At 40.9% G+C, this 137,868-nt stretch overlaps 3 protein-coding genes across 3 annotated transcripts; 1 reads left to right on the top strand and 2 right to left on the bottom strand.

The window, feature by feature from the left end:
- Positions 1-8,007: 8,007 nt before the first annotated feature.
- LOC138086356 (2'-5'-oligoadenylate synthase 1A-like) lies at positions 8,008-26,347 on the bottom strand. Its single transcript, XM_068981128.1, has 6 exons — positions 26,162-26,347; positions 23,331-23,491; positions 18,065-18,189; positions 12,172-12,361; positions 8,846-9,055; positions 8,008-8,164 (listed from the first exon to the last, which is right to left on the bottom strand). The coding sequence occupies exons 1-6, from the start codon at positions 26,345-26,347 to the stop codon at positions 8,008-8,010; spliced, it is 1,029 nt and encodes a 342-aa protein (XP_068837229.1).
- Positions 26,348-51,855: 25,508 nt separating this feature from the next.
- On the top strand, positions 51,856-52,827 carry LOC138086582 (FUN14 domain-containing protein 1-like). The gene is given in 2 exon segments (XM_068981423.1): positions 51,856-52,012; positions 52,511-52,827. Coding segments are annotated over 2 exon segments (474 nt in total).
- A 19,854-nt stretch (positions 52,828-72,681) lies between these two features.
- Positions 72,682-125,912, bottom strand: LNPEP (leucyl and cystinyl aminopeptidase). Its single transcript, XM_068980624.1, has 17 exons — positions 125,077-125,912; positions 120,659-120,797; positions 119,033-119,164; positions 106,884-107,004; positions 106,037-106,191; positions 104,311-104,424; positions 102,591-102,725; positions 96,941-97,072; positions 94,425-94,585; positions 92,723-92,811; positions 86,205-86,388; positions 84,459-84,615; positions 78,442-78,626; positions 76,332-76,493; positions 74,376-74,516; positions 73,405-73,486; positions 72,682-72,813 (listed from the first exon to the last, which is right to left on the bottom strand). The coding sequence occupies exons 1-17, from the start codon at positions 125,892-125,894 to the stop codon at positions 72,682-72,684; spliced, it is 3,039 nt and encodes a 1,012-aa protein (XP_068836725.1). The 5' UTR covers positions 125,895-125,912.
- Between the last annotated feature and the right edge of the window lie 11,956 nt (positions 125,913-137,868).

Raw genomic sequence — 137,868 nt, 5'->3', positions numbered from 1 at the left:
GTCACCCAGGATAGCATCCTCACTTGTTTTCCTCAAGAAGAATTAATATCCAGTTTTTGTGAGTCCTCTATCAGTCATGTGCATTTTTAACTTGAAAACAGATGAAGTGCTTAATTTTCATGTCTGCCACCTCAGTCATATATCTATAATGGGGACAGTTACTGGCATTTCTAAGATTAAAACATTTTGAAATATCATTAGCACTTAACAGAACTTATATTTACATTTGATTTGTTTCTCCTAGAGAAAAGGAATTATTAATTGTCTTTAGGAACTTAAGCCACCAGTAGCTCAAACATAATGTCAGTTTTCCGTTTAAATTACTGGACTCTTCTTTAAAGGAGGGATAAAACATTGCCATCTCTCCTTTAAAATGGCTTGGGTCAATCAATTGATTAGAAAACCAAAAGCAAATACAAACCATTTTTTATGGTTCTTCGTCACTCAAATCTAAGAACGGTAGCAGTGCCAGTTTTAAACACTTATAAATAGTTCCTTAGTTTTAACATGGGATGGATTATCTTGCATTTACTCCAATGTCAAATTTAATAAAAACAGTTTTCTCAATTTTCAATAAGATTTCCTTGTTTTCCTGTTTAGGCAAATTCACATTAATTTTCATGAAAGTTGAAACCATTATAATTACACTAATGTTTACAAAAATGTGATAGTTGCAGCTTCAGATCTAAATATCTACAGTGCTAATTGTCACTCCTTGCATCCCCAAGAAACTGAATCCTGAGCATGTATTTTGGAAGTAGCCTTATTAATAAAAATTAACTTCACACATTGTATTTCTCACCCCAGGGGAAAATTTAGCTATATACCTTCCCTACTCAAATGTCTTGCAGAGGTAATACTATATAATATTAGATACATTTTATTTAAAATATTCGTTTAACAACAAAAAAAATCACACCCCTCCCCATAATGAGGCTAAATGTCACCTAGGAGAAATTCCCAAATAGAAATTAGAATATCTGTAAATGAATACATTTTAAAGTTAAATCACTTCCTATTTAAAGCAATGTTTTCAAGAAGTCGTTACTCTTTATCATTTCAGAAAAGCTACAGCTTCCCGTGTTAGGCGTGATGAAAAGTAGGTATGTCTGTGTTGCATTTGCAGTCTTTAACAATGACCACCTCAGGCCGACACTATCTAACTAGATGCAGGAACAGGAATCCGCTAGAAAATATTAAATGTAGTCTCTGCCCGGCAATTAGAAAAACTGTACCCATTCCGTACACTGGAAGCAGAGGCTCTGGCTTGGCCGCTATCAACTTTTCCTGGCTGGTCAAAACTGCCCACTCTTCCCACCACGGTGTGGGAGTTTCAGCAAAATAAGCAAAGGTCAGAATCTTTGCCACTGCCTTTAATGTTTGTTTATCACAAATTAGTATCAGCTAAGACCTAATGTTTGTTGGTATATCACATAAACATCTGTAATTCTGGCCTTGAGACTAGCAGGGTTAAAGAGCAAAGTAGACTATTATTATTCATTTTCTACATCTTGTTCTCAATAACACACTGGGTTGAATGGGCCTGGAGTGGAGGATTCTCTACTTAAATATATAGAACCCTGGGTTCTAACATTTTGTGGTTATAAATTCTTTGAGAATCTGATAGAAGTTATGAACCTTAACCTAGGAAAACCAAATGAAACAATTATATTCAAAACTAAACAGACTGTTTCAGAGTGTATGTGAACCTCCCCAAAATCCATACATTGCTCTGTTGAAAGGACCCCCAGTTTAGAACTCTTAACTTTTGCATATCTACTTGCTCCAACCTAACTCAGACATAGTCCTATGAACCTATCTCTGAGACAAATGTCATCATCCTTAAATACAGAATTGCACTGATCTGTGACAAGAAATAGTTTAATTTTCACAAAACCCAAACACCCCAGATTGTTATGAAAAAACCACTTAAAGAAAATTAGTCACTTAACTTGTATGAACATATCAGAATATCACAGATTTAATAAAGTCATTTTCCTCTAATGATCAGAATTTGGTTGTCCATTTGTTCAATATGTTTGCTGTTACATTCATTCACCTATTTCTAGAAAAGGAAAAGAATCAAGCCATAGATATTCTTGAAATGCTGTACCTACATCAACGATAAATCTGATCAGCTAGGTCTCAGGAAAACAAGAAAGAAAATATAAAAGGTTAACACCTTTCAATTTCTTTAGAGAAAGTTTCTGATATCAGGAGCACTGCTGTAGTTGACTTTATCTCTGAAATGCTTTAGAAGGTTCTCAGTTATGTCATGCCATGCCTTTCTTTATTGCCAAACAACAAAAGAAGCCAGACTAAGAATATTTTTATTACCCTTGACTATGTTTACAGGTAAAGACTATTTAAGACATTAGCTCTTGTATATTGCTGATTTTTGTTTTGTTTTGTTTTACCTTGCAGAAATGCAAAACTCAAGATTTCTTCTATGGTGTCCACCATGTTAAAGATTATTTTTAGCCAGGGATCCAGGGAAATGAAAATTATTTTCCCTTCCCCAGTAGTTCTCAACTTTGGCTCACATTAGAAATATTCAAGGAGATTTAATAGATCCTAGCTATTCAGACTGGAGAAGACAATGGCAACCCACTCCAGTACTCTTGCCTGGAAAATCCCATGGATGGAGGAGCCTGGTGGGCTGCAGTCCATGGGGTCACGAAGAGTCAGACACTACTGAGCGACTTCACATTCACTTTTCACTTTCATGTGTTGGAGAAGGAAATGGAAACCCACTCCAGTGTTCTTGCCTGGAGAATCCCAGGGACGGCGGAGCCTGGTGGGCTGCCGTCTATAGGGTTGCACACAGTCGGACACAACCGAAGCAACTTAGCAGCAGCAGCAGCAGCAGCAGCAGCTATTCAGACTATCCCCAGATCAATGAAAGTGGGATCTCTGGAAGTGGGACCCAGCCATCAGTATTTTTTAGAGGTCCCAGGTAGTCCCAGTGTGCAATAAGTTTGAGAACCATGGTTCTACCCAGGAAGTTCTGGCTCAAAGGCCTGCGACCTAACTAGTGGGAGCTGTTACTTAACTTGGCACTGGCCCCAAATTAAAAACATTGAGCTCTTCTGATCTAGGTAGGAGCAAAACCTTTTGCTTGAGCAAGAGGCTTTCCTGGAGCCCAGAACTAAAGCAAGGGCAAATATGTGCTCACACACACACACACCTTATCGCAGCAGGAGAGCCAGACTTTGTTCCAGGTCCAGGATTTTTCTCAAATATGCCGTACAAACTACCTGTACCAGAATCACCCTTTAAAAATACAAGTTCCTGGTCCACGCCCAGACCTGCTAACCAAATTCCAGGAGAGAGTCTGGATTATTTACCATTTCACCAGGTGTTTCTGATCGCATGTCAATTTGAAGAGCTACTTCTTTAGTAGGCAGCACAGCCTTGGCCTAACATAATCAGCCTCTTGGCGGAGAGTACAGAAAGGAATAAAGGAGGATAGGGGAGGTTGCCTCTTCACTCTCCTGGAGCTACAGAGAAGCAGAAGGGCTAGCTGCCTTTTCTCTCCCAAAAGAGTAGCTCCCACTCTTTTTATAACTTTGGCTCCAACATTTGGAATTAGCTTTAATCTCTTTACTGGAAACCGTGAAAATCTTCTATTAGCTTATGGTTAACGTCATTTCTTTAAACCTCACCCAACCTGGTAGCACATTCTCTCTTGGTGCAAAGTAAGTTGTGGGAAAGGGAAGCAGAAGTTCTTCCTGAGAGCTGAGTGATCGTTGGTTCCCAAGTGAAAGTCCTGGATTGCTATCTATTTATAGGCAGTTGCCAATTTTAGCAGCAAGCATGTTTCACAAGTCCATTTGTAATTCAGTTGTTCAGTCCTAACGATGCATTTTTCCACAGGAGCAAGGTCATAAATGATGGCAAGTTTCCCAGATGAGCCTATGTAAACAAATATATATATGCAGTATGCACACATGCTCAGTCGTGTCCGACTCCTTGCGACCCCATGGACTGTAGCCCACCAGGCTTCTCTGTCCATGGGATTTCCCAAGCAAGAACACTGGGGGATCTTCCCAAGCTAGGGATCAAACCTGTGTCTCTTGCATCTCCTGCATCGGCAGGCAGATTCTTTACCAACTGTGCCACCTAGGAAACCCCATATAAACAACAGGGTAACTTACAAATGAATCTATGGGACACAATATGGCTCTAGGTTGTAGGCAGGGAAGAGTAGAATAAGGGAGGCAGCTGTGGGTCTCAGGCATATTACTGAAGACCTCCCTAGGGCATATGTCTTCATCTCAAACTGGTTCTCCAGAAAGTTCCTTCATTTTCTCTTTGCTCCCCACCCCCACCCCAAGATTAGTTGGACAATACCCCACCCCTTGCCATCACTTGTTCCTTCTTCTGATCACAGCTTCTTCTACTTGCTGACTTACTGAAGAAGTGCTTTCCTTCCTGCCTATCCCACAAAGACTTTGAAAATTTCTAACAACTGGCATCCCTAGAAATAGGAACATTGGATGACCTAAAAATGGCAGCTACTAAGCCTCTGTGCAGGTCCTGCAGAGAAAGACACAGGCACCGGACGTGGAGCTGCACTCTCCCACCCCTACACTCTCCTACTTCCTTGGTGTCCTCAGTGGACGCCCCCACGGCATTGCCCCACCCTGAGCACGGATGCCCCATAGCTAGCCAGTGATTCTGGGTAATCTGGCTCAAAACTGCCAACTGGACTGATCAGTCCATCCCCCTCAAGAAAGGGGAACCAAGAAACATGAAAGGAATTTGGCAGTTCGAGATGGGAGCTCAAATTGGAAGAGTCAGGTTGGTGAGTGCTGTGCAAGTTGAAAGGATGAGGAAGAAGGAATGATGCGTCAACAGAGGAAGCTGGTCAGTAGGACGAGAAGAAGATGGTCAGTGTAGACAGCAAAAAGAGGCAGAATCACAAGTTGAAGGTGAGACTATGAGGCCCACAAGGAAACAGGAAGAGCAGCTGGCCCACACTCCCTGCAGTAAATTCACTTCCTCTTTATCTGACTGGATCAACACTTTGCAACCAAAGAAATCTCACCTTACTAATTTCAGAGCAAGAAGACTCTAGATTTACCTGGACTTTTCCTCCTGAGAAGAGACCAAGAAAACTGATGTGAGGCAAAACATTAGAAATAGAAGCGACAGAAATGCTGCTCAGGAAACTAGACTTAGGACTGGCGAGAGAGTTAGGTTTCTGCCCACTCATTGCCCCTTCCACTCCAATGTAAGCTCTTACACCAGTCAGGAGTCCTTCCCAAATCTGCAACAAATTTACGTATTATGTGCTAACCCTCATGTTTTTCCTCCCCTTCACAGAAATTCCTGTGTTCTCATGTTCCACAGGAACAGAGGGAAATAGAATTCTATGTTTACAGGTAGAATTCATAATCTCAAATAAATGTTGCATCTTTAAAAATTAATCACCTTGGGAAACTAATAACGTAATTTGACAATGCTCAAGAGTGCTGTCTTTGCCAAAGACATTTCTGTCACGAACGCCTCTGTGGGAACAGCCTCTAAGTCCATGTGAGCGAAGGAAGAAAATCAGTTTCTTTTGTCAGCAGAAAGCACCTTACCATCCTGAACAGACTAGTTTATTTCAGTATCTCAACTATTAGTCCTAATACTTAGCAGGTAGTAAGTATAGTTGAATCCGAATTTCTACTCGAGGAACATTCAGTGAATGTTTGTCATCATGCTTTGGTGCCTTCCTTACTCCTTGCTTGATCAGTTAATTCCTTCATCAGACCTGGCTTTGATCTATGGGATTAGTTAGTGATCACTCACTAATTAGTCAGGATTACCCAGTGGAAAAGCAGGAGACACAGGTCCGATCCCTGAGTGGGGAAGATCCCCTGGAGGAGGGCACGGCAACCCACTGCAGTATTCTTGCCTGGTGGATCCCATGGACAGAGGAGCCTGGCAGGCTACAGTCCATGGGGTCGCAAGGAGTTGGACACAACTGAAGCGACTTAGCATGCACACGTGCAGCAAGGCAAACCAAAAAAACCCTGCTAGCCAAAAGGGGAGTCCATTGGCTGAAAAGGGGGAGTTTATTGACACAAACAAGTCCTGGGACAGTGTTTACACCAAGTACGTCTGGATCCCGGAGCATAAATCAGTACTTGACCTCTCACTGTACAGATGTGAGATGTGTACATGTGTACTGTGCAGATGTGAACATGTGTGCACACTCATTTGTGTCACTACTCGTTTCTCAAATCTCCTTTCTTTTGTGTTGGCTTCATTTTAGCAAGGCTCTCTCCCCTTGGAGCAGCAAGATGGTAGCCAGCAGTTTCATTCTCACACCAGAGCAGAGTGAGCCATTCTCTTCCCGGCAGTGGTGAATCCAGAACTGAGGGCCACAGGGGCGTTTCTGTTGACTCAGTCACCCAAGTCTCAGGTCCACCCACCTGAACTAGTGATAAAGCAGTCCCATCTCCATGACCTGGACCAGGTTGGGGAGCCATCGTCGCCTCAGGCAAATATGGGTTCAGATAGGAACACAGGGGAAAATGTGGCCATTTCCTAGGACACTTTTGAAACTGTTTCTCCTCAAGAGACTTCAGAGACAGAGTGAATAATAGAAGAAATGCGGTCTCTCCAACTACTGGTTGGGGAACAGGATTCTGGGTAGACCAGATGTTTACTCTGAATACATTTGTACCATTTCCAAAAATCAAATTCACTCTCAAAGGACAACTTTTGTCACCATTAAGGATGTTCAAAAGAACACTTTCCCCCTGGAGGGGAAATCTAAAAGTGTTTCCAGGCCAATCATAGCACCACCATAAGCACACAGGCTCTCTGAGGACTGGCCTGAAGGAATGGTGCTCATGTGTATGCAAAGAGCTCTGCTGTGTGGAGAGGCCTAATCACTGGCATTACTCTGCAGTCACACTTCATATATCTTCAGTGCTGATGAATTGTTGCTATGCTGGGGAGTCAGGAAACTTCCTCTGGTCTATTTCTGGTGGGCCCTGGCTTTCATTATCAGTGGCTGCTAATGCTTTTAATAAAAAAGAAAACAGTGGATCCCAACAATGAAAAACAGTTGTGGCAAAACTGGACAGTGCAATAGCCCAGAGGGTTTGCTTGCCCAACTCATGGTTGAGCACTGTGTGACCTTAAGTACGGCTCCACTCTGACCTGGGAGTTACAACGCAGGTAGCCATAAAATGCTTTTGGAAACAATTCATTCTGAGGCAATCCCTTGTGTATCTCTCAGATATTTCCATATTTCCATGTAGTCATTAGCTAGATGATGTCTGGAAGTAAATAGACAGTACTTAGTGCGAGCAGATTTTCATAGTGAAAATTCTGAACATGCAGGTGACCCAGGGAAGTACCTGGTTGTCAGAACTGAAACGTTAGCAGGAGTGACTTCCCTGGTGGTCCAGGGGTTAAAAATCTGCCTTCCAATACAGGGGACTCAGGTTGGATCCCTGGTCAGGAAACTAAGATCCTACATGCCACAGGGCAACTAAGCCCCCATGCCACAACTACAGAGCCTGCATGCTGCAAGAAAGATCCCTCATGCCACCACTAAGACTGATGCAGCCAAATAAATAAAAATAAAGTATTAAAAAAGAAAAGTCAACCTGAAACGTTAATGAACTAAAACTAAAAAATGGGAGCTATTTTACCCTTTCAGTTAATCCTCTCTCAGTGGATCTGGGGATTTTATTTATTTGTTTACTGTCGACACTTGTTTTTTTTTTGTTTTTTTTTTTTATGTTTTCTGGTCACAAGGCCACCAAAGCAAGTGAATCCAAAAAATGGGGGAGGGGAATTCAATTCTCTTAAAGGCTGAAGCAGATCCCCTTTATCTTAAGCGATGTTTATTAAAGATTGGGTACACTAAAGTGGGGAATTAAATTTAGACAATTTTCTTCACATTGCTTTTCATCCAGAGTGTTCTGCTTGGCAATATGTTTTGAACCCTTTTTATTTCTCCATAGAAATGCAAGCACAGTAAGGAGCTCCTCACCCAGTTTACCAGGCATCTGTGAAAAGCCAGGGGGGCTCAGCTCTCACTCCGCTGAAGAGAGGCTTCCGTAAGCTGAGTCTCGCCACATGGGCAACTTCATCCCAGGCATTGCAGGTGTCACACATGTTGACAGTAGGATTTACAGGGTCTAAAATGAATGGCCTAAAACAAAGCAAAACAAACCTCCCACTCTCCATTTCCAAACCAGTTTCAATTTGCCGAATGGTTGTGCTCTGTGCTTACAGTCGTGTTTGACTCTTTGCAACCCCATGGACTGCAACCCACCAGGCTCTTCTGTCCATGGGATTCTCCGGGCAAGAATCCTAGAGTGGGTTGCCATACCCTCCTCCAGGGGATCTTCCCAACTCAGGGACTGAACCCAGGTCTCCTGAGTTGCAGGTGGATTCTTTACCGTCTGAACCACCAGAGATGCCATATTTGTAGAAGAGGGGAATGCTGGAGTTAAAGATGGAATTCTGTTAAGAAAAGGAATCTCCAGGAACCATGGGAGGACCAGCCGCGCCTGTTGGAATCCCACCAACCCTGACTCCTACTCATTTTCCCTTGCCAACTGAGGAAGCCTGTCCTCCCTGGATTAGGTCTTCCATTTCCACTTCACTTGCTGTCTATAACCACATTCTATTTGTTTTACTCAAATTCCTCTTAATTCGCACTTTAGAATTATAGTTCTGTGAGAAGCAATTAAAGGAAATGACTTTGTAGTAATCAGGGCCGTCTCATTTACACTGAATCCCATTAAAGCTACTCTTTGCTCTAGACTTCCTTCCTTGATGACAAACCCATTTCCTATGTCCTAAGGGGGTAGGGAAGATAAATAGTTACCTTGTGCGCTTCTGGTTAACTTTTACAAAAATGGGGAACTTGCGATGATAGTGTCTGTGCCAAACCACCTCGATATCTGCATATTGAACCAGAAGTTTGAGGACTGCCCTCATTCCCTGCACCAGGCTGAAGGACAGGGGCTTCTCTGCCCGTTCCCAGATGTATATGGTGAGGAGCTCCACTGTGTAAGAGGAGGGAAGTCTCCGAAATCTAGACCCAGAATGAACCCAGAAAATGAAGACAAGTTTATTCAGTTATCAGAAAAATCCCAGCTCTAAAGGCAATTAACAGAGGAAGAAATTTCATTCTCAATCTCACTGCTTAGCAAATAATAATATTTCCATCAATCTGATTGGCGAAAAGCAGGAATTATAATATCCAACATTGGTGGGTTTGTAAGGATATGAACACTCTATAGGTGAGACTCTAAATTAATAAAGTATTTTTTGGAGTCAATTCTATTAAAATTTGACTTGTTCCATCCTATTGACCTAGCATTTTTCACTTCGATGAATTCACTCTGTAGAAACATCTACCAGTACTCAAAGACAGATATAAACAAAAGTATGTTTTTTATTTTATTGTTTGAAATAGTAAATATTGGAATGTTCATCAGTAGGGAACTAATTAGATGATTTCATGGTACATGTCCTACTGCGGCGTCCAAGATGGCAGCCCCCAGCCATATGTGAATATGAGCATTTGACATGTGGCTAGTTTAAGTATATACTATATTTTCAAGAAATATAAAGAAAGTAAAATATGTGAGTAATTTTTTCATTGATTGCATATTATAAAGATAACATTTTGAATATACTGGGTAAATATTAAAATTACTTTTGCCTATTTTTACCTTTTTAATGTGGCTACTAGAATATATCATATTGCATATGAGGCTCAAATTTGAACTTCACATTCTATTTTAGACAGTGTTGTCCTGTACAAGAAGCAAGGTAGCTCACAATGTACAGATCTAAAGATACAATATAGATTAACTGAAAGAAATTTAAAACAATAAACAGCAAATACATTTTAAAAAATTAAACATGCACAAAAAACAAACTTGGAGAATATGCTCTAAACACATTGCTGGGAGTTGGGGATTAAGGATGAAGAAAGAAACGTGTTTGCTTTTTTTACATTAAGTCTTTTAAATTGTAGTTTATGTATCAGGGGAAAAAATGAAAGTTGATAAACAAACTTGGGAGGAAAGGAGGAACAAGTCCAACATGAGAATTTTAGGATTTCATGGTGGTTGATATCCAAATATGTGTTTTTACTGCATTGGCATCCATTAGTCATAGAAATATCTTTTGATGATATATTCCAAAATTATGCAATTTTTTTCCTCTAATAGAATTTAGGGGAAACAGAGTAGCATTTTCCTACTATTACATTAAATGTTTGTTTTTACCTCAATGAAGGAAATAGAAAAACTAAAAGTAGACAAAATCTCTTGTCCTGGTAATGAATAGTGAACCATTTCAGTGATTTCAGATGATCAGTAGCTCAGTTCCTGTGATTTTCCCTCAGGGGTTGTCAACAATGAACACAAGATTTAAAATCCATTTCTACTGATGCTCCCAAATGCCCAAAGTAAATCATGGTTGAAAGTTACTCAAGCAGGAGATGGTCTTCACATTTTATGAAAGAAAATATAGTTGGGCTTGGGGGAGACTTAATAAGCATTGAACTATCTTACTTCACATTTTTATACCATTATTACATATATATTTACATAGCTCTGATATGTATTCATATTATTTCGTATCCTGTTTTAGTCATTTGAAATTGTTTCATGTAAATGTTTCCATGTTTTCCAAACTTTTCTTGAATAGTAGTTCATCAAAATTATATGACAAATTTACTTGCTCTTCAGGGGAATTTTCCTTCCCAATTTTCACTATCTTTAGTGGCAGTATTCTGAGTATGCTTATACAAATTACTTTTTCTATGTGATTTATTTTCTGTAAGGGTAGTTCATCTAAGCATTTCTGATCTCTCTTTTTAAAATCTTTATTTTGTATAAACTTTTTAAATGATATTTTAATACAAATGGCCTCAATTCTTCTTTTAAACCCAAATAATAAGAAATATTTTTTTTTTACGTCTGACTTTTACCTTTTTTTCCTTTTTAACTCAGAGGGGAATTAAGTTGACAAATGGTTCAAATATTTTAAAATCCTTAACACATAATAAATACTTAATACACATTGCCAGATTACTTTCCCAAAATAGAAAACCAATTATCGTATTGGAACATATGTGGTCCAAATTCCCCACAATACCACCTTTTTAAGTCTTAGAATGATTTTTCTGCTACACTAATAGATAAGTTTCTTCTTGCTTTCCACTACCAAAAATAAATCTGTTAGATTTCAAAACCAGGCTTGTCATCTGACCAAGAATCTCCTCAAGGTATGAAGGTTTATTTCTTTTCTTCTATTTTCACTAGTTTTTTCTATTTTCACTAGTAAATTTTTACTCAACCAAAAGAGGAAAAAAATATATAGGATGGTTAGAGATGCATAGAGATAGGCAGTTCCTACACAGGAGTAATGTATGTTTTAACCAACCGCCTAATGTTATCATCAATATTAAACAGAGAAACATACAAAGAGTAAACAGCGTGTGTGATTCAGATGAACAAATCAAGATTGTTAACAGCTTCATATAAAGACGAAGGTTTATTCCATGTAGAAAATGGCCATATATAAATGTGTTATAATAAACTCTCTGTCTCTGCTGCCAAATGGAGAATTCATACAACTATAGTCTAGCTGCTTTTCAAAAGTTTATCTTAAAGTACTTAAAACCAGTATCTGAGTCTCCCTCACATCCCTTTACTATACATTAGAGTCTGTTGCTACCAAAGTGAGGGGAAAAGTCTATAACAGCCACATCATCAGCTTTGGAGGCGGCCCGTCTCCTCAGAGGACGCCTCTGCTCTGTTAGAATCGGCTGCAGGGGAAGACACACCAAGTGTGAATGAACACTGAGGGACGCGTGCGGACCATGCTAACGGTTTCCCTTTCCCTTTCCGGTGCCTTCCTTCCTTGCAGCAACCCGTTTGCTTATGCCACTGAATATTTTGGTTTCTGTTTTTTGGTTTCTACCAAATTGTTATGTTATACCTGGAATAATAGAAGACAGATGTTCCATATTTTATAACAACCCTCATTCTCTCTCTTTCCTTTCTCTCCTTCTCTTTCCCTCTCTACACGTATGCGCTCTGCCTACCAAAGAAAGACGTGGGACCTGAAAGAGCAGAGAAAAGGAACGTGAAAATCGAAAGGCTCATGGGTACCCGTGTGCTGGTTACATACTTGTTCTCTTCGGTGGGGCTGGCAAATGATGTCTTGAGCCAATGTATCATTAAACGAATGAGCTCCTTCACCCTTACGACGGAGGCCTTGACGAAATCCACTTGGTATCGCAGGAGGGCCAAGGCGCACAGCTGGGCCTCGTCACCGTCCTTACAGAGGTATAGCTTGCGGTAAAGGTGAAGTTTTAAATCTGTTAACACCAGGGAACAAAGACAACCGTGAGACTTTCTCCCTCCTTTCCTCTCCTGGCTTCCTGCGGTACCAACGAGCTATGTTACTCTGATTAGTCAGCATTTGGAACAAAACCATTTCTGTATTTAGGAGAGTTATCACAGTTTACCCAAGAGAGTCAAAGAGAAAACTCTGACATTATGGTGCCGGAGCAGTTCAAACAGAGCAAATCTTTCTCATCTAAGGAGGAAATTTTTCTATCAGCAGAGGAAGTTTATTTCTCAGAAGCAATTTTCATTACCGTTTGGAAATATCATCCAGCATATAAACTAAATACCATTATGCTCTGTGCACAAGAACCTATACAATCTCTTCTGTTTAATTATCTAAGTGGTTATTATCTGTATATATATTTTCAGAAGAGAGTCTACTACCTGGACAATTGAAGGAATTGGTTATAGTTACAAAAATAGAGATGGCTTTAAAAGATGCCTTTTGGTCACATTGAAAACAATCGATGGCAGTTAGCACTACATTAATGAGAGAGGAAGATGAGGTTAAATAGCAAGCATGGCCAAATAAACATCTATATCATTACTACTCATAAAACATCATAAAACCTCACAAAACATCATGAAGTCAGGTTGTGCTTATTCTAACTGTATGATATATAAATGTGCAGTATCTTTTATCATAATCTACTTAAATTTTCCCAATTAGACACAATTCTAATATGAATCTCTTTTATATACCTGTCCTGCCCAATTAAATTGTCACACAATGACACACCTGTTAATCATGGCAAATTTAGATTCTGCAATACACGGTATTAAGTTAATTGGCAAGTAACTATTTTACTTGTAAAATACTTTAAAATACTTAAAAAAAAAAAAAGCTTTCTGCCTTTCTCTGGATTTCTAATTTTAAGAGTATCTGTACAGTTCTTTTACACTGGTCCAGTTGTTTAGGGCCAAATCGGAGACAGAATAGTAGGCTGATGATCAACAGGACTGAGAGTAAAATCAAATTCCTATAATAAATATAGATGAACAAATGAAGCTGTTTATGGCACATATTCCCATAAATGCTGTTAGAGCAAATATAGTCTAGTCCTAAACTTACAAGGCAACAGTCATTACAACTATTAAAATACCCTTTCAATTTTACTGATGGTCTAACTTTTTTTAGCAAACAGACTTAGATAAAAACTCAGGTTTGTGATGATAAAAGATAGAGAAGCAATATTTTAACTTAAATTTTGGTATACAATAGGTATATCAGATATTTGATGACTTTTTCCTATTATCTGATAAGATGTCTTGGCTGACCCAGAGATTATCTACTCAAACCCCCTCTGTATCAACATTTCCCCTACTTCAAGATTCTTCAGGAACCTAAGCTGGTGGTCTCTAACTTAAATTATTTTTGAGGCTTGTAACTGCTTCTACTCTGTTGTGACTTAGATGAGTTTATTTTATCACCACCATCTTTTGTGAAACAGTCATACTTGGGTCCCTTGCCATTAGTCAAGTAAGTATTCTAAGCACTTTACATTTATTAACATATTTACTCTTTAACAACCGTTGATATAGGAACTATTATTATCTCCCATTTACAAATAAGGAAATAGGGTTGGAGAAATTAAGTTTCCCAAAGTCACACAGCTAGGAAGTCAAGCCATCTATAGCCATCTTACTATCCTATGTCACAGGTTAGATCTGTGCCCAAATGCTTTCTAATCACTGGCTAATTCCATACTTCTCAGACTTTAATGAGTACAAGAGTCACTTGGAGACCCTTTGCAATGCAGTCTCCAACTTAGTAGGTCTAGGGTGGTGCCCAAGATTCTGTATGTCTAACAAGTTCTTAAGTGATGCTGCTACTGCTGATCTGAGAATCCTATCTGGAACAGAAATACTGTCAACCACACCCTTATCAAACCTCATGGCTTTGGGCTTCATTGTGGCAGAAGAGGCAAACTATTAATTGTCTAACATAGATGTGAGATGTGCAGGGAATAATATTAAGATGCCTGTGAGGATTTGACATGATCATCTGAGTCTTGCTCTGACAACTACTGGCAACATTTAGCTGCCCATTAAAATTCCCTGGAATCCTAGGACTTCTCTGAGTTGCTCATCTCCTGTCAAACCCATTCCCCATCATCAGTGGAGAGACGCAGGGTTACATAATAATTTCAGTCTTTTAAAAATTCATTTCACACAACTGTGCTCAAGAACTCAGGGGAATTAGAAGCCAGAGTAAAAATATACTTATGCCCCACTGGGAGACATTCTAGCTTCAGAGCTACTGATATAAACTCAGATTCTCAAGACTACCCAAGAGATGGCTAACAATTGTGCTTTTGAAGTCTGCACACAAGAAAAAAAAAAACATTTTACACAAACACGAGAACTTCATGGGCCTATGGTGAGATCTAAGGAGAAGGAAGTATCTTTTCTTAATAAATATTCATTGAGCTAAACACAATTGCATGCTATGTGATTTGAAATTAAATCTCATATTTTAATTCTTACAACTATCCTTGAGATTACTTTCTTATCTCAGTTTATGGATGAAAAGCAAGGCTTCAAAGTTTCTTCAGAGTGACTTACCTAAGTTCACACAGATAATATGAAACAGAGTTGAGACCTCACTTCAAGACCAGTATGTATCACCTGTTATATAACTTTGATGTCATGTCAGTCTACACAGGGCCTACACAATGAGAGAGACCTGGATTATCATCCTAGTTCTTACATTTACTAACTACATAAATAAGGGCAAGTTTCTTAAATTTTCTAAGGCTCAATTTTTAAATATTCAAACTGGGGTAAGAGCTTCTTTTCAGGTTTCTTGTGTAGGTTCATTTATCAGATTAATCTTATGACAATGAGAATTATATATGCCATGTTAATAAGTGTGGGATAAATCACAACATTGAAAAAATATCATAGGTTCAGGAAGAGTATTATCGGGTTACTAAAAACTCAGGTTGGCTTCCTACTAGCTCTTCTTATCTCAGAGTTCTCCTTATCTCTGCCCAATGTAGATGATATTATAATAAAATGACCTATTTGTGTGTCTCCAGACTGTAAGGCCCTCCAGACTATAAAGTCAACTATGTCCTATTCACATCTGTGCCCCCAGGCATAACACAGTTCCTAGAACACGGTAGGCATGCAGAACATATGTATTGACAAATTAAAGCACAACAGAATTTTAATATGAGCAGCACATTGTCCAACAGTGCTGATATGTAAAGAACCGGATTAAGAAAGTCAACATATTCCACTGGAGTCTGGCTGAGAAAGGGTAGGATCAATGCTATGCTCATTCATTTCCTTTTCCAATACATATTTATTGAATAATAAAGATCTAGGCACAAATGCGGGCTCCCTGGTGGCTCAGTTGGTAAAGAATCCACCTGCAATGCAGGAGACCCCGGTTCGATTCCTGGGTCAGGAAGATCCGCTGGACAAGGACTAGACTACCCACTCTAATATTCTTGGGCTTCCCTTGTGGCTCAGCTGGTAAAGAATCCTCCTGCAATGCAGGAGACCTGGGTTCGATCCCTGGGTTAGGAAGACCCCCTGGAGAAGGGAAAGGCTACCCACTCCAATATTCTGGCCTGAAGAATTCCATGGACTATACAGTCCAAACAGTCCAAAGGGTCTCAAATAGTCAGATACAACTGAGTGACTTTCACTTTCACTTCAGGCGCAAATGCAAACGTTATCCTCAAAGACCTCCAAATGCAATGCACAACGGCAATATAAGGGGATCATGTTCCAGCAGCAAACCATGGGGGATTCCATGGGAATGCAGAAGAGGCAGGTCCAGAAAGGACTGATGAGGGAAGGAAGTTCACCAGAGGTGCACCAGGTCTTGGAAGGGTAAGGAGAAACTTTCAAGGCTGAGTGTAGGATGGGACAAGAAACGTTTATCAGGAGACACATAGTGCAAAGACACAGAGAGAGGAAGGAAATATTTAAGGATTAGTGGCTCATGAACCTCTCTCTACCAAATGTGAGCCCCAAAAGAGCAAAAATATTGACCTCCTATGGAACTCATTGTTAAGTATTTAATGGTACGTGGTAGGTATTCCAGAAATGATGGTTGAATGGGGTATATGAATCAATAGATCAATGAACATATTTGCTACCTGCTGCTAAGCCAGAGCAGGGCTCACAAATTGCTATGGCCTTTTCCATTCTGCATTTTGCCCTGCAGAGAATATACCAATGTTTCAGTCAAACAGACGCTTACATTCAAGCCCCAAGTTTTCTAGAGGGTACATTTACTTCTATATAAATCCCTTAGTTATCTGAGACTCTGATTAGGCTACTAAAACAAAGATACTACAGACTGGGTGGCTTAAACAACAGAAATAATTTATTTTCTCAGTTTTGGAGGCTGGGAAGTCCATGATCACGGTGTTGGAAAATGTGGTTCCTGGTGAGAGCCTTCTTCCTGGCTTACCTTGGAGGTGAAGGCTGACTTCCCACTCTGTGTTCATGTGGTTGAGAGGGGAAGTTCCAGTGCCTCCTCTAACAAGAGGCATGAATCCCATCACTGGGGCCTCACCCCCATGATGTCATCTAAACCAAATTGTTGACACCTCTCAGAGGCCTCACCTCTTAAGACGATCACGTCTGGGGGTAGGGCTTCAAAGTGTGAATTTTGGAGGACACAAACAGACAATCCACAATAGGGCCCTCATATTTTTGCCTAAAATGGAGATACTCTATCTCCCCTTTTATGAATATAATTAGGGGTTATGCTTCATATCTCACTCTAGATACCACAAAATCTTAGGGAGGGGGGTTCAAAAGAGAGGGAATGTACGTAAACCTATAGTCGATTCATATCAATATTTGGTAGAAACCGACACAATTCTGTAAAGCAGTTATCCTTCAATTTAAAAAATAAACAAATAAATAAAAAGCAACTCTTTGCAGGCCAAGTCCAAACTTGTTCTGTGTTGGTTTTCCACTCTGTTATACTGGCGTGCATGCTCAAGTCATTTCAATTGTGTCTGACTTTTTGCGACCCTGTGCGCTGTAGCCTGCCAGGCTCCTTTGTCCATGGGATTCTCCAGGCAATAATGCCGGAGGGGTTGCCATGCCCTTCTCCAGGGGATCTTCCCAACCCAGGGATCGAACTCAGATCTCTTATGTCTCCTGCATTTTGCAGGTGGGTTCTTTACCCCCAGCGCCACCTTGGAAGGCCCTTGTTATACTGGACAACTAGTTAATACTTGATCCTACTTCTTAAAACTGGTAGCATAAGGATGACTGGTGTTAATACACTGCAGGGGATAAAAAAGTGACTTCCAAAACCAGTAAGCAATTCAATTCTGCCAGAAGCCTAGCTCAGTACTGTATCTGGATGTGGTCAGTCCCCCATAGTTCAGTTCAGCTCAGTTCAGTTCAGTCGCTCAGTCGTGTCCAACTCTTTCTGACCCCATGAATTGCAGCACACCAGGCCTCCCTGTCCATCACCAACTCCCAGAGTTCACTCAGACTCACGTCCATCGAGTCAGTGATGCCATCCAGCCATCTCATCCTCTGTCGTCCCCTTCTCCTCCTGCCCCCAATCCCTCCCAGCATCAGAGTCTTTTCCAATGAGTCAACTCTTTGCACGAGGGGGCCAAAGTACTACATATTAAATCAATAGCCATTTTAAAGGTTTCTTGTGAAACCAAACAAATAAACCTTACCTGTGGAAGGTGTAGGTCCCAGGATATCATAGTAGGCCGTGATCTCACAGGAATGGCTGTGAAGACTTTCAGTACATAAAAAACTGAATCTTAAAGACAGTGGTGTTCTCTTTCCCATTAGTATCCTTAAAAAAGGAGCATGACATTGTATGAATGATTAGAGAAAGAAAAGAAAAAAACGAGATGAGTTTTGACCATCCCTCACCTAGTTCTGGAGAAGACAATGGCACCCCACTCCAGTACTCTCGCCTGGAAAATCCCATGGATGGAGAAGCCTGGTAGGCTGCAGTCCATGGGGTCGCTGAGGGTTGGACATGACTGAGTGACTTCACTTTGACTTTTCACTTTCATGCACTGGAGAAGGAAATGGCAACCCACGCCAGTGTTCTTGCCTGGAGAATCCCAGGGACGGGGGAGCCTGGTGGGCTGCTGTCTAGGGGGTCGCACAGAGTCAGACACGACTGAAGCGACTTAGCAGCAGCACCTTGTTCTAGCCTTCCTGCTCCCTTGGCCCTTTCTCGGACATGCCAGGGGTGTTCCCTTCCCTGGACCTTTGCAATTTCTGTTCTTCTCTCGGGACTACAATTAACTCAGATAATTCACACAGCTGGATCCCGACTTCATTTAGGTCCCTGCTGCCTCATTTGGCTTTTCCTGGCCATCCTTTAAAACAAGAACTCCTTCCCTATTCCCTGTCTCCTTACCCTGCTTTATGTTTCTTAATAGTATTTAATTACCACTTGGCATTGTTTTATTTGTTTATTTCTCTCGCATGGGGGTATAAGGTGCACAAAGGCAGGAACCGTTTGTTTTGTTCACTGTTCTGTCCCTAGTATCTGACATGTAGTAGATGATGAATAATTTTTAAATGAATTATTATCTAAACATGGATTGGGGCATAAGATACTGTTAATTATGAGTACGAGTAAATGAAATAAGACAACTAAACTTCTATTTCTGAGTATAATGGAATCGTGAACAGCCAACCAATGCTTATTGGGAATAACTGGAAAACTGGATTTTAAAAATTATGCACACGTGTGTTTTAGAGGTATTGGAGGGCTGCTGATGCTAGAACGATCAGGATTTAGTCCCAGGATTTGGACTGGGGCGGCAGATTGTGGAGAGATGGACTGATGGTCAGCTGCCTTGTTTCCTGGGGACATACGCTGATTTGGGAAATAGACAAGAAGCTGAAAATAAAGACTTTGGACAAGGAGAAGCTTTGGGGGTTCAAGAAACAAGTAGAACTTTGTCAAGCTTAGGGGGCTGAAGCAATGCAAAGACTTGGAAATCACAAGCATGATGAGAAGGGAAGGGTGGAGAACTGAACTCAAGATATGACCTGCTTTTCCCTCCAAACATCTGCTGAATTCTGAAGATGCCTGGGACAGGTATGGTTATGAAATGAAGCAAAATGTCATCTTGAAAAGTTGAGTGGGGGTGTAGGTAGTCTGTCCAGGCTGAGACAAGATGCATCAGGGTGTAGTCTCGGGGACTGTGGAGACCAAGGCTGGAGGAGAGGACTTGGTGAAGCTGCTGAGCTGTAACGCTGAGGAACTCAGCTGCATGTTGGAGACAGCTGGTGGTCCTTAAAAAGTACTGATGCCTTGGCTCACCTCCAAATAGTTTTAATCGATGGGTGTGGGGGTGCGACCTGGGTGATCAACTCTTATTCTATCCATTTGGTGAGGAAAGGATACACCTCTCTGGAAAAAGAGACCATCTCGGCTAAAGCATCTAAGATGTTTAATGCACAGGGCCCTGGTTTCATTCTTTCAATCACTATAAATGAAATTTCAAATCACTAGGAATTCCAAGAGACAGGGCTATAAGATGTTAAACTAAGAAGAAAACCAAACTGTAGAAACAGACCCCATAGGTGATCCAAATATTGGCATAAACAGATGAGGATTTTAACTGATTAATATGTTCAGTGAGCAGAGGAAGAGACAGCGCAAGGAGACAAAAAGATGAAAAATTAAACCAGAGATAGATTTTCTATATATTAAAAAATGGAAATTATAAAACTGAAAAAAAATTGAACTTAGATTTATAGAAAAATTTAACAAAAGTTATATATAGCAGAAGAGACTTAGTGACCTGAAAGACAAGCCAAAAGGCATCATCCAAAATGAAAAAAAAAAAAAATATATATATATAATGTCCTTTCAGTTAAATTTAACAGAGATTTCTGAAATTTTAAAACCCCTCAGCACTTTTCTCTAAATGTCAAGAACATGAAGGTGGCTCAAGTGGTAAAGAATCCATACACACACCACCAAAGGAATATGTTAAATCATTATTATCATGAGCATATCCTTCTCTCTCAGTCAGGAAGGGTGAAAACGAATGAAACAAATCAGTAGCCTAACACTCCTGTCATCATTTAGAGGCAGATTTTGCTATGCTCAGTATAAAAACTCTGTGTTTGGTAGACACTGTCCTACGTGGGTAAAGTTTACTCTTGTGGATGCCAGAGGGCTTAAATGAGATATTGAATCAACTGGGGAGTTCAGATCACTTTTAGAATGGGTCAAGATTAATGAGAATGTCAGTACTATCCTAGGCTAATTTACATGAAACTTACCATCCAATGAGTATCTCAAAATATGTTTGCTATTAATATCAGTGGAAATGGGACATGGATGCTAGCAGGGCTTGGTCACGAGTCCTCAGATGATCTGCCACTGTCCACTTTATCTCAGCCTAGTCCATCAGCGTGTTTTGTCTTGGCCACGTCTTGGCAGGACGACTCTGTCCTGTCATGTGGCTTTAAAAGGATCATGTATCAGAAAAGGGTCTTAAGTTATTCGACCTGATAATATAAAGAGAGCTTCTTGTTTTTCTGAGATCTCTAAATCAAAGAAATTAGAAATAAGAGCTAATGGGCAGAAATCCCAATCACAAACATAACTTACAAGTTATAGACATGATGCATTTTTTACAGCAGTGTCTTATTAAAAGCTCAGAATATGTTTCCCCATTGTGGTTTTCAATAATAAACACACCAGTGTGTGCAGAGAGGAGCCCAGTGCCTCTGGCGCATAAACGATTTCTAGTACTTTGGGCTTATGGGGCAAATCTCCTGAGGTTTCATTCATAAGCAGCGCCCAGAAAATGACTGACATAGAACAGTTGCTGTTACTGGTAGGTTAAGACGTGGACTTGTTCCAAAGGACAAGAAAGGCTTTTCTCACACTCATCTTTCAAAATAAAGTAACTGAATAGCTTTAAAAATAACAGCAACAAACAATATATCACCAAAAACCAGGTATCAACTGAAACAATAAACGTTTTTACTCTCTCAGTGGGTGGGAGTCAAAACCAACTGTCAGACTCACATATCTGCTTCTTCTCCATTTTTAATTCAATTTGCCCCTCAAGCGAGTCACAGTATGGTCTTGGTTGCTCTGAAAAGCAGAGAATAAAGCCAGAAAAAGCAACTGCTGCATACAGATATTAGTGCAAGGGAACATCCTGGACAATCTACCTCCTTTCCTGACTTCACAATCCTTTCCACTCAGGCTGCCTTAGAGTCTCATTCTTCCTGCAAATATGCTTCTTTTTTTTTGCCAAAATTGTTCAGCAAAACAAAATAGGGGATAAGGCATATTCTGGGCTGAACTAAAACCATTATAGCCCCTTGAAAAATCGCTCTGAGAAAAAGAATACGCATTTAATAAACATGAAGGAAAGAATGGTGGTTGCCTGGGAATTCGGTTCACTTTAAAGGCTTTTCAATTACATTATTTAATGAGTTGAAAGCATAGAAGGAATAGAGCTTAGAAAATGAGCTTGCTTGTTTTCAGGAACAATTAGAACAAGTAAACGAAGGTTTTCAGAGCTGTTCTTTTTCATAGGTTCTACTTCAAAACTCATCCTAGAAATCTAACAAAATGAAAGCTTCAAGCATATTTTGTCCAGGAGAAGGGTGCCTGCCTGAGATTCAGAGGAGAGGAAAAGGAATTAGGGAGAGCTCATCAATTAGGGTCTTTGACATTGAGTGGGCAGGGAGTATAGAATTAGGACATAACAATGAAGGACAAAGATTTTGATTCCAAATAAGGTCACCAGGGAAGCAATATACCCCAACTCTTATTTTTAATGTGCCTTGAGAGTACTTTAACTGTCCTATTTTGATAAATAATAATAACAATGATATAATGTAACCTATAGTTTACAAATTTAATGGGGAAAACTTGGAAGAAGCAATGGGTAAAAATGAAAAACACATTCTCCTATTTCTTCTTTTTTTTTTTCTTTTCTTAAAGGTGGTCTTTCCCTGTTCAAAGCGTAATCGTATGTGAAACTCCATCATTTCCCTTTTTGCCTTTCCAACCCCAGCATGCTTCATTACAGTCACTACCATGCCATTCATCTGACGTCTTTGCTAACTACCACAATTTAGTAGGTGTTTGGTATTCCTAAAGGTAGTGTTTTTCATTAAAAGACACATTCGAACTAGTTCTGTATACTAATTTGAAGCAAAGGCTTGGTAATGAATCTATTATTTAAATTAATAAACAGTTCTGGGAGGTTGTTTTAAAACATGGATCTTATTTTAGGATTGAAGTGGCACACAGCCTGGTCTATTTTTCTCCCCCAAAAATGTTTTACTCACTTTACGACATAGTTTTTTGCATTTTTTTGTCATCCACAATTCATTAGACTGAAAAAAATAGCAGGAAATGTAAAATTGAAATAGGAAAATAAACAGCAACGTGTCAAGTTTTCTTCTTTCTTCTTTTCTTTTTGTAACTCACCAAAAAAAAAAAAAAACCCACAAAAGTTCTGTCTAGCTGGCTAATTCAACATTGAGGGCAAAGAAAGCTTGCATGTAATGTCAGCAAAGCCAGTTCAGCAAACGACCCCAGGACATTGCTGAAGGGAATGTTTATCAGACAAATGTGTCTCCAAAGATTCTTCCTTCTTGGAGGCACCTTTCTCAGTCCTTCCTGTTTGCATTCCTCGGGGTCAGATTTCAGCTAAGAGATGGAAATTGAATAAAGGTGTATTGGAGAAGATATAATTAGTCCTTAAATCATAGGATCTCAAATTCATGAATTTCCTTGAAAGTTTAGCTAGAAGTCTTTAAAAACAAAAAAAAGGCCCTGGGGCAATCTCTCCAAGTTTTCTCCCAAGAATTTAATGTTCACTTATACAAGTAACATTACTCAATAATGGTCTCCTGTGCTAAGAGTTTCCTCTGGCAGTCTTTTTCACCCTTGAAATGAAGAATTCACAGAAATGCATTCAACCAGACCTGTTCCCATATGCAGTTCGCATCAAGCTTTCTCTCAGAGTCTCCAACCCTTCTCTCAGTTGTTTCTTGGAATGGTTCACATCAGCAAACACCTCACTGAGCAGCACGATGTCAATCTCCGAGCATCCTTGGGTGTCGGTCCCTTTCACATAAGATCCACCCTGTGAAGACAGAGGGCACGATGTGGGCAAAAGCTCAGCCAGCCTTGAGGGGAGTGCAGATTCCTGGCTCTAGCATGTTTTAGGGTCAGTTAACACTGTGAATCGGAGAAGGCGATGGCACCCCACTCCAGTGCTCTTGCCTGGAAAATCCTGCGGACGGAGGAGCCTGGTAGGCTGCAGTCCATGGGGTCGCTAAGAGTCGGATACGACTGAACGACGTCACTTTCACTTTTCACTTTCATGCACTGGAGAAGGAAATGGCAACCCGCTCCAGTGTTCTTGCCTGGAGAATCCCAGGGACGGGGGAGCCTGGTGGGCTGCCGTCTATGGGGTCACACAGAGTCCGACACGACTGAAGCGACTTAGCAGCAGCAGCAACTCTGTGAATAGCTTAAATATGTGCTACTTTATTTTCCCTCAACTTGGGGGAAAAAAAAAAGACAGGAGAAAATGTCATCTACGATGGTTCACAACTGAACTTAGGTTCAGTTATGGGAAGAAAGCAGAATTTGTAGGAAAAGTCTGAAAATCCTTATGAAAAAAGAGAGCTAGAAGTTCTGACTTTCTGCTTGAGAACCACTCGATTGTGAGGAGTCCACAAAGGTGGGAATTAAATTCACCACTAGTACATATGGTACCTACGTGTCCTGAAATAAACCCGTTCCTACCAGTTAGAACCTTAAGTGACTGGTGCTTCGGGAGGGCATTTGTTTGCTATATTTCCAAATAGATCACCAATGAGTTTAATAAAGTATTCTGTCATTATAATTAATGAGTACTTATTGCAAATCTCTTAACTAAATATAATTTTATAAAAGTCAAAATTTAAGTTAGTTAGCAGCACAGCCTTGCTCTACTTAGCACTCAAAGAAAACTTTAGGTTGCAAATTCCCAAAGGAAGCTCTTTAGCAGTAAAAGAAGCTGTTACCTATGATTTGGGAAACATGACGTCCACAAGTTTAGAAAACATTGTAAAGCTATGAGTCCTCTGCCATTTACTGCATGTTAATTTCTTAAGGACTTCCGTCAGGCACCATGTGGCTTGCTCAAGCAAGCAGCAATGTGCCAATTTTACTCTTGGCACTGACCTAGCCAACCTTTTTTTGTTTTTTGGAGTATAATTGCTTTACAATGGTGTGTTAGTTTCTGCTGTACAATGACGTGAATCAGTCATATGTACACATATACCCTCTCCCTCTATGACCTTCCTCCCGCCACCCCTATCCACCCATGGATGCCATCACAGGGCACCGAGCTGAGCTTCCTATGCTAAGAGCCTATTCTGAAAGCTGTGATGGCAACTGCTGACTCTAGGATGATATGCCTTGGTTGACATCTAAGGATCAAGAAGCTGCCTATGCAGTCCCAGAAATGCCTACCCTGCTACAAATCCAAAGACAGGAAGTCATTGCCAGAATTCTCAGCTTCAGAGTCACCCTGCACCTGCTACATCTGGACTAGGTAAAATAGGTACCCTGTGCCCTCCTGCCTTGGCTCTGACTTAACTCAGTTCTGGACTCAGTCTTGTGTTAGTACAACCAACTGAGGAAACCCATTTTGTCACAGTAGCAAGGGAATGTGGGAAATGTAGTTTTTAGCGCTTCCTTAACCAGAGAGAGTTTGTAATGTGCTAACATGTACAGTCAACCTCCAAGAATGGAATATAGGGCACAGCAATTTCACAACTTAGTTGATCAATGGCCCTTGTTTTCAGCCAGCACCTCGTGGGACTGAAATAGAACTCTGGCTCCCCATTTCTACCTCCTGTGATCATGCTTTATTTCTGTAGAAGAAAATATGCTGTTTCATATTCAGGCTTTTTCCACTGCTATATTAGGTAGCATTTAATCATACTCAAATCATCTTTGCTATTGTTACATTAAAAGTTAATATTTTTATTTTAAATAAACAAGGATTTTCACCTTTTATAACATTTTCACTTTTATAACATTTTCACTTTCATAACAATCATGTGTGCACTTTAAACTGAAGAAATGGAAAAATGGTAACAAAAATGCCCTCAGAACTATGTCCTGTATTTTTTTTTTTCCCTCTAAACACTGATTAGATAGCATGTAGTGGTGATGCTAATGTTACAAATAATAACGATAGAAGGGAAACCACACCATCGTTGTCGTTGGGATCCCTTCATTGTGTTCAGGGAATTTTCCTTCAGGGCAATTTTCACAGAATGACCCTGTGCTCTGTGGACAACTGTTCCCGGACACAGTGAACTGTCTTTAGGCTGAGAGGAAGTCCATCAAGACAGCACCTAATCACTTCCATAGGCAGGTTGCTCAGGCATGAAACGGGGCTCTGGGGGACAGGCATACCTCCTTTGCCTGAAATTCCCTCAAGCATTTAAAAGCATCGGTCTAGTGAGAGCCAAGTCCTTGGCCCTGCCAATGTAAAGGCACTTTCGCCCCTGGGGCAAAAACTGCCAACTGTAATGGGTTCCAGCTGTCACATGGTTGAGTGCCTGCCCCGCTAGCCGGCAGCCTGCCCTGGCATTTCAAAGGGCTCCTAGCAGCCCTCCTACAGCCGCTGCAGAAGGCGAAGCTGGCCTCTGAACATGTGGCCCTGCCCGATTGATGTCCATCACCTCCAGGAGAAAGGAATGGCTTCCTTAGTGCTGCGTGGTCCAGCCTGAGGGCTGGGGGCTCAGATTACCTGGATCACTCGGGAGGCCGGCACCGGAAAGGAAGTCTGGATCAGCTGGAGCAAGGCACCGATCTCAGCTGCACAAGCAGCTCTTTGAGAACCAGAGGCAGGGCAGATTTTTCGGTCTGCAAATCTCTGTAGCTCTTGGGGACCTTTACACTCCAACATATTATGAGGTGAAAATCCTGTGGACATTTGGGCTTCATAGAGAAAGGATCAATATTTGACATTTGCTGCACAGAAATGGATGTGTGTGTGTCTAACACAAGCATCTACTTTTGTACGAAAGTTATGTCTAGTTAATTACCAGGACTGCCTTGTTCTGTCACAGCGAGACCTACCCTCTCTGCTGGTAAAGTGTGAGGGGAACCAGCAGAGTTCAGTCCCTGTGGAATTAGCTGGCATGTTAACTCTAAGTCCCAACAGAGAAATGGCTGAATTTCTCTGAGAATAAATTGAGATATCCATTCTTATGTCAGGGAAAGGTCTTTGCCCTGATTCATAAATCACTTTAAGTTTCTAAATGGAAAACATGTATGTTATCAAGTTTCAATAAAATGATCCCAGGATAAAGAAGTCTAAGTTAAGCCATCTATTCTAAAGGTCTTAAACTGCCAGCCCACAGGCCAGATTCTACCTGAGGAATGTTTGCTTTAGACCTGCACAGCATTTTCAAAATGAAGAAACTGAGTCAACAGCTAGAAATCAAAAGATAGTACATCTTTTTAAAATAAGGACATTAGAGGTATGTGAGCTAGTGGATGTGTGTGTTTGTGTTTTAAGACAGAAATGCTGACAAGACTGGCCACACACTTCACAGGAAGGAACTGAATAACTGAACTTTTAAGTTCAGTAAATGGGGCATGTGAGCAAAACTGACAATAGACTGATTAACCAGAGGAAAAGCACACAGATTTTATTGATCTTATTTTTTTTTAATGTGCACAGAGTCCTTTCCAGAAAAGAAATGAAAACTACCAAGGATCAGACTCAAGTATTCTAAAGCTCCAATACTTTGGTCACCTTATGGGAAGAGCCAGCTCATTGGAAAAGACCCTGACGCAGGGAAATTCAAAATAATCAATATGCTGAATTGGCACATTTTGAGATGGCATATCCTGATGCCTTTCAACAGCTCAGAAGATTTCATAAATTTGCACTCGATAGATCATAGTGTGTGCATGCTGAGTTGTGTTTGACTCTTCACGATCCCATGGACTGTAGTCCACCAGGCTCCTCTGTCCATGGAATTTTCCAGGCAAGAACACTGGAGTGGGTTGCCGTTCCTCCTCCAGGGGATTTTCCCAATTGAGGGTTTGAACTCGCATCTCCTGTGTCTCCTGCATTGGCAGGTGGATTCTCTACTGCTTTACACATCAGGATAGAGCATACACACACCAAAAAATCCCTGAGAATTTGCAATAATAAACTGGCTCTCATTTAGGTTTGCATAACAAATTCATATTATCATGGAGAATTAATTTTAGAGAGGCCTCTGGCAAATGCCTTGAAGAAGAACTCACTAATCCTTTCTGGAAATGAACTTTCAACTGATCCTTCCCTTTCAAGCACATACGGAAGTTTCATAGCAATTGAATATATACTCAGCTATAGATAAAACTCAACACTTATCAGAGAACTGATATCAGACAGATTACATTCTCCGACCAATGTGCAATTAAATGAGAAATCAGTAACAAGCTAGCTAACATACCCCATACTTTAAGAAAGTTTTAAAAACACATACTTCAAAAGAGTCACAGATCACAGAAGAAATCACACTATAAATCAGAACATAGGACTAAACAATAATAAATTTTACATCAACACTCAGAGGATACACAGCCCCTTCTTTAAATTTCATCAATTATGCCAAATTAACATATTGGGGTTTTTTTTGTTTTTGTACATTTTGATTCCTTTGCTTGAAACATAGTTACCCTTCCTTTTACGGACATTTCACCAAAAACTGATCATTTTTCAGTGACTATTTTTATTGTTTCCCAAAAAAAGCTTTCTTATCTTAAAAGACTTTCATAGAGCAGCAACCACCAGTTACTTCAGGGGGCAGAACCAAAAATATGAGAGCAAAAGGTGTATTACGTTAGTTTTGTGGTAATTTCTGATGGACAGACCATAATCTGACTCCCACTTGGATCCTGACATTCTGTCCCATTTTTGCTGCTTCTGAGTCGTCTCTCTGCACACCACCTCAGCTTCCCAGCTTCCTCCACCAACGTGGCTCTACAGAATTATCCCCCACGCCCAAGAGCATAGGCTTCCCAGGTGGCACTATTGGTAAAGAACCCGCCTGCGAAGGCAGGAGACCTAAGAGACATAGGTTCGATCCCTGCATCAGGAAGATCCCCTAGAGGAGGGAATGGCAACCCACTCCAGTATTCTTTTCTGAAGAATCCTGTGGACAGAGGAGCCTGGCGGGCTACAGTCCTTAGCGTCACAGAGTCAGACACAACTGAAGTGACTTAGGACACATGCATGCCCCAGGAGTATACAATCTCAAGTACATACCAGCTCCACCCTCTGCACTCTCTATTTGCCATTCTTGGAAGCAACCTGTAATGCTCTGACGTAGGGAAGCCACAAGACGGTTTCCATGCTGCGTAAACATCCATACAGGGAAAGTACTGGGCATCTCTGTTACCTCTTTTGTGGGCTGTAAAGTGATGCTCTTGTATTTCATGGTTCTCCCGACTAAGGACTGTCCCAAAGCATCTAGAACACATCCTACATGTTTTTGATATTTTTGTAGCCATGTAATTCACATTCCTTTCTTCTAGATTTTCCCAGTGTAGCTTCTGTGTCTCCATGGTTGACCTGTCATGTGGAGACTGAGAAAAAGTAAATACTTAATCCAGGAATTATAAGAGCTATTTCAGAGATCTGCTGGTTTTCATTTGGCTTCTCACTAAATGCTCCCATTCAAGGGCACAGAGAATTCTCATTCTATGTTCTCAAAACATAGCAAAGTCCATTAGTTTTTGTTTTTTTTTTTTACACAGATGAAAAACTGCTGTAGATTAATAAAGCAATGGACCATGAGAACCATACTGCCGAAAAAAGTATTTTTAAAAAAGCACTAGTTTATGTTTTATAAAATCAGGAGAATGAGAGCCCAGTTCTTTTTCTGATGTTTACTTTTGCAGGCCTTGGGCTAATCACTCAACCTAATTGGGTCTTTGATCCTTCATTTGTAAAACGGGGGAGGGGAAAGGAGGGAAGGGAAGTCAATTAGTCTACCTCTAAGGGCACATTAAAAGTGAAAAATTCTAGGGTTGCAAGAACTCCATCCCCACATAAGCTCTTTGGAATAATAATTACAATAGCGCCTGCCCTGGATACAATGCCTGGGTCCAGGGGATTCTGCCCAGTGCCCTTCACAGCAGCTCTGCAGGATGGGTCGTTTAGAGCAAAGAAGACTGAGACACACGGCTTTAACCACTGCATCTGACCTGTGGCCTGTGACCACGAGTTTTTCCTTTCAGTTTTCTGTTAATAAATTTTCATGAGAGAATGAAAAAAAAAAACAAAGCCAACAGACACAAAGCATGAGTATTTTAGGTATAGGAGGAGGTTCCCGCTCCCTGCCCCCCACTTTCACTTGCTGTACCTCACTGTGACCCTGTTGCTTCCCGCTCAGGACTTCTTGGCCATATTTTTCACGGTGAACTTTTCCAAGATGCTTCTGTTGAAAGTGATACCTCAGAGCCCTGCCGCTGATAAAGTCACTCCCGCAGTGCTCACAGTTGTAGGATTTAAGAGTCCACATCCTTTCCCAGTGAAGTATCAGATTAGATTCTGTTGACGACAAAGCAAAAAGATAATAAGCCCTTTGAAGAAAATCCAGTCCCTCAGAGTTAACCAGAATAAAGATAATATTGTTTCTAGTGTGCTAATTTGTGCTCTATCGGATGAATATTTTCCAAAAAGTTTATTTCTCACTGATATCAACTATGATATCATGAAAATAGTCATTTAAACCAGCTGCTGTAACTCGAGTTGATAAACATTAAGGAGGCTGGAAAGCCAACAAAACCAAGTGCAAAGCTATGTGTGTGGGTATATAAGTACATTTTTTGAAAAAGAGTTTCAAATGGATCTGTGACCTAAGAGATGTTAACTGTGGATTTAGATATTATCTTTACTCGGGGACTTTCTAAGAGGTGTCATTTCTTCAATTTTTATCACTCAATGAATTCCCATAAATGAGAAAATTATCATGAGTGATGATTTCTATGTCTTTCAAATTAACTCTGTTCTTTTTTAAAGTAAAAAAATGCAGAAAAAGTTTGTACCAAGGAACACAGTCTGGAAGATGTGGGCGATTCTATTCTCCACCTGGCTGCTTCTGAAGCTGTTTATATTCTTGTTGCTAAGTAACTCAACTTGCATTTGTACTAACTTGTCTGAAGCTTAGAGCTCCTTCCTCAGAGGTAAACATTGTGGGATTTGTAGTTACCGGTGTCTTAGCATGTGGTCAGATTAAATATTTCTAAATGCATTCAGATTATTTTGAAGCTGCTCCTGCAACAAATTATCACAAACTTTAATGGCTTAAGCATATAACATTACTCGCTTATCGTTCTGTAGGCCAAAAGCCTGACATAGGTCACACCGGGCTAAAATCAGGCTGCATTTCTTTCCGGAGGCTCTGGGTAAGATCCACTTCCTAGAGTGACCCATATTCCTTGGCAGGTGGGGCCCCTTCCTCCATTTTCAAAGCCAGCAAAATCCAGCAAAAGCCAGTGGGATCCTGTTCGCATCCAACCATTCTGATCGGTTCTCTTCCCCTCTTAAGGACCCTTGTGGCTCCATTGGGCTCAACTGGATAATCCAGGATAATCTTCCCATTTTAAGGTCCGCTATTAACAGCCTTAATGCTATCTGCAAACTTAACTCTCCTTTGCCTTGTAAGGTAATAAACTCAGAGCTTCCCAATATTAAGATGTGGACATCTTTCGTGGGGGCGCTGGGGGGGGGGGTCATTCTTTTTCACCCACCACACTGTAGCTCTAAAGTTCAATCAGGAATAGAAATGAATCCAAAATGTATCTGTACAAGGTGGAAGAAAACCAAAATGTATTCACTCCTTACAAAATCTTTGGTACTTAGTGGGCTCTGGAGACTTTGTGTCAAGCAAGTTTGGAGTTGCTGGGTGATCTGCTACGGAGCAGATGCTGTTTCCACTGAGAACCGCATGGGTCCTGTCACATAAGGAAGATGTGAAAGCAACGTAGTGGTTCATGGCAGCACTTTACAAAAAATCAAATAGAATAAAACTAGAGAATATTGAACGTAGTGAAGGTAAGCAACGATTTGTGAAACATTCTTGGACGACCAACCACCAAGTTTGCCTAGGAGTAAGGGGGTCCCTGTTAAACGCAGGATTTTCAGTGCTGAAGTCAGGAAATTCTCAGGCAAATTGGGACACGTTGGTTACTCTATCACTACCTCAGAGACCTGGGTTCGATCCCTGTGTTGGGAAGATCCCCTGGAGAAGGAAATGGCAACCCACTTCAGTATTCTTGGCTGGAGAATCCCATGGACAGAGCAACCTGATAGGCTACAGTCCACAGGGTCACAAAGAGTCGGACACGACTGAGTAACTTCACTTCAGAGACCACCTTGAAAATCAGCTTCTTACCCAGCCCTGAAGCTCCTCTGAATGGATGGACTGAGTCCCTGTAAGACCCAAGGTTGTGGAGTTTGCAGAACTTGATTCGATCTGCCCGAACTGTGATGTCTGCCCTGCCCTAGGTGTTCATTTCTGGGCCAGTCAACCTGGACTGAGATACAGTGAACCCAGGCAGACACATGACTCAATCTTGTGTGCCAAGTTCTCTGAGGGGTGCTGAGGCAATGTTGGGCATTTATGGTTTACAGAAATGAAAGCATTTCAATCAGAGCTTCCCAGCACAAACTTTCTGTCCAGGATCAGAAGAGCAAAAGGATGAGGAAAATGGCGGGATTTCTAGGTTCCCTCCATGAGCTGCCTCTCCACCCTTCTTTCACTTAGCAGGATGTTTTCAAGGTTCACCCGTTTGTAACAGGTATCAGTACTTCATTCATTTTCACAGACAAATAGTATTCTATTGTATGGACATACCACTTGTTTTGTTTTTTAACCCACAAATTAGTTAACGGAAGTCTGGGTCATTTCGACTCTTTAGCTATTATGAATAATACTGCTATGAACATTCATGCTTTCATGTATAGGTTCCTGTATGAACATATGTTTTGAATTCTTGGATAGCTGAGGGTGAAATTGCTAAGTCCCAGGATAACTCTATGTTGAACTCTTTGAGGAACAGCCAAACTGTTCTCCATATTTTACAAACTATGAAGTGGTATCTAATTGCGTTCTGATTTGCATTTCCTAATGACTAATGCTGCTGAACGTCTTGTCATGTACTTATTGACTATTTGTACATCTTTCTCAGAGAAATGTCTATTTACTTCGCTCATTTTAGAATAGGATTATGTGTCTTTCTATTGTTGAATTGTATGCATTCTTTATATTTTGAAAATCAACCTCTTATCAGATGTATGATTTGAAAATTTTGTGCCATTCTGCGGTTTGTCCCTTCATTTCTTGATTCTGTCCTTTGATGCACAAAAGTTTTAAATTCTGGGACTGCCCTGTTGGTCCAAAGCGGCAAGACTCTGAGCCCCCAGTGCAGGTGACCTGAGTTCCATCCCTGGACAGGGAACTAGATCCCGCATGCCATAACTAAGAGTTTGCACGTTGCAACTAAAAAGTTCTCACGTGCTACAAACTAAGACCTGGCGCAGCCAAATATATAATTTGTTTCAGGTTTTAAATTCTTATGAACTCAAAGCTATTTCCTTATGTTGCTTGTGCTTTTGGTGTGATACAGTGAAAAAACAAAACTGCTGCCTAAGCCAAGGGAAACCGTGGGTAATCAGTCAAATTCCTTTCACCCACCCTACCTAATCAAGCTTGCCTTTCCCTCATAGCTCAGTTGGTAAAGAATCCGCCTGCAATGCGGGTAGACCCCAGTTTGATTCCTGGGTTGGGAAGATCCGCTGGAGAAAAGATAGGCTACCCACTCCAGTATCCTTGGGTATCCCTTGTGGCTCAGCTGGTAAAGAATCTGCCGGCAATGCAGGAGACCCCGGTTTGGTTCGTGGTTTGGGAAGATACCTGGAGAAGGGATAGGCTACCCACTCCAGTATTCTGGCCTGGAGAATTTCAGGGACTGTACAGTCCATGGGGTCACGAAGAATTGGACACGACTGAGCGACTTTCACTTTCACTTTCACAAAAGACTTGCTTGTCCTCCAAGTAACAAGCAACAGGTAGCCTAAGCACTAAGTTGTTTGACTGAGTTATTTTCCAGAAACTTGAAGTCAGTTGCACCTAGTTGGAGGTGAGCTGGTTAAGACTGAACAGGACACTCCATCCTCCAACTGGGAATGCACAAGTGTGTATGCTTACTGACCTGTTTTGTTGTTGTTGTTGTTTGCTTAGTGGCCTTTTGATGGGCTTCAGATCCTGTTAAGCACTTCCATCTCTGAGCCATAGCCTAGTTATGCTTGCGCAGAACTACACCAGTGGAGAACTACGCCCGCGCCTAGCTATAACCACCGGATCTTTTTCCAATCACCTTTCTCCATTGTGTGCACCCCAGTGCCTCAGAGCTCCCCTCAGACCACTGTTTATTCCAAAATATCCTGCCTCTTGCCTTCCAGGGAGGGCAGTTTGAGGTTTGTTTTTCATTCTTACTTAGCTGCCTTGCAAATAAATACTCTGCTGTGAACTGAAGAGACTTAGCACGCAAGCACTGTGTCTCAGAGTTTTGCCCTGGTGTGTGTTGGGTAGAACCACATAGTACCTGGTTCAATGACAGGTTTGGTGAGCCAGACAGAAGGTAAGTCCAGACACGCCTTTCCTCTGTGGTTCCTTGGCCCCTTATGGGTATTGAGAGTCCAAGCAACTACCTGGTCGATTTGTTCCAGCAAGCGTCCTCCTGATTTCCCCAGCCAGGGGCCGCCAGCGTTCGGAATTTAGCTTTGTTTTGCAGTGAAGAAATGGTTTTGGAGTTTGGGGTTTGGAAGACGTGTTTGGGGTGAGTAATCTTGTTAAAGAGACACACCTGTACTTTCATTGTCTGTCTGTCCCGCCCAGATGGTGGGTTGGAGGCCCAGCTTGCTGAATTTGGACAGACAGTATAAAAGTTTACAGCTGCTGAAGTGGTCCACATCCAGGTTAAAGGCCCAGGGCTGTGATTTTTGATCTTTCTTATCTACATCCAATTGTCTGAAGTGTTAAGGGTTGACTCTTGGAGACTGAGCTTCTTGATGACTATAACATGTACTCTAAGAAAGATTTCTTTGCAGCAACCATCTAGAAACAAAATGAGATTATTTTTTTCCCCATTGCAAAATGAGAAATGTTAATTCAGTTCCCCCTTGAAGCCCTCTGGGCCCCATTCTCCAAAATTGGATGACATTAAGTTTGAATCTATGGAAAAGAAAAAGATGGTGTCTTTTAATACGCTTGCATAGCGCAAACACCCTTTAGGCTCAGAGAAAAATGGCCTTTGATTACAATACAACGTTACAACTGGATTTATTTTGGAACAGGAAGAAAAATGGGAAGGAATTCCCTATGTACAGTCTTTTATCAGAATCAACCTGCGCAAAGAATATGGAAAGTTATGGCCCAGCAGAATGGGAAGGGGAAGAAACCTGCTCTTGATTCTAATGTGAAGGTGAGTGATGGCAGTGCTGCTCTTTCATTGCCTCCTCCTCAGCCCCCTAACCCCTAACCCCTAACCCTAACCCCAACCCTAACCCCTAACCCTAACCCCTAACCCTCACCTTCACCCCAACCCCAACCCTAACCCTAACCCTAACCCTAACCCTAAATTCCCCCTTCTCTGAAGGCTCCGAGAAATAGGAATGCTGTCTTCCTTTCAACCCTGCCAGGAGTTGGCCTGGGCTCTGGTTTTCAGATTCCACATACATGATAATATACAGTGTTTGCCTTTCTCTTACTTCGCTAAGGATAATACTCTATCTTGTTGGAAAATACATCTTGTTGGAAATGGTAGAATTTCATTCTTTTTTATGGCTGAGTAATATTCCATTGTGTGTACCTGTATATTGTATGAGTGTATATATATATATACATATATATGTATGTGTGTGTGTGTGTGTGTACATACACATATACTTCCCAGTAGTGCAAGCGGTAAAGAATCCACCTGCCAATGCAGGAGATGTAAGAGACGTGGATTTGATCTTTGGCTTGGGAAGATCCCCTGGAGTAGGAAATGGCTGCTTGCTCCAGTTTCCTTGCCTGGGAAATCCCATGACTAGAGGACCCTGGCAGGCAATAGTCCATGGGGTCACAAAGAGTTGGACACGATAAGCACAGCACATATGTAAACATATCACATCTTTATCCATTCATCTTAAATTGCTTCCATACCCTGGCTATTGCTGCTCTGAATTTTGGGGTGCATGAGCACTCTTGCCTGGCAAGTCCCATGGACAGAGGAGCCTGGTAGGCTGCAGTCCATGGGGTCACTAAGAGTTGGACACGACTGGGTGACTTTACTTTCACTTTTCACTTTCATGCATTGGAGAAGGAAATGGCAACCCACTCCAGTGTTCTTGCCTGGAGAATCCCAGGGACGGCGGAGCCTGGTGGGCTGCTGTCTATGGGGTCACACAGAGTTAGACACGACTGAAGCAACTTAGCAGCAGCAGCAGCAATATCTTCTTGAAGTAGTTGGTTTTTTTGTTTTTTACATATACATGGGAGTGGAATTGCTGTATCATATGGCAGTTTTATTTTTAGTGTTTTGAGAAATCTCCAAATTGTTTTCCCCAGTGGCTACACCAATTTCTAATCCCACCAGCAGTGTATAAGGGTTTACTTCTCTCCATGTTTATTATTTGTAGACTTGCTGATACTAACTATTCTGACAGGTGTGAGGTGATGTCTCATTGTGGTTTTGATTTGCATTTTCTGATTAATGATGACTATTTCATGTGCATGCTGGCCATCTGTATGTCTTTTCTTGGGAAACATCTATTCAAGTCTTCTGTCCATTTTTTAATTGGGTTTTCTTTTTTTATACTGGTTGGTATGAGCTGTTGAAGTATTTTGGATATTAACTTCTTAACAGACATATTATTTGAAAATATTGCCTACATTCGGTAGGTTGTCCTTTAATTTTGTTGATGGTTTCCGTTGCTGTGCAAAAGCTTTAAATTTAATTGGATTTCTGTTGTCTATTTTTGTTTTAATTTATTTGCCTTAGGAGACAGATTAAAAAAATATATTGCTCTGAGTTATGTCAAAGGGTGTTCCACCTCTGTCCTTTTCTAGGAGTTTTATAGTTTCAGGTGAGTGGCTCCATTTTTGAAAGTGCAGAGGCCTGTAGCTTAGCTAGGTCTGCTCAGAACAACCATTACCACACCTTTTTCCAATCACCTTTCCTCACACTTCCTGTGCGTCCGAGAGTTCTGCTGCTTTATTCTTTTTTAAAACGTATTTTTTTTAATTGAGGTATAGTTGATTTACAATATTTTATTCTTTATCCCATAAATACCTGCACCCTGCCTTCAGGGAGGTGGCTCTGAGACTAATTTTCCCATTTCCTTGCTCGGCTGCCTTGTGAATAAACCTCCTTCGCTGCAAACCTTAGCATCTCATGCACTTTGGGCAAAATGAGCCTGGTTAAGTAAAACGAGGTCATAAATATTTACACCTATGTTTATTCTAAAAGTTTAATAGTTTTAGCACTTATATTTAGGCCTTTAAATATATTTTAATAATTTTTATATATGGTGGTGTGAGTTAGTGGTCAAAATTCATTTTTTACATATGGCATCCAGTTGTTCCAGCACAACGTGTTGAATAGAGACTATCTTTTTCTCCATTGAATTGTCCTGGCATTCTTGTCAAATCAACTGACCATAAATGTATAGGTTTGTTTCTAGGTTTAATTTTATTCCATTGATCTATACGTCTGTCTTATGCCTATACCATGATGTCTTGACTACTGTATGTGTGTAGCTGGTTTTGAAATTGTACATGTTAGCTGTCCAAATCTGTTCTGCCTTCAAGATTGTTTCTGACTATTTCAAGTTCCTTGAATTTCCATGGAATTTTAAATCAAACTATCAATGTCAATAAAGAAGCCGGCTGGGATTCTGATTGAACAGAAGTTCTATCTCTAGATTAATTTGAGGAGTATTGACATCTTAACAGTATTGTCCCAATCTTAATTTCTTTCACCAGTGTTTTATAATTCTCAGTGTACAAATCTTGACTTTTTTGGGTTAAATTTATTCTGAAGTATTTTAGTGTTTTTGATGTTATTGTATATGGAATTAGTGTCATAATTTCTTCTTTGGATTGTTCATTGTTAGTGTTTAGAAATACAACTGACTTTTGTAAATCTTCAACCTTTTAAGCTCACTAATTTTTTTTTTTTACATATTTTTCTTATCATCTGTAATATAGTTTGATTTCTTTTCTAATCTGGTTGTTTTTACTATGTTTTTTAAATTAATCATTGACTTGTTTAATCTTGTCAAATTGCCCTGGGAACTTCTTCAAGTATAACATTGCATGGCAGTATTGAGAGTAGACATCTTTGTTGTTTCCCTGATCTTAGGAGAAAACCTTTAAATCTTTTTTAAGTGTGGTATTTATCAGTTTCATAGAAACCCTTTAGCAGGTTGAAGAAGTTGTCCTCTATTCTCAATTTGTTCTGTGTTGTTATCATGAAAGCGTGTTGGTTTTTGTTAAGGTTTCATCAAATGTTTTCCCAGCATCTGATGAGACAATCATGTTTTTATTCTTTTCTGTGATGTGTTAATGATTTGGGGTAAATTCAGAAGTGGTAAACCCACCTTTGATTCCTGGAGTAAACACTACTTGGTCATGATGTATAATCCTTCATATATGTTGTTAGATTCAGCTTGCTAATATTCAGTATAAGATTTTTGCATTTCTATTTATAGAGGATATTGGATTATAGTTTTCTTCTGCCTCTCCTATTTCGCTAGGGCCATAAATTAAAAGTCAACAGTAGGTAATGGAATAAGACAAGAATACACAAGAATTTGAGTACCTGAGCAGCCCCATACATTTGTTCCACTTAGAAACCATGACCCACCTGTTTCTCTCAACCTGCTCACAGTCAATGGCTGGCCTGCATGAAGCAAAGGAGAGGTTCCATCACCCCAGAGACACTTCCTCCTTTCTAAGAGGATCTGCACAGTGGACTGTTCGTATGTACGGAGCATCTCTGAGTTCAGTATTCAAAATCATGGAATACCTGTCTCTAAAACATCACCTTAAACGGTGTGAAGACTGAAGCTGCAAAAATGATACAGGGAATATTTGCCAGACTGCATTCCCACTGAAGTCTGGTGCCCAGTATGCCCGAACACCCATCCCTCTCACTAATATTGTCTGAATGCACCCCCTATGTTTTTCTGCCTGTTTGCCAAACCGGCCTGGTAGAGACTGATAGGACATTTCCATGGAACAGCTATAGGTCGAGGGGGCTGAGAGGCAGTTCTGTCTGTCCTCAGGTGATGTTGCTTGGAACCACATTCCAACAGTCAGTACTGTGAGCTCATGGGTTCACTTGGGACAACCGTCTACAACCATCTCCCCATCAGTGCCACACAGGAACACTTCTGAGGACCAGCTCTCTTCCTGCCTCCCCCGTGAGGGCCCTTGTCTCACGGACCCTGGGGAGGACCCCTGCCAGCTCTTTTCCACCTCTGGGATGAGGTGGGTCTTCCTCCCTGGGAGATGCTGCTGCCCTGGGGAAGTGCCACCTTCCAGAACCCCTTCTGCAGCAGGTCCTGCTCAGGACAGTTTTTCTTGGTTGTCAGATTTCTCAGTGCCTTCACTGGACCCCAGCTGTGCCTGGCCACTTCACAGGATGGTATGGGATGTCCTTTGGAGCTAGCTAAGCACCCATCTCAGAATACGAAGGGAAGTACTTCAGTTTTGGCCACTCTATCTAAAACTAGTTTTCCCCAGTGTCCTCCCACAAGGAGCACACTTTCCAGGATTCTTTCCATTTTCATCCAAATTTCCCCTAGGCTCTGTGAAAATCTGGGGTTTGTCCCATGAGAGTTGTGTAGACTCTAAGCCATTTTGGGACAGACAAGTCTACCCAGACTGTTCCTGGTCACTCCTGGTGAGCGCTGGGCTGAGATAGAAGCCACCAGAGTTCCTCCACCGGCCAGCTGAAGCTGCATCCCAAGCATCTTCTAAGAGACTACTGCAGACTGCCCCCGAGTTAAGGTGAAGATCTTGGAGAGGTCAAAGATCAGAACTCCTGCTCTGAATTCTGGAGGCTAGAGGGTTGTTGTTGTTTAGTCACTAAGTCGTGTCCAACCCTTTTTTTGACCCCACGGACTGTAGCTCACCAGGCTCCTCTGTCCATGGGATTTCCCAGACAAGAATACTGGAGTGGGTAGCTATTTCCTTCTCCAGGGGATCTTCCTGAACCAGGGATCGAACCCACATCTCCTGGCATTGGCAGGCGGGTTCTTTACCCACTGAGCCACCAGGGAACCCAGGCTGGAGGATAGTAATTAGAATAACTGAGGTGAGTGCCTCTCATCTAGACGCCAAGGAGATGGTACCTTTTCTGTGCAGCGTATTTACCGAATCATACTGTGGGAATTCATCTGTGGGTGCTCAATTATAGGCAGCTACAGGCCCTCTCCGTGCTAATGAACTTAGGTGTAAGTCAAGACTCCTTGCTTTATAAGTTCCTCTTCAAACGCTCTCCTTATTCTTGCTTAGCTACACTGAGGAACTCCCACCAGAAAGCACCCTTACAACTTAGGTTGAGGGGAGCCAGGCTCTTTTATTGCTAATTAGAAGTTAGGAGAAACCTAGCAACTGAAACCTAGCAACCTGAAACTGAACCAGGCAATTAACTTCCCACCTCTGTCCTTTGCTTGGAACGCCCCTAGGGAGGAATACCTGTGTGGTTACTCGGCACAGATCAGAGCAGTCTTTGGTTCTCACCATGGGACAAAAGGCCTTCAATGCGGGCACTTCAACAGCGTCTGGAGAGATGCTTCTTGCATTGCACCTCCCAAATGAGCCTCAGAAGAATGTTGCCTGAGGAATGAGTGTCCCCCAACCTCACCCCGCTCAGCACAGTTGCTGTTATACGAGTGCTGCAGCCGCGTCCAGTCTCGGAGCTTAAAACCTCCCACTGCGACACCCCTCACTTCAGTTCCTTGTGAACCCGAGTGCCCTTAACTATTTACCACCCACCACGCAGGCCGTGTTTATAAGACCCAGGTGGCATCCTCCCAGCTGCAGCCAGCTGCTCATATTACACAGTCAGGCCTCATGTACCCACCTAGTGTGGGGGGCTGGAGCATAGTAGATGATTATAAATATTTATTGAAATGATCCATGAGAAGCATGTTAAAAGTATGGCCTGGCTTCCTCGTTCTGCCGGTGCAATTTGTGGCTGCTTTGTCTCACACAGAGTCAGGGTGCGCTCCACTATTATAAGCCAGTTTTCATGGCTAGCCTAGAAAAAAAACTAGGAAGAAATCCATTCCGGTCCAAAAAGTAGCTGAAGTTTCCTTTTTAAGAACAACGTGTTTGTTTTAAATAGTTGATCAGCTGCTGGGAGGAAGGGTAGAGACTGCAAGGCGTCTGTCCAGAGCACGCAAAGCCACAGACCAGCACTTTCACACGGGATGCCAGCAGCTAATGACAGGCCATTAGCTTCCTCGAGCTCCTGATGGACTTGGCCTTGTGCACTGAATGCAGATGCTTGAGGCACGATGCCACAGAGGTTAGGGACATGCCAAGTTCTGGGGGATGTCTAGGAGCAAGAGTGAGCAGTCTCCAAGGCCTGTGCATGCATTGGCACTTTGGATGAGGACTATAAGTGAAAACAATTCCCCCAGAAATGACCAGGTAAGAAAGAGGCCATGAACAGAGAGACAGCGAGTGAGGATGAAGTTGGCTGCTGTGGCATGTGAGGGTAACTTCTTCCTGCTCAGACTTCCCTGTGGGATCCTGGAAAAGCTCCATCACTCAGGAATGCTCTGGCTTCAGTGAGTTTTCTGGGAAGTCACCTTGAAGAGGTGCTGAGCTTTGAGTTCAGGTCAGCTCGAGGCAGGAAAAGACTACAGGCACGGACTTGGGGAAGGAAAGAAGAGACTGACATCCAGGTTATATCCTCCTAAACAAAGACTAAATGTGTGAAGTAGGTGCTTTTCTTTTTTTAAATCAGAGTATAATTGCTGCAGTCCATGGGGTCGCAAAGGGTTGGACACAGCTGGGCGACTGAACAACAACGTGAATTGCTTTTAGTGTTGCGTTTCTGCTGTACAGTGACGTGAGTCAGCCGTGTGTACACACACACACGAACTCCTTCTTGGACGCCCCTACCCGACCACCGCAGCCCGTCTCCCTGGGTCATCACAGAGTTCTGAGCTGAGCGCCCTGTGCCATGCGGCAGCTCCCCACTAACCATCTGACACACGGTGGTGTTTACCCGTGACTCTCCCAACTCACCCCACCCTCCGCTTCCCCCCTGCATCTGCATGTCTGTTCTGTCTGCGTCTCTGTTCCTGCCCTGGAAATAGGTTCATCTGTACCATTTTTCTAGATGCCACACAATGTGTTAATATGCTAATATGTTAATAATGTCTGTTTTTCTCTTTCTGAATTTGAAAACTTTGTTTTAATATTGTCTCTTTTCTCATGACTGTGAACTTCTTGAAGATCCCGTTCTTCTGGCAATATGAGGAGGTCTGTCAAAATGTACGAAAAAAAAAACAACCTACAGCAGGCTATACACCCATGGTCAGGAAGATCCCCTGGAGCAGGAAATGGCAACCCACTCCAGTATTCTTGCCTGGAGAATCCCATGGAGGAGCCTGGCAGGCTACAGTCCATGGGCTGCAAAGAGTGGGACACGACTGAGAGACTGCACGCACACACACACACACACACACACACCCCTATGGTCTATGTTTCCCAGCCCCACCTGAGACAGAAGGCCCATCTTGGGCTGACCTCATGCTAGTTTAGGAAAATGCTCCATTTTCACCTTGTATCTGTAGTTGTTGAACATACGTAGAATAGGTGTATGATCCATCCATCCAGCTCATCAACTGTTATGGCACTTGGCCCCTCACTTGTGGTTAACCAACCCCCTTTCTCCCTGGTATCTCCTCTGGTGCTGAGGGAAGTCGGTCTGACACCCTACTCACATTCGTATCTTCACCCTGAGAGATTGTTGCCATGAAACCACTTCGTGGAAACAAAGGGCTGGCTATTCCTTTGAGATCACAGGGTTTGGATGGTTCACATCAAGTTGCAAGGTTAAAATACTAGAACAGCCTCATTTAGCTTCACATTAAAATAATGAAAAGCCTCCTCTCAATAGTAAATTCTAATACACTTGTCTCCAATGAGACAGCATCCTGTAGGCAATTGTATATTTGTCTCAAAGGTGACACAAACTGTTTCTAATTTAAACACATAAATTTACCACATAATGTTACGTGATGGGGGTCTCAGATAAGGCATAAATGCCATTATTGGCACCATTACTTTATCTGTAAAAACGGAGTTATCCTAGGTCATATGGAAGGTTCCTTCAACCACTAACCGATCTTAAAAAATTTGGCTAAGTTCTCTCTTATGCTGTAAATTATATATAATATTTTCTAGTTGAAAAGGAGAATTCAGCATGCTTCATTCCTTTGCACATTTAAGGCAAATAAATTGAGAGAAAAGGCAGAAAAGAGTATTAATTGAGCACCTGTGAAGCACCAGGTCTCTTTTCCTATATACCCTCACTGCAGCTTAGTCAACCGTCAGGATTTTATCGCATACTTATTTATAATTGCTCAAATTCAGTGACCCTGTGAATGATATTTCAGTCGTGAAAACTATATAACTTTCATGCTTTTTGGTTTCTTACTGAAGTGTAGTTGATTAACAATGTTATACTACTTTATATTTTCAGATAGCATTCAGTATTTGTCTTTCTCTGACCCACTTCACTAAGCATGATATTCTTTAGGTCCATCAACATTGTTGCAAATGGCAGAACTTCATTCATTTTTATGACTAATATTTCATTGTGTATATAGGTGTACATGCTACATCTCTGCCAATTACTAGTAGATGGACACTTAACGTTGCTTCCATATTTTAGCTATTGTAAATAATGTCGCTATGAGCATGGGGTACATGTATATTTTCAAATTAGTGTTTTTCGTTAATCCTGCAGTTCAGTTCAGTTGCTCAGTCATGTCCGACTCTTTTTGACCCCATGAATTGCAGCACGCCAGGCTTCCTTGTCCATCACCAGCTCCCAGAGTTCACCCAAATTCATGTCCATCGAGTCGGTGATGCCATCCAGCCATTTCATCCTCTGTTGTCCCCTTCTTCTCCTGCCCCCAATCCCTTCCAGCATCAAAGTCTTTTCCAGTGAGTCAACTCTTCACATGAGGTGGCCAAAGTACTGAAGTTTCAGCCTCAGCATCAGACCTTCCAAAGAACACCCAGGACTGATCTTCTTTAGAATGGACTGGTTGAATCTCCTTGCAGTCCAAGGGACTCTCAAGAGTCTTCTCCAAAACCACACTTCAAAAGCATCAATTCTTTGGCGCTCAGCTTTCTTCACAGTCCAACTCTCACATCCATACATGATCACTGGAAAAACCATAGCCTTGACTAGAATGAGTACAATTGTGCAGTAGTTTGAGCATTCTTTGGCATTGCCTTTCTTTGGGATTGGAATGAAAACTGACCTTTTCTAGTCCTGTGGCCACTGCTGAGTTTTCCAGATTTGCTGACATATTGAGTGCAGCACTTTCACAGCATCATCTTTCAGGATTTAAAATAGCTCAACTGGAATGCCATCACCTCCACTAGCTTTGTTTGCAGTGATGTTTTCTAAGGCCTACTTGACTTCACATTCCAGGATGTCTGGCTCTAAATGAGTGATCACACCATTGTGATTACCTGGGTCATGTAGATCTTTTTTGTACAGTTCTTCTGTGTATTCTTGCCACTTCTTAATATCTTCTGCCTCTGTTAGGTCCATGCCATTTCTGTCCTTTACCGAGCCCATCTTTGCATGAAATGTTCCCTTGGTATCTCTAATTTTCTTGAAGAGATCTCTAGTCTTTCCCATTCTGTTCTTTTCCTCTATTTCTTTGCATTGATCGCTGAAGAAGGCTTTCGTATCTCTTCTTGCCATTCTTTGGAACTCTGCATTCAGATGCTTATATCTTTCCTTTTCTCCTTTGCTTTTCACTTCCCTTCTTTTCACAGCTATTTGTAAGGCCTCCTCAGACAGCCATTTTGCTTTTTTGCATTTCTTTTCCATGGGGATGGTCTTGATCCCTGTCTCCTGTACAATGTCACAAACCTCATTCCATAGTTCATCAGGCACTGTATCTATCAGATCTAGGCCCTTAAATCTATTTCTCACTTCCACTGTGTAATCATAAGGGATTTGATTGAGGTCATACCTGAATGGTCTAGTGGTTTTCCCTACTTTCTTCAATTTAAGTCTGAATTTGGTAATAAGGAGTTCATGATCTGAGCCACAGTTAGCTCCTGGTCTTGTTTTCGTTGACTGTATAGAGCTTCTCCATCTTTGGCTGCAAAGAATATAATCAATCTGATTTCGGTGTTGACCATCTGGTGATGTCCATGTGTAGAGTCTTCTCTTGTGTTGTTGGAAGAGGGTGTTTGCTATGACCAGTGCATTCTCTTGGCAAAACTCGATTAGTCTTTGCCCTGCTTCATCCCGCATTCCAAGGCCAAATTTGCCTGTTACTCCAGGTGTTTCTTGACTTCCTACTTTTGCATTCCAGTCCCCTATAATGAAAAGGACATCCTTTTTGGGTGTTAGTTCTAAAAGGTCTTGTAGGTCTTCATAGAACCATTCAACTTCAGCTTCTTCAGCGTTACTGGTTGGGGCATAGATTTGGATTACTGTGATATTGAGTAGTTTGCCTTGGAGATGAACAGAGATCATTCTGTTGTTTCTGAGATTGCATCCAAGTACTGCATTTTGGACTCTTTTGTTGACCATGATGGCCACTCCATTTCTTTTGAGGGATTCCTGCCCGCAGTAGTAGATGTAATGGTCATCTGAGTTAAATTCACCCATTCCAGTCCATTTTAGTTCGCTGATTCTTAGAATGTTAACGTTCACTCTTGCCATCTCCTGTTTCACCACTTCCAATTTGCCTTGATTCATTCAGGAACCTGTCATTCCAGGTTCCTATGCAATATTGCTCTTTACAGCATCAGACCTTGCTTCTATCACCAGTCACATCCACAGCTGGGTATTGTTTTTGCTCTGGCTCCATCCCTTTATTCTTTCTGGAGTTATTTTTCCCCTGATCTCTAGTAGCATATTGGGCACCTACTGACCTGGGGAGTTCCTCTTTCAGTATCCTATCATTTTGCCTTTTAATACTATTCATGGGGTTCTCAAGGCAAGAATACTGAAGTGGTTTGCCATTCCCTTCTCCAGTGGACCACATTGTGTTAGACCTCTCCACCATGCTGGCATGGCTTAGTTTCATTGAGTTAGACAAGGCTGTGGTCCTAGTGTGATTAGATTGACTAGTTTTCTGTGATTATGGTTTCAGTGTGTCTGCCCTCTTGCAACACATACTGTCTTACTTGGGTTTCTCTTACCTTGGACGTGGGGTATCTCTTCACAGATGCTCCAGCAAAGCAAAATTCTCCAAGCCAGGCTTCAGCAATATGTGAACCGTGAACTTCCAGATGTTCAAGCTGGATTTAGAAAAGGCAGAGGAACCAGAGATCAAATTGCCAACATCCGCGGGATCATGGAAAAAGCAAGAGAGTTCCAGAAAAACATCTATTTCTGCTTTATTGACTATGCCAAAGCCTTTCACTGTGTGAATCACAATAAACTGTGGAAAATTCTGAAAGAGATGGGAATACCAGACCATCTGACCTGCATCTTGAGAAACCTATATGCAGCTCAGGAAGCAACAGTTAGAACTGGACATGGAAAAACAGACTGGTTCCAAATAGGAAAAGGAGTACGTCAAGGCTGTGTATTGTCACCCTGCTTATTTAACTTCCATGCAGAGTACATCATGAGAAACGCTGGGTTGGGAGAAGCACAAGCTGGAATCAAGATTGCCAGAGAAATATCAATAACCTCCAATATGCTGATGACACCACCCTTATGCAGAAAGTGAAGAGGAGCTAAAAAGGCCTCTTGATGAAAGTGAAAGAGGAGAGTGAAAAAGTTGACTTAAAGCTCAGTTCAGTTCAGTCACTCAGTTGTGTCCGACTCTTCGCGACCCCATGAATCGCAGCACGCCAGGCCTCCCTGTCCATCACCAACTCCCGGAGTTCACTCAGACCCACGTCCATCGAGTCAGTGATGCCATCCAGCCATCTCATCCTCTGTTATCCCCTTCTCCTCCTGCCCCCAATCCCTCCCAGCATCAGACTCTTTTCCAATGAGTCAACTCCTTGCATGAGGTGGCCAAATTACTGGAGTTTCAGCTTTAGCATCATTCCTTCCAAAGAAATCCCAGGGCTGATCTCCTTCAGAATGGACTGGTTGGATCTTCTTGTCTTCTCCAACACCACAGTTCAAAAGCATCAATTCTTCAGTGCTCAGCCTTCTTCACAGTCCAACTCTCACATCCATACATGACCACAGGAAATACCATAGCCTTGACTAGATGGACCTTAGTCGGCCAAGTAATGTCTCTGCTTTTGAATATACTATCTAGGTTGGTCATAACTTTTCTTCCAAGGAGTAAGCGTCTTAATTTCATGGCTGCAGTCACCATCGGCAGTGATTTTGGAGCCCCAAAAAATAAAGTCAGCCACTGTTTCCCCATTTATTTCACATGAAGTGATGGGACCAGATGCCATGATCTTCGTTTTCTGAATGTTGAGCTTTAAGCCAACTTTTTCACTCTCCTCTTTCACTTTCATCCAGAGGCTTTTTAGCTCCTCTTCACTTTCTGCCATAAGGGTGGTGTCATCTGCATATCTGAGGTTATTGATATTTTCCCAGCAATCTTGATTCCAGCTTGTGTTTCTTCCAGTCCAGCGTTTCTCATGATGTACTCTGCATATAAGTTAAATAAGCAGGGAACATTCAGAAAATGAAAATCATGGCATCTGGTCCCATCACTTCATGGGAAATAGATGGGGAAACAGTGGAAACAGTGTCAGACTTTATTTTGGGGGGCTCCAAAGTCACTACAGATGGTGACTGCAGCCATGAAATTAAAAGACGCTTACTCCTTGGAAGGAAAGTTATGACCAACCTAGATAGCATATTCAAAAGCAGAGACCTTACTTTGTTGACTAAGTTCCGTCTAGTCAAGGCTATGGTATTTCCTGTGGTCATGTATGGATGTGAGAGTTGGACTGTGAAGAAGGCTGAGCGCCAAAGAATTGATGCTTTTTGAAGTGTGGTTTTGGAGAAGACTCTTGAGAGTCCCTTGGACTGCAAGGAGATCCAACCAGTCCATTCTGAAGGAGATCAGCCCTGGGATTTCTTTGGAGAGAACGTTGCTGAAGCTGAAACTTCAGTACTTTGGCCACCTCATGTGAAGAGTTGACTCACTGAAAAAGTGTCTGATGCTGGGAGGGATTGGGGGCAGGAGGAGAAGGGGACGACAGAGGATGAGATGGCTGGATGGCATCACTGACTCGATGGACGCAAGTCTGAGTGAACACCGGGAGTTGGCGATGGACAGGGAGGCCCGGCGTGCTGCAATTCATGGGGTCGCAGGGTTGGACACGACTGAGTGACTGAACTGAACTGGACTGAACTGACTAGAATGTTGAATTATCGTTGTTTTTAACTTTTTGAGAACCCCCATACTATTGCCCATGGAGAAGGAAATGGCACCCCACTCCAGTACTCTTGCCTGGAAAATTCCATGGGCAGAGGAGCCTGGTGGGCTGCAGTCCATTGGGTCTCTAAGAGTCAGACACGACTGAGCGACTTCACTTTCACTTTCCACTTTCATGCATTGGAGAAGGAAATGGCAACCCACTCCAGTGTTCTTGCCTGGAGAATCCCAGGGACGGGGGAGACTGGTGGGCTGCTGTCTATGGGGTCACACAGAGTTGGACAGGACTGAAGTGACATAGCAGCAGCAGCATACTATTTCCCATAATAGCTGTACCAATTTACATTCCCACCAACCATGTGGGATGGTTCCCTTAAAATTTTTTTTTCACAGTATGTACTTTGATACACATAAACACACACAAGTGAAATGGTGTTTTTGGTGCTTTTATGGAATTATAGTTGATTTACAATGTGTATTCATTTCAGATATACAGCAAAGTGATTATTATACACACATATATATTTTTCAGATTCTTTTTGCTTTAAGTTATTATAAAATATGGCATATATAGATACTTGTGCCATGCAGCAGGTCCTTGCTGGTTGTCTAATTTAATTAATTAATTAACTTTAAAAAATTAGTTATTTTCGTGACTGCACCATATGGCATGTGGGATCTTAGTTCACTGACCAGGGATTGAACCGAGGCCCTGGGCAGTGAGAGTGTGAAGTCCTGAGCACTGGACTGTCACAGAATTCCTGGGTATGAATTTCATATGTAGTACTGTGTACAGGAGTTTTAATCTCACACTCTTGATTTATCTCTCCCCTGCGCTTTCCCCTTTGGTCGCCGTAAGTTTGTTTTCTATGTCTGGGGGTCTATTTATTTCTGTTTTTCTTATTCCACATAAAACGGATAGCACATGGTGCTTGGCGTCCTCTGGCTTGCTTCACTTGGTATGATAATCCTGAGACCCATCCATGTCGCTACAAATGGCTGTCGGTTGGGGCCTGGTCTCAGTGTCAATACGGAGACTTCTGGGAGAGCTCATGAGTGAGTATTCCCTGAGTGTCCTTCTCCCCACAGTGAGCCACAGCTGCCTTCCCCCGAGACCCTCAAGACCTGCAGGTGGGTCTGGCCCAGACCCCTCTGGAGTTGCTGATTTGGCCTGGGTCCCAGTGCATGTGAAACCTTGTGTATGCTCCCCAAGAGTGGAGTCCCTGTTCCCCCACTTACTGTGGACTCAAGCCTCGCTGACCATCAAAGTCAAATGCTCTGGGGACTCCTCCTCCCAATGCCTGAACCCCACCCCCAACCCCCAGACTATGTACCCTGACATGGGGCTCAGAGCTGTCACTCCTAGGGGAGAATCTCTGGGTTATAACTATTTTCCATCTCGGGGATCTCCCATCTAGTGGGTATGGGAATTGATTATACCATGAATGTACCCCAACTTTTTGCCTATAGAATATAGTGGCTTCTACTGTGCCTTTGGATAAAGAATATCTTTTCTGGTAGGTTTGAGTCTGTTTTCTCAGTGGTTGTTCAGAAGTTGGCTATGATTTTGGTGTTTTCAAGAGCGGAGGTGGACTCAAGCCCTTCTACTCCACCATCTTGTCTGGATAATTTCTTTCAGTAAAGCCAGAACACCCGTGCCTAGAAATGCCCGCATCCCTGATTGCCTTTCTCCTCCCTTCCCTCTGCCCTGCTTCCTTTGGCTGGGGCCTCGCTCTGTGGGGAGGGACCTGATCCCCTCTGAGCTCCACACGGGGGCCCACTGAACTCCATTGCCACTGAGTCAGCGTAGTTTCAGGCTGCTGCTGAGCCTCCCCGCATGGCACCAGAGGGGACCAGGTTTTTCTGGTCTCTGCTTTACTGATTCCCTTTTATTGTTATTTCCTTCCCTCTGTTGACTTTGGACTTTGCTTATTATTCTTTTCAAGATGAGGTTAATTGAGATTTTTTGTTTTCTTGAGCTAGGTCTGTATTGCTATAAACTTCCCTATTTAGAACTACTTTTGTTGCAGCTCATAAATTTTTGGAAAGATGTGTTTTCATTTTCATTTGTCGTCAGGTGTTTTCTGACTTCCTCTTTGATTCCTTCACTGACCCTTTTTGTTTGTTTGTTTTAGTAGCATGTTGTTTATTCTCCATGAGTTTGTGCTTTTCCCATTTTTCTCTCTGTAACTGATTTTTAGATTCATACCAGCATGCTTTTTCTAATGTATAGTACCTCTCAAACAAAAATACATTTGCAAATTTAAGGCTTAAATTTATAAAAAAGATTAGACTAAAATAACTTTCCCAACTTCCTAACTGAAATAACCTTATTCAATCAGAAAAAAACCACCTCATTTCCATATGTAATGATTTTAACATTCATATGCTTCAGAAAGCCGCTGGCAGGTTTAACAACAGCAGTTGATATTTACTGTCGTTGTGATACAAGTAATACGCTAGGTAATTTATAGGCATTTTATTTAATGCTAACAAGCCAGAAAAGTGGATAGAATGCCTGTTTTATTAATGGAGAAAAATAGAGGCTAATAGGAATTAAGTGACAAGTGGGAAATGCTTGAATCGAGAATCACTTCCAATCCTGATCGATGCCAATCTTTGCTCTACAGACTGTCAAGTACTTTAAATTTCTAGAACACATTGACTTTGTTATTATGCAATAATAGTAATATTCTAATAATCTGATTCAAACAAAAAATTCCAAAGGCCTGAGAGGCAAAGAAAATGGAGGTAGAAACAACCACTAAACTCAGAAGCCAGCCAATGTGCAATCTTGCACGAAACACCCAAGGATCAGCTACACTCACGTAGAAGAGCAACAACATCAGAAAGCATGAAACAAAAAGCCTTCCCATTTCCCATACTTGGCTTGAGTGCAAATGCCACTGGAATAAGCAACACACTGACCCCACCAAGTACCCACTTTGATAACTCTGTCATTATGTCCTCCCTCTAGAAGAATGAGTGGAGAACAAGAGTGAAGTTTGTTCTAAATGTAAGAAGTCCTGATTATAATTCTGCTCAGCCAACAACAAAGATCACAGGGAGCCCCAAAGTACATTTATGTCAACTGGACTTGGTTGTATGCTTGGATCTCCATCCACGAAGGGAAATAAAAGTGAAGAATAAAATATCAAGCCTTGGAAGCATATGACCAATTGTTGGACCTAAAGGGTGGGCCGTAATAATAAAGAATGTTTTTCTCTGTTAATTGACACCCCTGTATGCCACGTGAATCAAGTGTTCATTTTACACACAAGTTTCAGTACATGTTGGATGCTTTTGTGTTTTATCGTGGGGGTGGGTTGTGATAAGAATTCAAGAAGTAAAGCATAAAAGAAAATATGCCTAATGAAATTCTTCTGTGCCATTAATTCTAAAAATTCTGAAATATTGAAAACGTGTGCCTGCCATTTCAGTAAATGACAAATTATGTCCACCATCAAGCCATCAGCACTGCAGCTGCCCCAGATGGTACACCCTGAGGGGAATTCAGACTGGAGAAAAACAGGATACTGGCCCGGGGTGTTCAAAGAAGTAATTTCAGTTGGTCTAGAATCTTGCATCCTCTCATTCATAGAAAAGCACTAAAATCATTAAACTTGAAGTTGTCTTTTTTGTGTGTGTGTGATTAGTAGTAATCTTCTGATGTTTGACTGAAAAATTTTTTTCAGCGATAACTCCTACCATAGACTTCCACCTGGGCTTAGAGTGGTTTTTAAAGTAGTGGGGAGAGGCAGGCGGGTTGGGACCACCTCAGTACAGCTGCCAGCAGTATCATGGCAACCCAGAACCTCCCTCCCCAAGAATATGAAAGTGATGGTGACTCTTACAAAGTGTTGGATTTAACTGAGTATGCCAGAAGACAACACTGGTGGAATCAAGGGTTTGGCCACAGCTCCAGACCTATCGTAGAAAAATATTCAGTTCAGTTCAGTCACTCAGTCGCGTCCAACTCTTTGCAACCCCATGAACTGCAGCATGGCAGACCTCCCTGTCCATCACCAACTCCCGGAGTCCACCCAAACCCATGTCCATTGAGTCGGTGATGCCATCCAGCCATCTCATCCTCGGTCGTCCCCTTCTCCTCCTGCCCTCAATCTTTCCCAGCATCAGGGTCTTTTCAAATGAGTCAGCTCTTTGCATCAGGTGGCCAAAGTATTGGAGTTTCAGCTTTACCATCATTCCTTCCAATGAACACCCAGGACTGATCTCCTTCAGAATGGACTGGTTGGATCTCCTTGCAGTCCAAGGGACTCTCAAGAGTCTTCTCCAACAGCACAGTTCAAAAGCATCAATTCTTCAGCGCTCAGCTTTCTTCACGGTCCAGCTCTCACATTCATACATGACCACAGGAAAAACCATAGCCTTGACTAGACGGACCTTAGTTGGCAAAGTAATGTCTCTGCTTTTCAATAAATATAAAATACTCAGTAGTCACCCAGATTGTAGAGAGTGGAGTGAGTGGCTGGTGTGCGGGATTTTTGTTCCAGAAAGTTCAAAAACTTGCAGCAAATGCAGTAGGTGGTGGCTTTCTTCTTCAGGTTGCCAGTGACGGCGGCTATATGTAGATCGACTAGAAGAGAGTTGAAAAAGATGTAGACAAAGATAAAGGACGGATGAAGAAACGAGCAAATAAGGCAGCACCCGAAATCAATACTATAATAGAAGAAGCAGCGGAATTTGTCAGAGAGAACATCATGATGTCCAGGGGATTCGCGGGAGGCTTTTTGCCAGGCCTTGCGTCTTAAGAAGATGAGTGTTCTATCACAGTAGAGTCACCTCTGAGAAGAGACTTGGAGGTGACAAGATGGTCTTGACCTTACACATTGACAGATTCTCCAGGATGGACGCCAAGAAACAGCTAGCTGGGCAGTACCAACCTCACTGCTTGGCATTTTGTCATCTGAAATTTGGCAGACGAGTATCTGCTGTAAAATAACCTATACGGTATAAATATATTAGTATCCCTAAGCAAAACATGGCTTTCATTATTTTTTTAAAATTTGTGGCCATTTAAAAGTTGCCTATAAAATGCTACTACTGGAGGTAGATATGGAGAGATTAAAAAAAAAATCTGTTGCATATATTCCCCAGTAGAATATTATCTTCATTTTATTAAAAAAATAAAAAAGAAACAAACAAAACTCTTATATATCCTGTCCCCTCTTTCCCTCTTAGAAATAGTCCCTCAGAGCTTTCTGAGGGGATGCCTTCCCAGACCCCAGTCCTCAGTCCAAAATGTAGTTCTACATTTTTAGGTTGTGTGTGTGTGTGTGTTTCCAGCTGACAGTTTTGGCAACCAACAAAGAGATCCAGAACAGACTTCTCTCCCTCTCTTTAACTCTACAAGGGACGGGAGCATTGGTATCAGCAGAGGCCCCCTTATCCTGTGTACCCTTCCTCAAAAAGTCCAGATGAGTTTAGATGAGTCTCTCTTAGGTCTCAGATACCTGGTTATTAGCTGATGAGCTTTTGTCACTGTTGCTCAGTCACTAAGTTATGTCCAACTCTGTGACTTCAGGGACAGGAGCACTCCACGGCCTCCTGTCCTCCGCTATCTCCCAGAGTTTGCTTAGATCCATGACTTTTTTTTTAAATTCATGACCATTGCGTTGGCGATGCTCTCTAACCATCTCATCCTCTGCTGCCTCTTCTCCTTCTGCCCTCAATCTTTCCCAGCATCAGGGTCTTTTCCAGAGTCAGCTCTTGACATCAGATGGCCTACGTGTGGGAGCTTCAGCATCAGTCCTCCCACTGAATAGTCAGGGTTGACTTCCTTTAGGATTGACTGGTTTGAACTCCTTGCAGTCTAAGGGACTCCGAAGTGTCTTCTCTAGCACCACAATTTGAAAGCATCAGTTCTTCAGCACTCAGCCTTCTTTGGACTTTCTTTGTGGCTCAGACAGTGAAGAATCTGTCTACAATGCAGCAGAAAGTGAAAGTGAAGTCGCTCAGTCATGTCTGACTCTTTGCGACCCCATGGACTGTAGCCTACCAGGTTCCTCCCTCCATGGGATTCTTCAGGCAAGAGTACTGGAGTGGGTTGCCATTTCCTTCTCCAGGGGATTTTCCCGACCCAGGAATTGAACCCAGGTCTCCCGCATTGCAGGCAGACGCATTACCCTCTGAGCCACCAATGCAGGAGACCCGTATTCAATTCCTGGGTCAGGAAAATCCCCTGGAGAAGGGCATGGCAACGCACTCCAGTATTCTTGCCTGGAGAACTCCATGGACAGCGGAGTCTGGCAGGTTACAGTCTATGGGGTCACAAAGAGTTGGACATGACTGACCAACTAACATACAAACACACAGCCTTCTTTATGGTCCAACTCTCACATCCATACATGACTACTGGAAAAATCATAGCTTTGACTGGTATGGACCTTTGTTGGCAAAGTGATGTCTCTGCTCTTTAATACATTGTCTAGGTTGGTCATAGCTTTCCTTCCAAGAAGCAAGATACTAAGTTTTATTTGGTGGTGGTTCAACTCCTCCCTGTAGAAGCAGGTTTTCTTAGAACCTTACTTGCAAGAAGAGATACCTGGCTTAACCTCCATTGAAAGACAGTAGGAAGATTTACTATGTACATATAGAACTTAAACTTCCAGTACGTAACAGGAAATTAAAGGAAACCTTGCCCTTAAGATGGCCAAATTGAAATTCTTTAGAGGTTACAGAATTAATTTTTGTGTGTGTGCATAGCTAGAGAAAATCTGGCTGGATAAAACATCTTTTTGCAATTCTGTCCTTAAAGTAACAAAAGCCTTTCTAGGAAGGACTTGCTTTTTTCTCCCTGTATGTTTGAGATATAAACATTCCACCTGAACCTAGGCATCCCTCCTCACAATCCCCCTTCCCGCCTGCTCTGGTTTGAGACCTGGGTCTCTTATCCAGAAGGCACACATTTGGTGTACATTTGGCAGCCAGTTGAATAGACTGGAATTCCGAGCTGGGCTTCTGTCCAGCTGTGCCGGCTCTCAAGGACGTTCTTCATAAGGGCCCCAGCCCTCGGTCATCTTCCACTTCGTTCTGCCTGCCTATACAGTGATGGCCCCTCACTTTCTTAGACTTTGGGGAAGTAACCTTTGTAGATGTTGTGAAGGCTGCATGCTTAGCACTCCCTTGTGGGAACACGTCTTGCATCTTATTGGTGTGAATTGCTATGAAGATACTACTTGTCAGTGGCCAGGTGATGGACCCTTTAAATTGGAGAAGGTTTTACATTGGTAAATATTTAGAGAGCTCTCATTTTAAACAGCTGTTTTATTGATACCTTTGGGGGGTGGTGGTGGGGTGTGGAAATTAGAAGGTTTTACATATATGTGTTTGTGTGTGAGTGCTCATTCATGTCCAAATCTTTGTGACCCCATGGACTGTTGCCCACCAGGCTCTTTTGTCCATCGGATTTCCCAGAAAGCCAGCAAGAACACTGGAGACACACACACACACACACACACACACACACACACACACACACACACATACACATACACGCGCACTCATGTATATAACCTAGAAACTCCCGTAGTTTAAAATAAGCAAAATTTGGGAAACATTTTTTGTGGTCTAGACGTCCTCTTAGTGAGTCTTACAGTTGCTAATAAAACATGAGATTGTTAGTTAACAGGGAAGTAAGAAGCTGGTGGAAAGTTTAGACTTCTTGCCAACAAGGTGGACATTTTGAAGGGACTTGTTCCAAAAGGATTAAAAAAAAAAATCTTCAGGTAGTTCTCAAGAAATGGGGTAGATAAAACAGGTATTAATAGGATTAAAACAAAGGTTTGATACAACACTACCTAGTGCTGGGGACCAATAAGGGGTCCCTTTGTTCCATTTAACCTTGAAGGGTCCCAACCAAGTCTCCTGTATTTACCTTAAACAGTACATATATATTTAGCAGACTGGAAAAAATTACACTGAGATACCTGACCGCCAATTGCTTGTGGCAACGTTAGGCCAACTAATCAAGTTAAAAGATTAAAAAGGCCCGAGTCCCCTGGTTCAGCTCCTCACTGGGAACCTCAAAGCCTTTTTACAAAAAAAGTAGATAAAATGGCTGGAGGATAAAAAGGGAAGCTTCTGGGACTCCTAGTAAGAGCAAGGCTTGTTGATGATAACTCGTGAAAACTGAAGTTAAAGGTCTAAAGCTGAGATGAAAGTTTCCAAAAATTGGTGTATTTCCATGGGCTTTATATGACATGGTTACATCACCTGTGCCTAATTAGATCGTGTGATAGACATTGATTCTCACGGGGGAATGTGTCCCCTGCCTGCTTTAAGATGGGGCATATACATCTACCCCTAAGGTGATATAAATTAAACATACTAAAAGAAACTGGTAGTGTTACCTAAGCCCACAAAATATTAGAAACTGGAAGCTAATACTCTGGGGTTCATAAAAACAATAATAGTTTTTTTTTTTGCTCTGAGTTTGACTTGTTCCCTCAGCAAGACTTTGTTGAATACCTTGTGCAAACTTTTGAAGCCCTAAAGAACTGAACCCTAAAATTCTAGAATGTGGAATTCCTGATTTTCAGTGTAGTTGGAAGTCTTCTTATTCATTAAAAAAAGAAAAGAAAAGAAAAGAAAAAACTAAAGAAAATGTAGCTGGGCAAATCGATCTTTTTATACCATTTAGGTGGCAAATCGGTTCTTAGGAGAGTTAAAAGCAACTGTCTAGCAGATTTCAACAAATCAAAAATTTAAGTACAGTCCGCAATGACTTGAGACTGAGCCTGATTACCTCAATCAGATGGAATCTGAAACCAAAGGGAAAAAAGGAGGGGAGAGAGGAAGCCTTTTTAAACTCAAACCTCTGAAAAAATCTCCCTCACCAAAAGCAAATTCACAGCTTCATTAAGGATTTGTCATAGACAAATACAAATCTTAAGTCTTTTCCACAAATAGTAAAGCCTTAATCATCTGAGTAAATAAACTTATTTCACTGTTATAAACTAGTAAGTTTATATTGTAATGCCTGACTCATAACTAAGATTTTAAAGCTCTAAGATCTCTAGTTATGTCTGTTTATGTCTGTGCAAATTATTCATATGCCTCTATCTCCAGATAGGATTCCCAAAATTTATAAAAGTAAGTGCTTGCAAATTAAATATTTCTAAGTATGAAGAAAACTGGCCAGATAGAATTTTAGGTTCATGTAATCCAGCAAATACTAATATCTGGTATTAAAGCTAGCTTAAGCTTGTTGGCTTAACCAATAGACCTATCTTATTTTTATTGTACCTAGGTGTTTTGAAGGTCAGTAAGTTAATTACGTCTGTTGCAAAGTTTGTCGGTAAGCAGAATTAACCTGGTGTATTGTTTTTGCAAGTTATAAAATATAAATAAGAGTTTTCTGGTGAACTCTTTAGGAGTAATGTTTTGGATCTACTTAAAGCACTTTCTCCAGATTTTTGGTAACTTGAAACTTTAGAACTTTGCTAAGGTAAATGGTGGAACTCACTGAATATCCAGATTATTTCAAGTGAGATAAAATCCTGGAACATTAATTGCTGAAAACTAAAGATGTTTGATTATTAGACACATCTTGTAGCACGTTGAGGAGATACTCTATGAGAAAGCGCATGCTTCTAGAGGTTACAGAAAATGTTCATTAGTTTACCAATCAAGAAATACTGGTGTGTTCATAATTGCTTGCTTCTTAGTTTTCACTAGAAATCAAGGTTTTTAAGGATTGGGAGTTAAGCTACTGGAAATAAAGGAAATATTTTAGTATGCAAAGAAAGTAGGATGTGTGTTTTCAGCAAAAGAAAGTATGAGGAATGGAAATGTATTGTGTTAAGGGAAAAGAGATTCTTGCCCTAAAGCTGATTAATTCTAAATGCAAAAGAAAAATGAAGAATAAACTAAATAGGTACAGAAAATTGTGCAAAGATTGTGGAAAGGGAGGACTGAGAACAGTTTTGCACATGATTAGGCTGAGATTGGATTAAATTTAATTAGGTAAGTGAACTTTGTAATTCAAGGTAGATTGGTGCAGGGCTGGAGTTTCCTCTTCTGTTAAGAGGGAAAAGCTTTCTGGAAATGTTCGGCTACTTTTGATACACGATTATGAGTTTGTCTTTAAATGATTTGTATTTACCTTAAAAATCTTTTGTCTCTCTTTGGTTGAATAAGTATTGTTTCAGTGACCTATGATTTTATTTGATAGTGTTTTAATGAGCTGATAGTGTTTTAAAACTTTGATGTCTCTTACAAACTTGCCTAAGTGAAATTCTAACCAAAATTCTTCTGACCTGTAGCTAACTTTGGGATGCTTCAAAGAGCTCCTGAAATATTCCAAGAACAGATACTAAACTAAATGAATTTATTGGGTATATTACATGGTAAATACTGTCAAGTAAGTGGTGGCAAAATTTTCTTACATGGGTAGATATCATTAATATAGATGCTCCAAAATCTAAATCCGGGTACATCCTGGTATGGTATCAGGTCATAATTCTAGTTATCTTAAAATGCTGTATGTCATAGAAATAACCAAGTTTCTTGTCAATTACATTATAGTCTTTAGTCACTTATATTAATAGACAATCATTATTTCACTCAGATGCTTTTATAAAGATCCTCAAGAAGATTCATAAAAAGGACTTTTGGACAAACAAGTTTCTGATGACTTTTATTTCATACTACTAAAATGGGTATGGTTTCAGTGTGTCTGCCCTCTGATGCCCTCTTGTAACACCTACCACCTCACCTGAGTTTCTCTTACCTTGGACGAGGGGTATCTCCTCACCGCTGCCTTTCCTGACCTTTAACATGGGATGGCTCCTCTAGGCCTTCCTGCGCCCGCGCAGCCACTGCTACTTGGACATGGGGTAGCTCCTCCGGGCCGCCGCCCCTGACCTCGGACTTGGGTAGCTCCTCTTGGCCGTTCTTGCACTGTCGCAGCCTCGCACTCTCGGCCGCTGCCCCTGACCTCGGATGTGGGGTAACTCCTCTTGGCCGTTGCCCTTCGGACATGGGGTCCACCCGGCTTCTGCCTCTGACCTTGGACTTGGGTAGCTCCTTTCAGCCACATTTAGTGCGCCGGTCACGGCCGCCCGTGCTGAGTGCGCTGTCTAATCACACTAGGACCACAGGCTTGTCTAACTCAATGAAACTGAGCCACGCCCTGTGGGGCCACCCAAGATGAGCAGGCATGGTGGAGAGGTCTGACAGAATGTGGTCCACTGGAGAAGGGAATGGCAAACCACTTCAGTATTCTTGCCTTGAGAACCCCATGAACAGTATGAAAAGGCAAAATGATAGGATACTGAAAGAGGAACTCCCCAGGTCAGTAGGTGTCCCATATGCTACTGGAGATCAGTGGAGAAATAACTCCAGAAAGAATGAAGGGATGGAGCCAAAGCAAAAACAATACGCACTTGTGGATGTGGCTGGTGATAGAAGCAAGGTCCAATGTTATTGCATAGGAACCTGGAATGTCAGGTCCATGAATCAAGACAAATTGGCAGTGGTCAAACAAGAGATGGCAAGAGTGAACATCGACATTCTAGGAATCAGCGAACTAAAATGGACTGGAATGGGTGAATTTAACTCAGATGACCATTATATCTACTACTGCAGGCAGGAATCCCTCAGAAGAAATGGAGTAGCCATCATGGTCAACAAAAGAGTCCGAAATGCAGTCCTTGGATGCAATCTCAAAAATGACAGAATGATCTCTGTTCATTTCCAAGGCAAACCATTCAATATCACAGTAATCCAAATCTATGCCCCAACCAGTAACGCTGAAGAAGCTGAAGTTGAATGGTTCTATGAAGACCTACAAGACCTTTTAGAACTAACACCCAAAAAAGATGTCCTTTTCATTATAGGGGACTGGAATGCAAAAGTAGGAAGTCAAGAAACACCTGGGGTAACAGGCAAATTTGGCCTTGGAATGCGGGATGAAGCAGGGCAAAGACTAATCGAGTTTTGCCAAGAAAACGCACTGGTCATAGCAAACACCCTCTTCCAACAACACAAGAGAAGACTCTACACATGGACATCACCAGATGGTCAACACTGAAATCAGATGGATTATATTCTTTGCAGCCAAAGATGGAGAAGCTCTATACAGTCAACGAAAACAAGACCAGGAGCTGACTGTGGCTCAGATCATGAACTCCTTATTGCCAAATTCAGACTTAAATTGAAGAAAGTAGGGAAAACCGCTAGACCATTCAGGTATGACCTCAATCAAATCCCTTATGATTACACAGTGGAAGTGAGAAATAGATTTAAGGGACTAGATTTGATAGATACAGTGCCTGATGAACTGTGGACGGAGGTTCCTGACATTGTATAGGAGACAGGGATCAAGGCCATTCCCATGGAAGAGAAATGCAAAAAAGCAAAATGGCTGTCTGAGGAGGCCTTACAAATAGCTGTGAAAAGAAGGGAAGTGAAAAGCAAAGGAGAAAAGGAAAGATATAAGCATCTGAATGCAGAGTTCCAAAGAATAGCAAGAAGAGATAAGAAAGCCTTCCTCAGCGATCAATGCAAAGAAGTAGAGGAAAAGAACAGAATGGGAAAGACTAGGGATCTCTTCAAGAAAATTAGAGACACCAAGGGAACATTTCATGCAAAGATGGGCTCGATAAAAGACAGAAATAGTATGGACTTAACAGAAGCAGAAGACATTAAGAAGAGGTGGCAAGAATACACAGAAGAACTGTACAAAAAAGATCTTCATGACTCGGATAATCAGAATGGTGTGATCACTCATCTAGAGCCAGACATCCTGTAATGTGAAGTCAAGTAGGCCTTAGAAAGCATCACTATGAACAAAGCTAGTGGAGATGATGGAATTCCAGTGGAGCTATTTCAAATCCTGAAAGATGATGCTGTGAAAGTGCTGCACTCAATATGCCAGCAAATTTGGAAAAGTCAGCAGTGGCCACAGGACTGGAAAAGGTCAGTTTTCATTCCAATGCCAAAGAATGCTCAAACTACCGCACAAATTGCACTCATCTCACATGCTAGTAAAGTAATGCTCAAAATTCTCCAAGCCAGGCTTCAGCAATACGTGAACCGTGAACTTCCTGACGTTCAAGCTGGTTTTAGAAAAGGCAGAGGAACCAGAGATCAAATTGCCAACATCCACGGGATCATCGAAAAAGCATGAGAGTTCCAGAAAAACATCTATTTCTGCTTTATTGACTATGCCAAAGCCTTTGACTGTGTGGATCACAATAAACTGTGGAAAATTCTGAAAGAGATGGAAATACCAGACCACCTGACCTGCCTCTTAGAAATCTGTATGCAGGTCAGGAAGCAACAGTTAGAACTGGACATGGAACAACAGACTGGTTCCAAATAGGAAAAGGAGTACGTCAAGACTGTATATTGTCACCCTGCTTATTTAACTTATATGCAGAGTACATCATGAGAAACTGGACTGGAAGAAACACAAGCTGCAATCAAGATTGCCGGGAGAAATATCAATAACCTCAGATATGCAGATGACACCACCCTTATGGCAGAAAGTGAAGAGGAACTAAAAAGGCTCTTGATGAAAGTGAAAGAGGAGAGTGAAAAAGTTGGCTTAAAGCTCAACATTCAGAAAACGAAGATCATGGCATCCGGTCCCATCACTTCATGGGAAATAGATGGGGAAACAGTGGAAACAGTGTCAGACTTTATTTTGGGGGGCTCCAGAATCACTGCAGATGGTGACTGCAGCCATGAAATTAAAAGACACTTACTCCTTGGAAGAAAAGTTATGACCAACCTAGATAGCATATTCAAAAGCAGAGACATTACTTTGCCGACTAAGGTCCATCTAGTCAAGGCTATGGTTTTTCCTGTGGTCATGTATGGATGTGAGAGTTGGACTGTGAAGAAGGCTGAGCACCGAAGAATTGATGCTTTTGAACTGTGGTATTGGAAAAGACTCTTGAGAGTCCCTTGGACTGCAAGGAGATCCAACCAGTCCATTCTGAAGGAGATCAGCCGTGGGATTTCTTCGGAAGGAATGATGCTAAAGCTGAAACCCCAGTACTTTGGCCATCTCATGCAAAGAGTTGACTCATTGGAAAAGAGTCTGATGCTGGGAGAGACTGGGGGCAGGAGGAGAAGGGGATGACAGAGGATGAGATGGCTGGATGGCATCACGGACTTGATGGACGTGTCTGAGTGAACTCCGGGAGTTGGTGATGGACAGGGAGGCCTGACGTGCTGGGATTCATGGGGTCACAAAGAGTCAGACACGACTGAGCGACTGAACTTAACTGAACTAAAATGGGTAAAAAATTAATGGAAAAACCTGACCTCACCCAGATCAACAGGAATTATGATCAATAAATGATTTATAGTTTTACGATTCTTTTTTTCTAAAACAGTGCCTTTTAATCTTTTTCAGAAAGGTTTTCTTATGTTTTGACCTGTAACAAGTTGGTAACCGTTATCTTCATTTACAAAAGGTATGATTTATGTCTACTTGATTCCTTCCGAATTTTTCTTCTCCAGCTGCTTCCCCTGTAGACTTGATGACTTACTGTGACCAGATCACATCCAGTTTACCTCAATTATTGTTTTAATCTGTCCTCGTTTCTCCAGCTATTTATGCCTTGTCTCTACCTGCTCTACTATGATTTTATTAATGATACTAGCTGTATTTACTCATATCCTGTCTATAAGATGAGCTTCCCTGGTGGCTCAGATGGTAAACAATCCATCTGCAATGCAGGAGACCTGGGTTCGATCCCTGGGTTGGGAAAATAGTTTTCTGTTGCATTTTGCAATGGTAACCCATCCTCTGACAAACCTAATGATGCCTGAATGTCTTGAGGCAGTTGGTCAAATATAACTCTACCCAGAATAACTGTAATAGTGCAACTGTAGAAATGGGAGAGAAGCAACACGGGAAATTTTTCTGGGTCATAATTCCTAGTGCTGTGGGAAAATTGGTCATGAAATGTCTCCCAAACCTCGATCTAATTTATGACCACAAGGAGGTGCTATGGACAAAAAAGTTGCCCGTCATTTCAATAATCAGTGAATTAGCCCCACCATCAAGCCCTCAGCCTCTGCACCTGCCCCCAACAGTGTACCATGAGGGTAATTTAGAAATGAGAAAAACAGGATCCTAGCCTGGATAAAATCCATATCAAAGGAATTTCAATGAGCTCAGACTCTTTCCATATATAGAAAAGCACTAAAATCTCTTAATTTGATATCTTTTGTGTGTGTGATTCACAGTAACTGTTTGATATTCAACCACATATTTTTAGCAAATATGCAAAAACTCCAGTATATCCTGCCCACCCACCCTTACCTTTTTGGAACAGTTTGTCAGAACTGAGAGGCTGCTTTCCTGGACTGTTGTCCTCAAATAAAACATAATTCTCAACTTATAGATGATGCATTTATGTCAGTTAACCTCTATAAATGCCACTGGAATAAAAACATTTTTTATATAAGGTTAGCCAAAAAGTCTGTTCAAGTCTTTCAAACATGAATGAACTTTTTGGCCAAGCCAATATATCTATAATGGGTTTTATTTCAATTTTTACTGTGCATGTCTGTGAACAAAGTATCAGAAATTGAACTAGTAGCTTCTGCGCAAAAATCTTTTAATTTCTAAGAGAATTTCCCCAATAATTATTAATGGTAATAACTTTTTAAACTTTTGTCCTTTTTTTTTTTCTTTAGAAGGCAGCACCCTGCAACGTGTGGGATCTTAGTTCCCTAACCAGGGACTGAACCCGTGGCTCTGCATTGGACATGCAGAGTCTGAACTACTGGACCACCAGGTAAGTTCTGGTGATATTTTAAAAGTGTATTGCTTCAATGTGTATTTTTGTCTGCCCAGAAATAGTCTTAATTATTTTACCCCAAACTCTGCCTTAAAATGCCTAACTTTAAGCGCTAACAATTTACATAGAAGAATACTGGTTCTAATTCCAACACCTGAGAGCCTAAGATATTCTCAGTTCTCTCCCAAGAATCTTTATGGGAATTAAAACAAGAACTTCTTACTGTAGATCTGACCAAATGGCTACTCAAGTGACCTGTGTATTTATGAGAATCATTTCATTCTAAAATATTTCCACTACATGGAGGGCATCCACGGATAACTTTAACTCCACTCCACGCCAGTGAGTGCTTAGCAGTGTCTGGAGACATTTTTGGTTGTCTCACTGAGGGTAGAGGAGTTTCTATTTGCATTAGAGACCAGGGATGTTGGTAATCATCATACAATACCCAGGACAGTCCAACATGGCATTAATGAGTCTGTGAACCCTTGAGTTACACGTAGTAAAGATACTGGAGCACTGGTGAGATAGGAAACGCTGCAAAAGACAATGAATACAGTTCCCGTTCTGGTACAGCTGAGATGATAAACCACTTTATATGTACTTTTTAAAAATGAAAATGGTCTACACAATATTTATATTTAAATACTTTTATTTTTATTTCACAAAAAAAGCAACAGTGTTTGCAGGTACACATGCCTTTCAGTCAGTGCTGGTCATATGCAAAACAAGGTATCGCAAGTATAAAGAAAAATAAGCCTTTTCCCTTTACAAGTGACAAAACACAATTTGCATATATAATATTATATATATACATACTATTTTCAAAATCTTTCACAAAAGACAAGATTATGATACAAATTTAGAATTCTACCCACAAGCTCAGATTCAAGAAATTGGAGATCTCTGTAAGTGTTTAAATACAAAAATGTGATACCTTTACAAGTTTTGAAGTAACTACTTTTCAAAGTGTTTGAGAGACTATTCTTCACAGCAACACGGAACACTTGGCTTTAATCAAGAAAGCTGTAAGATTCAGTTTTGTCTCAATGTGAGTTTGTTGATTAATGCAAATGTCCCAATTATGCTGTAATCGTCACTTTGTACACATGAATATGTTACTGTACTGATGCTTTCTACACTTCAAGTTCTGGAGCATTTCATTCAGCTAAGCCCTGACGTTTACTTCCTTTGAAGTATTTCAAATTAAGAACTGTTGAGAAGTACCACTAAATATGACCATGACTAACTCCAAAAAGATGCTCCCTTTTATTTATGGTCAAAGTTAAATGTGGCATGAATAAACTTTTATTTTCCGTACAGCAGCAGGTATAAGTAACAGCAAAGTATAAGCAAATTTTTCATCACTAGAACCTGAGAGTCTGATATGGTGAATAACACCTCTTTGCAAATTTTCTACGAGTCCTACTGTTCAATGTTTCTATAACAGTATGGCAAATCTTCAGCATTATATTGGTATAAATTGCAGAACAACAAAAAAAAAAAACAGTGTTCAGAAGGGAAGGAAGAGAGGGATGGATGGATTTTCCACATGCATTTTCTTTGCGACAGATAAATATGGAGTCATGACATTTACCATGTGGTGGATGAACAGTCAATGTGAAATATCACTGAAGAATGCTGAAAGTTAACACACAGGTCTGGATGTATGAAATGCATGCAAAGACATAGAGCTAAAAAGGCAACATGGGCTCACATTTCCGAGGACACTTGAAGATAACAGCTAACAGTGCAAGCACTGAAGACAAAAAGGGAAAATGAACAGGAATGGTTCAGCTAGTGGAGAAGGGAGGGGAGACGGATGCAGCCACGCAGAAGAGCTCTGGGGAGGAAAGGGCCAACTCGCCCTCCCATGTGCAAGGTGTTGGGAGCCAAAGAGCTTGCCACCCCAATTCTTCTTGAATTAGTTTTGGGGCCCATGTTGTCATTTACTAGAATGACGGCAATAACTCAAAAAGATTCACTCCAAAACCCGAAATGATTTCTACCGAGTACAGAAGAATATGTAACTGATGGAACTGGAGCCAACTGAGTTAGAATCCAGGGCCTCAGAAAGGAGCTACTCTCAAGGGTCTTCAAATGAGTGAATGAGTGCTGCTGAGAGATGAACAGCAAAAACATCTAACCATGCCTGAATTGCCAAAGAACAGGTAGGTCCCTCTCTTCCTACCATTTCATTCAGTGCGAGTCAACCTGAGACCTGCTAGATGTGATTAGCTCTCACAACTCAACCGTATCCAAGCGTCTTCTCCCATCTTACGGGCTACATGTCTGGTGCCGTTAGTTATACCACCTCAGTGCTACAACTTTAGCTCAGATGGCAAGGATCTGGTGGGACATTTTTTATTAGATACACTCAGAGCCCCGCAAGGGACTATTCAAGGAAAATAATGGGGGAAGAAAAGAAGCAAATCATGTATGTGCATGTATACACTTACATCTTCAAAGGCATATATCTGAGAGAATAAAAACAGCCACAAAATAGTAACTGTTTTGCTCCAGCTGAAGGAGCAAATATGTGGGAAAGGAAGAAAGTAACCTGCTCATCCAGGGGAGCCAATTTTCATCAGTTCCCTACATAGCCATGTAAAGGACTAAACACAGAATAAAGCAACAAATGAAAACATTCATGAAGAACATTCCCCTGCCAAAAATATAAATCTCTATAAAACAAGCAAACATGCAACTCTTCTACTTGCTGTTACCACACAGGCAACAAGGGGAAGGAGAGAAGGGGAGGATGTCATACACTTCTCCTCAATTTGCATTTGGTAACTTGACATCCACCCAAAGGACTAGGTATAAAATCAGTAACATGGAAACAGTTATATACACTTTTAAAAAGGGCATACCCCGTCCCTTCCCACTAACTACCACCCACCCAATAATTCCTCCCTCCAAAAAAAAAAAAAAAAAGATTTCTAAATTGTTGAACTATTGCCCGTGTAGGCAGTCAGGGAAGGGAGTAGAGGAGATTTATCATACATCTGGACCTCCATGTTTCATTACGTACCTACAGATCCCAGCAAAGGACTGTGTACTAAACGAAATAACACACAAAATGTAGCAAACATTTATACATTAAAAAGTATATATATGTGTACACACACACACACACACAGACCTCTCCCATCCCTACCTCTCCAAAAGCAGAGGCCAAACATCTATTCCTCTGCCACTGCCCAGTGAGGGAAAGGGAGCAGGGAGATCTTTTATAGAATCAATCTCAACTTTCATAAAGTTCCAAAAGAGTCATGCAAAAGACTGGATTCAAGATGAAATGAACACCAAAAGAGGCAGAAACATTTGTATACACTTAAAAATTTATATATCTTGCCTAACAAGCTCATCCCCCATTAAAAACCTCAAAAACAAACAACAGAAAACCAAATCCTCAAGTACTCCTACACGACACTACTGGTATACACAGGCTACAGGAGAAGGATCGGGGAGGGGGGGGATTTATTACACCCCGATCTGGACCTCTGCATTATATTTGATATTTAGGAGTCACAAAAGACACTAGGCTTGAAATGAAAGCGCAAATAAATGCAGCAAACGTTTATACACACACACAAAAGCAAACCCAGAAAAACCTTCACCGCTCTGCGCCCCACAAAAAATTCTTCCAGAAACTATGCTACTAGTCATTGCCTAGACAAGGCAATAAGGGAAGGGGAGAGGAGGAGATGTTTTTTCATAGAATGAACCTTAATTTTCATCATGTACCTAAGAATCCATGCAAAGGTTTAGGTACAAAATGAAGTAACAGGAAAAAAAAAGGAACACAAACATTTATATACATTTTAAAAAGTACATATCCCTATGCTCCCAGGCAAGGGGGTGATCGAGGTAAAAATAATCTAGACTGCTCTACAAACATTACCCACAGTGGCGACAAGGAAAGGGGAAGACAGAAGATTTTCCTACATCCATACCTCCACATCTTGTTAGGGACCTATACATCCAAGCAAGGGATAACAAAATGGAATAACATGATATTGAAACAACCACTGTATATATACAGATTTCAAAAGAATATATCCCGCCTCAGTCCCTCCCCAGCCCCGTCCCCTGCAAAATTCAAAAAGCCCAAACTACTTTAAAACTATCGACTACATGGATAAAAAGGAAAAGGAGGGAAGACTGCTCTATATCCAGAACTCTGTGGTTCATTAGCAACCTACCAGTGCAAGCGAAAGAGAGTGAGTGAGTGAAAGTCACTCAGTTGTGTCCAACTCTTTGCGACCCCATGGACTGTAGCCTGACAGGCTTCTCTGTCCATGGAATTCTCTAGGCCAGATTACTGGAGTGGGGAGCCATTCCACACTCCAGGGGATCTTAACCCAGGAATCGAACCCAGGTTCCCTGCATTGCAGGCAGATTCTTTACCAGCTGAGCCATCAGGGAAACCCCCAAGTGAAGGGCTGTGTACCAAATGAAATACTATAATAAGGAAGTAAAAAACATGAGTATATATTTTAAAAGCATTTACCCTAATACCCACAAAAGAGCCCCTGAAGCTAATCAACTACTCTACTAGCCATTGCCCTCTCAGGCAACATGGGAAGGGGTCGAGAGGAGATTGTCATACATGTGGACCTCCACGTCTCATTAGGTACTTTCACGTCCTATGAAAAGGACGTAGTACGAAATGATTAGTTATAATACAAAGTCATAGATTTATTTATATACATTAAGTACATACCCCACTGTCTCCCACCTCACAAAACAAAAACTACTCTAGCTACTGCCCAAAAAGGCAGTAAGGAAAAGGAAGAGGAGAGATCTCTCATACTCTGAATCTCCGTTTTCATTAAGTACATATGCATTCATGCAAAGCAACACACCTAAAATGAAATATTAAAAAGTAGCATAACACTTATATGCACTTGAAAAAAAGAAAATACAACCCTCCCCCATCTCTGCCCCCAAGAACAGACTAGATCAAAACAGAAACTGCAACTACTCACTTACCACGATCCAGGCAATAAGGAGAGGGGCAGATAAGACATTCCTCCAACTTTGGGACCTTCACAGTTCATTAGATCTCTACTTATCCGTGAGGAGGATGAAGGAAATACAAAATCAAACACCCACAAACTCGTGATTTAGATACATGTTAAAAAATACACACTCTGCTCTTCTCCCACTGTGGCCATCTCCTTCCAAAGAAGGAAATCAAGTAACTACTCTGTAGCTGTTGCCCAGGCAGGAAAACTTGAAAGGCTAGAAGAGATTTTCACAGGACAATGTCTCTTTCCCTTTTCATCAGGATAAACTATACTAAGATGAAAGAATATAAAAACATCAAAACACATGCATACATTTAAAAAGTATATTCCCCTAAAGAACCCTCAAAGAAATCAATCAACTAGTCTATGAGCTATTGCCCACGTAGGCAACAAGGGAAGGGGAGAAGCGGAGGGTTATCATACGGACTTCCACTTTTCATTTGGTACTTAGTTGCCAATGAAGAGAATGCAGCACGAAATAAAAAAAAGCAAAACCCAGCAAAAGTGAACACACAGGCTTTATAAAATACAAATGGGGGTGTAACGGAGGAAGAAAAGAGTCAATTCCAATTTTTTTAAAAAAAGGCAAAGAGGAGAACTACATCATACCTACGAAATTCAGGTCTTGTTTTGCAAACTCAGCCCAGAAACTGCTGTCTGCACATCTCCTGAGATGCATACACCTTCCCTGCACCCCATGACATACACGAGGATTATGTAAATATTCGGCAACCTGACTACAGATTATCTTTCCACGTGCATTAGATGGAGTAGATGCTGAAAAGCCAACTCGGGAACAGGCAATCTATAATCCAACAAACTCAGCACTTAACTTTCATTTCTTCCTTTCCAGTGTTCAGAAAGGATTCTGTTCTGCACCCAGGAAGACTCATGTGGCTCAGTATCCTCTATATACCCAGAACTCTTCTGACAGCTCTGTTTCCACGGTGGCTAAAGTACACGTGAAAACACGAATGGTGAAGAACAGTAGTGTTAAGTGGAGCCTGCGACAGTAAGAAAGTTCGTGAACACCAAAACAGTGGCAAATAACACAAGTTCACTTAAAGAGATTCATATCAAACAAGATGGAGCAAGGCACAAGCTTATGGTAGCTGCTGACACTACTTCAGTTTAATATATCTAATCAGTTGGTCTTAACAAGCACTTAGATACCAACAAACTGAACTCCTTGAATTTCTAGTTTTGTAGCCTTTCAGATTTCCAAAGCCTAAGCTTTTCTTCTACAGTTCCAGATTTCCAATTTTGCCTTTCCTAATAATACGGTATGATGTGTCTTTTTATTAATTCAAGTCGACTCTCTCTCTGCAATGAATGTAACACTTGTCAGACAGTACTGAATTGTGTCATGGATCTGTGTGCTCATATAACAAAGAACTGCTGTGCTTCTATCTGAGTTCTCAGAAATACAGTGGTGAAATAAAATTCTGGGGGGAAAAACTTCAAATGCTGCAACAATACTTATTATACTACATGGTCTAGCCATTATTTAACCTTATATTCCTGACTTAGAGTTTGTTTTTGGAAGCCCTGTATAGATGGGATAGCATAACATTAAAAAAGTATGGAATTTCACAGGAAAATCTGAGGTGAGGCCTATAAATGAAAAATACAATTGATATGGATCTGGTATTATGGGAATGAATGGCTTTTGAGTACAAAGATAGAAATGGATTTTGAGTTACCTCCTTTTTAGCCCATGTTTTGATAAAGTTTTAATTATAACAACCCCCACCCCGTTCCAGACACACACTCACAGGAAAGAATGATATAATTCAAGACAAGATTTGCCATATGCGGAGCTAACAAATATTATAGAAACAATGTGAAGATGGGCAGGTAAAACAGAAGAATCTTAAATGATTTTGAGAAGTAGCAAAGTTTAAATTCTGTTATCAAAGTGGACTTTAGTAATATGGTTTAAAAAAAAAAACCCAGCAACAAAAAATCCTCCAAAATTTTAGTATTTTTCCCCACTCTAAAAATATAAAAACACACTTTCAAATATCGACTAAATTATCATTCATTTACTGAAGCACAAGAGTAATAAAGACCTACAATCACCCTAGTTTCAAAAAAACATCTTCAGATGATTCTGTGATTCTCAGATAATAGTATTTTCTACTCTAAAATAGAGAGATAAGTGCTGTTTAGAAAACACTAAATTGGGAGAAAACACACTAGGGCTAAGAAGGTTATCTTTAGTTTCTATTGCCAGTCTTTTCAATTTTGCTATATAAAAATATTTTCATAAAATAAAATTTTATACATAATTCCATATATTCTCACTTGATACCCGCTGAATAAAAAAAGGTGACCTTTCCCATTGTCTGATTCAGTGGAGTGTTTTAAGTGCTGAAAAATGGGTAAATACCCTTTTTATGTAAGTAGGTGTTTTCAAGCAAAATAAAAAGTACAATAAATACTAGGAAGAAAGCTTTTCTCCTAAGAATCAAAGAAACACAACAATCTAGGTATAAGTCTGCATAGCTCAAAAAATTCAAGTACAGTATTTCCCCTTTAGAAGGAGCAAAATTGCCATATAGTTCTGGATACTTTCTTTCTTTCCTTGGCCATTCCCTATAATCTGTTAGTTTGGCCATTACAAAAGAAAACTTTGATTTTTCAACTAAAGAAAAGTACTGTTTCTGACTTTAGAAAAAATTCAAAGCCCACCATAGTAAAATAAACCTAAATCAAGTTATTCCTATCCACATTCTCTTTATTCCTTTAAGGTATTATGGTGAACTTCAAATAAAAATGTTCAATTTCTCAAAGGCCCTATTTTAAAATATACTTCTAATATGCAACTCTATAATATAAAATGAAAAACCACCAAATGGGTATGATTAAGAGAAAGTGTCTGTGATCTATCATGCCAAAAAGCAACTTAAACAAACTGTAAACTGTAATTCTTAGTAAGAAAGTCATGATAAGAGACACCAGTATTAAAAAAATGCCATAAATGCAGAAATACTTATTTGGAACACAAGGGATATCTATGGCAGGGAGTGATAAAGGTGTACAGAGATTTGGAGAATACTGGAATTCATAAGTAAAATAATTAACGCTAACTCGGTTTGAAATATTTTCCTGAAAGATGAAAAAGAAGGTGTTAAATATTTGGAAAATCTACTCTTTTGGCCTTGTTATTTAGCTTTACAACAAAAAATTAAAAATTCGGTAGCACCTCACTATTCTTCGGAAAAAAATATAATAGTTATAAACTTTTTCCAGAAAAGAAAGGATTATTCAAAACCCCCAATCAAAGTAGATCTGCACACCTGAGGTCAGTTCTCTACAGCTGCATGATTCGATGACTTCATTACTATCCTTTTTGATGCTAACTTGGAACCACATTCAAATAACATCTATTAACAAGAAGCAACAAATGGCTAACCAACCAGCAGCCTGCAAAGACGGTGGCTCCCATGGTAGCTCTTTCCTTAGTTCATGGTGTCAACATTTAGCCAGAAACTGAGGACAGAATTGCAAAACAGATTTTTTTTTTTCCCATTTGAATATCTTCAAAGTAGAAAAATTACCCATTGTTTTTGTAGATGGTTGGCATACAGGTGAATATAATTTGGTAATAAATAACTACACACTGCCCAAAGACATTTCAGAAAAGACAGATGAAAAAATACAGACTGGCCCTGAGCAAACTAGAACTCCTAAGAGTGCAAACAACTCAGCAGCGATCCTGGTTTCACCTTGGCTTTTGCAAAAGCAGCAGAGGCCCAGTTAACAAGCTCTCTGAACGGGTGATGAGGTACAGGTGTGCGTGCTACAGCCAATATGGCAGGGTTTTAAGATTCTTCTCCACCCACTGCATGTTCAGCTGAATGACTTCCAAAGCCTCCTGGACACAGCGAAGTTGAAAGGTGGCCTCTGACTGATTTTCAAAGAATGCCTGGACCTGTAAGTTGCACACAGAAGTATTTCAAAAGAAGAAAAGAAAGGCATACCGCAGCTTTGAATATCCTTTTCAAATCAGCTTTAACTTAGTGATGGTTGTGCCGATGTGAAGCTGTTTTAAAAAGGAATTCCCCTTACTCCCACAAGGATGAAGTGTTCAAATTTCAAGTGGCGGGGCAGGTGGGTGGTGGGTGGGGGAGGGTGGGGAGAGCGGAAAGGCCAAGTAACAGTAAATAATGTACAGTCTAAGGTTAGGCCTGTGGCCTAATTTTCCCCTCTGAATGGAACTCTTCAAAACCAGTCTAATCGCCAATTAAAAATAAACTTGGCATATGTTGATCTTAATTCAAAAAGTCATCTGTATCAGATGGGAGACAATGCAATACTGTTGAGAATGAAGCAGAACTTTTCCTCCTTGCTGTGCATACACCCTTTAGGAATAATCCCAGTGCAGGATCATTAGCGTTGATGAAGGCAGACAGAGAAGGGACAGGGCTTTGCAGGAGAAGCCACCATCTGACTAAAACTGAGCACTCTGAGGTTTGGCAAAGGGATGGCCTAATCTCCCCAAAAAGCATCTGATACAACCAACCTCAGATAAATGTGCCTTTGTTGAAAACAGGTGAGTTGATCCAGCAACGATACTTTGTATGGTATAGGACCCCAGATGGAACCTGAAGAAACACAAAGGTAAGGGCAAAAGGCAAAAAAGAATGAGTCAGCTGCTGGTAAGCCTAGTTCCTGAGTGCAAAGGACATGCTTATTGTAAACTCCACATGCCTGAGGCAGAGTAGAGTCCTGCTCCTGGGAACAGTGTGTGTGTGTGTGGGGGGGGGGGGGGGTTGGGGCATCAGGAGTCACCCCCCACACACCTCTCCCAGCAGGCAGGAGACCCAAAGAAATTAACAGCCCATGTTTGCCTCAAAAACAGCATCATACACCCAGAAGGCGTCATTACTGATTTAAAAGGAAAAAATGAGCGACTTGTGCTGTTGAGCTGGGTCCGAGTTTGTAAACGATCCCTTGGTAATGAGGAGGTGTTTTCAACACATGAAACTAAACAGCTATTGTGAAATAGTCCGCGGCCAAGCCAAGTGAGTTGGCTTCCCTGGTGGCCCAGATGGTAGAGTCTGCCTGCAATGCGGGAGACCCGGGTTCGATCCCCGGGTTGGGAAGATCCCCTGGAGAAGGAAATGGCAACCCACTCCAGTACTCTTGCCTGAAATTTCCATGGACTGAGGAACCTGGTAGGCTACAGCCCATGGGGTTGCAAAGAGTCCCTCACAACTGAGCGACTTCTCTCACTCAAGCTAAGTGAACTGGTGCCGAGCAAGGTTGGGCTTGATTAGTATTATTACTTAAACAAAACACCACTGTTAAATTGACTCGCATTAAAGAATGTTGTTTACAAATGTGACTATTTCTGTGTTCGTTAAACTATCACTGAAGCATTTTTCCTCTCACAGCAAAGCGTGACTCTTCTGAACCAATACAACCCTGGGAACTGCTTTCAGATGCAAGGCTTGTGGATACTGAAAATTAGTAATTGTCTGAGAAACTTACTTCTGTACAAGCTTACTCCAGTTCTCTTTGACAAAATCCCATGCCAGTAAGTGTCCGGGAAAATGCCGGGCCACCGTTCTAATGATAAACGACAGCTTCTGTGTTCGGATGAGATCTCCATCGAGGCTCTTTTTCATTAACCTGGAGAGCAGAGCAGATTGAGCTTCCAAAATAATTATTCATGATGAAGTGATGACTGAATTTAAATTAATACCAGTCTCCTAATTAAAGCTCTGTGGCAATTCAAGAGATACAAGTTTTGGTTCCATCTAAGCTTCGTTAACAGTGAAAACTAGTCATGTTTCTAAATGAAGGAAAAACCAATGAGATAGACACATAAATACACTTACATAGTAATAAATTGTTCTTGACGTAATAAGGACATTTAGGGGAAAAAAAGGACATTTAGGATATAATTTCCAGTAGAATTTATTATAATTCTGAAAACTGGTACTGTTTTTTTCTGTTAAAAACTTTGAGTAGGGAGGTATCTTATTACTCTTAAAACTGGGCTGTCATATAAAAATGAAGATACTTTTCAGAATGCACTCAATAAATTGATACTAAATTACTGAATAACAATGTTTGAAATAGGTCATTACTATCTATCCTCATTTTATAGTTTAAGAAGCTGAGGTTATATAATTACCCCAGGGACACAGCTATTGCTAATAAATATAAAAGTTAGGCATTTGAACATAAGCATTTACTATGTGATAATATCTGCTTATATGAGAACACACATGCCCCTAAAAGAATGCAGCAATATTTTTAACAGGAAAAAACCCCAACTGCTCATCAAGACATGATGGGTTGAATAAACTATGACAGAGCCATATTATGGAATAATACACAGCTATAAACAAAATGGAGTAGGCTTTGCGGCAAATCTCAAGGACTGATCATTCCCTAAAACGAATGTCACAAAACACTGGGCACAGAATAAAGCAGCAAGTACATAGACCAGGACTGACAGTGTTAACAGAGGAGGGGATAAGAACAGAGGTGAAGGATCAAACAAGAGGTCGTTTTATGTGTTACTCCATTTCTTAGGTACTGTTTAAAGACTTTAGGGTGGAAATTTATCAGCATATTCCTGGTCTAAAACAAAATTATTACTGATTTAAAAACAAACCTTTCTCTGTTTGCTTGGGTCAGAGCCTGGCTACTACTTTCAAGAAAGTGACCATTTACAGTGCATCCTTTGGAAAGTGGGTCTGGGCAGCTTCTGAAACCATCTCAGGGACACTATGATTTATCTGGGCAAAACTGTACAAGCGAAGCAACAAGACCCCAGCGCCTCCGTCTACCCCTTTCCGGGCACTGACTTTGAAGACGCTTCCAGTGTCTCCTGGTGACTCAGAGCGCCTTTCCCCGGTTCTTCCTGAGGGGAGACCTACTCACTGCCCTTCTTTCCTCACATGAGCTTTCCAGTCCCAGGTCGTCATCAGCTGAGTAATTAAAGAGTCTGGCAGATTCACATAAAGGTGTAACCTGTAAGCTTTTAAGTAGTACCTTTTCCTGAAGAGCCTGCATTTTCAAAGAGACGGCTGGGACAGAACCGTGCCTTTGCCCAGAAAGAATGAAGCTAGGTGTGGAATTAAAGACAACGAGCCAAGGGAAGGAAGACATTTTTAAGAAGAAAGCAGGGCTGTGACTCTTGGCATCTCCAGTTCCTTCTGGGCATAGCACTGTCGCCTGTGGGGACAGGTCTGGTCCCTGACATGAACCCCGGCATGTGGGGTCTCCTCACCACCCTGCCCAGGTCAGCCCCGGCCTGTGAGGAAAGGGAGGAAAAGGGGGATCCCCCCACCCCCGAGGGTCTCCTCACCACCCTGCCCGGGTCAGCCCCAGCCTGTGAGGAAAGGGAGGAAAAGGGGGATGCCCCCTCCCAAGGGGCTCTGTGCTCTTATGCTTCTGGTTTCCATAGATCATATTCCTCTGGTGGCTTCATACCAGTAAAGCTTCCGTACATCCTCCGAGCTGGCAAGAGCTTCGAGTATTTTATTCTTCTCCGCTTCAGAGCCTAGAGAGACGTATTTGCTTAAGAGGAATGACCAGCCTCCCTCAGTTTTTGCTCCAGCCTTGAACACGGTCGTCATGACGTCCGTAGGCAGGCTGTAAGACAGGTGGTCCGATATGAGAACAACCAGAAAAAACACTGAACACAAAGGCAAGGACTGACTAGGGGCGGGGCTTTGGGGGACTGAGCAGGTAATACTGAAGAGTCTTCACTGCATAATTAATTGTTAGGAAAATCATTAATTCCGTGGTTGCTCCTTTCCTAGTGATGCAACTAAAAAGCATATGAATTCAACCCTGTAATTATTTACTGCTCACCCACAAAGAACCAGGCAGGTAACTGGCTGGATGCTGTGAGCAGGGAAAAAGAATGAGACGCAGTCACGACCTGCTGGGAGGCTCGCGGGCTATCATCAGTACAGAACGGTAAATACCGACATCGTAACACAGCGTGATCAGTCCTATGGTAGAAATCTATCAGCAAGTGCAGCAGGAGGGGCGAGAACAGGGGTAGGAGCACAGTTTTCTGTCTTAAGATCTCAGAGGGCTTCAACAGGTTACCCCAATACCCTACACCCCAAGTCTCCACCTGGTGTTTGAATCTCTTCTCATATAACCAGTAAGAAACCTGGTGAAAACCAAACATCATAATACACATTTCTATAACTGCTAATGCCACCTGCTATGTTTTATTCCTAAATTAAGAGAGACCTGTTTGATGCCTCAAGCTATTAGGAGGATGGCTATCAAAAGCCCAGAGAATAAGTGTTGTCAAGGATGTGGAGAACCTGGAACTCTTGTACACTGCTGGTAGGAATGCAAAGCAGTGAAGCCCCTCTGGAAAACGTTATGAGGATTCTTGTAAAATTAGATACAGAACTACCACATGACCCAGCAATACCACTTCTGGATATGAAAGAAATGAAGCAGGTCTCAAAGAGGTATTTGTACACCTATGTTCATAGCAGCATTCTTCAGAGGAGCCAGAAGGTGGAAGCAACCTAAATGTCTATCAGTGGATGAAGAGATAAAACAAAATGTGGTATATACATCCAGTGGGTTACTCAGCCCTAAAAAGAAAGGATATTCGGACGTATGCTACAACATGGATGAATCTTGAGGACATTATTAGGCTGTCTATGACCAACCTGGACAACGTATTAAAAAGCAGAGACATTACTTTGCCTACAAAGGTCTGTCTAGTCAAAGCTATGGTTTTTCCAGTAGTCATGTATGAATGTGAGAGTTGGACTATAAAGAAAGCTGAATGCTGAAGAATTGATGCTTTTGAACTGTGGTGTTGGAGAAGACTCTTGAGAGACCCTTGGACTGTAAGGAGATCCAACCAGTCCATCCTAAAGGAAATCAGTCCTGAATATTCATTGGAAGGACTGATGCTGAAGCTGAAACTCCAATAGTTTGGCCACCTGATGCGAAGAACTGACTTCTTGGAAAAGACCCTGATGCAGGGAAAGATTGAAGGCAGGAGGAGAAGGAGATGACAGAGGATGAGATGGTTGGATGGTATCACCAACTCAATGGACATGAGTTTGAGCAAGCTCTGGGAGTTGGTGATGGACAGGGAGGCCTGGCGTGCTGTAGTCCATGGAGTCGCAAAGAGTCGGATATGACTGAGCGACTGAAGTGAAAGCCAGGCACAGAAAGACTTTCTGTATGATTTCACTTATATGAGGTAGTTAGAGCAGTAAAACTCCTACAGAATTCCTTGGCTGCCAAGGGCTGGGTGAGGAGAAAATGGGGAGCAGTTGTCTTGTTCAGTTTTGCAAGGTGGAAAAGTTCTGACAATTCATTGCACAATCATGTGAATATACTTACACTACTGAACTGCACACTTAAAAATTAAGATACTAAAGTCTATATGGATTTCATCACAATTAAAACAACAGTCTGGTTTGAGAATCAGGTACATAGAGTTCGCCAACATTAACGCTCGGCTTTATAAACTCCATAATTCAGGACATAAAGATCCTGGTTTCACTACCTGCTGTGGGGCCCACAAGAGCAAGAGAAAAGCACATGCCACCTTTGAGTGCCATTGGACGCCATCCAGTCATTGAAGAGCTTCAAGGCAGCAGCGCTGCAGTTCTCCAGGCTGTGGGTGCAAGCAAAGTCCAGCAAGACCGACCGGAGCTCTCGAGTAGATGGGGTGCCCTCGTCAGTCCAAGTCTGCTGTTGGATTTGGCTTTGAAGCAATTTAAATACCTTGTTCTAGAGAGACAGAATGGATTATAGCAGAGTAGTAACAATGAGGGCAATCAGGAAAGTCAGGACAAGATCTTTTTTTCGTACACTTACCCAAAAAAGAAAAAAAGAGTGGGGGACATAGATATTACTCATTTAAATAACAATTGGCATATGAAGCTCACATGTGGTTGGGATGAAACCATTCAATATCACTGAGGCTATAAATAAGGTTGCTATAGCCAAGAGGAACTTAATGACATAGGACAGAAAGAATTAATGACTTTGTGCAGTAGGGAACCTTTCTTCTGTGTATACTCAGCTAGAAGTTGCTTTCCTGCCAAGAAGTATCATCTATAACCACTGCTGGAAGAAAGCTGAAACTTCCTGACCTGGTGACTTTAGCATCCATAAATCCATTAAGAAATGAGAGAAAAATATACTTCTTTCTGAATGTGTAGGTGCTTAAATGTTTCTGAATCCATTTTTAAAGGAATATTTAAAGTATCATCTAGCTTGATGCTCTAACAAGTTAATCTAATCAAATTAAGAGAATGATGCCTACAGGGAAGAAAGGTTGTTTATTTTTCCTCCTTCCCCAACTTTTTATTTAAAATTTTTCAAGCCTGCAGAAAAGCCACAAGAATAGCAAAACGAATAGCCATATGTTAGATTCACTGTTTTGTTAATACTCTTACATTTGTGTATAACACAAATATACACACACTGGTTTTTCTGGTTTTAGTACAACCATATGAAAGCAAGTTACACATATGAGATTCTATTTATAAATAATTTAGCATGCAAGTCTCAGAAATAAGGACATTCTCCTATATAACCACAATACCTTATCATACTTAAGAAAATTACCAGTTATTCAGTAAAATCATCTACAATGAAAGTCCATTGTTATAATTACCTCTGAATGAGATCTCATTCTTAAATAAGTATTTATGGTGTTAAGGCTTCCCTGATGGCTCAGTGGTAAAGAATCCGCCTGCCAATGCAGAGACATGGATTCTACCCCTGGGTCAGGAAGATCTCCTGGAGAAGGAAATGGCAACCCTCTCCAGTATTCTTGGCTGGGAAATCCCATGGACAGAGGAGCCTGGCGGGCTACAGTCCATGGAATTGAAAAAAAGTTAGACACGACTTAGCTACTAAAACAACAACAACAATGGTTTTAAGAAATCAACAGATCTCTCATTTCTTTTCATCTCTTCCCATGACAAAAGCAAGCAAGCTGTTCATAATATATGGAACTATTTCCATACTCCAAGCTGTGCTGGAGGGAAGGAAAAGAGGGCACAGGGAACCTTAAAGTCATCATGTAAAATATGCATTTGTGAATGTCACTGAAAGGAACCAAAATTCTAACATAAAAATGCTTATAGGTATTTTGTAGATAACTTTCCTGGCAACAAACGAGGAGGATCAAAATGAAACCAGTTTATAGACATCCCCTCCCGCAGCGTTCCTGGCATAAGAGGGTTTTCTGTCCCTGGTCCTGGAACTCTACCATGACCAGTCTTACTTCAAGCACCACAGACGACTGTGTACAAAGCCTCTTAACCGCCCTCCAAACTAGTTCGAATTCTTCACAGAGCGTAATGTTCTAGAGTGCCTCTGTCGGCACTTAAAATGAGTCCTAATCGGAGAGTTTTAAACTGCTGAGGCCGTTTTTCTCAGCAGACCTTTCTCTGAGGTCTGAGTAAGTCTCTTGCGGAGCTGACTATGCGAATGGTTTTGAAAAAAGCCTCTGTATAAGAAGAAGGATGCAAAGTCTGTGATAAGAGGTCAACTCCCTTCTGTTCGCTTGCTTCCAAGGCAATGAAACAGCGAACAGACGCCTTGCGGAATGTGCGCAGGCTTGCAGTCACGGGAGGGTGTGAAGTGGTGGGAAAGGCTACTTGCCACGCTGACTGATGGCGCAAGGAAGCTAACAGTGCGGCGCCCCTGCGGGGTGCCCGTGACCACCGCACACGCCGTCTTCCGCAGGCCTGGCCTCCTCGGTGGCATCACGCTGCTGCTGCTAAGTCGCGTCAGTCGTGTCCGACTCTGTGCAACCCCATAGACGGCAGCCCACCAGGCTCCACCGTCCCTGGGATTCTCCAGGCAAGAACACTGGAGCGGGTTGCCATTTCCTTCTCCAATGTATGAAAGTGAAGAGTGAAAGTGAAGTCGCTCAGTTGTGTCCAACTCCTCGCGACCCCATGGACTGCAGCCCACCAGGCTCTGCCGTCCCTGGGATTTTCCAGGCGAGAGCACTGGAGTGGGTGCCATTGCCTTCTCCTAGCATCATGATGGCATTATGACAAATGAGAGTGACAAGCTACTCATAACTGTCAAACAGAAACAAAGGAAGAATGAGAGACAAGAAAGGAACCTCCCATACTTGCAAAACCATTAACAACAACAACAAAAAAAAACTCAGTGGAGAAAAATGGCAACCACCCTTGAGAGTTTATACTAAAACAAAGAAAGCAGTGGGGAAAATGGCACTTCAAAATACTGGAAGCGAGGGAAACCTCAAGTGATGCTGCAGCCAATTCCTGGGTGTTTACTCCTTTGCAGTTATGGGGTGTAACTTTCTTTCTTTCTTTATTTATTTATTTTACAATACTGTATTGGTTTTGCCATACACCAACATGAATCCGCCAACATGTACATAAGTTCCCCCTCCTGAATGCCCCTCCCACTTCCCTCCCCATACCATCCCTCTGGGTTATCCCAGTGCACCAGCCCCAAGCATCCTGTATCTTGCATCGAACCCAGACTGGCGATTCGTTTCTTATATGATATTATACATGTTTCAATGCCATTCTCCCAAATCATCCCGCCCTCTCCCTCTATAACTTTCTTACTTACAGCCCGTACCCGAGTCAAGGGGAAGTCCCCAAATTGTTGATTTTTAAATATATTTCAGGGGAATTCCCTGGTGATCCAATGGCTTGGACTCAACACTTTCACTGCCAGACCCCAGATTTGAGCCCAGATTGGGGAAGTAAGGTCCAGCAAGCTATGCAGTGCAGCCAAGAAAAAAAAAAAAAAAAAATTAAATGATAACATAAAAGACTTTATTTAAAAAATAATAGTTCTGTTTTTAGAAAATTTCAATTATAAAATATTTTTGTAAGCAACTGAGGTTATATCTTTAATGTTAACAGACCACACCAAGTGCTTCAAATTATCTTTCCCTTTTATAAGTAAAATTTAACCTGTTTTTCCATTAGTCTACATTAATTTTTTGAAATCTAAACCCATTAAGTATCAGAATTCAGTCCTCTGATTTCATAAAGTGAAGATGGTAGGGAGAGAGAATAAACTGATGAGTCTGATGCAATCTACGTACACGCAAGAACAATGACACAAGATGACTTTAAAAATGAAACAGGGCAAGATGCTGGCACTTATTTATTACATTTTGATTTACTGCTTTAATTTTACACTGATGTTCCCAGGGAGTTCTTTCTTGGGTCAGCTAAGCTTCTTAAAAGTGAAGTGTCAACTTTTATTACAAAAGGTTTATCCCACCAGTTCCTCACATGTAAAAGAGTGACAGAGTTATAAGTGATGAAGCAGGAATATGGCTGAGATCAGATTTCAGGGTCAGATGTGAACACTTTGACACAATTCAAATATGCCTCCAGACTACCCATCACACATTAGAGCAGACATCACTAAATGTGACATATAGGTAATACGTGTTATATGGGTCTGTGTAGCCTGAATAACAAAATGACCAATAAATGCACACAATGCTCTCATGACACTAACTTAAAAAAGTAATTAGACATCAGTCTTAATCACAAATACAACTTGATGATTGGATCCAAGGTCTCAGAAGGTTCTGCCACTCCAATCTCATCTACAGTGGGTCACATTTCATATTTTGAGAATTCTGATCCTACTTGAATGCCCTAAGATCAGAACAAGAATTTTAAAGAGAGAGTTTCTTGTTCCTGAATTAAAGCCATCATGACTTTTAACTTCTAACTCATCATAACTTTTAACTGTCATGCCAGTCAAGTGCATGAAGACGTACAGTGGTAAAGGTCTCATAAACACACACTAAGCCTCCTGTTTCGATTCTCTAACCACCAGTCCCATGGACTGGTACATTCTGCCACGTCCTAAGTAAACACATACCTGCCCAGCAAACTGGAAATCATCATTTGAGACGAAGATGCAGAGTTAGTTGCGTGTCACAGCAGGAAGATATTCAAAAGATCTAACTGCTGGATTTGAGTTCAGCATCTGTGCTTTCAGCACACAGCCAGCCTGAATTAACTATCAAATGCCTCCTAACACCAGGCCCTCAACACATTAATGGAGAGAGGCAGGCAGAAGAGTGACTTATGCCATCATGAAGTTTAGCAAGCCTTCAAACTGTTTTAATTTAAAATATTGGTGTAAAAGGGGGGAAAATATAGCAAGAGGCAGCTTTGATTCTTCCAATAAAAGGGTATCCTCTGATAGATGACAAGCTAGAACACATGAAAATACGGCCTTAAAACACAAAGAGGAGGGTCTGGCGTGAAAGTGATCTTGGTCTGAGTCTTCAGCTTCATCATTCACGAGGTAAGTGACTTTGGAGAAGTCATTCAGTCTCATCTGTGTTAATGAGGGCAGAAATACCTATCTGCTGCTGTGTGCGGGTTAAACGAAGTTATCGGCATAAGCACTAAGCAGGCTGTGCAGGGTACAATGAGTGCTGAAGTGTCCTTATTCTTGTATGTCCCACTCACTCATTCATCCCACATTTACTGAGTGTCACTACAGGCCAGGTCACATTCCAGGTGCTGGCTTTTATTAAGGTTGGTAGTTGAAAGCCTTATGAAACAGAAGAATGACAAAAATCTTGGTAATCAGAAGATACCTCAGAAATCATCTAACTGAAGCATCTCACTTCGGTTGGGGGTAGGGGGCGGGGGTGGCTCCTTGCAGGTCAGATTAGAAACTTGTAAGGAAGGGGCTTTTCAAGCTCTGTATGGCCCCCTGCCCTGCACTCCCTCCCTGTCACTGAGAATCACAGGGGATGCACAGTAGGACAGCAGAAAAGAGGATTTTTTTTTCAGGTGCAATCTAGCTCCTTCCTTTTACCAGTGAGGATGCCAAAATTCTAAAAGACTTATTCTAATTCCTGGCCCATCACCTTCTTTTTCCTGAAAGCTGCCTTTTGCCTGCTCTTTGGAAACTCTGACAGGTTGGCAAAGCAAATCTTGTTGTCTGAATGTGATCCAGAGAATTAGATGAGATAAAGAACTCATCACTCCTCAAGCTTTTAAATACACAGTCAAAATTTAATACCAGAAGTGTCTAAAATAACAACTGTTGAGACCAGGCAATTGATTTTAGAAAAGGTAAAACAGTCTCCAAAACCAGTAGTGCTCTGCAAAGAAACTTATATTAACCAGCATCACCATCCTTAATAAGATAGTTATCAGTGAGGACCCCCCAAACCGAATAGTCCCAGTACAAACATAGTTGTCATTTTATAATGACCACCGGGAAATTAATGGGGAGCCCTGCTTTGCAAAAGGGCCTATTCCAAGCATTTATTATAAGAAAATAAACCAAGAGTTGAATAGAGAAATTTTTCTTTTCATGTGATCTCATTTTGACAGCAGTGTCAGAAGTCTATATACTTTGATATTCAGAAAAGAATACGTCATGGTAACCCTTTACCAGCTCCTCACGGTAAGAAATGACATGTTGATTCAAAGTTAAGATTTCAGCACCAGGAAAGTGATGAAAATGGAATATAACTGCTTTTTCAGTCTGTGACAGCTGAACGGAACATGAATAACATCAGTAAAGACAAGCAACAAAGAGAACTTGGCAAAAAGGCAGACTTACCACCAGTCTTGAGGCCAGATCCATGTGCCCGAGTTTGTCAAGGAGGTTATAGATGAGTTCTGTCTGGAACAGGGCCTCAGAGATGGGTGCAGTGTAGGTCTCATTTCTAAGATAATCAATCAGATCGAAAGCTCTCTGAAGAGACACCTTGCCTAGGCTAATGGGTAAAAGAACAAAAAAGTAAATATGCCAGAAAAGTAAATATGCCAAAAAAGTATGCATGCTGAGAGAGAAACTATGTCTAGATGGGGGAGTGGGAATCCTGAAGACCTAAAATTTAAGCTTTGAGTGGTAGCTATTCTAGGGCTCCAGAGTCTTCAGTGAAGTGAAGTGAAAGTTGCTCAGTCGTGTCTGACTCTTTGCAACCCCGTGGACTGTAGTCCGCCAGGCTCCTCTGTCCATGGAATCATCCAGGCAAGAATATTGGAGTGGGTAGCTGTTCCCTTCTCCAGGGGATCTTTCCAACCCAGGGATCAAACCCAGGTCTCTCGCATTGCAAGCAGATTCTTTAACCATCTGAGTCACTAGAGAAGCCCGATATTCTGTAAAGTTAGATTAAATATCTTCGATTAAGTTCACGTGTGCAACTTAAGGTTAAAGACGCCTTTCAGGAAAAAGATGAACAACAGCTCAGTTCTTTATTCTATAAGTCACCTGTAAATTGCTACTGATTCAGGAAAAGTATCATAACATTTTAGATGAGAAATGATGAAGCATGCCAATTTTACTTATCATTAGTTACTTATATTGATCAGGTGTCAGAAAGAGCATTTGAATCAGAAAGTAATTTGTTATTTGTATGGGAATTTTGTCAAACTTGTTAAGGCGAGGGCCACTGTGAATTTTTAGTGCACACCTTTAAAAAACTGACCACTTGACAGAAATCACAACATGGATGGCTGAGATGGCGTGAGGTCATCACATAACAGGAAGGTCAAGAGCCGTCAGAAGGAACGCATTTGAGTGTTCCTTGGTGCTTGGGCTTCCTTGTTCCTCGGGCTTCCCTGGTGGCTCAGAGGGTAAAGCGTCTGCCCACAATGCGGGAGACCCGGGTTCGACCCCTGGGTCGGGAAGGTCCCCTGGAGAAGGGAAAGGCTACCCACTCCAGTATTCTGGCCTGGAGTCCCATGGACAGAGCAGTCTGGTGGGCTACAGTCCATGGAGTCGCAAAGAGTCGGACACAACCACCCGCGTGACTTCACTTTCTTTCTTTTCTTTGTGTGTCTGGACCCACTGACGACCTAGGTCAGTGATCTTCCTCTTCAGAGGACATTGGCACATGAGGTCACTGCCATTCTGGGCTTTGGGCTTGTGTAGCCTGGGGGGCAGCTGGGGAGGTGAGTGGTATGCCAGCTCTCGAGACATGTCTCACACTAATATATGAACACGAAGCTTTTACGCTGAAAGCACCGGCTTCTTGAAAAGAATTCTCTCGTGAGTAAAGCAAACCCTGAACTTCTGTATCCATTTATTCAGCAAATTTATGTGTCGCGCTTGTCAGTATCTACAGTCTTGAAACATGATTTAAATCTTAGTATATAACTGTTCAGTATGCTTGTGCTGATGTTTCTAGATAGACAAGGGATATGTCTTCTACCTTCTCAGTTCTCCGAAATGAATTATACCTGCTAGGCAATACACGCTAGTTCTTTTCAATTGCTTTTCTTAAATGTCCTTTTCCTCAAGAACACTTACTTCAGGAAAAAAAAAAGAAACAAAATTAGACCCAAGCCAAGCATACGCTACCCTGCAAGTTCAAAGATGTTGTTGATGAGGTTGGCTCGATCTTTGTCGCTCAGCACATAAGGATTTGTTTTCAGCTGTTTGATCAGCGCTTCCCAGTTGTCATCTGCGTAATGGACAATGTAATAGCCAGTCATGTTTGTATTGACCTTGATCCACTGCACTTCTTCTGTGAGATTGATGACACCTAATACAGACCAAAAAATGAGAGAGAGAGAGGTTAGGCAAAGAAAAGTATTAAATGAATACTGTGTTTCAAAGTTAATAAGGTATTATTTTTATATTTTAAATTATTATGTTATTATTTTATATATTAGTAATAATATAATAATATTATATATTATTTTTATATTTTAAAATACTTATATTATTTCTACTGAGAAACTAAATGTCTGCCTCCCAGGGCAGTCGTGTCCATGTCACCAAAGATCACCCCCATTCACTTAACAAGTCTTTATTTAATGGTAAACAAGGTACATGTGCCTGCTCTCCTGGGTCTTACAACCCAACGTGACCAGGTGAGTAGGGTGTCATACAAACGTTGTCGATGGAAAAAGAAAACGTGGCATTCTGTAGGAGAACAGGGTAGAAATGCTTCACCCCCGGGGGAAGGTTAGGAGAGATTTCTTGGGAGAAATGACATTACCATTGAGACTTCAGGATATATAGGTACTGTGAGCCAGGTAAAGAGGGGCTCGTAAGTGTTCAAGGCCCAGAGAGAAAGTGTGCATGGCATCCATGCACTGAACTGGCTCCCAAGTTCACGCTGGGAGTGTGTGCAGGGCGTGGCGCAGGGCAGACAGGGAGGAACGATCTGTTAGCATATAAAACGTGTTCCCTCTCGGCCTTTTGTCTTCGGGCATGTTAACGGCCTAAGAAAGGACACACGAAGCCATTTTTAAAAGTCACGTGATTCAAAGACAGCAAAATAAACATTAGGGAAGGACGGATGTCTCATTAGGCACAAATAAGAAATAATTGAGTTAAAATAATATAAACCTGCTAATATACTTTGTGAACCCCTACCATTACATTTTAATGCCGACAGAATTGTTAGAAATTTATATGGAATGACTTCAATTAATGCACGATTAATAAGAAGCTAAAAAATGCAACCTTAAAAATATTACTACAAAAGTTGACTGCAACCTTTAAAATTACTAACCAGGAAACATCCTTTAAAGTTGGCAATGAAGATGTGAATTTTTTCTTTTTTAATTTTTATTATGTTTTTAGAAGATGTGAATTTAAAACAACAGTTAAGGGTATGCTTCTAAGCATGTTAAGGTTTTAATATTTATTAGACTATAAACCCCATGAGCATTACTTTGTTTACTGCTCATCTCTCAGTACCTAGAACAATGTTCCTAGCAGGTACTCAAGAGATACTTGGTGCATTAATGAATGAATGAACAAAACGATTATGTTACGGTAAGTGGTTTCAAACAAATCTAAATAAGGTTTGCAGCTTGATGATGTAAGTTTTCTTCCCCACTTTAAAGTGGGGAATACAGTTTTTAACTCAAAAGGGAAAAGAGGCGTAGAGATAAGAAAAATCATCTAAACTCAAACAATACAAGCATCATAGGTATATCTCCTACCAAGATTTTTCCTATACACATTTTAACTGAATTAATATTTAATATACTGGATCTATGTATGTTATTTTATACATTATATTATGCTTCTTTTTCACATATCAGATTCCATTTCGTGCCATTTTCCCACTGCCTTCATATGCGGGATTCAAAATCTTAAGGATATTTTATTTTGGGACATACCCCAGTTTAACCCATCTTCTATTTGGAAATACTTAGGCTGTTTTAAAATTTTTACTATCATAATAATTATATATGAGGGGTTTTACACATAAAACGCTTTGGAAACACATTTAAACCTTTTAGTACCTGAAATCTAGGACTGATCAACTTGAAAAGCATGAATTACTTAAATTTATCAGATTTTCTTAATACCTTAGCCACTCTAATTCTGAGACTGTCAAAGATTTTTAAGATGTAAAGATTTATGTTCTGATCACGTCTTAACATGATATATCAGATAATCAGTCTTTTTCATTAAAAACATTTTATACTCATTTGTTTTATTGCTGATATAGCAACAGATGGAATAGATTAGTCACATTAATCGGGTTTATTCCTTTTCTAAAGCAGAACACAGTTCTAAGGAATATTTGCATTGGTAAGAGTAGCTGCTTCAAGTGGATATATTTTTAACAAACCTATGACTAATGAAATTAACTTTATCAGTAGCTAATGCAAAAATATCAACACTCTCTAGGTCACCAATTTCCTACAAGGCTTTTATCAAAAAAGGACCTTGGGAAAAAGAACTGAACAGCTTCAAATCTCCCTTTCCCAAAACAGGAGGCAAGGAATGATAAGCATGGCAATTTTCCCATTGGATGGAAATAGGAAAATATTGAAATACAGAGTCTCTTGGATGATAAGCAACTCGCTATCTTATAAACCTAGCCAAGTCCAGATGGCAGAGAGCAGGAACACAGCTGACAGTGTACTTGAAATTATTACTGTCATTTTGATGACAGAATATGAAGCGGTGCAGCCAACAGCATAGAGAGGAGAGTTATCATTAAAGAATCAACATATTAGTCTCTTTCAGGTCTTCTGAATGATTCCCAACAGAGGACCTTAAAACCACAGGTATCAAAAAAAAAAACCAGCTCTGCACACAAGGGAGGTAACTACATCTTGTAGCTCAAATGTTGATGAAGCTACTCTCATATGTTTTTAATTTATTATAATCATTAACAGATTAACAGTTCAATTTTCACAGTCCATTGAGTAGTAAAAAAAAAAAAAAGAGTAACTGATGTTAAATGGCAGAAGCCCAGATTAAGTAATCTAATAGTGATTAAAAAAAAAACACTTGTCAATGAGTTATGAAAATCAACTACTGTTTTATAAAGAAACATTAAAGCACAGAAACAAAAAAATATGTTTTTACTACAAAGCTGCAAAATTCCCTGTATGGCTTGCTCCAGAGAGCTAGCATGATACACACAGATGAACTACATCCCCTCCTGTTCAAAAGCATTCCTTTTTCTCCCACACCCCTTTTTCTTCCCCTTTGTTTCATCGGGGGGGAAAAGGCACACAATCCTATCTACATGCCCTTCCTCCCTTTTTTCAACTGCCTTTCAGTTCGATGCCATGTCCTTTAGTTTCAGAAAAACGTTTATGGCGCAGAGATGTTCTTCGAGAAACATGAATGCGCCAAGAGTTAATATAAAATTTTATAGAGATTTAATATAAACATATCCTCTAGTGAAACAGGTTAGGTTTGAAAATAAAATGGAAGAGAGGACAGGGTGGGGGAGAGCAAGGAAGAGAAGCAACAAGGAGACCCTTTGGTGTAATTTCCTCAACAGGTAGTTTAGAAAAACAGTCCCGTTTCAGCCCTTCTTATGCACAAAAACTATTAACCGTTCAAAATCCGTGGACGTGGGAGAAAAGGGACCAAAATATTGACCACATATAACTTCTACGTCTTACTGAACTAAGGGACTAACCCAGAAACCCCGGCATTAGAACTCACGGAAACAGACTACAGATTTAACAAACCACCAAGTTAACACACTGTACCAATGTCATAATGGCATAAAATAAGCCTCTGTTATTCACCGTCTGTGCTACATTTCTTTTGAGAAAAGAGAAGACTAAAATTCAGTGAAACCGAAATTGGCTCTTCACAGGAGCATCAGGAACCAAGAAGACTCAGCTGTTCTCAGGGTCAAACACCATTTCGAAGGACAGACATTTGCGGTGTGGACTTTCAAAACCTGAACTGCCAGGAATTAAAACTGCAGCAGCAGTAAGGTAAATAGCACGGCTGAGCAGAGGAAGTGGCAGACCCTGCTTTCGTCATATATTGCCTCAGTTCCCCCTCTAGATTAAACCGGCCACATTATAGTGCATGTCACAAATTCTCCTTTACTAAGAATATTTTCAAATGAAGAGAAACAGAAGTTGCCATTTCACCAAGCTTTGAATGCTTTTTACAGTGACATCTGAAATTGAGTCACTCCATTATAAACTAAAATGTATTTATTCGATACGTTTTTATGTGCCTACAGGGTGCCAGGACTGCAAAAGTGACTTGCGGAACTAAGATCTCCACTTTCAATGGAGGGATACATCTCCTGTGGGGAAAGATATAAGTAAGCGGCTCAGTCGTAAAGAATCTGCCTGCCAATGCAGGAGACTAGAGTTCCATCCCTGAGTCAGGAAGATCCCCTGAAGAAGGAAATGGCAACCCATTCCAGTATTCTTGCCTTGGAAACCCCATGGAGAGAAGAGCCTGGCGGCCTATAGTCCCTGGGGTCGAGGAAGAGTCAGACATGACTTAGCAACTAAACAACCAGAGTATATGAAAAGCAGAAAATAACATTAAAACACATAAGGGAGGCATCTAACCCGTCTTGGGATGAGGGAGTGCCCCTTAGAACAAGCAGTGGATGAGCTGAGATCTGAAGAGTGAACAGGAATTAAACCAGGGAGTCAAGAGGCAAGAGTGTTCTTCCAGGACAGAAAACAGCATGTGCAAAGGCCCAGAGACAAGAGGCAGCACAGCGTGCTTGAGCTGTTGAAACAATTTTTGTGCAGTGGAAGGAGAGAGTGCTTAGAAGAAAAGGTCACAGCAGGAAAATATGGGCATGACTTTGGGGTGTGACTCTCAGAAACAGTTTAAAAAGTTGACTTATGAACTGAGCCAAAAGAGTAAAAGGCTAATAAAAGCAGATTTCTTATTGTCTGGTTCTTTCTGATACCACCAAAAACTTACATACTATGGAGAGGTTTGCAAAATTTCTGTACTGGTCCCTTTCAAAAATACAAGATGGGATTGTTTGTTCTCTCTTAGGTCAGAGACTCCTTGCAAGGCCCACTGAAAGTATGAGGTTTTGTTTTTAATCAGAGAAGGCAGCAATTTCTTGCACCTCCAGCTATGCTGTGTTAATCAAAGATATGATGATATCATCAATTGTACTTAATGTTTTAAATGATCACTGTAACACTCCAGTTAGACCGCAATACAACTGGTATGCTCATATAGTTCAATTGGCCTTATAAGTTATTACCACACAAAATAAGGGCAACTTGGAATATGCATTAAACCACAAAAGGTAACACAGTCATCATTTTTGAGAAGCGTTCTTATGAAAAAGTTCATATAATGGGAAAGCATTTAAAAACTCAGATTTTATTGAGGTATTTTTTAAATAGATACAAGTGGTAAATCAAGTATCCAACAGTAATTAAAGATTAAGTCAATTAGTGAAAGTTAAGATTATTAATACAAAAATCACATGTACACAGCATCAACCCAAGTCAAAAACTATTTTTAAAAAATTACTAGAAAGATAGACATCAAAGTAGTTACAAGAGAGTAATAAAATTTGTTTTCCATCTTCTGGATTTTATGTAATGTGGATATGTTATGCTTTAAAATTATTTTTTTCATTAGTAACATTCATAATGATAACCAACACTTCTATAGCACGTAACATGTGCCAGGCATTATTCTAGGTGCTTCATATAAATCAACTAAATCCTCACATGAACTATATGAACTAAATCATAACACTATAACTTTAGTACAGTTACTCTCTCCATTCTATAGCTTAGGGAAAGAGACTCGGAGACTCACCTAAAATTGTATGATTGGGCCAAGCAATCTGGCTCCAAAGTCATATCATCACTAAGCTATACTTCCCTCCCAATGATAGAGGGCTGAACACCATATCCAAATTCAAACAAGAAATTTTCCCTTTCCATGAATCTCAAGTATCACTAATGAGTCCTGCAAAATGCAAGAGCCTCATGTTTTCAGGATGTAAATTAAGACACTACATGGCGTGGCACTTGGTGGTATTTAACAGATGGTCAAAAACTACATTTCAGTTTCTTCTTATAGACCCCTTGTGAGTCTGCATATACAATCTGTACATTTTATCACCCTCCACAATCATACTTTCTAGTGCTATTTTCTCATTATCAAAAAATGCATACTATGTCTACAGGACATCTTGTAGTAACTATTTACTACAATTCTGCATCATGAATCAACCTTTGTCATGCCTGAGAATCATCTAGGGTGCTTATAAAAAAGTAGTGGGCCCAGCCCAACCCATGGAGAGTGGACAGCAGAGTATCCTTTGGAAACTCATCTTCTACTTGTTACTTTGTAACATAAAATGGTTATCTTGAATACAAAAACACAGCATTTGCTATTTTCTAGGGCAACTGCTAGCATCTTCAAGGCAGTTTTTCATACCTTATTTTGCATGCTTAAGAAAGACCAGCTTTATGTATGATAGTGTGTACAGAATCAATTTCCCTTTACTCACACTTTCTGTAGGTGTCTCATAGAACTAGCTCATAGAGCTGTGCACATGGGAAAGTGTCATCTCCTTTCTGCTGCCTGGTTAAGATTTTTAGAAAATATGATTCTAATTCATCAGAAAAGTGTTAAAAGAGTCAAACCTGATTTCTTGTCCAGTAAAGATACTGATCGATGCTTAGAGTAATTTTTTCCATCAGTGATGTAGGAGAGTGGAATATGCCACAGAGAGCTGTAATAAAAAGAAAACACTGGCAGATTATTAACTCTTTCCAATAATTCAGTCAGTTACACATACTTTGTTGAGTGGTTTCTTTTTTTGGCAGGAAGGTAAGATTTTTTCAAGTTATTTCGAGAAAGGTATAACCTTGTTAGGTTTTCTAAGAACTTATTATTACAAAGCATTTAAAAACACTCTTAACCTGAGGGTGCAAAAGAGATTTGTTGCTGCTATTGAGTCACTAGGTTGTGTCTGACTCTGTGACCCCATGGACGGCAGCACAGCAGGCTTCCCTGTCCTTCACTGTCTCCTGGAGTCTGCTCATGTCCATTGAGTTAGTGATGCTATCTAACCATCTCATCTTCTGTTGCCCCTACTCCTTTTGCTTTCAGTCTTTCCCAGCATCAGGGTCTTTTCCAATGAGTTGGCTCTTTGCATTAGATGGCCAAAGTATTGGAGCTTCGGCTTCAGTATTAGTCCTTCCAATGAATATTCAGGACTGATCCTTTAGGATGGACTGGTTGGATCTCTTTGCTGTCCAAGGGACTCTTAAGAGTCTTTTCTAACACCACAGTTCAAAAGCATCGATTTTTTTTGGTGCTCAGCCTTCTTTATGGTTCAACTCTCACATCTGTACATGACTACTGGAAAACCAAAGCTTTGAGTATATGGACCTTGGTCAGCAAAGTAAATGTGTTTGCTTTTTAATATGCTTGGGGTCGCACAAAGTCGGACACGACTGAAGCGACTTAGCAGCAGCAGCAACAGCATTGTCATAGCTTTCCCCCCAAGGAGCAAGTGTTCTTTTTTTTTTTTTTTAATTTCATGGCTGTAGTCCCCATCCACAGTGATTTTGGAGCCCAAGAAAATAAAATCTGTCACTGCTTCCATGTTTTCCCCATCTATTTGCCATGAAGTGATGGGAGCAGATGCCATGATCTTAATTTTTCCAATGTTGAATTTTAAGCCAGCTTTTTCACTCTCCTCTTTCACCTTTATCAAGAGGCTCTTTAGTTCCTCTCCAATTTCTGCCATTAGAATGGTGTCATCTGCACATATAAAGTTGTTAATATTTCCTAATATCCTAATGATATTAGGATTCATTTAGCCTGGCATTTCAGGCAACGTATTCTGCATATAAGTTAAATAAACAAGGTGACAATATACAGCATTGTTGTACTCCTTTCCCAATTTTGAACCAGTCAGTTTTTCCATGTAAGGTTCTAACTGTTGCTTCTTGACCTGCATACAGGTTTCTCAGAAGACAGGAAAGGTGGTCTGGTATTCCATTTTCTTAAGAACTTTCACAGTTGGTTGTGATTCACACAGTCAAAGGCTTTCATGTAGTCAGTGAAGCAGAAGTAGATGTTCTTCTGGAATTTCCTTTTCTTCTCTATGATCCAACGAATATTGAAATTTGATCTCTGGTTGTTCTGCGTTTTCGAAACGCAGTGCGTACATCTGGAAGTTCTCGGTTCGTGCACTGCTGAAGCCTCGCTTGAAGGATTGTGAGCACCACCTTACTAGCATGTGAAGTGAACGCAGCTGTACAGCAGTTTGCACATTCTTTGGCACTGCCCTTTTTTGGGATTGAAGAGATAACAGGAGAGACAGTGGGTTCTCACCTTGCATCTGAAGGCTGAATTTCAGGCTTCACATTTAAAGAGAATCTTTCCTGTTGTACCAGAATTTGCTTTCCTTTTCTCTGAACAGTCACTAAAGGAAATCCTTTCTGCAGGGTCCAGGTTCTCATCATTTTCTTCACATCTAGTGTTTTGTTTGTGGACTAGAGAAAGAAGAATAGATTATTTTTCTCAGAGATAAAGAGTCTGAAAAGTTCATAGTATCTTTCCCTCTTTCTCTACCACAATGCACCAATGCTAAGTTGCATTTACATTTCTACTCTAAGTAAATGAGAAATTGCTAAAAAGAAAGTAACCTGGACTAGAAATAAGTGAAAACTAAAGAGAGTGAGAGGCAGCATCTGTTGAAAAAGGCAACACAGATGCTATAAACCAATTCCAGGCACATTAAAATCCCTGAGAAGGGATAAGCACTCTTTTAGGTCCCAATACTACTGTTTAGAAGGTTTTCCTAAGGATACATAGGCGAGAAATCAGAAACACTACTTTTATTCCTGTTAGTCCGCTAGATCTTTATTTATAGTCTTTATTCCCCAGACCCTCTGCTTTTACAAAATGGTGTGACAGTGAAAGCTGCTCAGTCATGTCCGACTCTTTGCAACCTCATGGACTGTATAGTCGATGGAATTCTCCAGGCCAGAATACTGGAGTGGGTAGCTGTTCCCTTCTCCAGGGGAATCTTCCCAACCCAGGGATCGAACCCAGGTCTCCTGCATTGCAGGCAGATTCTTTATCATCTGAGCCACCAGGGAAGCCCATTGCAAATGGTAAAGCTCGTCTTTCTAAGAGCTCATCCTGTGGGAGGGCCTTAGAATGGGAGCGGCAGCCACTGCAGAGGAGTGAAATATAAATAGGTTGGCTGCCCAGACTTTAGGTCTCTCCAGAAAACAGTGGTGAACATTTTGCCTAGACACATAGTCCTTTCCCCACAAAATACATGAATTGATCTATAAAATCTAGAGCCCAGAGTCAGAGGCTCACAGGCCCTCTAAAGCTTACTGTCCCTAAGACATCTGGTATCAATGATTAAGAAGCAATTTTTGAAGCAGGTGAGTTAAATTTATGATTTATGAGTTAAAATTATTTTTCTAGATTACATATGGATTTGAATTGCAAGCAACTCAAATCATCAAGTACTTAAAATGGTAGAATCATTTGGTCATATCACGCCACTATGACTGGCCTTACCTCAGCTGATATACACCTACTTATTTAAATCCAGAAAGGATGGAGCAAATCTTTCTAAATGCACTGTGATACTAACCTTACATGTTCAGTGGCTCTAATCTATTTCTTTCTGGACAAGGGGTTGGGAAGAAAACAAAACTGACCCAAAGCACGGCACTTCTGGGTCTTTGAAACAGAACTGAAATGAAGAGGCCAGTGCATAATTTGATGCTGATGCTGAAACATGTGAGGATAATATTAGGGGCTAGGTCAGGACAGGAAAGCACCATGATGCAAAAGCTGAAGTCAGCGAGGAAGGCAGAAATATATTCTAACTGGCAGGAGATAATACATTGAGTACAGAGTAAATAATGTGGCTTTCAGTTGAAATGCTACTACATGATAAGAAGAAAAACGATCATTTAGAAGCAACTCTTAGGTGATAAGGACTGATCCTTCTCAAAGAGAACTGAGAGAGTAGGGAAGATACATCTTCTGGGAAAAGGGTTAACAACTAGAAGGTACCAAATCTCTGATAAAGCAAGGAAGCAGAGAGAGCATACAGAAAAGCTTCAGAGCAAGGGTTCTTCACCCAGAGTCCAGAAAACTTTGAAACTGTGTGCGACATCTTGCATCTTTGTGGATTTGGGGGGGAGTATGTCTATAACTTACATCAAATGTTCAGATATGTCTGTGATCTTTCAAAACATGAAAAACCATTGATCTAGATGAGGGTAACAAGTTCAAAGGCTTACGAAGGCTACGCAGTCAGCATGTGTGCGTGTGAGCAAGCTGAGTTCAGGCACTGTTACAAAGCGTAACTTCTAACCAATGACACTACTTGTTAGAATCTGTAGGCACAACCAAATCCAAGCAGCAAAATGATCCGAGGGCAGAGCTCAGCTATGGTCGCCAGACTGTGACATGTCATCTGTAACACGTTAGTGGTGTATGGCCACCAAAGACAGGAGGAGTCGCAAGGCAAAGTACAGAGCAAAAAATTCACGAATGGAAGGTAGAAAAATGGCAAAAACATTAGAAAAGAGAACTTTCCTCCAAGGTAGGAAGAGAGATTTATCTATAGACTAAAGGTGCTTATATAAGGCTTCATGCCATTTTTTTTTTTTTTTTTTGGGCAATTAAGCTTAGTACTTCTGTTTCATGACTTTGAATTCCGTGCTTTTATCCATAAACATTTGTACACTAAGTTCCATTCCTCTTTCTCTTAAAAACTGTCCTTGGTACCATAGCTTATTTATATACCTGACAAAAAAATACAAGAATCCCTCTCTTCTTACTTCAAGAGCTAAATAAATATCCAGGTCACTTACCTCATTAAAACTATCCCACAGGTCATCACTGTGAGTGGATGTATAGCTATGATTATGCAGGTAAAGGATAATGGCATGTTGAAATATATCTTCACTAAGGTAAGTTTTCAGCATCAACAGTAGGGAAGCTCCCTATTCCAAAAAATGAAAAAAAAGAAAAAAGAGAAGTGAAAAACAGAGGAAAATAATAGAATACAATAAGACTATCGAAATAAGAACCTAAAATTCAAAATACAATCATTCTAAGCGAACACTTTACTAACCCAGTTATAATTTGCTGTTATTTTGTTTCATGTAACCAGTTGTGGACTATGGCCAAATTGTCTTAAAAATTATTTTAAAGAATTTTAGAAAGAATTAATTCTTTAAAAATTATTTTAAAGAAGTTGAAAAATAAAAATGCCTATGTGCACTAATTCTTCTGTGGGCCATTTTGTGCAGTCTATCGATTACTCAATGTTTCAGTGTTAATGTTGAAAAGTTAAGTGTTTATACATATATTTTTAACTTTAAAACTTGCCGAATTTTCTGTGGCATCCCCACCCCTACCCCCTGTGCTTGAAGTCCCAGCTGACTTCATGGGCACATTGCTGAACCCTCAGAAGTCTCTTTGCTAGAAAGTACATTAATTTCCAGTTTTAAGGTGTCAAGTTTCTGAAGTATCCAAGATCTCTCTTCTTCTTGCAGAGTCACTTCAAATATGTTTGGAACATATGAGTGTGTATTTAGGTAGTTGCTGCTGGTAAGTTGCTTCAGTTGTGTCCGACTCTGTGCGACCTCATAGATGGCAGCCCACCAGGCTCTCCTGTCCCTGGGATTCTCCAGGCAAGAACACTGGAGTGGGTTGCCATTTCCTTCTCCAATGCATGAAGGTGAAGAGAGAAAGTGAAGTTGCTCAGTCGTGTCTGACTCTTAGCGACCCCATGGACTGTAGCCTACCAGGCTCCTCCGTCCATGGGATTTTCCAGGCAAGAGTACTGGAGTGGGGTGCCATTGTAAGCACACACTAATAATTCAGAGTCAGACGTGGAACTATTAAGGTCACACCATATTATGATGCATGTCACCATCCCCAGTTTTAAAGCAGCAACCACCTCCTCCACATTCAAAGGCAATTTATATCACACCTCCTGCATCTGCTATAGAGATGTATTTATTTCCTCTTCTAGACTGTAAGCTAATTTAGGGAAAAACTGAAGCTAGGTGCTCAACTCCCATGACTAAAATAATGCCTACTACATGGAAGGCACTCAAATGCAAAAAAATTCTGAATGACTGAATTTCTGATAAAAAATGTAGCAATGTTAAGTCATCAAGATTACAAGATACAGATAATTGAACTTAATAGTTATTACTCTCTTGTTTTTGTATCACACTTCAGTGGTACTTGTTCTATAAATTTAAATAGTCATTGTTGTTCCCAACAGTCCCCCTCTCTTCTGCGTCACTAACTTTTCCTCTCTACTAAAACACTGCAACACTCCATTTGGAAAAAAAAAACAAACCACCCAGCAGTTCTTATTTTAAACAGAAGATGTGCTTCCTTTCCTTAACCTCACGCCTCCTGCAGTTATCACCGTATTTCTTATTTCTCCTTTGGGAAGCCAGTTCTTCAAAAGAGCTGTCTGCATTTGCCGTGTTCATTTGTTCTGTTTCCATTTCCTCTTGAGCCATCTTCCAACCATCATCACCCACTGGCAGTGGTTTTATGAAGGCCCCTGGTGAGCCTTACAGTGCCAAACCAATGTCAATTCTCAGGCTCACCCACGAGTAGCATTTGATATGACCGATCACTCCCTCCTCCGTGAAAGTCATCCTGCTCTCGGCTTTGGCACGTCACTCCTGATTCCTCCCCTGTGCACTGGGCGTCCCTCTCTCTCTTTTGCTGCATCCTCCTTATCTTCTCAAGGACTAACTTTTAGTGTCCCTGGCATTGTATCTTCAGACTTCTTTTCTTCTCTAAAGTCACTTTCTTGTTGATCTTCTCAGCCACAGGGGTTTTACATGACCCCCAAATTTATATATCTAACCAGGCTTTGCTTCAATTCCAGACTCATATCCAATTACATGCCTACTATTTCCACTTATGCGCCTTAAATTGACTCAAAAATTGACCTCTTTTTCCTTCTTATCCTAAATATACTCTTCCAATAATCTTCTCACTTCAACAAATAAAAATTCCATTTTTCCAGCTCTTCAGGCAAAAATTTTGAAGTCATCCTTGACTCCTCTCTTAACTCGACATCTAGTCCACTAGCAAATTCTACTGGACTAAACTTCCCAATATATTTCAAAACCAAACACGGCTTATTACGTTCACTACTATCACCTTTGTCCAGGCCACCATTTCCTTGCTGCTGGCCTATTACAACAACCTCCTAACTAGTCACCTTGATTCCACGTGATGTTGAAGGCTGACTTATTCCAAAAATAAATAAATAAATCGTACTGTGGTACTCCCCTCTTCAGATGGCTTTCATTCCACTGTGCGTAAAATCAAGGTCCTTATCAAACCTAATAAGATGATCTACAGTGATCTGGCCCCTTATAATCCTTCTCACTCCCTCTGCTACTTTCCCTTGCATTTATTCCTCTCCAGACACCCTGGCTCCTTGCTGGTGCTTAAACACGCCAACCAATCTTCATCTAAAGTTGTGTGGGTCCCCAAAACAAGTCCCAGATATGGCAGAAGGACTCACAGGACCAGGACTGAGTATACAGTCATATTCACCACCATGATTTATATTACTGGGAAAGGACATGAAGCTAAATCAGCTAAGGGAAAAGTCTTATGGGGTGAACAAGTACAAGCTTCCAAAAGTCCTCTGCAGGAAGCGTTTAATTCTCCAAGCGACCAGTTGTGACAACATGTATGAAATCCTGGCTATTGGGGGAGTTCCTTGGAGACTCAGTACCCGTGATTTTTACTGGGGGCTAGTCATGCAAGTATCTTCTGCTGCTGCTGCTAAGTCGCTTCAGTCGTGTCTGACTCTGTGCAACCCCACAGACGGCAGCCCACCAGGCTCCCCCATCCCTGGGATTCTCCAGGCAAGAACACTGGAGTGGGTTGCCATTTCCTTCTCCAATGCACGAAAGTGAAAAGTGAAAGTGAAGTCACTCAGTCGTGTCCGACTCTTAGCGACCCCATGGACTGCAGCCCACCAGGCTCCTCCGTCCATGCGGTTTTCCAGGCAAGAGTACTGGAGTGGGGTGCCATCACCTTCTCCGATCTTCTGCCTAGCAAGGACCAAAATTCCAGACTCCCAGAAGGAAAGCAGATATTTACCCTAAACTACACTGTTCGCACAAACAGTGATGGCACAGTGAGTCATTCTCATCAGGGAATGGTGAGAACTCTCCCCAAATCCAATTTGCCAGAAATTAGCCAAGGTCAAGCCTCACAATAATGCCTTTCTAAGGATAGCAGTCTCAGGCCTACTGCGCTAACTGATGTCTGCACACAAGCCCTGTGCACTGGTTATACCCTCTGCCTGGAACATTTCCCCCCTAGAAGTCCACATGGCTCGTTCCCTTCCATCCTCCAGATGTTATTCAAATATCACCTTATCACTGGTCTTCCCTAGCCATCTTATACAAAGCAGCCTTTCCCTTGTCATTCTCATTTTCCTTACTGTGCTTCATTTTCATATTCACACTAACCACCAAACACAGTATCTTTCATTCATTTGTATTATGTATGTCCCTATCTCCGACCCCTGAAATGGAAGCTCCATGGTACAAGCAACACAGTCCGCCTTCTTTCCTGATCTATTCCTGGTACCTAGGAAAACACCAGTTACGTGGTTGGTACTTGTATAATTTGTTAAATGACTGAATTATCACAAGGCAACATGCATCAAAATTAGGCTTAAAGATTATGAAGATCAAGAATATGTCTGCCACATGTATGACTTACTGTCAAACACTGACACTTCTTCTTACACACAATCATCCAGTGTAAATTATCCAGTGAACTATTGTTCTCAGTTCTGCGGATGGGACATTTGCCAGATTCCCAATTCTGAAATAAGTACTCACCATACGGACAGGCATAATGTATGTTATGGAAGCAACATGCTCAGAAGACACTGAATTCTAGGTTTGGAGGGTGGGGGTCAGACAAAGAAAGAGCTCTATAACAAGAGATCCTGAAATAACTGTTCTGTGTAAGAAAAGAACTGCCAAGTTGCAAAATTTTCTTTATTGGTAGCTCCAGTATGGGCTTTAAAAATCACAACCCATAACAGTAGCTCTAATTGGAATACACTTCATATAGCTGACTGTACTCCTGATTTCCTCATTTAATAACAGCACTACCATTCTCCCTGCCAGTCAGGCTTGAGCCTGGAAAACATTTCTGCCTCCTTCTTCACCTGCTTTGACCTATCACTACGTCCTATAAGCATTTCCCTCTGCCTAGGGGTTTTTTCACACCCATCAGTTTCCTTCCACTCTCACTACCACTCCTAATTTTAAACTTTCACCATTTCATGCTTTGACTTCAGCAGCAATTTCCTGATTTTAGGTCTCTTTCCATTTAAATCTATTTTGTAAACTGAAGCAAGTTAATTTTCCTAGTCACTTGAATCTCAAAGCCATTCCTCTATTTAAAAATCTTTTAAAGCTTCCCACTGATTATAGAAAAAGTCCAGATTCCTGATGGCATTCAGGACCTTCTACAGCTGAGCTCAGACGTACCTTTCTCATCTTTCCCTACCCCACATGTGGCTTCCACTGCAAGCATTTACCCCCTAAACAAAAATTCCCTGCCCATTAGTATTACTGACTCTTTTTTTGCAGACCTCATCGAGCCATTCTAGCCCCATTCTATTGTTCCCATTGCTCTTTACCTATATGTTTTTCCTATTGTTTAGTTTCCATGTTCTTCCAAGAAATTTCTCTCCATGGTCCCAGGGAAAAATACTCTGTACCATTCTCTTAGCACACATTTTTTCTCACTGCTTCCCAAGTACTCCCTACCTAAACTCTGCATTTCTTGATGACATGAACTGTAACCCATATGCTTTGTATATCTTCTTCTCTGTTCAGGATGGGAATTCAATTTATTGATCTTAATCTGGTAGCCAGACTAAGGAGGCAAGTAAGCTATAACATTCAGCCCTCCTTCCCTACACAAATGTGACACGCCCCTCCCCTCTTCTCTGACTTACGGTGATGCTAATCAGGTCTTTAAATTTCTGTTTTGGCTTTACTTCCATACCTGGAGTCTATGTTTCTAATTCTACAACAGAGTCTTTGATTCGTAAAAATCTCCTTTTGTTTACCTGTTTTGGCAATTCTGACTTTGGAACACACTTCAGTCCTGAATGACACAGCCAAAGGCTTAGAGCCTCCCCTGGACATATTCTACCTGTAGACCGGGACAGTGATCCAACTTTAAAAGATCTATTACTCTAAGATCTGGTTAACTAGCCAGAATACTAGTTAGAGAACTTAAGAGACACAGAAAGAAAGAAAAACCTAGATCAAGTTAAGATCAAGATTTAAGTAGAAGCAAACATCTTAAAAATTAACAGGAAAATTGAAAATAATACTTGTCTAGTCTTTAAAATAATCTAAATCAGTCAGCTTGCTTACATATGAAATTAATTTGTAACCCACTCCAGGTACTTTTGGGGCATGGCAATACCTTAAAGTAGGAAAGAGAATCAAACATTTCTTCAATCTGTTCTGAAGACTGAACAGATGATGATGATATTGGATGGGATGAATTCAACGCATCTTTTCTCATTGTTTTAAATCGAGCATCTAAGAAATCTTCATACTACAAAAAATGAAACAGAATAAAGAAACTGTGAATGGTATTAAAGACAGAGGCAAGTTTAGTAATTATTGATAGGAATTAGACTAATTACTGTTTAAGGTCATTATAAAAAAAATCAACTAGCTTCACTAAACTTTAGAAATAATCTGTTGAAGATATAGGAAGAATGTGACATTTATGCATATTCCTTAAATTTGAAAATAAAATTACAACTTCCACAAAAATCAGTGTTCCCTAAACAACAACACAAGGATAATTTAAGAGTTTATTACTAAAGCGACCATATGCTAAATCCAGATGTTCAAATGATTACTTAGAAATGGCTAGTGAATATTTGTAAAATAAAATCTTAAATTAAAAAAAAAAGGAACTGCTCCTTAAGTTGATTTCTCATACATAATCCAGCTTTTCTATTGAGATAATATACATTTCCCTTGACTGAGGCTATTCTTAAGTAAAATATAAGTCTTAAACAGAAAGGAGTCTGAGAGTTCAACAGACCAGTTCCTTTAGAATATATACTGAAAGCTTTTAAACATTCTGGGCACCACCAAGTGGCGAAACTGTATATCTCTTTGTTTAATTAAGACCTATACCCAGATTTACATTACTTTGCTTATTAATATTCTAGCTTAAACTGAGTTCATTTTACCATTTGAAATCTTTGAATAGGCCCTACACAAAAATTTCAAACTGAAAGCTCCGAGAGTACTCATCTTTTGAAGCACTTTTGGATCATACAGTCAAGAAGCTTAATAGAAAGTCACAGAATTCTATAGTAGAAACGGATTCTTATACTTTTCCATTTACTGCTTGAATTATTCCACAATATCTGTCATGTATGACCTATGCTGCGTGCTTAGTCGCTCAGTCGTGTCTGACTCATTGCAACCCCATGGATTGTAGCCCGCCAGGCTCCTCTGTCCACAGGGATTCTCCAGGCAAGAATTCTGGAGTGGGTTGCCATGCCCTCCCCCCATATAGGACCTAGTATGTCCAAATCTCTCTAAGGAGAAGAAACATCTCCGGAGAGTCTAAGAACACAGTAACAACATCATCATGCTCTCTGTAACAGAATGGGGTTCCACGGCTTTGAAACGGGCACAAAATATGATTTGGACCTAAAAAGAGCAAATTATTTGTCTCACTGTGTATCACTGTTGTAAGAATGATCACAGTGATAATAGCATTGCCACAAAATGTCTTAATTTCTTCTCTATAAGGAGTATAAAAAGTTTTGTTTTGCAAATAAAAAAAATGCTTTTCAACTTTATCTAAATTCCTTAAAGCAGAAGGGCCACATCTATTAAACACAGAATTTAGCAAAGCAATTTAAATGTTCATCTTAATGACAAAGTATAAAATAATTTCACATTATCTCTGCTTTCTGAAATCCATCAGTAACTAAAAGCACAATTTTCACTGTCAAATCTCAAGAGGTATAGAGATCAGTAACAAGTCAGTTTTATTGTATTTTTCTAGAAATATTTTCATTGCTCCAAATGCATGGAAAATACATGTCCAGTATGATTGGACTATTTTTCTTCCTGGCATTCACACGAGGCCTAACAAACAGTGTACTTACACTGGAGAGCTCTCCGAATATTTTTTCCAAAGAGAAATACTCCATGAATGTAGCAAAGCCTTCATTTAGCCACAGATCATTCCACCACTGCATTGTCACCAGGTTACCAAACCACTGCGGGGAAAGAACAAACAGCTAACCAACTTCACATTCTCAAGACTTTTCTAATAATCGAATTGTCAGATTAATCGCCTATGACCAGATTACCACTACTTAAAAGTATACTTATTGCAGTTAAAGCAAACTATATTCAACTTTAAGTCTTACAAATAAATGGTATTTGTAATATAAATTTACTTTAAAAGTAAAACTGTATACATTGAGTAAATTCACTTTTAAAGTAAAATTATAAATTTAACATTTTACCTTACATAAAACAAACAAAGACAACTGGCTTATTTATCAGTTTAACATACATGCTGTACAGTAGGTAGACAAAAACTGTTTTTAGTCACCTCATTAAAACATTTCCTAGATAAATTCCTCTACTTTCTAGTATCAAGTTAGTAATATTATTTTCCATCATGTCTACAATCATCATGACAACCCCAAAATGAACGTCTGTATGAGGGATGTTCCTATAGTCAGAGAGCCTGGACTGCATGTTTCTCCTCAGTTACCACAGTGAGTATTTACATGATTCAAAACAGAATTCAAACAACATTCCCTAAGAAATTTGGCATGCATACAAATAAATAAAATCAGAAAGACTTTTAAATGGCTTTTTTCCATGAAGTAATAAGAAGGAAAAAGAAGATGAGACACCCCTAAAAAAATTCATCTCAAAAATCCCTGAAATGAAGCGTGGCCGATAAAAAGCGTGCAGTTCAGTCACTGTGGCCAAGGGCTCGGCTCAAACCATCAGCAAAATGACAAGATTACTAGGTACTGAAACAAAGCTCTATGGAGAATCACAAAAGCATATTTTCAAAGATTAATATCTTAAAAACCTCTTTCAGAAGAAGATGACTTTTAAGTCGTAAAGAAGTACAAAGGAAACCCTCCTGCTGTGGTGATGGCCGGCCCCAGGAATAACAGACCTGGAGCAGATCCCCTAAAAAACAGTTTGAATACGTGCGTAACTGTAAGAGCAAATACGCACACGCTTCATAAGCCAGCCTGTCGCGAAGTCCTCACGAGGCCCGGTGCGCTGGGGCTGTGGCTGAGGTAGGCGGCCAACTGGCCAGAGCACGCCCCACTCTCGCCCACCTCCTCCCACCGTCGCGACACCCCAGTCCACCCCACCCTGACCCTGATGAGCACTGCATTGAGGGCACGAGAGGGACCAGGTACTGGGGAAGAAAGAGTGAGGGTCACGCACCCATATAATTTTCCTTCCTTTTCTCTACATCATCCAGAGTACCCTCCCACTCCCAAATTAAGAACCCAGTTTTTAGCAGGAGGAAAAACGGTAAACCTAGCCCTGACTACTACAGTCCCAGGAGAAGAGGCGTGCAGCTCAGGGAAAACTTTCTTCCCCACCAAGTTATAAAATGTAAGAGAGAGAAAGGAAGTCAAAATGCTTGATAAACTGTAAAATCATAGAACAACCGTTAGATAACATCTTCATCCAAAAATTTTAAGTTTGTGTTAAAAAAAAAAAGCACCATTGTATTACGAAAGAAGGCAATACTCTAATATAAAGCTGAGTTATTATTAGCATCTAAAACTCCAGGATATGAAACAGACCAGAGGTGTGAGATATAACAGCCTTGGGTGCCGGTACCTGATGGGCCAGCTCGTGAGCGATGATTTTAGTAACCAGCTTCCTATCTGCTACTGAAGAAGTATTACCATCATACAGAAGTGTCTCTTCTCGGAAGGTGAGCAAACCCCAGTTTTCCATTGCTCCTGCTTCGAAGTCAGGAATAGCCACCAAGTCTGGATATAACAGGAAAGAAGTGGTCAACTCTCCTCCATCTAAGGCACTCCCTAGTTAAACCCAAGTATTTTACCCACTGGTCTATCAGCAAGGTCACTGTATCAGTAAGTTCATTTTACATACTCCTAGGGAAAGGAAACGTTCTAGCTCATATGCTCCTTATCTACCTGTCAGCTGAGAAGATCGGATCAACCACCTACAGAGTCACTGTTGCTCTGTCCCTTAGCAAGAGAAGGGAGATCTAACTCCTTCACAGTGAAGAACTTTCCAGAACAAGGAGGACAGAAGGCAGGGCCAACCCTCTTCCAGCTAAAATCAGCACCCGGTTGAATGACACTGAAGTACTCTTGCTTTCCTGAGCTCTCATGATTCCTATTATTATTTGAATTAGGAATTTCTCAGGAAATTGAAATTAGTCCAACTCCAGGTTAAGCCCTAAGCAAATCCTTACTTAAACAGCACCTTTGAAATAGTCCCAAAAATTTCTAAATGCTTTAAGCTACACATTCAGATGTATCTATGGAATCTAAATAATCTTAACAAATACAAACAATTCTTAAAGCAAACAATTAACAGAGTTTCTTGGTTTCCCTTTGAAATAACTTTGGCAAAAGTTCTTTCTGAAAAAAATTTGCGACCCAAATCTAGGTTATTATTGCTAATGAAATTGGAGGTACTCTTTGATTCTTACCCAATTTCTTTAGTGGGTACTGAATTTCAAAGTAGTTTTGATAAAAGTCAAGAAGCTTCACAGTTGTTTCCAAGGCATGGTGAACTTGACCAATCTTTTCTGGGACAGCATATATAGAAACCTGAAAGGGAACAGGTATGATGTAAGGACAATAAAAATGGCATGATATCAAGTGAACACTGTCAAGATTTAGCATACGTGAGAACTACACAGAGGTATGAGAGTTTTTAGGCCGGAAATTCTTACATATAGTTCTTTTAACCCCTAAAGGACTTAGCAAGTCATTTCCATACATACAACAACGTTCAGAAAAACTTACTGATTCCTTTTTTTTTAAATTAACATCATACCCGAACTATTTTGTCTTATATAGCAATTATACACATCTGCCCACTTACTTTCTGTGGTACTCTTCTCTTCCTCCCTATTACCTACAGTTGCGCTTCCTTGCCTGTGAACTGTCAAGCTGTGAATTATTTGAAGGGCAAAACTAAATTTTCATCTTTTTAGTACCTAACGTAGTGCCTGGCATCTTGCAGGCATTCAATACAGAGAAGTCACAGCTTACGAGAGACTTATTCCCAACATGAACACCTGAGACAGAAATGGCACATTGGTTGAAACTGCCCTGAGGCCCCATGAGAGCACAGCACATTCTCTTTCAGTAAGCAGGGCACAGCCAGTTTTCTTTCAGCCTTGGAACTGCTTACTTTTTTTTTCTTTCACGTTGTTGGCTTGTACCCAGCAGAGTGAAAAACACTCGGTGAGTGGCTCACAGTAACTAACACTGCTGTATTTAAAACGGATGGCCAGAAAATAAAATAAAATAAAACGGATGGCCAACAAGGCTCCACGTAGAGCACAGGGAACTTTGCTCAGTGCGATGTGGCAGCCTGGACGGGAGGGGAGTCTGGGGGAGAAGGGACACACGTACATATGAATGGCTGAGTCCCTTTGCTGTCCACCTGAAACTACCACAGCTTGTGAATCAGCTACACGCCAGTACAAAAGAAACACTTCAATTAAAAACACAAAGATACACACTCAAAAAAAATTTTAAAAACAATCGATTAAAAGGATAACAGGGTTCATGCCCATGAATCCAGGGCACACGCTCCAGGGAAGATGCAACTGCCCACACTACTTAAATTGTTATTCTTTCTTTTCTGACTAAGTGTGTAAGTTACATATGTGTAAGTTACACATTTGGTGTAACTGACTCTACCTGTCTTATCAGTGAGTCAAAAGGCAAAAGTTGAGTAATTACATTAAGAGTAATAGGTTTTAAAAAGCAGTATTTACTGTTTTCAATTTATTCAAAGAATATGGACAAGACATGGCAGAAGGCAAAAACCTCAAAAATAAAGATCTTGGCAGGTGGGAAAAGGAGACCTACTGAATAATTGAGCATTTGGAAAAAATACACTGGCGAACTCTAACCACAAGTTAAAATAAAGACTAAAAATAGTCTTTCATTAAAGCACTGAAAAACAGGCAACAACTTCTAAGAGGTCATAATTTCAGCCACAGCTGTCTTTATCTGGGGCCTTAGTCTATAGAACATATGCCCCAATTACAGAAACATGGAGATAACATGGCATAAAAAAGAAAGAAAAAAAATTTTAAGTAAACAAACAACAAAACTAAATGTACAACCAGTGTAGTCAGACTTCCAGGTTCCAATCTCTGCTAGTTGTGTGAACTTGAGGAGGTTCGTGAACCTCAATCTCCTTATCTATAAAAGCATGATAAAAGTAGCTCCCATCCCCAGATTAAATGAGCTAATACATATAGAACTTCGGATAGTGGCTGACAGAAGACAAGTGTTCAATAAAGAGTAGTTATTATCATTATTATAAATAAGAGTCCCATCAGAAGTGGCGTAAAGTATGTGTGAGCAGAGCATTTGTGGCAAAAGTTACAGGGAGAATGAAGTGTTAGGACTGAAGTTAGCCCATTTAAAATGTGTTTCTTTCTTAAGGTAATTAAGAAGAAATTTAATCCCATATTATGTGGCCAAATTCGTACTTCACCAGCCCAGCACTCAAACATCTGCACCCTTGGCACAGGGCTGTGACCGCAGTTGATTGAATTCCGTCACCACCTGCCATAGGAACACGCCCACTTCCTGCATCATTGCCCCTCTAAAGCGTTAGTGCTCGTGCGCACACACACACACACAAGTCCGAAATAGTCTTTTTAAATCTAACTACCATGATACATGACTGTACCAAGATCACTTGGAATCTGAGACTAGTCTTTATTACTTCTGCCTGTTCCTTCCAGGCATACACATTTTATGGAGTCAATGGAACCATCTAGAAGAGGCTGTCCTGACAGAAACACCAGCCACACACTCCAGATTCCTCCTCAAACATCCTTCTGCCACACACACCATTTGGCTCTCCCATCTCTACGTGTGAAAGCAAGCACATCAGAGGAAAGTGAAGGGAGAAGAGGGGAAGTTCATATGAAACTGAAATCTGACCAAACGATCCACTTCGTCCCATTTCTGGAATACAATGACTAGGGCAAAAAGGTCGATCGGTATTTTCTCTTTCCTTCTATTTCTCTTCCTTAAAAAAAAAAAAATGTGCTATGAATCCTCACTAGAGACAAATCATCAGGTCATTATAATTATTATTGTGCTTGTTTTAAGAGCAATAGAAGTAGTAGAAATAAACCAAGAGAACAATCTAGTTCAGCAAAGAAGTTTTGGTAGAATGCTTGGTAGAATGCATGTGTGCTAAGTCGTGTCTGACTCTTTGTGACCCCGTGGACTGTAGCCCACCAGGCTCCTCTGTCCATAGCACTTCCCAGGCAAGAATACTGGAGAAGCTTGCTATTGCCTATTCCAGAGGATCTTCCTGACCCAAGGATCGAACCCACATCTCCTGCACGGGCAGGCAGATTCTTTACCATGGTGCCATCTAGGAGTCCTCCACCCTTGGTAAGAGCACTCTAAATACTGATAAAGGCAAGCCAACCGGTGCTCAGGCTTTAAGACTTACATCTTTCTCTGGTGGGTTTTTTGGTTGTTGTTTTTACTTTTAGACATTTATGCTTTTTGTGTGTGTATTCAGCTGTCTGTGTCGGCAAGATCAAACTTTCCCTGCAAGATCTCTTGCTAAGACCTAGGAGACTTACAAAAGACACAAAAAATGTCCATAAAGTCTCATCAGCTCTCAGAGAAAAGGGTTAAGACTGAGGAATAACAGATTGTTAGGTTTCACTTACTCTGCTCCTTAATAAGCAAAAACCAAATAAAAGTAAAACCAGAACCAAACCTCACTCTCCCAAAAGAACAATAACATGGCCTGTAAGATTCGCAAAGATAGAAAATAGAGAATATTGGAATTTTTCAATACTAAGTTTCCTGAAAAATACCAGCTTTCCTAAACAGACAGCTGAATACACACACAAAAAGCACAACTGTCTTAAAAGTAAAAACAACAACCAAAAAACCCACCAGAATGAAGTCTATCCAGAAAAACTGGTTAGATGGGACTTGGGACTTTGGGAGAATGAAATAAATTATGTATAATGTCCTTAGTTGCTGGAAGGCTACTTGAGGAATTTGGAATGAAGTCACGTTTCTGACTGAATAAGATAACTTCACAGGGATAATACTGTTGAAAATACTGTTGAATGTTAAAGAGACATAGTGTCTACATCTGACTAACCGCCAATGGATTCTGATTCTACAAATGAGACTGGTTTGTGGTAAAAACAAAATCAGGCAATAGCAAAAACAAAACAAAAACCTCAAGGCAAACTGATAAACCTCAAGGCAGTGTATTTCAAAACTGGGCTAGAATTTTCTAGGTAATTCTGGCATTCCTGAAGGCAGACAGAGGGTTAAGGAACACTGAAGAATGGAGAGAACTGATAAAACAATTGTTCCTCTTCCTACAGGTCTTTGACATCGTAGTCTTTAGCACTGAGCAGGACACACTTTTGCAATTTCAGCTATTGGGTGAGACTGACATTCGTCAATAAAGCTCTACTGCCCTATTCCAGAATCCTGTGAAATAGGCCTAATGTCAAATATTCCAAAACAGAACATAGCCTGGAGATTGCAGCATTTTACTGGGACAAAAATCCTTTATTAGACTCTCAGTCCGAATTTCTAATCACCATACCTACAGAAATTATTGATGTCATTTGGTGTAAGAAGAAGCACATTGTGGTAGACAGTAAATCCTACCATTTATTCGAGGTGATTCCCCTCTGGCTCAGCGATAAAGAATCTGCCTGCAATGCAGGAGCTGCAGGAGACATGGGTTTGATCCCTGGGTCAGAAAAATCCCCTTAAGGAGGAAATGACTACCCACTCCAGTATCCGTGCCTGGAAAATCCCATGGACGGAGGAGCCTAGCAGGCCACAGTCACAAAGAGTCAGACACGACTGAAGTGACCTGGCATGCACACACGCATTCGCTGTTTGATCTTAGGTCCATCACTCAACCTCTCTGGGACACTATCTCCTCATCAGCAATATGAGGCTAATGCCTCCCCCTCATTTGGTTTATAAAATAGAAAGGTGTTTATAAATAAAAGCTCAAGACAACTTCCAGCACACAGTATAACTCTGCACATGCTGGATTCTTCCCCATTTCCTAATAAAAACAAAGTTAAGAAGACTGTTGACTATTCGTATAACATTAATTTCTTCGAACCACATTTGCTTCTGGGTAGCATTAAAAATTATAAAGATCACTTGTATTTACAGACATACAAAGAGCTTATAATACATTTGCATATAGAAAAAAGAGAGGGGTACTTCCTCTGTGCGTTACTATCTGCTAGGAACTGGAGATTTTATAGGAATTAAAAAATTTTTGTCCTTGTGGCGGCAGGCTAATATAGACAATAAGGTGTCAGAGTTGTGGAAGGTGAGGTTTAGAGAACTGCAGGCCACTCTGCCCAAGGGCATACAGCCAGAAAGCTGTGTAGAGCGATCTGAGCCCAGGCAGATGCCAAGTTCCATGTTTAACCAAGTTGCTTCCAAATATATGTAAATAAAAAGCAAAAAAGTCACCTAAACTACTCTCTCTCTCTCCTTCCAGTTGACCCTTGAACAATAGTGAGGTGAGGGGTAACAACCCTCCAGGTAGTTGAAAATCTGAGTATAACTTACAGTCAGTCTTCTGCAGCTAAGGTTCAAACAACTGTGGGGTGTGTGGCAGTATAGTATTTACTATTGAAAACAACCCACATTAAGTAGACTTGCGCAGTTCAAACCCACGTTGTTCAAGACTCAACTGCTGTAGACAATATATACATACACACATACATATATATGTGTATATATGGGTATATGGGGCTTCCCAGGTGGTGCTAGTGGTAAAGAACCCACCTGCCAATGCAGGAGACATAAGAGATGCGGGATTGATCCCCTAGGCCGGGAAGATCCCCTGGAGGAGGGCGTGGCAACTCCAGTATTCTTGCCTGCAGAATCCCATGGAGAGAGGAGCCTGGTGAGCTACAGTCTAAAGTGTCGCAAAGAGTTGGACATGACTGAAGCAACGTAAGCACACACGCACATATAGGTATGTGTGTGTGTGTGTGCATATATATATATATATATATACACACACATACATATGGTATCTATCTTTTTTTTTTTTTTTATATGGTATCTATCTGAGCAACGAATAATTCAGCCTTGCTAGATGAAAGAATTCCACTGGAGCAGTTGGAAATATAACTGAATTTATAAGAGGGCCCTGAATATCACAAAATGATGAGTTTGAATGTAATTTACAGGCAGTAACATAACTGCCATTTATTTATTGCAATGAGAAGACTTAAGATGAACTCTTTTAGCAACTTTCCAACATGTAATACAGGTACGGTTAGCTACAGCCACCACCCTGTGCCTTAGATCCGCAGCACTTGTTCATCTTATAACTGGACGTTTGAGCCTTTGAGCAGCATTTCCCCATCTCCCCAGCCCCCAGGCCTTGGCAACCACCAGTCTACTGCTGCCATGAGTTCAGTTTTGGATTCCACACGTAAATGAGGTCATCCAGTCTTTATCTCTGTCTGACTGATCTCACTTTGCATAATGTCCTCAAGGTCCATCCACGTTGTCACAAAGGGCAAAATTTCCTTCCTTCTCATGGCTGAACAACATTCCATCATATATATTATAAATATATGCTCATCTTTATCCATCCATGCACAGACACTTAGACTGTTATTATTGTGAATAATCGTATTATTGTTAGTAATGCTGCAACAAACCAGGAAGTGCAGACATCTCTTTAAGATCCTGTTTTGATATATATCCTGTGGATTACTGTATCATCTGGTGGCACTGTTTTTTAATTTTTAGAGGAACACTCACATATTGTTTTCCTCAGTAGCCGCACCAATTTACATTCCCAGCAACAGTGCACAAGGATTCCGTTTCCTCTACATCCTTATCAACACTTGTTACTTGTCATCTGGGTTTTATTATTATTTTTTATTTTAATTGGAGGCTAATTACTTTACAATATTGTGGTGGTTTTTCCCATACATTGACCTGAATCAGCCACGGGTGTACACGTGTTCCCCATCCTGAACCCCCCTCCCACCTCCCTCCCCATCCCATCCCTCAGGATCAGCCCAGTGCACCAACCCTGAGCACCCTGTCTCATGCATTGAACTTGGACTGGCGATCTATTTCACACATGATAATATACATGTTTCAATGCTATTCTCTCAAATAATCCTACTTCGCCCTCTCCCACAGAGCCCAAAAGATTGTTCTTTACATCTGTGTCTCTTTTGCTGTCTCACATATAGGGTCATCATTACCATGTTTCTAAATTCCATATATATGCATTAATATACTGTATTGGTGTTTTTCTTTCTGACTTACTTCACTCTGTATAATAGGCTCCAGTTTCATCCACCTCATTAGAACTGACTCAAAAGCGTTCTTTTTAATAGCCAACTAATATTCCATTGTGTATATGTACCACAGCTTTCTTATCCATTCATCTGCTGATGGACATCTAAGGTGCTTCCATGTCCTGGCTATTATAAACAGTGCTGAGATGAACACTGGGGTACACGTGTCTCTTTCAATTCTGGTTTCCTTGGTGTGTATGCCCAGCAGTGGGATTGCTGGGTCATATGGCAGTTCTGTTTCCAGTTTTTTAAGGAATCTCCACACTGTTCTCCATAGTGGCTGTACTAGTTTGCATTCCCACCAACAGTGTAAGAGGGTTCCCTTTTCTCCACACCCTCTCCAGCATTTATTGTTTGTAGACTTTTTGATAGCAGCCATTCTGACTGGCGTGACATGGTACCTCATTGTGGTGTTGATTTGCATTTCTCTGATAATGAGTGATGTTGAGCGTTTTTTCATGTGTTTGTTAGCCATCTGTATGTCTTCTTTGGAGAAATGTCTGTCATCTGTTTTAGATGGCAGTCATTCTTGCAGGTGTGAGGTGGTATCTCACTGAGGTTTTGATTTGCATTTTCCTTCCTATTAGTGATGCTGAGCACCTTTTCATACATTTGTTGGTCATCTGTATATCTTCTTTGGAAAACTCTGCTCATTTTTTAACCAGATCATTTGTATTTTTTCCACTGAGTTCTATGAGTTCCTTATATATTTTGAATATTAATCCCCACCTGATATATGGAAAGTGTTGAAAGTGAAAGTCGCTCAGTCGTGTCTGATTCTTTGCGACCCCACAGACTATACAGTTCATGGAATTCTCCAGGCCTGAATACTGAGTGGGTAGCTGTTCCCTTCTTCAGGGGATCTTCCCAACCTGGAGGTCAAACCCAGGTCTCCCGCATTGCAGGTGGATTCTTTACCACCTGAGCCACCAGGGAAGCCCAAGAATACTGGAGTGGGTAGCCTATCCCTTCTCTAGGGGATCTTCTCCACCCAGGAATAGAACTGGGGTCTCCTGCATTGCAGAGATTCTCTACCAGCTGAACTACCAGGGAAGCCCTATCAGATATATGCTATCTGATATTTTCCTCCAATCCACAGGCTGCCTTTTTACTTTGCTGACTGTTTCTTTTGTAGTGAAGAGGCTTTTCAGTTTAAGATATTCCCACTTGTTGATTTTGGCTTCTGTTGAATGTGCTTTGATGTCATATACAAAAACATTACTGCCAAGGCCCACGTCATGGAGCTTTTTCTCTGTTTTCTTCTAGGACTTTTACACTTTCAGACCTACAGTTAAGTCTTTATTTCCAGTTAATTTTTGTGAGTGGTGAGAGATAAGGATCCACTTTCATTTTTCCGGATGTGATGATCCATTTTTCCCAGCACTATTTATTGAAGAGACTACCATTTACCCAGTGAGTACTTTTGACTCTCTTGTCTAATATTAGTTGACCATATTTGCAGGAGTTTACTTTTGGCTTCTTGATTCTGTTCCATTGGTCTGTGTGTCTAGTTTTATGCCAGTATCATACTCTTTTGAATACCATGCATAAGATTTTAGTTACTTTATTTTTGTAACCATTTTGAAATCAGAAAGTGTGATACCTTCAACTTTGTTCTTTTTTCTCAAAATTCCTCTAGCTATTTGAGGTCTCTGTGGTTCCATAAAATTTTAGGACTTTTTTTTTCCTATTTCTGTGAAAAATTACATTGGAATTCTATTGCACTGAATCTATAGTTTAAAAAAAAAAATCATTTAGTAGAATTCACCAGAGAAACTGATTTGATCCTGTGCTTTTCTTTGTTGGGATGTTTTTGATTATTAATTGAATCTCTCTTTACATTATTAATCTGTTTTTTTTAATGTCTTCATGATTTAGTCTTGGTAGACTGTATATTCCTAGGATTATCCAATTTCTTAGCCTATAATTATTTATAGTAGGCTCTTATGGGAGAAGGCAATGGCAACCCACTCCAATACTCTTGCCTGGCAAATCCCATGGACAGAGGAGCCTGGTGGGCTGCAGTCCATGGGGTCGCTAGGAGTCGGACACGACTGAGCAACTTCCCTTTCACTTTTCACTTTCATGCGTTGGAGAAGGAAATGGCAACCCACTCCAGTGTTCTTGCCTGGAGAATCCCAGGGACGGGGGAGCCTGGTGGGCTGCCGTCTATGGGGTCACGCAGAGTTGGACACGACTGAAGCGACTTAGCAGCAGCAGCAGCAGGCTCTTATGATCCATTGTATTTCTGTATCAAGTGCAATGTCTCCTTTTCATTTCTGGTTTTGAGGCTTGTTTTTATTAGTTAGTCAAGCTAAAAGGTTGTCAATTTCGTTTATCTTTCTAAAATCCAACTCTCAGTTTTACCTTTTCTCCTCGTCTTCTGGTATCCATTTCATTTATCTGCTCTGATCTTTGTTTATTTCCTTCTGCTAACTTTGGGCTTAGATTGTTATTCTTTTTTCTATTTTCTTAAGGTGCAAAGGTAGGTTGTTTATTTGAGATTTTTCTTTTTACTTGGTGTAGGCATCTATCAATCTAAATTTCCCTTTTAGAAATGCTTTTGATACATACCATATAATAAATATACCACTACGTTACACCATTAGAGCATTCTGAATTTTACTATGTAATTACCTTTTCCAGGTAATTTTCATGTTACTAAGCAGTGTCCATTCAATTCAGCTGCAAGCACTCCTTTCAGCAGTTCTTATAAGGCAGGTCTAGTGGTAAGGGGCTCACTCTGCCTTTTTTCCATATGGAAAAGTCTTTCTCACTCCATCATTTCTGAAGGGTAACTTTATTTTTGGTTGGCAGTTTCTTTTTTCCTTCCCTTTCCTTTTTCAGAGGTTTTTGGTATGCTACAAGCCTCATTGACGTAGATATCCAAATTTCTCCCCAGATGTGGTAAATTTTCAGCAATTATTTTTTTTTATGTAACTTTCTGCCTACTGCTTGTTATGTTCTCCTTCTGAAGCTCCAATAAGTCACAAATTGTTTCTTCTGATGGTGTCCCACAGATCATGCAGGCTTTCTTCACTCTTCTTCCTTTGTTCTGGCCAGATAATATAAAGCTCCCTGTCTTCTAACTCACAAGTTCTTTTTCTTGCTTGATCCATTCTGCTGCTGATGCTCTGTACTGCAATCTTCGTTTCATTCATTTTTCAGACTGAGAATTTTTTCTTTTTAATGATTTCAATGTCTTTGTTAAACTTCTCATTTTGTTCATGTATTGTTTCTTGATTTAACCAAATTGTTTTTTTTCTATTTTCTGGTAGTGCATAGCTTCCTTGGAACAGCTATTCTGAAGTCTTTATTGAGTAAATGGCAGATTTCCATGTGCAGAGTACATCATGAGAAACGCTGGGCTGGAAGAAGCACAAGCTGGAATCAAGATTGCCGGGAGAAATATCAATAACCTCAGATATGCAGATGACACCACCCTTATGGCAGAAAGTGAAGAGGAACTCAAAAGCCTCTTGATGAAAGTGAAGGAGGAGAGTGAAAAAGTTGGCTTAAAGCTCAACATTCAGAAAACGAAGATCATGGCATCTGGTCCCATCACTTCATGGAAAATAGAAGGGAAAACAGTGGAAACAGTGTCAGACTTTATTTTTGGGGGCTCCAAAATCACTGCAGGTGGTGACTGCAGCCATGAAATTAAAAGACGCTTAGTCCTTGGAAGAAAAGTTATGACCAACCTAGATAGCATATTCAAAAGCAGAGACATTTCTTTGCCGACTAAGGTCCGTCTAGTCAAGGCTATGGTTTTTCCAGTAGTCATGTATGGATGTGAAGAGTTGGACTGTGAAGAAGGCTGAGCGTCGAAGAATTGATGCTTTTGAACTGTGGTGTTGGAGAAGACTCTTGAGAGTCCCTTGGACTGCAAGGAGATACAACCAGTCCATTCTGAAGGAGATCAGCCCTGGGATTTCTTTGGAAGGAATGATGCTAAAGCTGAAGCTTCAGTACTTTGGCCACCTCATGCGAAGAGTTGACTCATTGGAAAAGACCCTGATGCTGGGAGGGATTGGGGTCAGGAGGAGAAGGGGACGACAGAGGATGAGATAGCTGGATGGCATCACTGACTCAATGGACGTGAGTCTGGGTGAACTCCAGGAGTTGGTGATGGACAGGGAGGCCTGGCATGCTGCGATTCGTGGGGTTGCAAAAAGTCAGACACGACTGAGCGACTGAACTGAACTGAACTGGAAGATCACTGTGACCCTTTGGTGGTACTGTGCTTCCTTAAATTGTTGCATTAGTGTTTTCACATCTGAAACAGCAGTCACCTTCTCTGGTCTTTACTAATTGTTCTCTCCAATGCATCTAAACCCATATGCTTTGCTCCAAAAGTGTACTAGAATTTTTCTGCTAGAAATGTGGACTTCCACAAAGTCTCTATTATCCAAGCATGATTGTCTAAGACCGCTTTACAGAGCTCCCAGACCACAGCCAAAGGGACTATAGTAATAGTGTGGGCCACAACGGGATCCACAGCCAGGACAGAGGTCTGTAGGCTGAGACTTAATGCACGAGAGGGCAAGGCTCCTCCCGGGTTCTTAGGAATATAGTGCTGGACCCCACATCTTCCACAAGGGCGTTTTTGTCCATCGATAGATGCCAAACTACTGCTCCTGGGGCAGGGGGAGCAGACAGGGATGAATGAGAGGCATCTTATCAAGCCATTATGGTGTGCATGTTACTCAGTTGTGTCCAATTCTTTGCGATCCCATAGACTGTAATGCGCCAGGCTCCTCTGTCCATGGAATCCTCCAGGCAAGAATACTGGAGTGGGTAGCCATTCCCTTCTCCAGGAGATCCTCCCAACCCAGGGATCAAACCCAGGTCTTCTACTCTGCAGGCAATTCTTTACCATCTGAGCCACCGGGAAAGTCCCTATCCAGCCACAATGCTGTCACTTGTTTTAAATCTAAACAGTCACATAAAACTAGTGACCACCATGCTGCACAGCACAGTTCTAGAGGCTTTATTGCTTTGACATATTGCCTTACTGAAATTCTCTTAACAAAGTAAAATTCAAAGGAACTTGAAAATCACTGATTTTTTAGGTATCCAAATAGTAAATAGCCACTAAGTAAAAGTGACAGTTCTGGTATAAAATGTCAGAGTGGTGAGTCAAAAGCTTGTTTTCCTTCATAAAGCAGTTGCCAGATATCACGAAAGGATTCCTCTCAACCTCTTATAAACAGGTTTTAAGACAACTACCGTGACGACATACATACCAGGGTTCCATTTACGTCCTGACTCAGATTCTTCATCTCCCCCACAATGAAAGCAACCAGGTAAGTGCTCATCTTCACACTCTCAAAAAACTCATCCTGAACAAGTCCGTCTCCCAGCACGACTGATGACTTCTACAAGGAAAGCGGTAAACGACAGTTCTGTAACCATGGGAATACGTGACGGTGACATATAAACCGGGCAACTGAAAGTTCAAATACGTAGTGAAGGTGCTGGCCTATTTTAATTTCTCAGCACAAGTTTCTAAACAGTATGGATCTTAGCCTCAGTCTGCTCTACGTTCCTACATCTTGAGGACACATTGAGTACAGTAAAGTCCTTAAGAAGCTCTTAGTTTCAAACCATGGCTTTAAATAAATGTAAGTTAGAGACAGTGACAGTGGCTCTGTGTCTCCCCTTTAAAACACCACCGGAGACAAAAAGCCTTCCTTATGATCTGAGAATACTCCATTCTACTGCTACAAAAATAATACATTCACACAAGGAGGAGCTACAGCTGGTTAATCCCCCCAAATGACCTGAAATGGCTTCATAAAGGACTGTGCTGACGACCACAAGAAGGCTACGGGATCAAAGGTGAGAAGTCACTATGCAAGTCTGAGTGTGGGAATGTGTGCAACCTTGCAGGATTTGCCAGCCATGAATTTAAAATGTTTTAGGTTCCTAGGCAAGTAAGCACACAATCTCTCTCAAAGAAAGGTTAAGGTGAGGAGTAGAGCTGCTGAAGTGATGTCCTTGTTGAAGGACAGACCATGTCCTCTTCTGGACTCAAGGGGTAACTCTACAATCAGTTAGATGTCGCTGCTCCTTCCCGCCCCCCACCCCAGCCACAGGGGTTCTGAGAAGCTTCTATCCAGCTGCATTCAGCTCTCAGGTGTACCAAGTGTTAGCTGCTCAGTCGAGTCCGACTCTTTGCGACCCCATGGACTGTAGCCCACCAGGCTTCTCTGTCGATGGCATTTTTCCAGGCAAGAATACTGCAGTGGGTTGCCATTCCCTTCTCCAGGGATCCTCCCAACCCAGGTCTCCAGCATTGCAGGCAGATTCTTTACCATCTGAGCCCCCAGGTAACAAAAGGACCCTCTGAGTTCTGTTCAGTGTAAAAACAATTCTGCCTGGTTTCATTCCTACTACCTCTCATGTGGAGCTCACAGCCAAGAAAGACATCCATGGTCTTGCTGTTAAACCTCCATGTCACAATATCAACTTTTTCAATAACCAGTAAAACATCAAGGTCAATCGTGATTCAACACTTATCAAATATCACAGTTTAGAATAGCAAATTCACCATGTCTCCAAAAATATCATTGTCTCTTTAGTGGTAGTTCATAGTATTAATATTTATAGAACTTTAGGACATAGCACACACTTCATATTTCCTGCCCATGCATTCTACTTCCAGTCTTCCTCCTTCCTCAAGTGCTTCTCAGGCTGACTTCACAACTGATTCCAATACATATTTTACTTTCATTAAAGCATTTTAAGAAAGAATAAGAAAGTATCTGATTTTAATCATTCTCAGTGGTATGGCAAAGAAGAATCCAAGTATTCATAACAAAGAAAGAGACCCACTCAAAAAATTTTACATTCAAGGAACAGAACAGTACCTTAGGCATATTTGATAAAGCAGTGTATTGCTCATCTCTTTTGATCCTGATGACAAATGTGGCTTTAAATGCTGGTTCATCAAAACAAGGAAAAGCAGATCTTGCTGCCAAGGGTTCAAACTGAGTTGCTGCGAAGTACCTAAAACGAATGCAAATCCATCCAACAGTTATTGAGCACCTACTATTCAAGGCACCTTGCCAAGTTCTAGGGATACTAAGATAAATATCATACAAGTCCAGGCGTTAAAGGATTTGCAATCAACTGGGATAGGCAGAGGTTATACAATAGACGGAAAGTTCTCAGGCTGTAAATCATGTCCTAATGGTGAGAACAAAGCAGTGGGGACAAAGGGTAGGGATTCTGCCCAGTGGTAGAGACACTGTAAGAGAACTGTCGACAAAATATGAAGAGGGCCTTTAAAAATGAGGAATATTTGCAAAGGGAGAGAGGGAGGAAGCTATAGTCTAGAAAGAGCAGAAAGCACAAGCAAGGACAGAGCAGTGCGTGTTCAGGGGCTGGGGGTGGATGTCCAAAGTGGCTGGAGATGAAACCACAGGGGTAGGTGACAGCTGGCCACTGAGGTCCTAAAAAGGTTTCTGAGCAAAAATGATGTTCATGAAAGATGTTCATCCATCACTAAACCTCAAACTCACAATCTGCACTAGAACAAAAATGCAAAAAAAACAGGCATCCGACAGTGTGCTGGGGTTCTTTACTCTCTTCAGAAGGGAATCAAAATTTTTCCTCCCTCTCCTACAACACAGCTACAACACTTGAGCATTTAACTCTAAGTCCTCAATTCAAGGTTGGTGGAAAAGCATAAATAGACAAGAAATGTAGATTTTTAATTCAGCGGCAGAATAAAGTAGATCTGCATTTGGGAAATCATCCAAACATGGCCCTAGAGCAATCAGCACAAATGCAGTGCGGGTGTGCACAAATCAATATAATCAATACAGTCAATATGGTTCTTAGACAACCACCACTTCAGAGATGATGGCCTGCTTCCTTAGGGCTTAGTTTCTACTGATAATTTTTAAAAGCCAAGAGTGTAAGATTTAAAGGCAGAAAACCCAAACTCTGCAATTTACCAGCCATGTGACTTAAGCATATCCATGACCTACATCCCATATCCTTATTTGTGAAACTAGGATTGACATAGGATCCCTTACCAAACATTTAGGGGTGTTGATTCTATTTCAAAATTCTATTTTGATACTTAATGACAACCACGTTTATGCCACAAAGTCCTACACAGGTGTCTATTATAAATACTAGACAGTCATAACTCTTCCTTCATGCCCAAATAACTATTTCTTAGAGCAAACTGCAAGAATGATAGCAATCAACACACATGAAACAACGGAGACATGTTTCTGACATTCTATCTCTTCACTCAGCTCCCAAATTCTTACCCAGTTAACAGAAGATTTTGGAAGAGGGGTGCAAGGGACTGGGGCTGGGGGTGGAGGAGGCGGGGATAAAGTCTGATGACATTCATACTATTCATATGAGAGTCTACTTGGACCATCATTTTGGATAAAAACTGAATTATAATGTTCTGAGACCAAAAAGATCTTAAAAGAGAGGTTGAAAGAGATGCAATAACAACTCTCTTACATAGAAGTCCTTGTGAGAAGGCTAATTGATGATACTTACAACCTAAGCTGAATACTGCAAAGCTTACTCTCTCATTAGTGATTGCATTTGCTTTCAAAATACTAGCTGCAGTTTGAGCACCACTTCCAGCAGCACTGAAGATAGTTATGAATTAGCTGAGGGTCAGGTAAAAGAATTCTAAGCACTGGTGATAACAATGGGTAAAGAGGTGTGAATGGGTGAAGAAGGAGGTGGTGTACCACAGTGGTTAAGAATATGTGGCCTTTTGCAGTTAAAATGACTGGATTCGAATTCCCCTCTGCTACTTGCCAGTCAAAAGATGCTGAATGAGTTCTTTCATGTGCCTCTGCTTCCTCATCTGAAAAGTGAATAAAATATCATTTCTACCCCTTCGTGAGTTTGACAGGATAAAAAACTAAACATACAGCATGCCTGCACCAGCTTCTAGCACTTCGGTTCTCAAGTAAATACGGGCTGCTGTTATCATTGGAATCCAGGAAAGGGCACATGAAGTTCATGAAGCCAGGCGAGGGCTGTGAGAAAAAGAAAAAAATACCAGAACTCCCATATCTAGGAAGAGATTCCACTAAGTCACCTTGAAAATGAGGAACCGCTGGAGGATCATAAACCAAAGACCAACGTGGGCAGGTCTGTGCTTCCAGAACTAGTCTGGCAGCCTATGCAAAAGATGGAAAGAGAAGGGAGAGCTGCGGTTGGGTTAGAGATCAGAGGTCTAGTTAAGAAGACGCTTCAAGAGTTCAAGAAAATGACACTGAGAGATGGAAGGACAAAGAAATAAAACACATCCCCACCCTAAATTTCTTTACGAGTTTGTTTAGTATCAGTTTGTTATCTAGAACCTTAAGTCTATCCTCAACAACTTCTAGATTTAACTGCAAGGTTCCTGACCAGCTCCACCTCATAGATGACACACGTTAAGTTCCGCTACCACAAGCAGCGTCAGTACATTTGACATTTACACACACTTTGATTTTCCAATCAATAAGGGATATATTCCTTAGTTACTTTGTTTTGAATTACAGTTTTCGGATCCCTTGAAAGGTATAAATAATCTTTTAAACTTTTATCTTGTGTCAATGTATACAATTAGGTGGGGCATTCATTTTATTGAACCAGGTAAGTAAATAAATTTATATATGTTTTCTGTAACAGCAGAGTTTGAGAAAATACTCTATTTCTTAATTGCAAGAATCTGTCTTCCATTTCTCTAGCATTTTTCACCACTCAATCCAGCCCATAGCAAGAGTCAACAAGTGACAATATCCAAAACCACCACTCTTCCCATTACATATAGGCAGGCCCAAGAGAACCCAATGGCAATAATCTGAAAGGAAGAAATGACTAGGGTATTTATTCAAAGATTTGCCACATACTAAGAACACTGTTTCTATATATATCCTATAATTCCTAGAGGATGATGGAGATTATAGAAGGAGAAGAAAAGCCAAGAAGCCCCAAGCTACCACTGCAACTTAAATTTGCTTTTTATGTCAGATCTCACAGTGAGAGCCAGTAGGCCATTTATTTTTAAAACATTACATTAAGGGGAAAGAGAAAAATTACTTATCTGAATAGGAGTACAGATTTTGCTTATCTCTTTCCCTATTTAAAAAGGATCAAAACACTTTAGATTTAAAATATTCATCTATTCTTCTCAACATATGAACATACATTAGCCAAATGGCCAGCATCAGTAATTCACTGGTTTGCAAAGGAATATGAGAGAATGCTCCAAAGCATTAGACAGATCTGACAAGGAATTTGGACATGTAAGACAACTGACATTACTGCTACTGAAGAATAACCTGTACGCACCCGTGCCCTGCGTCCTTCCAGAAATTCAAGCTATATCTATGAACACTAAGGTTAAACAGACTGTTGTTGTTCAGTCTCCCAGTCGTGTCTGACTCTTTGTGACCCCATGGACTGCAGCATGCCAAAGAACAAAATATGTGGTCTAAATGGGGAGTCTAGGAATTTTAAGTCCCTTTTTTAAAATTAAAATCTCTCTAAAATTTCTTTCTTAAAATTTCCATCAGAAATCCAGAATAGAGTGGCACTAAAAAAATAAATAAACCAGCAAAAATTAAAGATGCTAAAAGTGAGATATATATATACTTCTTCATGCTTCCTTTCTCTATCTCCGTAAGCACCTCCTAAAAGCTCCACATAATAGCAAAATAAGTCTTAAGGGATAATCAATATTTTCCACTCTGCTTCACATAGAGACCTTGTAAGGGGACAGAAACTAGATTCATAAGATACGAAAAGCTCAAGATAATGTAAGTTCTTGTAACTGAGAACATAACTGATATAATCTTTAGCCATTCCCTTCCGTCAGCAAGCCCCTGCCTCCACCGTGACGCATGACATACGTCATGGTATATGCTCAGGGTTTTGACTGAGAGAAAGAGGAGTAGTAGTGATAGTTGCTCGGTCGTGTCCGACTCTTTGTGACCCCACGGACTGTAACCCACCAGGCTCCTCTGTCCATGGGATTCTCCAGGCAAGAATACTGGAGTGGGTTGCCATTCCCTTCTCCAGATGATCTTCCCGACCCAGGGATCAAACCCAGGTCTCCTGCATTGCAGGCAGATTCTTTACCATCTGAGCTACACTATACTCTTTCAAATCACCATTCTATTATTTTGCACCTAATCTCTTTAAAAAAAAAAAATAATAATTGCAGTCAATGTCGCTGATGTGGGCAAAGAGATCCATATTGCAGAAGTCATCAGAGAGCAAAGAAGCAGAATCACTGAAGAGGGCTACATACTTTTTCTCGTTACTTTCGTCTCTGTAGGAGATGCCATAAAACCCATAGGAAGAACTAGATATGTTTGCCGAATACTCGATCTTCAAGGTGTAATTGTGCCCTTCAAGCAGGGTCTCGGGGGCAACAATGGCGATTTGTTCATGCAGTGGGTACTCCAGGACGTCAACTTCTTTTTCCTGGCTTGAAACTGCAGTCATAAAGGTCACTCTGGAAATGTTGTGGCCTGTGCTGTGAAGAACGATGTTCCATGTGGCCTGGAGGGCCTGAAGCAAAATCGTCACGGAACCCCTGAACGTCATCGAGGTGAGGTTTGGGTGGAGGGTCAGGTCATAGCGCACTGGCGCAACGGCAGTGGGCAGCCTGATTTGGGCCCACGGAAACAACTTTCCGTTTGTTGCGATCGGCTGAATCGGTTCCATGGGTTGGTTTTTTTTGTGGCAGCCTTCTTTGGTAAAGGTACACCTGGGCAGGAGGTAAATCATCATGATTACAGCAACAGCAACTATGATGATGAAAACACAGACTCCTATGGTCCTGGCAGAGTGCGCTGAGCAAGTCCCATCCGAGTTCGGCTGGTAGCCGGCCGCGCTGTTTCGGAGGCCCGAGCTCCTGTTCATGAAGGACATGCCCAGAAGCTTTGCAGACGACTCATAGTCCTCTTCGTCCTCATCCAGCTCATGCTCGCCAAGGCCCCGCACCAGCAGTCGTGAACCCCGGGGCTCGTATTCCACCTCATCAGGCTCCAGAGGATGTAAACAGGGCTCTTTGGCTAAATCCACCACATCTGGTTCTTCCTCAAACATGCTGTTTTCAATCATATTCCTAGGGAGCTGAAGCCGATCTAAAAAAAACACAAAACACCGAAACATAAGGACCAGGCACAGAGTTAGGGGAGATAGGGCATAATAAAAGGTCTACTCTAGCAAGACCACATTTAATCTAAGGATTTTTTTTTAAATCACTGAGACTTATTTCTATTTCAGAGCTACTGAATTAGTTGATGCTTGTAATATTCTGGTATTATTCATTAAAAACTCAATTACAGGTAACAACATATCACAGTAATGAAACAAGAAAGCTAAATACACAGGCTAGTATCAAAAAAAAAAAAGGCAGCTGAGATTAAATACTGATTTCTTTAATACACTCCTATCCAACAACCTGGACCCTTGTCCTGAGGCAACAGGGAAGCCTGGTGTGCTGCAGTCCATGGGGTCACAAAGAGTCAGACACGAGTTAGCAACTGACTGACAACAAGTCTGAGCAGCCCTGGTCCCAGCCTTCTTCATGGTCAGATACCGGCAGCACTGGACACGGCATCCCGGCATGTGTGTTGGCCATCCCAGACTGCTCACTAATCTGAGACAAGCTAGGCGGCTCTTCGATCTCATCCTCCATGTCTATTTTCCTCTCTGGTCCCTCTGCCTGCAATGTCATCATTTCCCCCACCCTAGTCCACCGAGTGAATGAACACCTGTTATTCCACAACCCATCTTAACTTGCTATAGTGGAAATTAAGAAAAAGTTACTTTCTTGTTTTTCCCTTTTCTTTATTACCTTTCAAAAATACATTTTTCTTTTCATTTCATCTTGCTCCTTTCACTTTTGGAGGGGCATAGAGACCCCCGTGAGGTTGCCTTTTCCTATCTCCTCTCCATTCCCAAATTTATAAAACCTATGCTACCCCACGTCCAAGAAGCAGTGGCTGCGCAGGTGCAGGAGGGCCTAGAGGAGCTATCCCACGTTCAAGGTCAGGAGGGATGGTGGTGAGGAGATACCCCTCGTCCAAGGTAAGGAGCAGCAGCTGCGCTTTGCTGGAGCAGCCATGACGAGATGCCCCATGTCCAAGGTAAGAGAAACCCAAGTAGGACGGTAGGTGTTGCAAGAGAGCATCAGAGGGCAGACACACTGAAACCATACTCACAGAAAATAAGCCAATCTGATCACATGGACGACAACAGCCTTGTCTAACTCAATGAAACTAAGCCATGCTGTGTGGGACCACCCAAGATGGATGGGTCATGGTGGAGAGGTCTGACACAATGTGGTCCACTGGAGAAGGGAATGGCAAACCACTTCAGTATTCCTGTCTTGAGAACCCCATGAACAGTATGAAAAGGCAAAATGATAGGATACTGAAAGAGGAACTCCCCAGGTCAGTAGGTGCCCAATATGCTACTGGAGATCAGTGGAGAAATAACTCCAAAGAATGAAGGGATGGAGACCAAGCAAAAACAATACCCAGTTGTGGATGTGACTGGTGATAGAACCAAGGTCCAATGCTGTAAAGAACAATATTGCATAGGAACCTGGAATGGCAGGTCCATGAATCAAGGCAAATTGGAAGTGGTCAAACAAGAGATGGCAAGGGTGGACGTCGACATTCTAGGAATCAGCGAACTAAAATGGACTGGAATGGGTGAATTTAACTCAGATGACCATTATATCTACTACTGCGGGCAGGAATCTCTCAGAAGAAATGGAGTAGCCATCATGGTCAACAAAAGAGTCCAAAATGCAGTCCTTGGATGCAATCTCAAAAATGACAGAATGATCTCTGTTCATTTCCAAGGCAAATCATTCAACATCACAGTAATCCAAGTCTATGCCCCAACCAGTAACGCTGAAAAAGCTGAAGTTGAATGGTTCTATGAAGACCTACAAGACCTTTTAGAACTAACAACCAAAAAACATGTCCTTTTCATTATAGGGGACTGGAATGCAAAAGTAGGAAGTCAAGAAACACCTGGAGTAACAGGCAAATTTGGCGGAATGCAGAATGAAGCAGGGCAAAGATTAATAGAGTTTTGCCAAGAAAATGCACTGGTCATAGCAAACACCCTCTTCCAACAACACAGAGGAAGACTCTACACATGGACATCACCAGATGGTCAACACCGAAATCAGACTGATTATATTCTTTGCAGCCAAAGATGGAAAAGCTCTATACAGTCAACAAAAACAAGACCGGGAGCTGACTGTGGCTCAGATTATGAACTTCTTATTGCCAAATTCAGACTTAAATTGAAGAAAGTAGGGAAAACCACGAGACCATTCAGGCATGACCTCAATCAAATCCCTTATGATTAAACAGTGGAAGTGAGAAATAGATTTAAGGGCCTAGATCTGATAGATAGAGTGCCTGATGAACTATGCAATGAGGTTCGTGACGTTGTACAGGAGACAGGGATCAAGACCATCCCCATGGAAAAGAAATGCAAAAAAAGCAAAATGCCTGACTGGGGAGGCCTTACAAATAGCTGTGAAAAGAAGAGAAGTGAAAAGCAAAGGAGAAAAGAAAAAATATAAGCATCTGAATGCAGAGTTCCAAAGAATAGCAAGAAGAGACAAGAAAGCCTTCCTCAGCAATCAATGCAAAGAAATACAGGAAAACAACAGCATGGGAAAGACTAGAGATCTCTTCAAGAAAATTAGACACCAAGGGAACATTTCATGCAAAGATGGGCTCGATAAAGGACAGAAATGGTATGGACCTAACAGAAGCAGAAGATATTAAGAAGAGGTGGCAAGAATACACAGAAGAACTGTACAAAAAAGATCTTCATGACCAAGATAATCATGATGGTGTGATCACTCACCTAGAGCCAGACATCCTGGAATGTGAAGTCAAGTGGGCCTTAGAAAGCATCACTGCAAACAAAGCTAGTGGAGGTGATGGAATTCCAGTTGAGCTGTTTCAAATCCTGAAAGATGATGCAGTGAAAGTGCTGCACTCAATATGCCAGCAAATTTGGAAAAGTCAGCAGTGGCCACAGTGGAAAAGGTCAGTTTACATTCCAATTCCAAAGAAAGGCAATACCAAAGAATGCTCAAACTACCGCACAATTGCACTCATTTCACATGCTAATAAAGTAATGCTCAAAATTCTCCAAGCCAGGCTTCAGCAATATGTGAACCGTGAACTTCCAGATGTTCAAGCTGGTTTAGGATAGGCAGAAGAACCAGAGATCAAATTGCCAACATCCACGGGATCATCGAAAAAGCAAGAGAGTTCCAGAAAAACATCTATTTCTGCTTTATTGACTATACCAAAGCCTTTGACTGTGTGCATCACAATAAACTGTGGAAAATTCTGAGAGAGATGGGAATACCAGACCACCTGACCTGCCTCTTGAGAAATCTGTATGCAGGTCAGGAAGCAACAGTTATAACTGGACATGGAACAACAGACTGGTTCCAAATAGGAAAAGGAGTACGTCAAGGCTGTATATTGTCACCCTGCTTATTTAACTTCTATGCAGAGTACATCATGAGAAACACTGGACTGGAAGAAGCACAAGCTGGAATAAAGATTGCCCAGAGAAATATCAATAACCTCAGATATGCAGATGACACCACCCTTATGGCAAAAAGTGAAGAGGAACTAAAGAGCCTCTTGATGAAAGTGAAAGAGGAGAGTGAAAAAGTTGGCTTAAAGCTCAACATTCAGAAAATGAAGATCATGGCATCTGGTCCCATCACTTCATGGCAAATAGATGGGAAAACAGAGGAAACAGTGGCTGACTTTATTTTTTTGGGCTCCAAAATCACTGCAAATGGTGACTGCAGTCATGAAATTAAAAGACACTTACTCCTTGGAAGGAAAGTTATGACCAACCTAGACAGCATATTAAAAAGCAGAGACATTACTTTGCCGACTAAGGTCCATCTAGTCAAGGCTACGGTTTTTCCAGTAGTCATGTATGGATATGAGAGTTGGACTATAAAGAAAGCTGAGCACAGAAGAATTGATGCTTTTGAACTGTGGTATTGGAGAAGACTCTTGAGAGTCCATTGGATTGCAAGGAGATCCAACTAGTCCATCCTAAAGGAGATCAGTCCTGATGTTCATTGGATAGACTGATGTTGAAGCTGAAACTCCAACCCTTTGGGCCACCTGATGCAAAGAACTGACTCATTTGAAAAGACCCTGATGCTGGGAGTGATTGGGGTCAGGAGGAGAAGGGGACGACAGAGAATGAGATGGCTGGATGGCATCACCAACTCGATGGACATGAGTTTGGGAAGCTCCGGGAGTTGGTGATGGACAGGGAGGCCTGGCATGCTGGGGTCCATGCGGTCGCAAAGAGTTAGACACGACTGAGTGACTGAACTGACTGATTGATGCTAGTTTTATAGTTTTCTTTGAATAAAACTTTTAATCACTCTCTAGGTGTATGGGTTCAGCAATCTGCCATGCACCCATCTCATATGAATGATTTAGAAATGGAAGAGGTGACAGTTATGACATTCTGCTTTGGGAATTTAGTCTCCTAAATACCCTTCAGCGCTCCAACTTCTTGTGACAGAATTGTGTTTTGTTTTGATAGTTGATTGTGTTTGAGACTCACGGACTTCATTAAAAGAGCAAATATTGCCATAATGGAACTGAAAAACTTTTTTTTGTAAAACTGTTAATAAAATCTCAGTGGTTAGAAATTTTCTGTGGTAGTTTTTTTTTTTAAATTAATTATTTTAACTGGAGGATAGTTACAATATTGTGGTGGTTTTTGCCATACATCGACATGAGTCAGCCACGGGTAAACACTTGTCCTCCTATCCTGAACCCCCCTCCCACCTCCTGTGGTCGTTTTAAGTACCTGGTACAGTGGTGCAGACTAGTTTGCTTTTTCATTAAAAGGCCATTCTGACTTTTTTATCTCCAATGGGACGATGATGTTCTCTTAGGCATTTGTCCATGTGTTCTCTCAGGCCTGATGCAGACACCCATGGGGTCTGAGGTGCTGCTAAGTCGCTTCAGTCGTGTCCAACTCTGTGTGACCCCATAGACGGCAGCCCACTAGGCTCCACCGTCCCTGGGATTCTCCAGGCAAGAACGCTGGAGTACAGTTTAATTTAATAAATTTCTACACTAACTGTGAGTATAGTCTCAGCTTAATAATTCAGAGCATCTCCACGCCTGAAGTCCATCCCCTGAGAACTCTGTCTTTGTGTCTTTGAATCCTCAGCCATGCCCTCTTTAAAACCAAAGGGTGTCCTGCAGTCTGACCATTTTAGCGTCTCCTGTCTGCACTTCATTAACTTCCAATCTTTTGACTGGGGCTTAGTCAGATGCCTGCCCACATCCAGATAACCTAATTTAATTATTTATCACCCAATCAGATTACTACCTATGTGGAATTTTAAACTTTCAGAAATAGAGCACACCACCTCATCTGCTATATTTTTACGGCATATTAGAAGCAAACTTTTGTATGCATGCACAATCATTATCAAGTTAAATATATCAAACCAAGGAAAAATACTTTTATTACAGGTAGCCCATGAAGACAGTACTTCCAAGCCTATTTAAGAAATCTTGCTTTGGGTTCTTAAGTGAGTACACTTTGATCTCAGCATTAAAATTTGAGTGTAACACATGACTACTCCTTGCTCTAAAGGGAGTTTTTTTGTATTTAAAGAAGGGATCCTAAAGAAACAGGAAATTTTCTAAAACTTCTTAAATCCACATACACGAGCTATCTATAAGCCCAAGGCAAAGAAGGTCCTAGTTGAACTATTCTGATTTCAAACAACATAGGCCCACGTGGTTATGATCTAAGAAAATGGAAGATATTTCTTTTCATCAGATACTGTGAACTGGTACTCCTTGATGTCGTCTGTGGACCAGCACCAATCTGCAAACTGTTTGTTATCCATCTGCAATAGGCCACGTGAAGAATACTGATATTTAAAAACTTTTTTAGCAGATTTACAGTAGTTATATTTAACAAATTCAGTAATTTAAAAATGGAGCTTATATTTTTTCAATTTTCCAATGATTCATTTTTTATATGATATAAAATTTCCACAACAGATTAATAAAATTAAAAACCAAAAAAACAAGAAACCTTGATTCTCCAGCTCAGGTACTATGGGAAGCAATGGGCTGGACTATCATCATTACTGGCAACTCAGGTGGATACAAAGCTAACAACGATGACAGGAGCTGCTGCTGCTGCTGCGTTGCCTCAGCCGTGTCCGACCCTGTGCGACCCCGTCGACGGCCTCCCACCAGGCTCCCCCATCCCTGGGATTCTCCAGGCAAGAACACTGGAGTGGGGTGCCATTTCCTTCTCCAATGCATGAAAATGAAAAGGGAAAGTAAAGTCGCTCAGTCATGTCTGACTCTTAGCGACCTCATGGACTGTAGCCCACCAGGCTCCTCTGTCCATGGGATTTTCCAGCCAAGAGCACTGGAGTGGGGTGCCATTGCCTTCTCCAATGCATGAAAGTGAAAAGTGAAAGTGAAGTCACTTAGTCGTGTCCGACTCTTAGCGACTCCATGGACTGCAGCCCACCAGGCTCCTCCATCCATGGGATTTTCCAGGCAAGAGTACTGGAGTGGGGTGCCATTGCCTTCTCCAATGACAGGAGCAGTGGAAGTGAAAAAGAAGGAACAATGGATGACAAGTCATGTGAAAGAGTGAGAATACACAGGAACTGATGCTCTGCTGGGCTGGATGATGGAGATAGAAGGATGATGGAGACAGGCCTGTAGGATGGAGGCAGAAGGAAGTTTCTGTCGACCGCCTATGCACTTTCTGGCTTGGATAATGAAGAGGGAATGCCAGTCACTGAGATGAGAACACGGGCTTCATATTCCCCCTGTTGGTTTTCGGCAGGGTCGAGGGGAGGGAGAGGAGGAGCAAGGAGAATAGAGTTACGAGATGGCATCTGGTATGGGACATGACATACTTATCTGACAGAGAGCCAGGTGGAGACGACTGAGTAATAGCATATTATAGCAGTAAAGGGGCTTCCCAGGTGGCTCAGTGGTAAAGCATCCACCTGCCAATGCAGGAGACACAGGGGGTTTGATATCTGGTCCGGGAAGATCACCTGGAGGAGGAAATGGCAACTCACTCCAGTATTCTTACCTGGAGAATCTCAAGGACAGAGGAACCTGGTGGCGTGCAGTCCATAGGGTCACAGAGTCACACACAATTGAGCACACATGCATGCAAAGCGTTGAAAGCCTCACTGTAAGATAGAGCTTCAAATCCTGGCTCTTCCACTGACTGCTTGATGTTAAACAGGTTACCCAACATCCCTGAGTTTCAATTTCCTCACCTATAAATATGGAAGACAGTACTACTTTGTAAGTCTGGACTCAAAAGAAGGATCTGGGTGGGAGACTCAGGTTTCAGAATTAGCTGTGTTTATTTAACTGAGGATTAAAATCATGCAGGTAGATGAGACTACTGAAGGGGAGTAAGAGTCAGAGAGTGTTACTATTTAAGAGGGGCCACAGAGGAGGAGAAGAAAGTACCAGAGGCAGGAAAATCAGGACAGTAGAAAGCAAAGGAAGAGTTTCATGAAGAAGGAAGCGGCTGATGCCTTAGGAAGGTCACGTACAATGAAGCCAAAGACAGGCCACTAGAGCTGGCAACCCGCGAACCAGTGACTTTTCATGAGGCGCCTTCAGAGGAGCCAGGCAAGCGAAAGCCTGACTGCAGTGGCCCAAATAAAGAAGGGAAAGTTAACAAAGCCAGGCAGTAAGTGCTGCAGGCAGTTCTTTTGAGCACACAAGCTGTACATCAAGAAAAAAAACACAGGGTCAAGCTAAAAGAAAATGTGGCATACAGAAGTGTTAAATCCATTTGCTTTTGTGTGTTGGCCTGTGTCTAAGGTGGAAATAACCTAAGTGTGTATTTGCACGTTTCTGCGCATTTTACCATAATTAAAAATAAAAGGCAAATGAAAATTTAAAAAAAAAAAAGAAAGGGAGAGCAGATGGTTAATCCAGGGTTAAACATGTAGGGAGGATGTGGTGAGAGACAAAGGGGAAAATACACCAAGAGTAAGTGATTAACCGAGGTGTTCAATTTAGAAAACAGGACAGAAAGCAAAGCTACGGCAAACGACGTGGTCAAGATTCAAAAAAAGGAGCAAACTTCCCACAGGCATTAATCCCTTTAAGTTGCTATCACATTTTCTGAGAAAATGAAGTTAAAAAGGATGTATCTTCAAATCAACAAGCCAAAACAACTTTAAAAGAATAAATCTAATCTAAATTAAGGCTTCTTGGGCAGATACAAGGATTGGTATATTCAATTAGGCGCTATAGCAACTTGCGATATTCAAACTAGGCCCTAACAATAAAGGATTCCTCTTCTTCTGAGGCCCTTATGACATATTTAAATAGAGGGAAAAGCTCCATGAGTGAGACAGCTTTCATATCTTCCAGATGATTTCTAAATGGAAACCATTCAATTTCTGAAAAGATGGCTGTCAACTGAAGTAACTACTTCTCTAATGAGCAGTCCTTTTCTATCAAAATAGAGGTTTTATTTTTAAGAAGTTTAAGGTGAAAAAGAAAATAGACTAGAATTTACAACAAAAAAAGTGATTCTTCTATACAAGTCTAATCTGGCAAAACATTACCCAAACCCCCAACCACACTCAAAGAAAACCTTTTCCTATTAACCACAAGGCCCACTTTAAGTCCCGAGTTTAGATATATCATTATCTCACCATTGAAGGGCAGTCATTAGCACTGTATGTAAGTTTGCAAGTTTTAAGTAGTCCCTTTTTCTGGTAACATGCTGTTTGCTTATACAGCAAGGTATAAGCAGTGTCATAAAACACAAACACAGAGCCCGACACGCATTCCTACTTTCACCACTAATAACAGTGCATTTTCACAAGCTGCACTTAATTTTTCAGTTGACAGGCCCAAGGTCACAGCCCAGGATGCAGGATCCAAGTAAGGTCATTCTCTCTTCCCTTCCCCTCACCCTCCTTGTCTCCCTTGAGAAGACAGAAGACAAGTGAATGGATAATTAGGGGTGGGAGGTGGGAAGATCAGAGAGAAATGGTTCGGTTCATGAACACCGTAAGCTCACTTTACCTAGTTGGTTCCAAGAGTGACTAAGGTTTATTTTGCCCTTTCATGCTACCCTAAAGTTCACTTTAATGCATGTAAAAATGCTGTGGGAGACTTCCACCTCTAGTATGACAGAGTAATTGGTCCCAGACCTTTCCTCCTCTCATAAACAACTGGACAAAATAATGCAACTATTTTCAGGTACCAGCTAAGAGACGGGGCAAGAATGTGACCTCCAAAAGAAGGAAAAGGTCATCAGGCCACATCTGCTTGGTGCTCTGCCTTGAGGGTATTTTCCTGACTATAGTACAGTGAGCTGGAGTCCAGGCAGAGGACGGCTCGGAGGCAGAGTTAGGGTCCTGGGGAGGAGGGAGTTACACAGAGAGGGGACCAGAGAAGTTTGTATAAGGGTTTCCTGAGAGTCTTTAACCAATGCAGGACATGTAACTACACAGGGCTTACAAAAGAGTGGCTGTATTAAGGTTAACAGAAACACGAGAGGTCGAGCAACTTAAGGGAAAGACTGGCAGTCTAACCCAGTCCAAACAAAGAGAACTCATTAACGCTCTGGGCATGAAACACTAGGAAGGCTTCGCTTTAGGAGTAAAAACATAGCCCAGGATAAGGCCTGCTCTAGACATATGCTAACAAAGCCTAAAACTAAGCCCTAACAGAATCCACAGCAGAAACAGAATTTGGAGGATGAGTCTTGCTAAGGTAAAGGGGCCTGGGGAAAAACCTTGAGACTTCCACAGATCAGCCATGGCAAAATATAAAGCTAAGCCCTTACAAGAAGATCAGTCAGTAACTAAACAAAAATCAACACCCTACAAAGCCATTTTTTAAAAATACACTATCTAAAGTGGGTAAAAACTTTAGATGAGCTATTATAAATATGTCTCAAAAAGTCAAGGACATTGTGTTTAAAAACAACAGAAAAGAATATATGAACAGATGGGAATCTCAGAAAAATCGAAACTAGAAAAAAGAACCAAATGGGAAGAAAAAAAAATAAATAGAAATTCTAGGACTGAAAGGTTCAATAACTAAAATGAAAGAGTCACTGAATAGATTTTTTTTTTCAACATTTATCAGTATATCCAATTAACAATGCTGTGATAGTTTCAGGTTATCAGCGAAGCAACTTGGCCATAGCTATACATGTATCCAGTTTCCCCGAAACTCCCCTCCCATCCAGGCTGCCACATAACACTGAGTGGGACTGCATGCGCTAGTACAAACAGAGGTCACTGAATAGACTTAATAGTGGATTCGAGATAGCAGAAGACGAGTCTATGAACTTGACAGATCACTGCCAATTACAAAATTTGAGGAATAAAGAGGAAAAAGGAGTCGCAGAAAAATGAACATAGCATCAGACATTTGTAGGACCGTATCAGTCTAACACATATGTACTAGGAGCCCCAAAAGAAGACCACGAGAATAAAAGCAGAAAAGATATCAGAAGAAATAATTGTTAAGATTGTACTGTTTGATGAAAACACTGTTTTATCATATTCAAAGAGCTCATCAAACTCCCAAGACAATAAATACAAAGAAAATCATATCTAGTTTAATCATGGTTGAACTGCTGAAAATCAAAGATAATGAGAAAATCAGTAAAGGGACCCCAAAACAATATGTTATATATAGGAGAAAAATAATCCAAAGAACACTAACTTGCCATCACAACAATGGAGATGACAGAACAACATTTTTAAAGGGCTAGAAGAAAAAAAATTCCGCTCAGAATTCTCTATCTAGTGAAAACTCCTTCAAAAACAAGATAAACATATTTTCAAATAAAATGAAAGTTGACAAAGTTCTTCTCAAGCAGATGTGTACTACAAGAAATTACAAAAAAAAAAATAGTTCTTCAGGATGGAGAGAAACAATACCATATGGAAATTCAGGTCTTCAGGAAGGAAAGGAGGATACCAAAAATGATGAATAAGTTACCAAAAAGTAAGTTTATATTTTTTATTTTTCTTAACGTTTCCTTAAATGACTCTTTTAAATAAGAATAACATGCAAATAGTTTTGAACAGAAATAAAAGATATGACAAGAAGAGCATGAAAAATGGAGAGGGTGAATAAGGAGAGTTATATTAAACTATATTTGTGAATTGAGATGAAATGGATGTGTCAAGTGAGGGCTTGGAGGTGTGAAGCAGGAAGTGAGAAAAGTCAGGGGTAAAATGTGAAGTGATATAATTCTGACTATAAACAGACTTTAAAAAGTTAAGGTTGCATATTATTAGCCCTAGAATAATTAATGAAAAAATAACTTAAAACATGCATAGCAAAGAAACCAAAAGAGTAAATAAAACGAAGTATTAAAAAATAGCCAATTAACCCAAAAGAAGGCATTAGAAGAGAAAAACAAAAAGGGACTAATGAAAACAATGGCAAAAGGGTAGACTTAAACCCACTTACATAAATAATTACATGAACTATTAATGCATTAAACATCCAACGAAAGGGCGGAGATTGTCATATTCAAAAAAGCCAAGATTGAACTATACACTGTGCATAAGAGATGAATTAAAAATTAAAAGACAAATAGGTTAACAAAATAGAATGAAATTTATAATGATAAAAGGAGAAATTTATCAGAATAAGACACCATTCTTAAACATGTATGTACATAATAATAAAGCTTCAAAATTCATAAACAGAAAATGGCAAAACTCAAGAGAAAAAAACATTCACAACTATAATGGAGATTTTATCATTTCTCTTCATACTAGTTAGAACAAGTAGACAACAAACAAGTAAAGCAACAGGAAATGTGAAAGATGCTATCAACCAACTTGGCCTAATTGACATTTATAGAACATCATACCAAATAACTACAGAATACATGAGTCATTTACCAAGATGGATCACATGCTGGGCCATAAATATCAATAAATTTCAAAAGACTGAAATAGTCTTTTTTGAAAGACTATGTTCTCTGACCA

Source organism: Capricornis sumatraensis, chromosome 9 (genome assembly GCF_032405125.1).
Source record: "Capricornis sumatraensis isolate serow.1 chromosome 9, serow.2, whole genome shotgun sequence".
NCBI classification, from domain to species: Eukaryota; Metazoa; Chordata; class Mammalia; order Artiodactyla; family Bovidae; genus Capricornis; species Capricornis sumatraensis.
The sequence above is the reverse complement of the archived record's forward strand: the minus strand, read 5'-3'. Positions and strand labels throughout refer to the sequence as shown.

What these genes read in the sequence shown, in the direction of transcription:
- LOC138086356 (XM_068981128.1), bottom strand. Translation starts at nt 26,347, where the DNA reads ATGTCCACAGGATTTTCACCTCATAATATGTTGGAGTGTAAAGGTCCC. An exon ending in CGGCCTCCCGAGTGATCCAG is followed by an intron (nt 23,492 to 26,161) that starts GTAATCTGAGCC and finishes CTGTCTTCACAG; the next exon opens with GGTGGATCTTATGTGAAAGG. An exon ending in GTTAACCAGAAGCGCACAAG is followed by an intron (nt 8,165 to 8,845) that starts GTAACTATTTAT and finishes GCTTTGTTTTAG; the next exon opens with GCCATTCATTTTAGACCCTG.
- LNPEP (XM_068980624.1), bottom strand. Translation starts at nt 125,894, where the DNA reads ATGATTGAAAACAGCATGTTTGAGGAAGAACCAGATGTGGTGGATTTA. An exon ending in GACGAAAGTAACGAGAAAAA is followed by an intron (nt 120,798 to 125,076) that starts GTATGTAGCCCT and finishes CATTCGTTTTAG; the next exon opens with GTACTTCGCAGCAACTCAGT. An exon ending in GATGTACGGAAGCTTTACTG is followed by an intron (nt 74,517 to 76,331) that starts GTATGAAGCCAC and finishes TCTGCTCTCCAG; the next exon opens with GTTAATGAAAAAGAGCCTCG.